The sequence below is a fragment of the Oratosquilla oratoria genome, chromosome 19, assembly GCF_046742065.1.
Source record: "Oratosquilla oratoria isolate Oo_2021 chromosome 19, ASM4674206v1, whole genome shotgun sequence".
In the NCBI taxonomy this organism is placed as follows: Eukaryota; Metazoa; Arthropoda; class Malacostraca; order Stomatopoda; family Squillidae; genus Oratosquilla; species Oratosquilla oratoria.
This window is the reverse complement of record NC_134795.1, coordinates 48,881,716-48,996,715: the sequence shown is the minus strand read 5'-3', so window position 1 is coordinate 48,996,715 and position 115,000 is coordinate 48,881,716. Positions and strand designations below refer to the sequence as shown.

General features: G+C 40.0%; 2 protein-coding genes across 3 annotated transcripts in view; both read right to left on the bottom strand.

The window, feature by feature from the left end:
• Positions 1 to 20,568: 20,568 nt before the first annotated feature.
• LOC143035860 (gamma-tubulin complex component 2-like) lies at positions 20,569 to 93,247 on the bottom strand. 2 transcript variants are annotated; one of them, XM_076202952.1, is made up of 19 exons: positions 93,117 to 93,247; positions 92,744 to 92,837; positions 90,119 to 90,283; positions 89,506 to 89,698; positions 89,224 to 89,410; positions 87,045 to 87,188; positions 85,998 to 86,152; positions 85,436 to 85,564; positions 72,589 to 72,765; positions 59,246 to 59,429; positions 53,117 to 53,267; positions 48,263 to 48,493; positions 47,933 to 48,127; positions 46,424 to 46,598; positions 45,461 to 45,604; positions 38,350 to 38,421; positions 25,946 to 26,121; positions 24,039 to 24,178; positions 20,569 to 21,207 (listed from the first exon to the last, which is right to left on the bottom strand). In XM_076202952.1, exons 2-18 carry the CDS (start codon positions 92,794 to 92,796, stop codon positions 24,076 to 24,078), a joined length of 2,634 nt encoding a protein of 877 aa, XP_076059067.1. In that variant the 5' UTR covers positions 92,797 to 92,837; positions 93,117 to 93,247; the 3' UTR covers positions 20,569 to 21,207; positions 24,039 to 24,075. The 2 variants fall into 2 exon arrangements, with proteins under 2 accessions (XP_076059067.1, XP_076059068.1); XM_076202953.1 differs by lacking the exon at positions 38,350 to 38,421 and having other exon boundaries at positions 20,569 to 24,178; positions 93,117 to 93,244.
• Positions 93,248 to 110,012: 16,765 nt separating this feature from the next.
• The window catches only part of spz4 (Spaetzle domain-containing protein 4), a 19,951-nt gene continuing 14,963 nt past the window's right edge, over positions 110,013 to 115,000 (bottom strand). Inside the window, exons 5-8 of the mRNA XM_076202513.1 lie at positions 114,181 to 114,303; positions 113,228 to 113,338; positions 112,603 to 112,702; positions 110,013 to 110,834 (exon numbers count right to left, since the gene is read on the bottom strand). Of these exons, the coding sequence (XP_076058628.1) occupies positions 110,013 to 110,834; positions 112,603 to 112,702; positions 113,228 to 113,338; positions 114,181 to 114,303 (1,156 nt within the window). The remainder of the gene's footprint in view (positions 110,835 to 112,602; positions 112,703 to 113,227; positions 113,339 to 114,180; positions 114,304 to 115,000) is intronic.

Below are 115,000 nucleotides of genomic sequence, written 5' to 3'. Positions count from 1 at the left end.
CACTCACCTCTATCTCCTGCCTCTCCCTTCCTTGCTCAACAGACATTCCCCTCTTGCTCATCTTCGATCGTCCCCTCATGTTCACTCCCATCTTTGCATCACAGTATCATCTATACACAACCATTCCCCACTCACCTCTATCTCCTGCCTTCTCCCTTCCTTGCTCAGCAGACATTCCCCTCTTGCTCATCTTCGATCGTCCCCTCATGTTCACTCTATCCACCTCTGCCTTCCACACCTCTTTTACTAGTTTTTTATTCATACTTTCCATGTGTCCAAACCATCCTAATACTCTTTGATCAACCCTATTTGCCATTTCCTCCTAACCTCCTCGTTTCTCACTCTATCCAACCTTGTAACTTCTACCATACTTCTCAGACATTTCGTCTTAAACACACTTAAACTTCTCCTTTTCAGCCTCTCCTAAATTCCATGTCTCTGTCACATACAGTGCTGTCGGCACAACTACCCCCTCCGTATAATTTCATTGCATCCATTTCCAAATGTCTACTTCTCTTTACACTTTTTATTCCCTCGAGGCATTTATTTGCTTTCCTCAATCTGTAGATTTATAGTTAGTTATCTACATTGGTTGTTTGGTGAGGCAAACGAGGTGAAAGTCCGTTCGTTTTAATGTTTCGGTCTTCTCTTATTTAGTCATGGAGCAACCTTCGAGTAAAACTCGGGGATGTTGACAGATACTATTTACAAATTTTATTTAAAAGCGTTGATATATGCTGATTGGGAAAGGTTGGTAGAGTAGGACGGAGATGTCTATTGTTTTACCAGGTGTTTGGCGTGGTCCGAAACGCCTTACTCTGCTTGCTACGGTCAAGTTCGATGACAATGAAGGGTCCTTTGGGAGACAGGTCCGAGAACAATGGAGGGCCCCTTGAGAGTTGACTGGAGACGTTGGAGTTCTCTCACTTTATATACATGCGTACACGCGTGTGCACGCTAGACATCTAAAGAACTGACTCTCCCTTTCAATCATCTTGCAACAAATCTACAATTTACCTCTACCTCCACTCCTCCCTTTCCTGCCACATCCGACCCCAAGTTCCTAAAGCTATCCACTTCCTCCATTTTTCTCCTTTAAGACTTACTTCCTAATTGCAACCATCCTCTCCCATTGTACATCTCATCACCTTACTTTTAACCACATTTACCTTCAATTTTCTCTTATCGCATACCTTCCCAAACTCAATCACTAACTCCTTTAATCGCCCTCTGACCCTGCAAAATGCAGTGTCATCAGCAAATGACAACTGATTGCTTCCCGCTTATCTCTCTTTTCTTTAACTATTTCCAGTCCCCTGCCCATTACCCTCGCCTTAATCTCCCGGACCACTCTATCCATGTGCACATTGAACAGCCTTGGCGACATGACACATCCATGACGTAGTCCCACCTTTACCTTAAACCACTCGCTCTCTCCATTTCTAATTCTAATACAGGCTCTACTACTCTCGTAAGAACTCTTGACTGGCCTCAGCAACTTTTCCCCGATTCTAAATATCTGCAAAATCTCCCATAGTACCTTCCTATGCACACACACACACACACACACACACACACACACACACACACACACACACACACACACACACACACACACACACACACACATCTATATATATATATATATATATATATATATATATATATATATATATGTATGTGTGTGTGTGTGTGTTTACCTAGTTGTATTTACCTAGTTGTGTTTCACAGGAAGGGGAGCTATGCTTGTGGTGTCCCGTCTTCATATCTCGTTTTATCTAGACTTTTTAAATTCGTGTATCGTTTTTGCACACACCACATTTTCATCTAACTTGTTCCAAACGTCTATTACCCTGTGGGGAAAGCTGTTCTTTTTCAGGTCTCTTCTATAACTGTCTTTCTTTATTTTTTCCGTGTCCTCTTGTATCTCTACTATCCCATTTTATTACATCCTCTCTATCAATAGTTTCTATGCTTTTCATGATTCTATAAATAGTTATCGAGTCTCCTCTCTCTTCTTTGCTCTAATGTCTGTAACTCAAGTTTTGCTAGTCTCTCCTCATATGATAGTTCTGAGAGTGTTGGTGCCAATTTCGTAACTGCTCTTTGTATTCTTTCAAGTTTTGTTATACATTTTGTGTACTTGGTGACCACGTCGTCGCTGCATGCTCCAACCTTGGTTTTACCAAAGTGACTAGTATGTTCTTCACCATTTCTTCGTCCAGGTATGTAAATGCCACTTTGATTGTTCTTATTGAATTATAAGTTTCTCCAAAAATTTTGTTTATATGTTTCTCAGGGGACATATTATTCATAATAATGACTCCCAGGTCCTTCTCATTTTCTACTTTTTTAATTTCTTCCTTGTTTCCTCCTTGTGTATCCTTTCCCAGTCTGCTTTTTTAAAGAATTCTCTTATTTGATCAAAATTTGTTTTTCCATACATCAATCTTCCCTTTCTATATTGTTCGTTTTTTTCTCCATGTATTTTTCCTAATTCAGTTCCAGTTCAACCAATATGTGGTCGTCACTTTTACCTATTGGTGTCTTATATTCAATCTTTTCCACTATTTCAGGTTCTGATGTGATTATTAGGTCCAGTCTCGATGGTTCTTCCTCGTTTCTATACCTAATATTCTCTTGTATTCATTGTGTCATTGTATGTTCTATAATTATAATCATATCAAGTAGTAAATTTCCCCATAGGTCGTCTCCACCCTTCACTGTCATCTCTTCCCAGCAGATTTCTTTACAATTAAAGTCACCCATTATAACTATTCTTTCTCCATCTTCCATTATCTTATTTAGTGTTATCCTTTTGTCTTCTAACATACTTTTTTGTCCTTTCTCTTCCCACGAAGCCGTTTTAGGAGGCATATAATTTACTACAAACTTCCTGCTCTTCTCATCCCTGTCTTCCACTTCCATCATAATTATCTCTACTCTATTCTTTCCATATGAGACATTCCTCGCATTTATATCCTTCTTAGTCAGGAACATAACCCCACCGCCTAGTTTTACTCTCTATTTCCAATCCAATGATTATATGCACCATGTCCTACACTGTTGAGTGGTAGTGAACCTTTCAATTTTGTCTCTATAATTCCCATTATGTCCGGTTCTTTTTCCTTCAGGTAATTATTCAGTTCGTTCAAGCCTGTTATTAGGTCATCTATATTTGTGTAAGACACTTTTAATTTTCTGCTACTTCCATCTTGTTTTCTGTTTCCCTTCCGTTTTTCTCTGCTATGAACCATTTCCTCACTTTCATATCCCCTACTCTCCAATAGAATTTCTCTTTGTCTGACTCTATTCTGTTCTCGTTTTTTCCCTTAGCTTCTAGTCTTTTTGTTTTCTCATCCTCTCTTTCCTCTTTATTCATCTCTCTTTTTATCCATACCTGTTTATATTTATCACTTTTTGCTAGTTTCCCTGCTTTTGCCAAGATATTCTCTGCTGTCGTTTGTGACCTGAATTTAACCTTAATTGGTCTGGTCTTATCTGTATTGTATTTCCCTAGTCTATACATTTGTTCAATTTCTTTCCTTGTTTCTGGTTCATCTTCTTGAGCTACTTCTGATATCTTATTTACTTTTTCCTTCTCCTCTTTTACTCTTGTAGTCCTATTTGGATTATGCTTCTCTTCCATCCCTAATATAATTATACATTTCTTTTTATCCGCTAAGTCTCTTACTATATTCTCCTTCTCCCTCATCACTTTAATAACTGTGTCCTTAGTTTGTTCTTTCATCTGCTGTTTCACTATATCTCTAAATTCAATTTTATTGTTCTCTTGTACTTTTTTCCAACCACTTACCTCTTTTGCTATGGACTCTTTATTCTCTTTATTATTCCTCTTTAATTCCTCATTCTCATCTTTTACTTCTTTTAACTGTCTTTTTAATTCTTCTATTTCTTTGGTTAGGTTTTGATTTTCCTTCTTTAGTTCTTCCAGTTTATCAACTCTTTGGGTAATTAGTGTTAATTGGTTAGACCTAACCTCCCATGTTTCGTTTTTTTTTTTTTTTAGTTTCTCCTCTAGATTTACTAGTCGGGGGTGGTTGTCATCTCCTCCCTCATTAAAACCACTGAGCTGCTATTATCTATATTTCTGCTTTTGATACCTCTGCTCCCCTGTTCTACCTCGTGTGTGTGTTCTCCACACCTTTTGTTGACAAAACTTTTGACGTCCGGGGCCCGTTCGTCCCCTTCCACATTTCCTTCCATTTTCCTTAATAATGTCTCCCCTTCTCCTTTTTCTTCACCTGCCCACTACACCACGAGATTTCCCCATCCCTACTAATACAAAACAGGTACTCCCTCGTCGCTCTAATCCAGAAAATTATGTTTCTTTCCAGAGTTCCAATCTTCGCTGTTAGTCCGATGCGTGTGTGTGTGTGTGTGTGTGTGTGTGTATTTACCTAGTTGTATTTACCTAGTTGTATTTTACGGGAAGGGGAGCTATGCTCGTGTGTCCCGTCTTCATATCTCATTTTATCTAAACTATTTTTAAATTCATGTATTGTTTTTGCACACACCACTTTCTCATCTACCTTGTTCCAACTGTCTATTACTCTGTGAGGAAAGCTGTTCTTTTTCAGATCTCTTCTATAGCTGTCTTTCTTGATTTTCTTTCCGTGTCCTCTTGTATTTCTATCATCCCATTTTATTAGATCCTCTCTATCAATGATTTCTATGCCTTTCATGATTCTGTAAATAGCTATCAAATCTCCTCTCTCTCTTCTTTGCTCTAGTGTCTGTAGTGAGCTCAAGTTTTGCTAGTCTCTCTTCATATGATAGTTTTGAGAGTGTTGGTGCCAATTTTGTAATTGCTCTTTGTATTCTTTCAAGTTTTTTATACATTTTTTTGTACTTGGTAACCACATCGTTGCTGCATATTCCAATCTTGGTCTTATCAGAGTGATTAGTATTTTCTTCACTATTTCTTCATCCTGGTATGTAAATACCACTTTGATTGTTCTTATTAAATTATAAGTTTCTCCAAAATTCTTATTTGCATGTTTCTCAGGTGACATATTATTCATAACAATGACTCCCAGGTCCTTCTCATTTTCTACTTTTTTTATTCCTTCTTCTCCCAATTTATATGATCCTGTTATTCTGTTTTTGCTTTTTCCAAATTCCATTATACTACACTTTTTAGTGTTGAGCTCCATCTCCCACTTCCTACTCCATTCCCATACTTTATTTAGATCACTCTGTAGTGACTCACAATCTTCTTCCGTGTTCACTTTTTTTTTAATAGTTTTGCATCATCTGCAAAGAAGCTCATATAACTTTTAATTTCTTCATCCGTATCATTAATATATATAGCAAACATTATTGGGGCCAGAACTGTTCCTTGTGGAACACCACTTATTACTTCATCCCAATTTGAGTGTTTGTCTCTTATCACTACTCTCATTTTTCTTTCTTGCAAAAAGTCTTCCATCCATTTAAGCAGTTTGCCCTGTATTCCTCCTTCAGTTTCTAATTTCTTAAGCAATTTCTTATGTGGTACTTTGTCAAAAGCAGTTTTTTAGGTCTAGAAATGCACAATCAGCCCATCCATCTCTTTCTTGTATCATATCTATTAGCCTTGAATAGAAACATATTAAATTGGTGACGCATGATCGTCCTTGTCTGAATCCAAATTGCCTTGGATTTAGCACTTTTTTTTTTCTTCTAAATATTTTACCCATCAACTTTTGACATTTCTTTCACAATTTTTTGCTAATGTACTTGTTAGAGAGACTGGTCTATAGTTGTTAGGGTCTTCTTTATTTCCCCCTTTATATACAGGTACTATATTTGTTTTTCTCCAATCTTCTGGAGCTTTTCTTTCTTTCAAGGAACTGTTTATAATGCTGTGTATTTTGTCTGCCAGTTCATACCTACATTCTTTCAAAATCCAGTTTGCTATTTCATCTGGTCCATGCGATTTTCTGACATCAAGATTATTCAAGTGTTTCATTATTTCATTCTTTGTTACTTCTATTTCTTTCATAGGGGGGACTTTCTCTTTCCATTCGATCTCCCCAGGTTGTATGTTCTCCCTTGTAAACACTGATTTAAAATGCTTGTTCATAATTTCTGTCATTTCTATTTCCTCTGTGCATTCAATTCCTTGTTTTAATTTCTCTAAATCTTGTTTGTTTTTCAGTTTGTTGTTTACAAATCTGTAAAATAGTTTTGGTTGATCTTTACATTTTTCTATGACACCTTTTTCATATTTTCTCTTTTCTTCTCTGCACACTTGTACATATTCATTTCTATAATAAATATACCTTTTCACTCCTTTTTTTTTATAATTTTTTGTCAAAATATTCCATTTCTCTTCCACTATTGTTTCCCCTTTTTATATTGTTTCCCAGTTTTCTTTTTGAAAGAATTCTCTTATTTGATCAAAATTTGTTTTTTCATACATCATTCTTCCTTTTCTATATTGTTCATTTCTTTTCATGTATTTCTCCTCATTTAGTTCCAGTTCAATCAATATGTGGTCACTTTTACTTATTGGTGTCTTATATTCAATCTTTTCCACAATTTTAGCTTCAGATGTGATTATTAGGTCTAGTCTCGATGGTTCTTTTTCATTTCTATACCTAGTGTTCTCTTGTATCCATTGTGTCATTCTATGGTCAATAATCATCTCGAGTAGAACATTTCCCCATGAGTCGTCTCCACCCTTCACTGTCATCTCTTCCCAGCAGACTTCTTTGCAATTAAAGTTGCCCATTATAACTATTCTTCCTCCATCTTCCATTATCTTATTTAATGTTATCCTTGTGTCTTCTAACATACTTTTATGTTCACTCTCTTCCCACGAGGCTGTTTTTGGAGGCACATAGTTTATTACAAACTTTCTGCTCTTCTTATCCCTGTCTTCCACTTCGATCATAATCATCTCTACTGTATTCTTTCCATATGTGACACTCCTCACGTTTATATCCTTCTTAGTCAGGAACATAACTCCACCCCCTTGTTTTGTCTCTCTGTTTCTAATCCAATAATTATATGCATCATGTCCTACACTGTTGGGTGGTAGTGGACCTTTTAGTTTTGTCTCTACAATTCCCATTATGTTCGGTTCTTTTTCCTTCAGATAATCATTCAGTTCATTCAATCCTGTTATTAATCCATCTATATTTGTGTAAGACACTCTTAATTTTCTGCTACTTTCATTGTATTTTCTGTTTCCCCTTTGTTTTTCTCCGGTATGGCCCATCTCCTCACTTTCATATTCACTACTCTCCAATAGAATTTCTCTTTTTCTGTCTCTGTTCTGTTCTCGTTTTTTTCCCTTAGCTTCTTGTCTTTTCATTTTTTCCTCTCTATTCATTTCTCTTTTTATCCATACCTTTTTATATTGTTCACTTGCTGCTAGTTTCCCTGTTTTTGCTAAGATATTCTCTGCTGTCGTTTGTGACCTGAATTTAATCTTAATTGGTCTGGTCTTATCTGTACTATACTTTCCGAGTCTATACATCTCTTCAATTTGTTTCATGATTTCAGGTTCATCTTCCTGAACTAATTCTAGTAAACTGCTTACTTTTTCTTTTTTCTCTTTGATTCTTGTGGTTCTATTTAGGTTATACTTCTCTTCCATTCCTAATATAATTATACATTTCTTTTTATCTGCTAAGTCTCTTATTATATTCTCCTTCTGTCTCATCACTTTAATAAATGAGTCTTCAGTTTGTTCTTTCATTTGCTGTTTTATTATGTCAGTAAATGCAACTTTACTGTTTTCTTGGATTTTTTTTCCAACACTGTGCTTCTTTTGCTATGGCCTCTTTAATGTCTTTATTGTTCCTCTTTAATTCCTCATTCTCATCTTTTACTTCTTTTAACTGTCTTTTTAATTCTTCCATTTCTTTAGTTAAGTTTTTGTTCACTTTCTCTAGTTCTTCCAATTTTTCAACTCTCTGCGCAATCTTTGCTATGTTACCGAACCTACTCTCCCAATGTTCGGTCAATTTCTAATGTTTTTCCTCAAGTCTTGCTAATCGGGGGAGGTTGGTATCCCCCCCCTTCATTAAATCCCTGGAAATTATTATCTTCACCTTCCATTGTGCAGCTCTTATCTATATTTCTAATCTTTACATTTTTTATCCCTTCTCCAAAATTCTCAGTCCTCCGCTTGTTTACAAGACGCCTGGTCTCCTGGACCAAGTCCTCCCCTTCCTCATTTCCTTCCATTTCCCTCAGTAATCCCTCCCCTTCTCCTTTTTTCTCACCTTCCCACTACACCACGAGCTTTCCCCTTCCTTGTAAATACAATAAGGTACTTCCTTGACGTTGAGATCCACGTAAATTTTTATTTTTCTTCGGAACTCCAATCTTCGCCGTCCATCCGACGAAAGTGCATGTGTGTGTGTGTGTGTTCCGCATATTATTTGCGATCATTTCCTTCGGGTTACGTCGTATTTTCCCTTTTGATAATATCGCGTCGTGGTTGTCCATACACTGGGAACGAAAACGCTTTTTCTAGAATTTGCCAAAATATTAGCAAGTCTCTGGTGCCTAGATTATCTCTTTCTTTTAAATTTTCTACAATTTTCCTTTGACATATTGACGATTTTCTAAATCAGGAAATTTCCGAAAGAAATATTTTTACTATAGGCAAGATACGGAAAACCCTAAAGAAGCGATCTAAGAGGTAAAGATAGAGATAGAGATAGAGAGAAAGGGAAAGAGCAAGAGAGCGAGAGAACAAGGACTAGAGAAAGGAGAAAGAGAATATCCTGCGTCCGCGATGATTATGTATGGGCGGTTGACTAAAAATGTTTTGGTTTTGTTTCGATAATTAGTATTCACGAGATCACACTTGCTGTCGTCCGTCCGACATTCAGTTGCCTACGGGGTAACAATACCCAGCTAACGTTTCTCAAGGATTTTTCCAATACAATGGACCATTTGAAGCTTTGATATAAAAATAACACAAGAACCACTGGTGCTGTACCGGTCCTCGACAATGAATTGTGATTGAGGGTTGATTTTTCCCCATGACTGATTCAGCGATCGAAAGAAGTGCAAATATGTCGAGGTCAGACAAGCGCACCCCCACACTAAATCCCACGCAGTTAGATTGGGTTTAAAATTGATGATGATGATGATGATGATGATGATGATGATGATGATGATGACGATGATGAGGATAATAATAATAATAATGATAATAATAATAATAATAAGTAAATGGGCAAGAACCGTTTACCAACAAAAAGGTTAACAAATAGAATAGACTTAGTAACCATGTAGTAAGCGCTGAAACGATCGGTTCTCTTAAGAGAAGATGAGATAACTTCATGGATGGGGGATGGCAGGTGGTGAGGGACATGAAACTGCATAGTGTAGTCCTTACGGTCTCTGCAGTCTCCCTCCATTCTTATTTTCTAACAGATGTACTTTCTCGCTTTGCATGACAGTGGTAAAGAGGGTGCGGGGTAGATGGATAAACACAGAACAAGGCGATATCACTCACGTATTTTCTTTCAAGGGGTGACTATTAATTTCCATTAATCATCACAATGGGATCAACTGCTAGAGCAAAAAGACCAGCCACATCCTATTCAAAAACAGCCCCGATGAGAAAAACCAACCCACCAGTCTCGTGGTATTTACAGGCTCACTTGCACACACAACTTGATGGCGCAATGGTACCGTTCGCAACCGCTAATCCAGCGGTCCGTGTTCAATTCCAGTCCAGGGCTGAAACAATTTCAGCGACGCTGCACTGCGAGCCGGTACTCTAACTCTCGTGGACAAGGAGTTTTGTATGTGTAAGGTCACATCATTACCCATAGATTAGGCATATATGAGCATTGAGCTCTCATGCTAATAGCTGTCGATCACGAGTACAACACGTGATCTAAGACCATGGTGAATCACATGGGAACTGTGAAGTCTTCTTTTCAATTAACATTAGCATGACAATAGTGATGTTGAGCAAACATCTCAAGTATCATCTTACAACAGGAGCCCCAAGCAACTATCTTTGAGAAGCCCACAAGTAAAAAAAATGACAAGAGATTCTACCAGAAATAAAGATGTCGTCACATCAATTCCAACTCCCTATTATGCACATCGAAACACTGGAACAAAAACTCATCACACAAGTTCTGGACCTACTAGCTCTTCCGATAACGAAGAGTTCTTGTGCTTGAAACCAGCCAATCAGAGGCAAGGGCATATGGGACATGCAGAGTCATTGCCTTAAGTTCAGCAGAGCTAGGCGCATTCCTCAATTTTGGTGCGTTCCTGAAATAGCGTTCTTCAAATGTTTTCACTCGGTGCGTTCCTGCGTTAGTGCTCCCAAACTATTAAAGCGTCCTACAAAAAGTGCGTTCCTTAAAAAAGAAGAAAAAAAAAGCGTTCCTCAAAAACACTTCTGTGCGCATCAAAAAGAAAGAAGTATACACCAGAGCCTCACACATTAAAATATGTGTGTTTTTCAGACAACTAGACAAGTTACAAAAAAAAAAAAAAAAAAAGAAAGAATTAAAATTACTGCTCCTCCTATTCCACTTCCTTCTTCCCTTTGTTCTGCTCCTGCACTTCCTTGTACCCAAGGAGGTGCATGTTGCCCCTCACAAACACCAACTGTTCAAAGTTAATATTGCTCAGGCTGGACTTTTTTGCCTCTCCACAGCAACTGAGCTAGGAAGAGGAGTATTGTATTTTTTAAAGAGGTCCAGCCAGGCGTCCCTGTAGTGGGTGGGGAAGAAGTCGTGGCTGAGGGGGACACTAACCATCGTTCTCTTCCATTGGTAAAGGGTCTAGGTGACCGTCTCTTCCCTCCGCCTCACTTCCGGCACTGCGGCAGTGGAGAGGAGCAGGTGGAACTGGTTCACCTCTTCCTGCCTCTCCTCAGCGTCCACTATCTTTGTCACTTCCCCCACGTCTTTGCCGCTGACCAATGGGAGAGTTTCCCGTCCAAACGTAAACGACAGAAGGTTGCTGTGTAGTGAATGTCGTCTTTGTTTCCATAGAAAACGTTTGAAAAAAAAAAAAAAAATCGTAAAGGTCGGAACGCAGGAACGCTTTAAAGTTTCGGTCGGTGCGCTCCCCTTGCGTTCCTTTGAAAAATTGCGTTCCTAAAAATCGGTGCATACGTACGCAAGAACGCAGGAACGCACTTGTCAATCTCTGAAATTCAGTATGTGCTGCTTGTCATGCTCATTCAAACCTCTTCCATGGAAGAGACAACACTATATGCCAATGAAAAAGGGCCAGGGAGAGATGTTGAGACTATCTTATAAATAAGAAGCTACATACATATATATACCAAAGGCTTTTTCCCCTTTACAAGAGAGACAGCCATAAAAAACAACGGCATAAAGTCCACTCCCACTCATTCCATCCTCACATACTCCACTCCCATCATCCCTTCCCTCCCTCTTATCTTGGCTCCTCCTGGATGACGGGTCATTCCTGCATCTCACCCACTGCCCTGGATAAGAAGCAGTGTTCCAAGACACAGCACATCCACAGCAAGGCCGCTTCATTTAATCGGCGACCAACCCTCTCCGTCCTTTCATGCAGAAAAAAGACAGGAAGAATCCCTTTGAGCTGTGTCAATCTATTTTTTACACATAATCCCTCCACCCCCCATACCCCACCCACTCCCTTCCATGCATCATAGCATCATCCATACACACTCTCCATTCACCCCTATCTTCTGTCTTCTCCCGTCCTTCCCCAACAGATATTCCCCTCTTTCCTCATCCATCCATCTCATCCTTGGTCGCCCCCTCATGTTCACTCCTTCCACACCTCTTTTACTAATCTTTTTTTCACTTATTCTTTCCATTTGTCCAAACCATCCCAATACTCTTTCATCAACCCTATCTCCCAATTCCCTTTCTACCCCCGTTCTCCTCCTCACCTCGTTTCTCTCCTCTTTGTATCCATTCACAAATGTCCCTTTTTTATTATTTTTAATCACCCAAGGCATTTACTTGCTTCTCAATCTACATTCTACCTCCACCTCTGCTCCTCCATTTCCTGCCACATTTACACCCAAGTATCTAAAACTATCCATTTCCTCCAGTGTCCCTTACTACTCACTTCCAGTCTACTGTCACTTCCTTTTTTTGCAGACCTTCCCAAACTGTCACTACCTCAATCCCTCCTCCGATCCTGCCACAAGCACAGTGTCATCAGCAAGCATTAACTGGCTTATCTCCTATTTTTCTCCATTTTCTTTAACCATCTCCAGTCCCCGACCCATTACCTTTGTGTTTACCTCACACACCACCCCATCCATGCATAAATTGAACAGCCAAGGCAACAAAACACATCTCTGGTGAAGTCCCACCTTTATCTCAAACCACTCACTCTCTCCATTTCTGATTCTATTACAGGCTCTACTACTCTCATAAAAACTCTTGACTGTTCTTAAAAGCTTTCCTTGTATCCCATATATCTGCAATACCTTCCACAGTGCCTTTATGTCTACCATGTCATAAGCCTTTTCCAAATCCATCAAGGCCCAAAAAACATCCCTACCTTTTCCTAAAGCTTACTCACATATTTGTCTTACCACAAAAATCTAATCCATGCAACCCCTACCTGTCCTAAACCCACACTGTTCATCATCAATTACTTCCTCTGTTCCCCTCCTAATCCTCTCAATCAAAACCCTCCCATAAGCCTTCCCAACTACACTTAACTGATCCCTCTGATACTACTACACTCACACTTGTCTCTCTTTACCTTGTAAAGTGGAACTACACAGGTACTCCTCAAGTCCTCTGACACTCTACCCACTTTTAAACATACATTAAATAACCTCACCAACCAGTGCACCATCACTACTCCGTTTTCTGCACTACACCCATCCAACTCAGGTGCCTTACCTGCTCTCATCTTTCCTTATTTCACCTCCATTTTCCTCATTCATCACTGTCAACTTCTTAGCACTTCCCACTGCATCTGCCTTTCCCTTCCTATCTTCCTTCACAATTAACAACTCCCTAAAATACTCTGCCCATCTTCTTACTGCCATTTCTTCCATTATCATCTCTCCATCTAAACCTTTTACCTTTTCTTCCCTATTTGATTCACCTCCTCTTCCTCTCTTAATTTCTTTCCAAAACACCTTTTTATTACTTTCAAAATTTTTGTCATACTCTTAACCCATTTCACATCTGCTCTCCTTTATCTTATGCTTTACTTCTCTTTTCTTTATACCTCTCATATGATTCTCTCATCCTATTTTGTAACCAATCTGTGTATGCTTGCTTTTTCTCTTCTACAACCTGCTTTGCTTCCTCATCCTACCATTCACTATCCTTCCTTGTATTTCCTCCCATCCTCCTTGTTCCACACTTTGCACACCTTGTGACTCGCCTCCTTGAACCATCCCTATTCTTCTACTCCTAATTCTACTCTGTCTTTCACTCCCTCCCACTCATCTTCTTGTACTCTTTCTCTTTTTTTTCTCATTTAAACAGTTTACTCTAAGCACCTCCCTACTTTCTGTCCTTTTCCTTTTTCCATCTATCCTCCATTCTACTTACCTTCCACCAAAAATTAATCTGATATTCCCCCATTCTCTCCTCTTAGAACATGTATATCCTTAACTCTTCCTACTATTCTCATGGTTACCACTATATAGTCCATTAACACCCTATCTACCACCCTCTCCCATGTGTACTTATGCTTGACTTTCTAAACATTGTATTTGCTATCATCTCTCTTTCTAGACATATCCACTATCAACTCTCCACTACAATTTTTTCCTAGAACTCCACACTTCCCAACCATTCCATCAATTGGTTCATTTCCTACCCTAGCATTAAGGTCTCCCAATATCACTACATTGACATTTCTCCTTAATCACTCTATGCACGTGCTTAAATCTATCCAAAAAGCCTCCCTTTCCTCTACACTCTTCTCACTACCAGGCCCAAATGAACTTACTAAAAACCTACATTTCCTTTCCCAGTTTCACCTTCATCCACATTAATCTTAAAGAAACCTCCTTCCACTCCACCACATGTCTATCTATCTCTTCACATACTAGTATAACCACCCCTTCTCTCCCTCATCCTCTCTTCACTACTGAGACCCTCCTAAACTCAAACTCGCCCTGCCCTTTCGACTTAGTTTCACTCAATACCAACACATCCATCTTTCTTTTCACATACTACTTATGTCTTCCTTTTTACTCTCATCTGTACTGCATCAATGCACATTAAAAGGCCCAAACCTTATGGTTCTGGTTGGAAATCTCCTTCCAGACCCTCTTATACCTTTGCTTTTTTTTTTTTTAGCAACGTCCCCTTTGAGGCTACAAGGAGAAGGATGCCTAGTCCTATCCCTGTTCCATTTTTTTTTGTTTTTTATGACTCAAGTTGTTGTCGTTCCCTAGACTGTCTGTCCGAGCAGTCCCGTCTCCCCAAGGAATGCCACAGCCAAAACTGGGTTTTCCCACAAATCCTTTATAGAGTGTATGTTGTGTTGTTTGCGTGCATGATTGTGTATAATGCAGTCTTCCATTATGTGTTGTATGGTATGGGATGAAGTGTTACATCCTGGGCAGCTGTTCACAATGCGGTCATCCAGCCTCTTCTGGTAGCTTAGAAGTGCTGGGTGGTGGCCGCACCGCAGTCTGGCCAGGTGGACTCTGTCCTTTCGTGGGAGAGAGGATTCAGAAGGGTGGATATCAGGGGGTCTGGCATGCAGCAGTGTGTTAATGGAGCAGTGAGTGATATGATTATGAATATGTTTCCGGAGGCTGGTATTTGGTGGTTGTGGAGGAAGAGAAGAGAGTATCTGTGTGTGATACAGGTCTTTGGGTGTTGTTTTAATGTTTCTTGGTGTGTGTGGGTGTTCTGCTATGTAGTGTAGTGGGTGTGATGTGTTTGTGGTGGCTGCAGCAAGTGTTTGTGTGCCTCTCATGTCGAGGTGGTCCTTGACTTTGAGGACTTTTGTTTCATGGTGTAAATGGTCTGTAGGTGTTGTATTTGTGCAGCCTGTAATTGTTTTTAGGGCATTGTTTTGTATGATTTGAAGGGTGTTGTGGTGTGTCTCACTGAGATTAGGGGCCCATGCAGGACTCGCATAATTCATCACTGAGCGTATGCATTGTTGGTATTTTGGAATGGTGATTATTTTACCATGCTTCCAGATGTCGGGTACAGTGTTGTGTGAATAGCTGTAGTTTGCAATGTTTGTGAGTGCGTGTATACCTTGTGGTCCAATGTGTTTTAGGTGGATGTTACTTATGTTATCTGGGCCACAGGCAGATGAGTGCTTGAGATTATGTATTATGTGTTTTGTCTGACTGTCTATGAAGGGTGTATAGCCTGAGTCTGTGGGAAAGTCTTTCTTATGTCGAATAGTGCGTTGATCGTTAGGGTGAGAAGCGAGATGGCTTGTATGTGCAAAATGATTTATGAGTGTGTTTGCTTGTTGTCTGTTTGAGGGTAGATTGTTGCTGTGATTATTGCTGCGTGAGATCGTGTTGTGTTACTGTTGGATAGTGTAATGCTGTTGAGTGTTTTGTACAATTTGCTGGTGTTTGTTTTGTGATTGAGTGTATTGATAAAGTTTTGCCAATTTTGTGTTTTTTGTTTGTGTATTTTATTGGCAATCACAGTGTTTAGTGTTTGTATTTGGTCTGCTATGTTTTGAGGGATAGGTGTGGGGGTACTGTGTTTAAGCGTGTCTCATTGTCTGATGAGGCCTTGGATTTCTGGTGTGAAGTTGGGGTTGTGTGATTTTCTGTTGCCTCTAGGGCTGTATCTCTCGTCTGCGTTTTGTATGATTGTATTAAAAGTGTGCACAGCATTGTTTATGTTTGTGATTGGTGTACTGTTAAGTGTTTCAAAATGTTGTTCTGTCTCTTCAGTAAAAGCTTCCCAGTTAGCTTTCTTGTAATTGGTGTATGTGTGTCTGAGGCCAATTGGGGTGCATCTTGTTTTGGTGGTGATGATGATTGGAAGGTGGTCAGAACCAAGGGTTCCAACCACTCTCCATGATGTTGTTGGGGTTAGGCAGGGGGAGCAAAAGGTGATATCAGGAGAGGAGGGTGTGTAGAGGGCTTGGTGTGGGATATGTGTATGATTATGTGTGTTGTTCATGATAGTCAATGAGTCAAACTGAGTCTGTATATCAAGCCCTCTGTCTGTGTCAGGGTTGTTGACATACCAGGCAGACGACTTGGCGTTGAAGTCACCACCCATGATCAGGTTGGGGGATTGAGGCTAGTTGGCTAAATTGAGGCCTGAAGGTGTTAGGAACTGTGGGGGATGATTGGGGGGAATGTATATGTTAACTATTGTCAGTGTTAATTTGTTGCCTATGCGGATTCGAATGGATTGGATTTCGGTAGTGTTATCTGTGGTAGGGAGGAGAATTTTGGTTGTGGCACTTGTGTCCACAAAACAGATGGAGTGGTGGATCAGGGTGATGAGTCCACTGCCATTGCTGTCGGTCCGGTCTTGTCTGATGGCGTAATTACGAAATTATGGTGTTTTGTGTGAGTCTTAGTTTAGTTTCTTGTATAATTGCAATGTGTATGTTGTGCTGTTTAAGAAAGTGTTCGAGTTCATGTTTTTTCGTGTTAATACCGTCAATGTTGTGTTGTAATATGTTGATGTTGTGTGTTCTGTATGTGTTGTATGTTGCCGTTTGGGGTTGAGGTTGGGGTGTTAATGGGGAAGGTATAGGATCTGGGTTAGAGGGGGGGAAAGGAGAGATTGGGGACAAAGGAAGGGGAGTACTGATTGGGGATAAACAATTATTTTAGCTCGGTATTCGTAGACAAAACACCTCAAGGTGAATTCCAAACTGAAACCTGTGAAAAGTCTAGGGTAAACTTACTCACTACGGTAAATATAACAAAAGAAAAAATTAAAAGGTGTATAGACAAACTCAAAGTTAATAAAACACCAGGGCCTGACGGTTGGCATCCAAGAATCTTAAAGGAAATGAAAAATGAGATTGTTGTTCCATTAGAAATTATTTTCAAGAAATCCATCACATCCGGAGATGTCCCAAGAGAATGGAAGCTAGCTAACGTTACTCCCATATTAAAAAAAGGTGACAAAAAGAAACCAAATAACTATAGGCCTATAAGTTTGACTTCAATCGTAGGAAAAATAATGGAAACTATCATCAGAGATGCTATCGAACATCATTTAGAAAGTAACCGTTTGATAAATGATAGCCAGCATGGTTTCAGACGGAAACGTTCTTGCGTGACTTACTCGAATTCTACAACACAGTTATCTCCAATTATGACAAAAGAAACAATATAGATTTAGTATATCTAGACTTTGCAAAAGCTTTTGATACCGTCCCACACGAAAGACTACTTACTAAATTAGCTTTGCATGGAATAAGTGGTAGCCTATTAGGTTGGACTAGTAATTGCTTGAATGGTCGAAAACAGAGAGTTGTTTTAAATGGAAAAACTTCTGGATGGAAAAGTGTTGCAAGTGGAGTTCCTCAGGGTTCCGTTCTTGGGCCACTTCTATTCATAGTATATATAAATGATATAGACCATGGACTAAAATCTACTGTTTCCAAATTTGCTGATGATACAAAACTGTGCGGAGTGGCAAATGATCACTCAAACCAATTAGATATTCAAGAAGATTTAGATCAATTACAGCAATGGTCTGAAAAGTGGCTAATGAAATTTAACACAAGTAAATGCAAGGTAATGCACATAGGTAAAAATAACAGTAAGTACGATTACAAGTTATTTGGAAATTCGCTAACAAAAGTGGATAGTGAAAAAGATCTCGGCGTAATTATCAGTAACGACCTCAAATCATCCAAGCAGTGTATTTCAGCCTCTGAGAAAGCAAATAAGATTCTAGGACTCATTGTGCGATCTTTTGATTTCAAAAGTCCATCACTCATTAACAAGCTATATAAATCGTTAGTTCGTCCACATTTGGAATATGCTGTTTCCGTATGGTCACCGAATCTCATTAAAGACATTGACAGATTGGAAAAAGTACAACGGCGAGCCACAAAACTGATTCCAAATATCAAAAATAAATCATACGAAAATCGACTAAAACATATGAATCTGTTTTCCCTAAAAAAGCGTAGACTCAGAGGTGACTTGATACAGGTCTTTAAAATTCTAAAGGGAATTGACAACATCAAAAGTGACCAAATTTTTACATTGAATGAGAATCAGACAAGAAACAATGGTCTCAAACTGTCCGGAAATAGATTCAATTTGGAAGTAGGTAGAAACAACTTTGCAAACCGTGTAGTTAATGAATGGAATAAACTTCCTGCACAGGTAGTGCAATGTAGTTCAGTTCGAAGCTTTAAGAATCATTTAGATAAATACCTAAGTAAGATGCTGTAATGATTATATTTTATCTTTTATTATTTGTCTGTCTGGTTATCATTTATTATTAGTTATATGTCAATTTATTATTATTTACTATTTACCTGTTTGTTTATTATTTAACTATACCTATGCATTTATTTATGTATTTTATTTGTTATTTACATTATTATAGTTTTTATTTATTATTTTATTATTAATATGATTTTTTTTTTTGCATCCGACCTAGATATGGATCAAAAGGTCTCCTGTCGGCATGCTCTGCCTTTGTAATCCTTTGATAAGGGCAAAGGGAAATTGGGAGTGGGTAAGGGTGCTGGCTGTGGTTGGGGAGGTGCGAGTGGGGTTACTGGAGGGCAGGTAGAACATGTCCAAGTGTTTGTGTATTGGTTTGTGTCAGCAAGTGTTGTACAAGTGAGGTGGGCCCAGTTTTTGCACATATTGCACTGAACTGAGCCCTTTGTCTGTCTGCTCGAAGTAATGGTTTTAGAGCATGTTGGGCATGTGTATTTTGTGATGGGCCCAGGATTGCTCTCTACATCTCCGGCTAGAAGTAGAAGAAGAGGGGTGATCGCCGGAAAATCACCCCTCGGTGCAGAAAAAATGTAACATTGCATGTTGAGAAAAAGGATCGTGGTACTCCCCAAGGCAGTTGTAGCTCCTCTTGGGGATCGGTGCCACCTGCGTAGAGCCGGTGGCCAGGGCTGGTTGCCGCCGTTTGGCCCCCAACTCTTGGGGTTGGGGGGTGGTCCCACGACGTAGACGCTGCGGCTCCAGGACCTATGACTCAAGTGGGAGCATTTGGTGGCAGTATTCTTTTCCCCCACCACAGGGTTTGGTAAAATAAGAAAGTGAATATTCATAGTAGTACATGACAGTAACAAGAGTGGGAGGACAGCATAACAGAGGTGGAGTCGGAGTATAATAAAGTATCATTTCTCTATGAATAGATTTACTCTGCCACAATCAAAATAATGTGTGGCTCTGGTCTGTAGGGGCACTCCATATAGATCTTAAAGTATCAGCTGCATGCTACTTAACAGCTTTTAACCCTACAATAACATGCAGCCAATATCCCAGATGGGGAATAAGAAGCTATTAAAAATTTGCAATGCTGAACTTTGCATCACATTTAATGAGACATTCATAGGCAAAAATCACCAGATATACAAAAGAGATGAAGTACATAATTATGTTGTATGTTAGCTTTTGTGCCTAACTTTACCCTGTGAATAATTTGGTTAATTTTGTATCTTCTATTATTGTGATATTTGAATCTTAGATAAATGTTTGTTTACAATGCTACATTGCTGCTTCAGTGTTCCTGTTCCTCCAACTGCTTCATAAATGGGAGGATTTATTATTTTTTGCTGTGATGATGATATGGTTTAATGCCACAAACTCCCCCCCTATTGGAAGGCTAGGACGGTGCCCCTCACAGAGGGCTTTGTAGTGTGGAATTTAATGAACCATGCCCTTGGTTCAACTTCGCTGGTGGCAGGATTCGAACTGCCATCCGCTCGACCTTCGCCACAAGTAATGACACCCTAACCCGCTCAGCCAGCGAGCTTCTTTTTTGCTGTACTCCATGTTTTTTTTTTTTAAGAATCCTACAAATTTCTCCCATTTTTCTTCTTTGTTCTGATTTTCATTTCCTATTTATTTTTTGTGATGTCATTATCTAGTTGCTGTAGCTTTTCTTGTTTCAAGTTCCTTTCCCTTTGTTTCTTTTTTTAATGCAGAAGCCATCTCGGCCATGAAATCTGGGTTGTATTTTTTCTTGTAGCCTCAGGGGAATTAATTTTTTATTTCATTTTAGTAAGATGCTTATTAGCCTTTCAGTGGCTTTATCTATGGATAGAAATTGATCAGAGACCAGATACTGCCACCTTACACCTCTGGGTGCAAGGAACTGATCAGACCAGATACTGGCACCTTGCAAATCTGGGTGCAATGAACTGATCAGTGACCAGATACTGGCACCTTGCACCTCTGGGGCACTGGATATTTTTAGGGGTCTACTTTCCTTCCATCATCTCAGTGTCACCACTTGAAGGCAAAGCTTGTTAACACCAAGAATGTATGGTTGAAAAAACACTTCCTCACTTCACAGCTGTACAAGCGGCCATACCATTGCAGACACTGACATTAAAACAAATAAAACCATATCAGGACCTTGTGGATGAAGGGTTGCTTTGTCTTCAGCAAATTTACTTGGGTCAAGGAATGAAACACAAACCTAATCAATCAGATTTTATTTCTGAAACCAAGTCACATTTCAGGGTTGGAAATATAATTATTCCACAAAAAGTTATGAAAATGCATTGGTAATTTCTGTGGGTGGTTAGAATTTTTTCCTCTCCAACCTCATCAACAATGGCTCTAAACCAAAACCAACATTCAAAGAGCCAACTTGTCCCATTAACCTATATTTTTACACATCAAGCATACACTATTCAAGACTCACAATGTTGGCCTGGTTGCCAGATGTACAATAAACATTCCTCTCATTTGTGCTTTTCCTTTAATCCTTGTTTACAAGGGACAAGTTGAGAGGCAAGTCAAGAGACCAACTTACTTGAACTGGAGAGGAAAGTGAGCAAGTTCATGTTCACACAAGCCATTTATCTCTGATTTGTCTTGTGTGAATGTGTACTTGCTTGCTTTCCTTTCTAGTTTGAGTAAGTTACACACTTGACTTGCCTCTCATCTTGCCCCATGTAAACGAGGCTTTATGGGCTTGAGTCAAGGTAAAATGAACAAATACACCACACCATACATGAATTTGAAACACGCTATTGACATTTGCTGTCCAACTAGTCCCTCTCTCCACAAGCTTCTCCTGTGAAGTTGAGGCAAGTCTGGGAGAAAGTCTCCAACTGGAACATTAGTAATTGGGTCTGTATGAGTATGGATGTGGAATAAATGAGAGCAAAAAAGGAGATAAGTAATATGCAAGAAGATGGCATAGTATATTATAATTGTCATACAGTACCTACTATCAATTTTGGCACACTCCCTTGTGCATCTCATAAGCACATCAATGCACCTTTATATATCACACTGTTGAGACCTACTTATAGTTATTTGAGTAATAAAATTAGTAAACCAAAGTTGTGCCAGATACTGTGAAATAAACTGAATTGACATATCTTGTATGATGTGTGGATACCAGCTAAGTCAGTGCAGCCCCATGTTGCACTGTGCCCTTACATGTAGTGATCATATTGTATTGTGTAGTACCATCTCGCACTGCCCCACAGTAACTATCCCTACCCAACAACACAATAATACTTCCCTAAGTGACCTATGGGCCAGTCTGGTGCCCAGTGCCTGTTACCTGGGTGCTGTGGGTCTTCTTCATGAGAGACCTGGGGCAATGGATTGACTGAACTGAAATGATTGACTTCCCTCACAGGAGGGAGAGAAGGGTGGTGGATGGGAATGGAATGGGTGGGAGTGGGTGCATGCCTTTGACTTGACTACCTCTCTTACAGGAAGTAAGAAACCTTTGGTATATAAAGAGACTTCCCTCACCCATTCCTTAATCTTCAGCGTAGCGAAGAACCATTCCTTAAGACTGATTTACATCCCGAGTTGCATCATTCAGGTGACTACACTCTGCTCCACACATTCCTTGCAATCCAAACACCTCTTTATCCTATTCATCCACTTCATCCTTGGCCTTCCTCTCAAGTTCTCTCCATTCACATCCACTTTCCATATTATCTTTTGCTAATCTTTCCTTGTTCAGACTGTTTTCCTGTTATCTATGCTCTGGGTTTGGATCTAGGTCAGGTATGATAAGATTTGAATTGACAATTTTGTATTATTTATCTCTCATTATGTAAAAGCACTAACTCGTTATCAAAACTCAATTTTGCATTGTTGTCTATTATCCTGAAAATCACAGTTACATAATTACTCTCCATGGTTATTCTATGTACATGAGAGCATTTTACATGGCTGCCTTACTTTCTCCAAATATCTTACTATAATATCCTTACACTTATTTATTTACACAGAGTAATAACTACTTCCTCAAGCTTCCCTAACTGGACACTTGCAGACACATTTGCTAGCAATGGTCCTCAGGCCATTCCATAGGTCGCTTGAGAAAGAAATCTTAGACTGTAGTGTTGTATTAGTTTGGGTCTATATGTTGGTGACTAGGAGGAGGAGGAGGAGGAGGAGGGGGGAAGAGGAGATGGAGGAGGAGGAGGAGGAGGAGGAGGGGAACAATTACTGGGTGTATGCTCTCTTTGTGCAAAGAAAACACAGAATGAAAGGGAAAATTGTTGAAGTTGTTGGAAAGATTTTGTGCACAGCCTGGAGGTTGAGTCACTTCCAGACGGAGATGACCACGTTAATAGGTTTCGAAAATAGGTGGCAAGTTGTTTCTTCCCAACACTCATCTTCCAGAGCCACTGCTTGTGGGAGGATATCACTGATTCCCTTATTTACAAAATAAATGTAAATGTATTTACAAATAGGCTGTACCCATGCATTGTATATTTTATGGCATAAAACTTGAAAAAGAAAAAAAAAATTGAGTTCTACATTATACACTGGGAACTTAAGTATATAATGAAAACCTTTTAGATCAAATACATAGTCATGTGAAAAATATTTATTTAAAAAGCAAATGAGATAACATTCATTTCAACAGCAATAATTCACCGTCCCACTCCCACAAAGTGGAAAGTGAGAAACCCCTTGTATAGCAAAACCCTGTCTGCTTTGGCAAGCCACTGGGTTTTTAACCCCTTCCATACGGTGCCGCACACGTAGGCGTCATGGACTTAGATCTTGGTGGCAGCAGCCAATGCCAGCCGTACGACGTGTCGTAATAATACTCGCATCATAAAATATAGTCACCGCTTATATCGATCGTTCTCTCTTCACCCGTGAATTTTGATAACCATAGAAAATGCGATTACAAAAGAATTAGAAAGAATGTCATTATGGAGGGGCGACTACAATAAATATAATCAAGACGCCGATATGGCAGCCTCGCGAATACACTCGCTCCCCATGACGCCTACGTGTGCGGCACCGTATGGAAGGGGTTAAGGCCAATGTTGAGCTGCCTCCCAGCCTGGCCAGGGATGTTGGGAACCAACACAACATAGCTTGCAGTGGGTCCCAGGAATCAAACTCATGACAACTTGCTTGTGAGTTTGACACAGTATCCACTGGGCTACCAAGTGGCTTTTCAACAATACTAGCTGAAATTAGGACACTTCAAAATGCACACAACCATACAACCCAATGCCAGGGTCACACTAGCACAATAAGATTGTGAGAGGGTTACCCATGCTGAGAGATTCTTCCAAGCATTCATGGGTTAAAAACAATCCCTACAATCCTTCTAAAGCTAAACTTGTGCTTCACAAATCCCTTGAGACTCACTCTGGCCACTACAGCATTGGCAAGTTAGCACAATGAAACCATATCTCTTAAAACTTTGTTAGTTACCCCTTTAAGTGGATGATAAAAATGTCTGGTATTAGTTACGACTAAAATTCTGAAGTACAATGGCACTCCTTGACTTGATAACCTTTAAGGAACAGTTTCTCTATTAGACATGATTTTGCATTATTCAGAACGAAATTCTTAAGTAAGGCGACACTCCTCAATGAGTTAATAATACTTCCCAGTAAGTTTTTGATCTGTCAGTGAATCTCTCATTGGTTCATCTATTTCATACTTGTCTAGTCAATGAGAAGGAACTTGAGATGGCTAGTTCATCCTGATGCTGGACCATTCATGTACTCTAAGGAGCCTTCTGGAGAGGAGACAACATTTAGGCCTTCACTCTTTTTTGTGTAGAAGTTGTTGCAGTCCAGCCTTGTAATAAAAAGAGTGAAATATTTCTTTTAACATACAAAAACTTATGGGTTATTCTTTAAGCTATATGTTGGTAATATAGTAAGAATATTCCAATGTAAGTGCATACTGACCTAATAGTGAGAAGAATGTAGAGGAAAGGAAGGTGTTTTGGATCAATTTAAATGCGTGCATAGAGGATTTAGGGAGAAATGTCAATGTAGTGGTATTGGGAGACCTAAATGCTAGGGCAGGAAATGAACCAATAGATGAAGTGGTTGGAAAATGTGGAGTTCTAGGAAAAAAATTGTAGTGGAGAGTGGATGGTGGAGATGTGTCTAGAAAGTGAGTTGATAGCAAACAGTGTTTATGAAGAAAGTCAAGCATAAGTACACATGGGTGAGGGGGGTGCATGGAAGGGTGGTTGATAGAGCTTTAATGGACTATTATCATGGTAACCAGTAGAAGAATAGGAAGAATTTTGGATGTACATGTTTTTAGGGGAGATAATGGGGAAATATAAAATAATTTTTTGGCGGAAGGCAAATAGAGTGGAGGATAGACGGAGAAAGAAAAAAAGGACAGAAGGTTGGGAGGTGCTTAGAGTAAACTGCTTAAATGAGAAAGAAAAGGAGTACATGAAGAAGCTGAGAGAAGAGTGGGAGGAAGTGAAGGAGGAATGGGGATGTTTCAAGGAGGGAGTCACAATCTGTGCAAAGATGGTGTGTGGAACAATGAGGGTGGGAGGCAATAGAAAGAAGGGTAGTGAGTGGTGGGATAAAGCAAATAAGGTTGTAGAAGAGAAGAAATGAGCACAGTCTGATAGCAAAATAGGACAAGAAAATCATATGAGAGGTACAAAGAAAAGAGAGGTACAGCATTAGATAAATGAGGAAAAAAGGAGAGATGTGAAATGGGGTAAAGATATGACAATTTTTTTTTTAAAATAATAACAATATGATTTGGAAGGAAATTAAGAGAGGAAAGAGGAGGCAAATCAAGTAGAGAAGAAAAGGAAAAAGGTGCAGATGGAGAGATGACAATGGAAGAGATGACAGTAAGAGGAAGATGGGCTGAGTATTTTAGGGAGTTGCTAAATGTGAAGGAAGATAGGGAATAAAAGGTAGTTGCAGTGGGAAGCACTAAGAAAATGACAGTGATGAATGAGGAAAATGGGGAGAAATCAGAAAAGGTGAGGAGAAAGTAGTTACTAAAATGATGAGAGCAGGTAAGGTACCTGGGTTACATGGGTGTCATGTGAAGTGTCTGAAAAAGGGAGACACAGTGATGGACTGGCCATTTTATTTATCATTATTATAATTCTTTTGCATCCTACCTAGTTATGGACCAAAAGGTCTCCTGTTGGCATGCCCCTCCTTTGTGGTGTATGTGGGGATGAAATGAGTGGGAGTGGATTTATGCCTTTGACTTTGGCTACCTCCCTTGTAAGGGGGAAAAAGCCCTTGGTATATGTATGTAAGAACAGGAAAACAAGGATGGTGGGTGGGAGTGAAGTGGGAGGGAGTGGGTGTGTGCCTTTGATACCACTACCTTCTATTTAAGCGATAAGATGCCCTTGGTATGTAGATAAAATAGAACATCTTACTTCAAGACATTAAGTTACTATAAATGTATATTTCTTATCAACACACTGGCATTAAAACAAATTTGAATATTCTAATTAACTTCAGATAACATTTAACTAAAACCCATTACTTACTGTCAATAGTTCTACTATATATCATAGTAATATTATACAATACTGGCTGTCACTATGGCAAAACTCACCTATGTAGAACATTGACAAGTCCATCATTATATTCATCTCTTCCAAGATCCGATATGCTGCCCACAAGTGTCACAAGCATACCAGTGAACTGAAGGTCAAAGCGGGCAATTGTCTGCTCAAAACTTTCACTCTCTTCATGGTTTGCTTCATGAATACTTGTGTCTGGTTCTGGGGACTAAACAACAGATTAATCTCATATGTATATTAGTAAAGGTTGAGTTTATGCCTTGGCTGGGCCATCCCCTTATCAGGGAAAAGGTCCTTTTGATATATGGACACTTACATACTGTATGACTAAAAAATCTACTTAACTGATTTTAGATACCACATAATATTAATAAAGCCTTATTTGGCATGGAAAATCATGCATGCTGACAAATAAGGGTTGTAAAACTTGTGATGCTGCTAAACGCTTAGTTTCCTCTTTCTAGTGTTGAATTTTATTTTGGTTATCTTGGATAAACTTGATGGCAGTACATACTTTTGTGTGTTACATCCTCAAATAAAGTAATAAAAACATAAATGTTGTGAACATATACATGAGTCTGGTGTTCATACTTCTCCCCTTCAACATGGATCCCAGACTCCAGATCTTTGCACACACACACACACACACACTTTCAACGAATGGACGGCTTGAAGAACGTTCTGAAGAAAAGTGCAAATTGTGGATCCCAACGCAAAGAGAAGTGCCTTTTTGTATTTGCAGGGTGGGGGGAAATTGCTCGTGGGGTAGTGGGAAAGTAAGGAAAGAGGAGAAGGGGAGGGATTGCTGGGAAAATGGAAGGTAATGAGGAAGTAGAGGACTTGGTCCAAACAGACCGCCGTAAAGTAAACAAACGACCACAAGACGAGCTGGAGGACGACGGAATGTCTAATAAGAATGTAAAGATTAGAAGTATAGATAGGAACAATACAGTAGAAAGTGATGAGAATATTTTCAAGGGATTTAAAGAGAGTGGGGGGGACACAAACCCCCCCCGACTGACAAGACTAGAGAAGAAGGTTGATAAGGTGATCGAGGACTTGGAGAGTAGGTTAGGTCATATGAACACCATTTTACAAAGGGTTGAAAGATTGGAAGAACTGGAAAAGGCGAATAAAAACTTAACTGATGAAATAGAAGACCTAAAAAGACAGTTAAGAGAGGTAAAGGTGGAGAATGAGGAATTGAAGAAGAATAGTAAAGAAAACAGAGAAACGATAGCTAAAGAAAGTAAAAATTGGAAGAAAACCCAAGAAGGAAATAAGGTTTCATTCACTGACATAGTCAAACAGCAATTGAAAGAACATACTGAAGACTCAGTTATTAAAGTGATGAGACAAAAGGAGAATATAGTAAGGGATTTAGCAGACAAGAAGAAATGTATAATTATATTAGGAATGGAAGAGAAACACAACACAGATAGAACCACAAGAATCAAAGAGGAAAATGAAAAAGTAAGCCAATTACTAGAATCAGTTCAGGAAGATGAACCAGAAATTATGAAACAAATCGAAGAGAAATTTAGACTCGGAAAGTATAGCACAGACAAGACCAGACCAATTAAGATTAAATTCAAGTCACAAACAACGGCAGAGAATATCTTATCCAAAACAGGGAAACTAGCAACAAGTGAACAATACAAAAAGATATGGATAAAAAGAGAAATGAATAAAGAGGAAAGAGAGGAAGAAAAGCAGAAAAGACTGGAAGCTAAGGCAAAAAACGAGAACAGAACGGAGTCAGAGAAAGAGAGATTCTATTGGAGAGTAGTGAACATGAAACTAAGGAAGTTCGACATACAAAAGAAAAACATAAGGGAAACAGAGAACACAATGGAAGTGGCAGAAAACTAAGAGTGTCTTACACAAATATAGATGGATTAATAACAGGATTGAATGAGCTGAATGATTATTTGAAAGAAAAAGAACCGGACATAATGGGAATTGTAGAAACAAAATTAAAAGGCCCACTACCACCCAACAGTGTAGGACATGATGCATACAATTATTGGATTAGAAACAGAGAGAAAAAGCAAGGGGGTGGAGTTATGTTCCTGACTAAGAAGGATATAAACGTGAAAGGTGTCATATATGGAAAGAATACAGTAGAGATGATTATGATAGAAGTGGAAGACAGAGATAAGAAGAGCAGAAAATTTGTGATCAATTATGTGCCTCCGAAAACAGCCTCATGGGAGGAGAGTGAATATAAAAGTATGTTAGAGGACACAAAGATAGCATTAACTAAAATAATGGAAGACGGAGGAAGAATAGTTATGATGGGCGACTTTAATTGCAAAGAAATGACAGTAAAGAGTGGTGATGACTCATGGGGAAATGCTCTACTTGAGATGATTACTGACCATTCAATGACACAATGGATACAAGAGAACACTAGGTATAGAAATGAAGAAGAACCATCGAGGCTAGACTTAATAATTACATCTGAACCTAGAATAGTGGACAAGATTGAATATAAAACACCAATAGGTAAAAGCGACCACATATTGATTGAACTGGAACTTAATGAAGAAAAATATATGAAAAGAAATGAACAATATAGAAAAGGAAGAATGATGTATGAAAAAACAAACTTTGATAAAATAAGAGAATTCTTCCAACAAGAAAACTGGGAAGAAATATACAAAGAAGAAACATCAGTGGAAGAGAAATGGAATATTTTGACAAAAATTTACAAAAAAGGAGTGGAAAAGTATGTCCCAAGACAAAAACAAGAAAAAGAATATGTAAAATGCTGGTACAACAAAAGTTGTAGGGAGTTAAAAGACAAAAGAGACAAAGCCTGGACCAGATGGAAAAAAGACAGACCTGAAAAATGGAAAATATATACTGGTTATAGAAATGAATATGCACAAAAGTGCAGAGAGGAAAAAAGAAAATTTGAATAAGATGTTATAGAAAAGGGTAAACATCAACCAAAACTATTCTACAGATTTGTGAACAATAAACTGAAAAACAAACAAGACTTGGAGAAATTAAGACAAGGAGGAGTTGAATACACTGAGGAAATGGAAATGGCAGAAATTATGAACAAACATTTTAAATCAGTGTTTACAAGGGAAAATATACAACCTGAAGAGATTGAGTGGAAAGAAAAAGTCCCCCCTATGGAAGAAATAGAAGTAACAAAGAATGAAATATTGACACACTTGGGTAATTTTGATGTCAGAAAATCGCATGGGCCAGATGAAATAGCAAACTGGATTCTGAAAGAATGCAGGAATGAACTGGCAGACAAAATACATAGCATAATAAGCAGTTCCTTAAAAGAAGGAAAAGTTCCAGAAGATTGGAAAAAAGCAAATATAGTACCTATATATAAAGGAGGAAATAAAGAAGAACCTACCAACTATAGACCAGTCTCTCTAACAAGTACAATAGCAAAAATTTGTGAAAGAATTATCAAAAGTAGATGGGTAAAATACTTGGAAAAAAACAACGTACTAAATCCAAGGCAATTTGGATTCAGACAAGGACGATCATGCATCACCAATTTAATATGTTTCTATTCAAGGCTAATAGATATAATACAAGAAAGAGATGGATGGGCTGATTGTGCATTTCTAGACCTAAAAAAAGCTTTTGACAAAGTACCACATAAGAAGTTGCTTAAGAAATTAGAATATGAAGGAGGAATACAAAGTAAATTGCTAAATTGGATGGAAGACTTTTTGCAAGAAAGAAAAATGAGAGTAGTGATAAGAGATCAGCACTCAAAATGGAATGAAGTAATAAGCGGTGTCCCGCAGGGAACAGTTCTGGCCCCAATAATGTTTGCTATATATATTAATGATATGGATGAAGGAATTGAAAGCTATATGAGCTTCTTTGCAGATGATGCAAAACTACTGAAAAGAGTGAAAACTGAAGAAGATTGTGAATCACTACAGGGAGATCTAAATAAAGTACAAGAATGGAGTAGGAAGTGGGAGATGGAGTTCAATACAAAAAAGTGTAGTATAATGGAATTTGGAAAAAGCAAAAACAGAATAACAGGATCATATAATTTGGGAGAAGAAGGAATAAAAAAAGTAGAAAATGAGAAGGACCTGGGAGTCATTGTTATGAATAATATGTCACCTGAGAAACATATAAGATTTTTGGAGAAACTTATAATTTAATAAGAACAATCAAAGTGGCATTTACATACCTGGATGAAGAAATGGTGAGGAAAATCCTAATCACCCTGATAAGACCAAGATTGGAATATGCAGCAACGATATGGTCACCAAGAACAAAAAAATGTATAAAAAAACTTGAAAGAATACAAAGAGCAATCACAAAACTGGCACCAACACTCTCAAAACTATCATATGAAGAGAGACTACAAAAACTTAAACTACAGACACTAGAGCAAAGAAGAGAGAGAGGAGATTTGATAGCTATTTACAGAATCATGAAAGGCATAGAAATTACTGATAGAGAGAATCTGATAAAATGGGATGACAGAAATACAAGAGGACACGGAAAGAAAATAAAAAAAGACAGCTATAGAAGAGATTTGAAAAAGAACAGCTTTCCTCACAGAGTAATAGACAGTTGGAACAAGTTAGATGAGAAAGTGGTGTGTGCAAAAACAATACATGAATTTAAAAATAGTTTAGATAAAATGAGATATGAAGACGGGACCCCACGAGCATAGCTCCCCTTCCCGTAAAATACAACTAGGTAAATACACACACACAAACGTCTGTCAAAGAGACAACGAAGCTTGGACTCTGGAAAATCTACAAATTACAGGAATCACAATGGCAAGGAAGTACCTGTGTTGTATTAATAGAGAAGGGGAAAGCTCGTGGTGTAGGGGGAAGGTGAAGAAAAAGGAGAAGGGGAGGGGTTACTGAAGAAAATGGAAGGAAATGAGGAAGGGGAAGATTGGGCCCAGGAAGTCAGACGACATGTCAACAAGAGACGGACAGACGACAATGAAGTTAAGGAGATTAGTAAAAATGTAAAAATTAGAAATATAGATAAGAGCAGAGCAATGGAAGGTGAAGATAACTATTTCCATGGATTTAATGAGGGAGGGGATGCCAACCTCCCTCAACTAGTAAATCTAGAGGAGAAACTAAAAGAAATGAATGAAACTTGGGAAGTTAGGCTTAACCAATTAAAGTGGGTTCCCCAAAGAGTTGATAAACTGGAAGAACTAAAGGAGAATCAAAACCTAACTAAAGAAATAGAAGAATTAAAAAGACAGTTAAGAGAAATAAGGGATGAGAATGAGGAATTGAAGAAGAGTAATAGAATAAAGAGTCTATAGCAAAAGAGGTAAAAGGTTGGAAAAAAGTACAAGAGAACAATAAAATGGAATTTAGAGGTATAATGGAACAGCAGATGAAAGAACAACCTATGGACACAGTTATTAAAGTGATGAGACAGAAGGAGAATATAGTAAGAGACTTAGCAGATAAAAAGAAATGTATAATTATATTAGGGATGGAAGAGAAGTATAATCTAAATAGGACTACAAGAATAAAGGAAGAAAAGGAAAAAGTAAATAAGATATTAGAAGTAGTTCAAGAAGATGAACCAGAAACAGGGAAAGAAATAGAAGAAATATATAGACTAGGGCAATACAATACAGATAAGACCAGACCAATTAAGGTTAAATTCATGTCACAAATGACAGCAGAAAATATCTTAGCAAAAACAGGGAAACTCGTAGACAGTGAGCAATATAAACAGGTATGGATAAAAAGAGAAATGAATGAAGAGGAAAGAGAGGAGAAAACAAAAAGACTAGAAGCTAAGGAAAAAAATAAGAAAAGAACAGAGTCAGACAAAGAGAAATTCTATTGGAGAGTAGTGAATATGAAAGTAAGGAAATGGTTCATAGCAGAGAAAAACAGAAGGGAAACAGAAAACACAATACAAGTAGCAGAAAATTAAAAGTGTCTTACACAAATATAGATGGATTAATAACAGGCTTGAACGAATTGAATGATTACCTGTAGGAAAAACAACTGGACATAATGGGAATTGTAGAGACAAAATTGAAAGGTCCACTACCACCCAACAGTGTAGGACATGGTGCATATAATTATTGGATTAGAAACAGAGAGGTAAAACAAGGGGGTGGAGTTATGTTCCTGACTACGGATATAAATGTGAGGAATGTCACATATGGAAAGAATAGAGATGATTATGATGGAAGTGGAGGACAAGGATGGGAAGAGCAGGAAGTTTGTAGTAAATTATGTGCCTCCTAAAACGACTTTGTGGAGAGAGAAAGAAAAGAAAAATATGTGAGAAGACACAAGGATAACACTAAATAAGATAATGGAAGATGGAGGAAGAATAGTTATAATGGGTTACTTTAATTGTAAAGAAATCTGTGGGGAAGAGATGACAATGAAGGGTGGAGACGACCTATAGGGAAACATACTACTTGATATGATTATAGAACATACAATGACGCAATGGATACAAGAGAATACTAGGTATAGATATGAGGAAGACCCATCGAGGCTGGACCTAGTAATCACACCAGAACCCGAATTAGTGGACAAGATTGAATATAAGATACCAATAAGTAAAAGTGACACATATTGGCTGAACTGGAACTGAGGAGAAATGCATGAAAAAAAATATAAACAATATAGAAAGGGAAGATTGATGTATGAAAAAAACAAAATTTGATCAAATAAGAGAATTCTTTCAAAAAGCTGACTGGGAAAGAATACACAAGGAGGAAACAACAGATGAGAAATGGAATATTTTGACAAAAATTTATAAAGGAGTGGAAAAGTATGTTCCAAGACAAAACCAAGAAAAAGAATATGTAAAGTGTTGGTACAACAAAAGATGTAGGGAGTTAAAAGACAAAAGGGATAAAGCTTGGATAAAATGGAAAAAAGACAAAAGACCTGAAAAATGGAAAATATATACTATAGAAATGAATATGTACAAGTGTGCAGAGAAGAAAAAATACGAAAAAGATGTCATAGAAAAATGTAAAGATCAACCAAAACTATTTTACAGATTTATAAACAACAAACTGAAAAACAAACAAGAATTAGAGAAACTACGACAAGGATGAGTTGAATACACAGAGGAAATAGAAATGGCAAAAATTATGAACAAGCATTTTAAATAGGTGTTTACAAGGGAGAACATACAACCTAGAGATATTGAGTGGGAGGAGAAAGTCCCCCCTATGAAAGAGACAGAACAAGGAATGAAATAATGAATCCCTTGAGTAATCTCGATGTCAGAAAATTGCATGGACCAGATGAAATGGCAAACTGGATTTTGAGAGAATGCAGGAACGAACTAACAGACAAAATACATAGTCTAATAAACAGTTCATTGAAAGCAGGAAAAGTTCCAGAAGATTGGAAAAGAGCAAATATAGTACCAATATATAAAGGGGGAAACAAGGAAGACCCTACTAACTATAGACCGGTCTTTCTTACAAGTACGATAGCTAAAATTTGTGAAATAATTATCAAAATTAGATGGGTAAGGCATTTGGAAAAAAACATTAAATCCAAGGCAATTTGGATTTAGACAAGGACGATCATGCATCACAAACTTAATGTGTTTCTATTCAAGGCTAATAGATGTAATACAAGGAGATGGATGGGCTGATTGTGCATTTCTAGACCTGAAAAAAGCTTTTGATAAGGTGCCACATAAGAAGTTGCTAAAGAAATTAGAAACTGCAGGAGGAATACAGGGCAAACTGCTGAAGTGGATGGAAGACTTCTTGCATGAAAGAAAAATGAGAGTGGTGATAAGAGACAAACACTCTAATTGGGATGAAGTGATAAGTGGTGTTCCACAAGGAACAGTTCTGGCCCCAATAATGTTTGCAATATATATTAATGATATGGATAAAGGAATTGAAAGTTATATGAGCTTCTTTGCGGATGATGCAAAACTGTTGAAAAAAGTGAACACTGTAGAAGGTAGTGAGTTGCTGCAGAGTGATCTCAATAAAGTATGGGAATAGAGTAGGAAGTGGGAGAAGGAATTCAATATTAAGAAGTGTAGTATAATGGAATTTGGAAGAAGCAAAAAAAGAATAGTGGGATCATATAAATTGGGAGAGGAAGAAATTAAAAAAAGTAGAAAATGAGAAGGACTTGGGAGTCATTATGAATAATATGTCACCTGAGAAGCATATAAACAAGATTTTTGGAGAAATTCATAATTTAATAAGAACAATCAAAGTGGCATCTACATACCTGGACGAAGAAATGGTGAAGAAAATACTGGTTACTTTGATAAGACCAAGATTGGAGTATGCAGCGACGACGTGGTCACCAAGTACAAAAAAATGTATAACAAAATTTGAAAGAATACAAAGAGCAATTGCGAAATTGGCACCAACACTCTCAAAACTATCATATGAAGAGAGACTAGCAAAAGTTGGGCTACAGACATTAGAGCAAAGAAGAGAGGAGACGTGATAACTATTTATAGAATCATTTAAGGCATAGAAACTATTGATAGAGAGGATCTAATAAAATGGGATAGTAGATACAAAAGGACACAAAAAGAAAATAAAGAAAGTTATAGAAGAGACCTAAAAAAGAACAGCTTTCCTCAAAGGGTAATAGACGTTTGGAACAAGTAAGATGAGAATGTGGTGTGTGCAAAAACGATACACGAATTTAAACAGTCTAGATGAAATGAGATATGAAGACGACACCACGAGCATAGTTCCCCTTCCCGTAAAATACAACTAGGTAAATATATACATATATATATTATTCTCTGGTCTCCATAGCAGACCCAGAAACTTATTCCATTTATCTGACTAATTTTCACCAACTATCTCCCCATCTTTTACTTCTGTTTTTCCACATACAGAGATCAGTAACCCAGCACCTACCCTCCCACACTTCCTTCTAGTAGCTGGAGACAGAAAACAACCCAGGCCCATACACATGTCCAACACATGCACAAAACCAACACTTACACATTCATCAAATACAACACATCACACATAGCACCACCCAACATGCATTACACTCACCAGCTTAAACTAATACACAAAGAACTGGAGCTGCAACCACAACATAACTCACCAGAATGAAAACATATCCTGAATATACTCCACTACAAATAAACATAAGTGGAATCACAAACACAGAGCTGCTTCAGTTCTTACATATACCGGAAAAAAAAAAAAAAAAACAAAAAAAAAAAAAAAAAACTCCACTCCTATTCACCCCCCTCCCTCCCTCATATCTTGGTTCCTGCTGGATGACAGATCATTCCTACATCTTGCCCACTGCCTTGGGTTAGAAGCAGTCACAAGATGCAGCACATCCACAACAAGGCCGCTTCATTAAATTGGTGACCCCCCTCTGTCCCCTCGTGCAGAAAAAGAAAAGACAGGGAAAAATCTCTTTGGGCTGCATCAAATTATTTTTTCACACATACTCCCTCACCCCCAATCCCCCACCCACTCCATCTTATACATCACAGGATCATCCACACACAACCATTCTCCACTCATCCCCATCTTCTGTCCTCTCCTTCCCTCCTCAACAGATATCCCCTCCCTCCCAACACCCTGTCACCCCATCCATCCATCCCATCCCCAGTTGCATCCTCATGCTCACCCCTCACCCCCACCTTCCACACGTTGCATCCCCTCTCACTTTCCACATGTAGAAACCATACCAACACTCTTCTATCAACTCCCTCTCCCAACTCCCCCTCTCTCTTCCTCACTCCATCCAGCCTAGTAACCCCTATCATACTTCTCATGCAACCCACCCCAAACACACTCAAATCCCTCCTCTCTTATGTTCCACACTCCCGCCCCACACAGCGCCGTCGGCACAACCCCCTTCAAACAATCTACCCCTTTGTATCCATTCTCAAATGTCTACCTCCCATTACACCTCCCAATCCTCCAAGGCATCCACTTGCTTCTCCTAATCTACATTCCACCTCCGTCTCCACTCCTACCCATTATCATCTCTCCATGTGCACCTTTTACCTTTTCTTCTCTACTTGATTTGCCTCATCTTCCTCTCTTAATTTCTTCCCAAAACATCTTTTTATTACTTTCAAAATTTTCTGTCATTTCACATCTGCTATCCTCTTTGCCTCCTTTATCTTATGCTTTACTTCTCTTTTCTTTTCTTTGTATTTTTCATATGATTCTCTCATCCTATTTTGTAACCAATCTGTGAAAGCTTGCTTCTTCTCTTCTACAACCTTCTTTGCTTCATCATCCACCACTCACTACCCTTCCTTCTATTTCCTCCAGTCCTCCTTGTTCCACACACCATCTATGCACATCTTGTGAGTCCCTCCTTGAACCATCCCCATTCCTTCTCCACTCCTAGTTCTACTCTATTCTTCACTCCCTCCCACTCCTCTCTTAGCTTCTTCTTGTACTTCTCCTCTTCTTTCTCATTTAAGCAGTTTACTTTAGGCACCTCACTACCTTCTGTCCTTTTCCTTTTTCTCCATCTATCCTCCACTCTCAACTTAGTTTCCACCAAAAATTATCTGATATTCTCCCACTCTCTCCCCTTAGAACATGTACACCCTTAACTCTTCCTACTATTCTCCTGGTTACCACTATACAGTCCATTAATGCCCTGTCTACCACACTTCCATCCACCACCCTCTCCCATGTGTATTTATGCTTGACTTTCTTCCTAAACACTGTATTTACTATCATCAACACTCTAAACACATCTCCATCATCATCTCTCCACTACAATTTTTTCCTGGAACTCCACACTTCGAAACCACACCTTATATTGGTTCCTTTCCTACTCTAGCATTAAAGTCTCCCAATACCACTACATTGACATTTCTCCCTACATAAATACATTATATACATATCTTTAATTCAGGGAATGAAAGTAACACCACAACCTACACTACCCACATTCACCAATTACACAAGTCAGAGAAGACAACACATAACACAAATACAGACTCACCAATACACTAGAGTGTAGTCTCCTCCAACAAAACAAAAGGATCTAACAAGAACTAAAGGACACCTACACAGAATTACTCTCAACCCAAACAGTAATAAAGAAAACAACTTCCAGCATTACAAACATTTCCATAACACTTCCCCCTTGAGGCTACATCCCTCAACTTCCTAACAAATCATATACTCTCAGGTGATCTAAATAGAAATCATTCAGTCTGGTTTAACACACAAACAGCTGACCGAAGAAGACATAAAATGCTAGAACATGTTTTCCATCTAAATACATCAAATTCCAGCTACCATTCCACTAGACAATCTCCTCAACAAAACCAACAAGCAATTTTCATGACATAACAATGCATTCACTCACTTTCTACACACAAACACAGGAAAATATACATGATCTCCCTTCAGACCATATCCCAACAAAGTTCATCAGAAAGAGAAACAATATCTACATATAAAAGAACTTTCATAAAATACAAAAAAAAAGCAAATTGGCAAGTATATAGAGGCAGAAAAAGTAAAGAAAATTAATCTTAGATCTAAACCAGTTTGCAACCAAAGTGCAACGGATGAGATGGCAGTACCAAATCAGATGGCCAGCAAATATACACTTCAAGAAACTTAAGATATCATAAATCTAATACAGGAGAAAAACTGGGAAAAATACAAAAATTGGATAAAAAAAAAAAAAAATAAATAAATAAATGAAATAAAAATAAATACATATATAAACCCACCCCCTACTCATGAAGCCATTGGAGCAATCCAAGAAAGACTCCATCTCCAAAATGGCAACAAATCTCACAAACAAACCCCTCTAAAACAAGTTGCAAACCTTTAACTCTAGAAAAAATGAAAACAACAAAAGAAATGTTAAATCATTCAATCAATCCACTGTCTTTGGTCTCTTTTGTAGTAGACCCACAGCCTCTGTAGGAAATATTAAAAATTACATCCAATGATACTTTACACATTTTGTTGTGAACTTTGCCAACCAATTTCATTCTGCCTAGAAGCCCAGGCTGAAAGGGTTGACTGAATCAAGGCCTTTCTCTTTTCTTTACATAAAATCCTACTGCATTAAAGTACATGCAGCACTATACACTCACTAAAAATAAAGTCACAAAAAGTACTCCATCAAGTAGGTAAATAGGGATGTACATAGAAGATTCAAATCTATAATCAAACACTACAGTGTCACAGGTACATGCTTGAAACCGCTTCTGATTTGTCTTGTTATCAGCCAAGAAATCCCCAACATATTACAACATACTGAACAAAGAAAACCAATCAACTAAACACACTAACAAAAACAAATAAAAATGATAAATCTTGTTAATAATCTCCTTCTCTAAGATTAGATCATTCTAAGCATGAGATCTCGTGCATGGGACCGGTCAAAATATAAATCAGAGGGAAGGTGGGGGGGACAAGGAGGAGGAGGAGGAGGAGGTCTACCATTCCATTTACCTCACGCTCAAGGGAATCGGTGCATTCATCAAAGATCCATAGTTCAGCTTCCAGGTAATACCGCCTCATCCTCTGATTAAGTGCCGCAGAAGAAGAAAGTTTTTGGGAAACATAGTAAAAGTAATAAAGGGGATAATAATGTATGCAGCTCTGTCAAAGATACTCAATACAGTGCTGGTATGTTCTCTGATCAAAACAGAACTATATATGACTTCAGTTACTATAATTATTATTTAATGACAGAAATAATGCACCTGAATCATCCCTACCATAATCTGTTATGGAATGGAATCAATGAACATACTGACCCAAACAGTGCCTGAATATCAACATTAATGGGTCTAGTAAAACTGGCTATTCCAAAGCAGAACTCAAGCTACAGAAATAGTATTACATAATTCGGTGACTTTACAGAAATGTCTCAATGTAGCACTGTGTAGCAGAGCTGAAAGCATTACATAACATGGCTCATGCTGGTGCACATCAGTGATCTCATAAAGACTGAGAAAACTTAAGAGGATATACACTGGGGGCCAAATTGGTACATACATAAATCCATAAAACATGGGGAACTTGTATATTCACAACCCTTAAAAATACAATTTCTTCAGTAGTAATGTGCATACAAAGCCTGGGAAAATATGAAGTAATTCATTAATAACAATGATTGTTGTTTCCAACTTCATCAACTGGAAACCTGTAACCCTAGTGGATAGCAATGGTCCTTGGGGCCTTCTCATATATCTCTCTGGGAAGAAGCTTTGGACCTATGACTGTGTTGTATTTATGTGGAAGAGTTTCCATGTCCCCAGAATGTAATAGTACATGTGGAGTCTCCCTGGGTATCAACTCTCCTCATGTGTTAAGGTGGACATACAGTTGAAGATGACAGAAAAATAATGGGCCCAGTGCAGAGACAAAGTGTCAGCCCCTAAGAGTAACTGTCAGTCTCTAGCTCTGTATGTATAACAAGTGGGTAGAAAGGTTTGGTACATTCAATTTCAATGTATTCACCAATCATGGTGCTTTGAAACATCCAATCACAAATTTCATCTTATCCACAGCTCTACCTATAAAACTACTGCATTTATATTTGTCTCCCTTCCCACTGTATTGCAGAACTACTATATATACACTCCTCCAATCCACCAGTACACTTCCTTTCCTAAGACACACAAGCAATCTCAACAGTCATTCCACTGTAACTTCTCCATCTTTATCAGACACTCCAAATTACAACACTCTAATCTCTCATCTCCATCAATGCTCTTTATATCCTCTCTTTTTGCTATAGCCTTATAATTCTCTTATCACAGATATACCATACATACATAACAAAAGGCCTTTTACCATTATAAGGGAGGATGGCTCAGTCAAAAGCAGACACCAATCTGATATCCATTCACTACCACTCCCAACTTAGCATCTCATGGATAAAGGATCATCTGTCCCCCACCATACCACTTAGGTCAAACATGATGAAGCAAGACAGCATTTCCACAGCAAGGCCCAACAGCCCAAGCTGGTTGACTCCCTACCACAATGTTATGTAGCGGCCCCTCTTCATTCAAACAAAATTATTTACAGAAATACTACCTACAACAGTAACTTACTTTTTCTAAGAATTATAAATTTATATCATAGACTCGTACATACATATATCAACTTTTTCCTCCCTTACAAGATAGAAAAAAAAAAAAAAAAAAAAAAAAAAAGGGGCAATCCATTCCATCCCCACATACTCCACTCCCATCCCTCTTATCTTGGCTCCTCCTGGATGATGGGTCATCCCTGCATCTTGCCCACTACCCTGGGTTAGAGGGAATGTAAGACACAGCACATTGACAGCAAGGCTGCTTCATTTGATTGGCAACCACCCTCTCTGTCCCCTCATGCAGAAAAAGAAAAAAATGTGAAGAAATCCCTTCAGGTTGCATCAAAAATATCATTCAAACATACTCCCTCTCCACTCATCCCCAACCCACTCCCTTCCCATGCATCTCAACACCATCCATACACAACCATTCTCCATTCACCCCTATCTTCTGTCTTCTCCCTCCTTCCTAAACAGAAATTCCCCTTTTTCCCAATGCCCCTTTTACCACATCCATCCATCTCATCCTTGGTTGCCCCCTCATGTTCACTTCTTCCACGCCTCTTTTACTAATCTTTCTTTACTCATTTTTTCCATGTGTCCAAACCATCCCAATACTCTTTCATCAACCCTATCTCCCAGCTCCCTTTCCACCTCCATTTTTCTTCTCACTTTCTCATTCCTCACGCTATCCAGCCTAGTAACCACTATCATACTTCTTAGACATCTCATCTCAAACACATCCAAACTCCTCTCTTATGTTCCATGTTTCTGCCCCATACAGTCCTGTTGGCACAATCACTCCTTCATACAATCTCCTCTTAGCATCCATTCCCAGATGTCTATTTCTCATTACACTTTTAATCCCTCAAGGCATTTACTTGCTTATCTCAATCTACATTCTACCTCCATCCCCACTCCTCACTTTCCTGCCACATTTGCACCAAAGTATCTAAAACTATCCATTTCCTCCAGTCTCTATCCCTTAATATTCTGCCAATTTGCTGCCACATTCTTCCCTTGTACATCTCATCACCTTAATTTTACCCACATTTAACTTCAACTTCCTTCTTTCACACACCTTACCAAACTCTGTCACTAACTTCCTTAATCCCTCCTCTGATCCTGCCACAAGCAGTGTTGTCAGCAAACAACTGGTTTATCTCCCATTTTTCTGCATTATTTTTAACCATCTCCAGTCCCTGGCCCATTACCCTTGCATTTACCTCTTGCACCACCCCATTCATGTATAAATTGAACTGCCAAGGCAACACAATGCATCCCTGAAACCACTTTCTTAATTTCTAATTCTAACACAGGCTCTACTACTCTCGTAAAAACTCTTGACTGCTCTTAACAGCTTTCAACTCTGATGACTTTTCCTGTCATTTGATCAATTAAAACAAAAAATCATAAAACACCAAAATGTTTGATCAAACACCAGAAAAATATGACGTCAGTCGATTGACCACGCGAGGACTGACGTCATATTTTTCTGGTGTTTGATCAAACATTTTGGTGTTTTATGATTTTTTGTTTTATTTGACAAAATGACAAGAATCTTGTCATCGGAGTTGAATGGGTTAAGGGGGTACGCGACACCTGGGGGGGTGAATTTGGTCAAGATATGGCATTTTTCAAAACTGTGTTCACAATGTTCGTATACCACTTAGAAATAAATCCCGACAAATAATTTTCCAGCCGCGCGCAATTTAAAGGTCCTAGGTGAGGTTTAAAGGGACAGATTTAAAGGCGCAACCCACACTAGAGGGAGGCGTGCCACTTAGGACCTTCAGGCGCAGCGAATAACGTTGAAATTTGATTTAATTTACACTCGCCCAGTGTATCAACAGCCAATACGATTGTGGAGAGGAAGGGAGGAAGGTGGAGGGAGAATATTTCGCCAACTTTGTGCGAAACTAAGCGTTAGTTCCCGGCTAGCTCTGAAAAGGGAAGTTCGCATGTTTCATGAGCTCTCATTGCAATCTATTACTTTAGCTAGTACATATTACTCTTTAGTACAGTCATCATGGGTAGCAAAAAGAACAAAAGAACATCACAATGACAAAAAACAGCAGTTAAAGATGGCAAGCAGTCAAAGACGACTAAAGATCTCACCACCTCTCACTCCACCACCGCCCTCACCTGCACCTCTGTGACGGTGATAGAGGTAAAGGACAACATTAGACTAAACAATTCAAAGAGGAAGATTAAATCCAAAGAAGAAAGCAAGAGGAAAAAGATCAAGGCTATACAGGAAGAAGAAAGAAGAAGGGACATCATATGATGCTGGAGGGGGTGCCCTACCAACATAGATTGGCGAGGGGAATCTGATGAGGAAAGAGAAGGCGCCCACTACTGGAAAATAAACCTCTTTCCAATGATTTAGATACCCTGAAGACCCCCAGCAGAGAGGTTTCATATGAAGAAACCGCCAAAGGTGGAAAAAAGCAAATTATATGATGTCGTCTGTGCGTCGTCACTACTGTGACATATTTATACTTTAGTTTTTCAATATTTAAAGTACTTATAATTAAAATATGTTGATAATTTTTACTGTACTTACTTATTATATAATAAGAATTAAGCCATGAAAAAATCAGTCAAATTGGTGAAACTATAAGCAAGTTACAGATATATTCATATTTCAAGTTGCCATATCTCCGTTCGATATTTTTCTACTTTTTTTTAATCATAAAAAATCTAATATACATTAGATTTAGATGAAACTTACAGGGAATATTACTTTTAGTAACTGCTAGGGCCGATCGTTCCAATATTTTGAATAGAATGAAAGAGTTTGGAGTAATAATGGAAACAAGAGCAAAAAAATTGTATTTTTCACGATTTTTGCCAGACATTAAAATTGAAATGCCTGTATGCAAAAGTATAAAGGAAATTGTTCAATTACTCAATGATCGGCCCTAGGTGTGCCTACTGACTAATCATAGCCAAAAAATAAAACAAATTGGTCCACGAATAATGGTGCTGTGCACTTTTAAATGTCGCTACTGGTATACGTACATGTGTACATGTGTACATACACCATTCTGCTTCACCTAAAATGTAGGCAATATGGATACCTATTTACCTGAGAAGTTTCAGCTCTTTACTCTAAATATTTTAGAAAATGACCTCCAGGTGTCGCGTACCCCCTTAAGCCTTTTCCAAATCCATAAAGGCCCAAAAAATATCCTTTTCTTAAAAGTTTTCTCACATATTTGTCTTAACACAAAAATCTGATCCATGCAACTCCTACTTGTCCTAAACCCACACTGTTCCTCAACAATTACTCCCTGTTCCTCTCCTAATCCTTTCAATCAAAACCCTCCCATAAGCCTTCCCAACTACACTCAACAAACTGATCCCTCTGTAAGTACTACACTCACACTTGTCCCCATTTCCTTTGTAAAGCAGAACTATACAGGTACTCCTCCAGTCCTCTGGCATTCTACCCTCTTTTAGACAAACATTACACAACCTTACCAGCCAGTCCACCATCACTGTGCCTCCCATTTATTACACATTCCTCATGACACCCATCCAATCCAGGTGCCTTACCTGCTCTCATCATCTTAACAGCTGCCTTCACTTCATCTTTCCTTATTTTTCCTCCATTTTCCTCACTCATCATGGTCATTTTCTTAGTTTCCTACTGCAACTACCTTTCCTTCCCTATCCTTCATTTAGCAACTCCCTAACATACTCTACCTATCTTCCTCTTACTGATGTCTTTTCCATTATCATCTCTCCATTTGCACCTTTTACTTTTTCTCTACTTGATTTGCCTCATCTTCCTCTCTTAATTTCCTTCCAAAACATCTTTTTATTACTTTCAAAATTTTCTGTCATACTCTTACCCCATTTCACATCTGCTCTCCCTTTTATCTTATATTTTACTTCAACTCCCTTTCCTTTGTACCTCTCACATGATTTGTTTGTCCTATTTTTTAACCAATTTATGAATGCTCACTTCTCCTCTACAACCTTCTTTGCTTCCTTGTTCCACCACTCACTACCCTTCCTTCTATTTCCTTCCATCCTCCTTGTTCCACACACCATCTTTGCACACCATGTGACACCCTCCTTGAACCATCCCATTCCTCCTCCACTCATAGTTCTACTCTATCCTTTACTCCCTCCCATTCCTCTCTCAGCTTCCTCTTGTACTCCTCCTTTTCTTTCTCATTTAAGCAGTTTACTTTAACCTCTTCAGTACGGTTCAAAATCTCGCGGGCAGCATTAGCTGCCAGACGTACGAGGTGTCGTAATAATACTCGCATCATAAAATATAGTCACCGTTTATATCGATCGTTCTCTATTTCACCCGTGAATTTTGATAACCATAGAAAATGTGATGAAGACAGTTTAGAGAGTATGTCATTACGCAGGGGCAACTACAATAAATATAATCAAGACGCCGATATGGCAGCCTCACGTATCCACTTGCTCCTCATGCCGCCTACGTATGTGGCACCGTATGGAAGGGGTTAAGCATCTTACTACCTTCTGTCCTTTTCCTCTTTCCTATTCATCCTCCACTCTCAACTTACCTTCCACCAAAAAATTCTATGATATTTTCCCACTCTCCCTTTAGAACATATACATCCAAAACTATTCCTACTCTTCTCCTGGTTACCACTATGTAGTCCATTCAAGCCCTATGTACCACTTTCCATCCACCACTTATGCTCAACTTTCTTCCTAAACACTGTATTTGCTATCATCAACTTTCTGGACACATCTCCACCATCTATGATTTTTTCCTGGAACTCCACACTTACCAACCACTCCATCTATTGGTTGATTTCCTACCCTAGCATTAATATCTTCCAATATCACTACATTGAGATTTCTCCCTAAACCCCCTATACACTCATTTAAATCTATCCAAAAAGTCTCCTTTTCCCCTACACTCTTCTCACTACCAGATCTATATGCACTTACAAACACCCACATCTCCCTTCCCAGTTTCACCTTCATCCACATTAATCTTAAAGAAACCTCCTTCCACTCCATCACACGTTTACCTATCTTTTCACTTACTAGTATAGCCACCCCTTCTCTCCCTTGTCCTCTCTTCATTCCTGAGAACCTCCTAACTACACTCCCAAACTCAAACTTGCCCCTCCCTTTCAACTTAGTTTCACTCAATGCTAACACATCCATCTTTCTTCTCACAAACATACTGCCTATCTCTGTACCACATCCACACACATTAAAAGACTCAAACCTTAGGGTTCTGTTTTGAAAACTCCTCCCAGACCCTCTTATGCCTTTATTTATCTATTTATTTATATTATTATTATCTTTTTTTTAAGAATGTCCCCTTTGGGGCTACAGAGAGTAGGATGCCTAGCCCTATCTCCATCGTGTTTTTATCACCTTTTACATCTCAAGTGGGAACACTTGGTGGGAGCATCCTTCTTCACCACAGATTTCAGCAAAAAGAGGAAATGAACATTCAGGGAAGTGGTACATGACAGTATTAAGAGTTGGGGGACAGCATAAACTCACCAGGATAAAATTTGCAAAGGACACACATATTGCCATCATTTTGGAGACAATGCGCAACAGTTCTGGGGAGGTGAGCATGCAGTCTTTCAACACACTGTTCAGGAAGTTGGAGTGACATAACATCACCTCATCTACATTCTCTACCTGAAATGAACAAAACAACCAAGATTTACATTAACACAAAAGAAGCAAAGGTTCTTTCTCCCTTAGGACAGGGGGCACATACCCACATTATGTATACATAATTACTAAGGTGCTACTCAAAAGCCCCAGTAATTTGAACAGAGGAAGCCAACTATTTACAGTTTGTCTTCTGTCATTAGAAGTCGATAAGAGTGGAGGAATATGGACTGGGTCCTGAATCATGACAACACTTTCACCCATATACCAACTGTCTAGCATTTCCTTGTTCCAACAATATGTTAGGCATTCCCCTATTTTCCTTACCTGGTGCCCTGTGATTTTTTTTTCTCATTTCCTAGACTGAAAATGCAATTGACAGTGTCAATCTGACTTTACTGAGAAGATCCAGAACTACAGGTGCTAAAGGCCCTCATATGTAAAATTTTCCAAGGATGTATGGAATTTTGGAAGAAGAAGAAGAAGAAGAGAAAAATGGGGGGTGGACACTGTATTGTCTGATGGGGCTGCTTTGAACTGACAAAAAGAAAAAGGAAGTCATGTTGCTTACTTTCTTACAATATTCATATTACCAGAACTTTTGGGAAGCATCTTGTGATCAATGGGTCTTTCACCCCCTTAAAAGGAGGGACCGAGTCAAAAAATAAACCCACTGAACATCCATTCAAAATCCAGTCACTGGTTCTCCCATCTTAGCACCTCATGGATGAAAGGTCATCCATCCCCCCACAATACTGCTCAGGTTAGAGGCAATAATATAAAAAAAACATCTCCATATTATACACAATCAAACCAATTTGTGAATGTATATAAAATACCTACATTTTTCATCTTTGCTATAAAAGACTGCCAATTTCTCTCAATAACTTCTATCATCATGTAATATTCTATATTCTGGATGAAATTGAGCATCCGCTGACGAAGGGTGAAGGCAGAAGCATACGTTCGTGAAGCTGATAATGGGAAACTCTTTGCCACCTTGTTGCTGAGCCACACACTGCAGAGGTCAAGATTAATTCATTAGTTCTTCTCTAATTTTACTGTTCCTCACTGTAACCAAATTTCCATGCTTTACTTATCTATCTATACACCAAGGACTTCTTCACCTTATAAGGGAGGTAGACAAGTCAAATGCATGCACCCACTCCTATCCACCACCCTTGTTTTCTTTTCATCTTAGCTCCTCATGGATGAAGGGTCATCCCTCTCCTGCCCACTGCCTGAGTCAGAAGCACATCCACAGCAACGCTGTGTTTTGTTTACTTATACTCTGATATCTCTTAATAATACCTCACCCACTCTTTTGTTGTTTGTGCCTAACCTCTCCTCAATCCTCCAATTTCCACAATATCAAATAATGCTGTTAATCAACCAGATTATTTTCCCATTCTTTATCTTCTGTTGCTTCCTCTACTTTCCCTTCCTTCCCTACTCATATTTCCTAAACCTTTCACATTCTCCATCTCAACCTATTTGGTTAAACATCATGAAATCCCCCTATCAGGAGACTAGAACAGTGCCCCTTGCAAAGGACTTTGTAATATGGAATGTAATGAACCATGCCCTTGGTCCAACTCACTGGTTGCAAGATTCAAACTGCTGTCATCTCAACCTCCTCTGCAAGTAGCGACATTCTAACCTACTCAGCTAGTAAGCATCTTTTCAGTTTACTTTCGTCCTCAAGCCTCACCTTGTTTATTTCTACCTTTCCTTACTCTTTCTAGCCTATTTCCTCCTACTCTGTCTCTGCTTGATCAATTTTTCCTCACTCTCATTTCTCCTTACCAGTCTATGCTCCATTTCATTCCTAATTCCCCCTGAACTGTCTCTCCCATCCTCCTCCACCATTTTCTAACCTTTCATATTCAATGTCTACCTTTCTCAGAGCTAAAGTCTTCCAAGTCTAAACTCATTTCGTTGACTCATACATATGCCAATGGCTATTTCCCCCTTACAAGGGAGGTAGCCAAAAACAAAGGTATAAAATCCACTCCCATCCATTCAATCCCTATATACTCCACTCCCATTCACCCCCCCCTCCCTCCCTCATATCTTGGCTCCTCCTGGATGACAGTTCATCCCTGCATCTTGCCCACTGCCCTGGGTCAGAAGCAGTGTGGCAAGACACAGCACATCCACATCAAGGCTGATTCATTTAATCAGCGACCCCACCATCTCCGTCCCCTCATGCAGAAAAAGAGAAGATGGGGAGAAATCCTTTCAGGCTGCGTTAAAATATTCATACATACTCAACCCCCAATCCCCCACCCACTCCCTTCTATGCATCACAGCATCATCCATATACAATAATTCTCCATTTTGTTGACTCACCGGCACAAAAGTCGCTCAACATATTTACAAAAGAAGAGATGTCTGAAGATCATCTGGTAGCAAGCTATGGACTTCTTGTCTAACACCAGTGACACAGGCCATGTCACATGATAGTTCAGGGAAAAACCTTGAAGACCAGACAGTTGCAATCGGTCATGAGGAGGCCAGTATTCCCGCTCCTCTACTGTATCAATACTAAAAAAAAACAATAAAAACATGAGTAAATCAATTGATATAACCAATTATGATCATTAAGTAACTGTTTTCTACAATCTTAAAACTACACTACTGTGCTTTTCTAAATAATGCATTTTATTTGTAGGAACTAACCTCAGTATTCGGAGCATCTGGTTCATGAGTGAGAAGGGAAGAAGTACACAATGCACATCATCTTTGTAAGGGTCCACATTCACTGCTGCTGTTCGAAGTGCAAGCTCCACTAGCGATTCCAACCGTGTTGGAACAACATCATCTATGTTCTTACTTAGTTCACACTCACATAGGCTCAGCAAATGCATTACAAAGTCACCTTGATCTAACAGGAAGTAATGTTTCACTGATCTGTAGAATATCAAAGGCAAGGTAAAATATAAGTAAAAGTTCAAGGTTATATGCCATTATTTCAAAATGGAAAAAAAAACAAAAAAAAAAAACATACAGTTCCTCTTGAACAATGTCTCCTTTACAAATGAGACCTATGATAGGCACTTGCTTGTGGTGATCCTTCAAGATGGACAACAGAACTGTCCATTTTCAAAACCTGTCAATCCACTCTCCTAGATCATGAGATACATTCAAGAGGGACTGACACTCAACCTAGACTTGGCCCGAGATCTCTATCAACGGCCACTGATGTTATTTCTTTGACTTGTTTATGAATATGACAATTTGATGTCTGGTTTTATCAGTTGTATTTAATAAAACAGTATATAAAACTGAGAAAAAATTGACATAAGAAAAAATCTACAAAGCCATGATAAGATATAGCCTGAGATACAAGAATATGAACAGCAAAACTAGTTGGATTTTTTTTTTTTTTTTTACTAATGTACAGATGTACTCACACACCTACACTCACAGATATATAGAGTATAACATCATTCATGACTCTTGGGAATGGGTGTCGGGTGGGAAAACATCTCGCATTCCATCTATAAAGCCAATCAACAACATCTCATACGAGGAAGATATCTTCCAAGTAATATTTGATAAGTTACCATGGAGGACAACCTAACAGATTTTTGAACGGGAATCGACATGACATCATAACAGAGAATCTGTTGGGAACATTACTGTTCAGAGCATTCTTATCTCCATCCATCACTTGGGTGCAGTGCAGTGCTGCACTCACCTTTGTCCTCCAGCTCTGTGACTCCCTGAACTATTTTAGCCGTCTTCAGGTGGGTGAAGCTCTGCCCTACGTGGGCACTCGGCCTAGTCTATTTTGGGTCATCTCTCTCCAAGGGTTATTGTCCTCAGTGTGAGTCACATGGTTCTAGTGCCTGGTGACATATGATCTCTTCAGTGGTTCCCCATGATCCTCATCTACAGAAACTTTAGGCCATAGAAATCCAGATGCTACCTCAAGGCTTTGGTGATGGTTGGGGTATCACATCCATACAAGACAGATCACAAGCACCTTGAAAGCAAGCCTTTGACCTAAGTGCCTACACTCCAGTAAAATTTGTACATACAGCCATTGGCTTTCCATGCTTGTTGACTGGCAGAAAAAAAAAGGAAGATTTCTTCAAGATTAGTGTGGATAAAGGTGAAACTGGGAAAGGAGATGTGAGTTTTTGTAAATTCATATTTGCCTGGTAGTGAGAAGAGTATAGAAGAAAGGGAGGCTTTTGGATAGAATTAAATGAGTATATAGGGGGTTTAGGGAGAAATGTCAATGTAATATTGGGAGGTCTTAATGCTAGGGTAGGAAATCAATCAATAGATGGGATAGTTGAGAAGTGTGGAGTTCCAAGAAAAAAACTGTAGTGGACAGTTGATGGTGGAGATCTAGAAAGAGAGCTGATGATAGCAAATAGTGTTTAGGAAGTCAAGCATAAGTACACATGGGAGAGGGTGGTGGATGGAAGGGTGGTAGATAGGGCATTGATGGAATATGTAGTGTTAACCAGGAGAAGAGTAGGAAGAGTTTTGGATGTACATATTCTAAGGGGAGCGAGTGGGGGACTATCAGATCAATTTTTGGAAGGTTGAGAGTGGAGGATGGAAAAAGAGGAAAAAGACAGAAGGTAGGGAGGTGCTTCAAGTAAACTGCTTAAATGAGAAAGAAAAGGAGAAGGAGTACAAGAAGAAGCTGAAGGAGGAGTGGGAAGGAGTGAAGGATAAAGTAGAACTAGGAGTGGAGGAATGCGGAAGGTTCAATGAGGGTGTCACAAGGTGTACAAAGTTGGTGTGTGGAACAAGGAGGATGGGAGGAAATACAAGGAAGGGTAGTGAGTGGTGGGGTGAGGAGGCAAAGAAGGTGGTAGAAGAGAAGCAAGCATTTACAGATTGGTTACAAAATAGGATGAGAGAATCATATGAGAGATACAAAGAAAAGAGAAGTAAAGCATAAGATAAAGGAGGCGGAGAGGTGACCATGTGTGATATGGGGTAAAAGTGAGCATATGTGAAATGGGGTAAGAGTATGACAAATAAAAAGATGTTTTGGAAAGAAATTAAGAGAGGAAGAAGAGGTCAATCAAGTAAAGAGGAAAAGGTGAAAGGTTTAAATGTAAAGATGATAATGGAAGCAAAAATTATAAGAGGAAGATGGGCAGAGTATTTTAGAGTTACTAAATGTGAAGGAGGATAGGGAAGTTGCAGTGGGAAGTGCTAAGAAAAGGACAGTGATGAGTGAGGAAAATGGAGGAGAAATAAGGAAAGATGAGGTGAAAGCAGTTGTTAACCATTTTGGTACCATGACCCCTACATAGGTGTCATGAAGCGTGAGTGGGTACATGAGGGTGCCGGTGTCACCGTCTATTATATTTTTTGTAGTTGTGCATGAGTTACTCCCGGATTCTGCGAACTGGTTTGATCACATTTTCTGTGTTTATTATTACTCTGTAGCAGGATCAGAGGAGGGATTGAGGAAATTAGTGAGAGTTTGGAAAGGTATGTGAGTGCAAGAATTTGACTCACACTTAAGTGGTTAAAAGGATGAGAACAGATAAGGCACCTGGGTTGGATGGGTGTCATGCAGAGTGTAAAAAAGGGAGGTATAGTGACAGTGGACTGGCTGGTGAGGTTGTTTAATGTTTGTTTAAAAGAAGGTAGAGTACTGCAGGATTGGAGGAGTGCCTGTATAGTTCTGCTTTACAAGGGAAAAGGGGACAAGTGTGTGTAATAGTTTCATAGGGATCAGTTTGTTGGGTGTAGTTGGGGAGGCTTATGGGAGGGTTTTGAATGAGAGGATTAGGAGAGGAACAGAGGGAATAATTCGTGAGGAACAGTGTGGGTTTAGGACAGGTAGGGGATACGTGGATCAGATTTTTGTGGTACGACAGATATGTGAGAAAGCTTTAGGAAAAGGTAAGGATATTTTTTGGGCTTTTATGGATCTGGAAAAGGCTTATGACAGAATAGACAGGAAAGCACTGTGGGAGGTATTACAGATATATGGGATTGGAGGAAAGCTGTGTGAGAGGTAAATGCAAGGGCAATGGATCAGGGATTGGAGATAGTTTAAGAAAATGGAAAATAGTGGGAGATAAGACTATTGTTTTTTGCTAATGACATTGTGCTTGTGGCAGGATCACAGGAAGGATTAAGAAAGTTAGTGACAGAGTTTGGGAAGTTGTGTGAAAGAAGGAAGTTGAAGATAAATGTGGATAAATGTAAGGTGATGAGATGTGCAATGGGAGAATGTGACGGCAAATTACAAGTGAGTATTAAGGGAAAGAGATTAGAGGAAGTGGATAGTTTTAGAATCTTGGGTGTGAATGTGGCAAGAAAGGGAGGAGTAGAGGTGGAGGTAGAATGTAGATTGAGAGAAGCAAGTAAATGCCTTGGGGGATTAAAGTGTAATGAGAAACAGACATTTTGGAATGGATAGTAAAAGGAGATTGCATGAAGGAGTGAATGTGCCAACAGCACTGTATTGGGCAGAAACATGGAACATAAGAGAGGAAGAGAGGAGGAGTTTGAATGTGTTTGAGATGAGGTGCCTGAGAAGTATGATAGGGATTACTAGGCTGAATAGAGTGAGAAACAAGGTGGTGAGGAGGAGAGTGGGGATGGAAAGGAAATTGGGAGATAGGTTTGATGAAAGAGTAATGGGATGGTTTGGACACATGGAAAGAATGAGTGATGAAAAATTTGTAAAAGAGATGTACAAGGCAGAGGTGGAAGGAGTGAACATGAGGGGGCAACCTAGGATGAGTTGGATGGATTGGGTAAATAGGGCACTGGGAAAGAGGGGAATGTATGTTGACGAAGGACGGGAGAAGATTGAAGATATGAGTGAATGGAGAATGGTTGTGTATGGATGATGCTGTGATGCATGAGAGGGAGTGGGCGGGGGATGGGGGGTGAGGGAGTATGTGTGAACAATATTTTGATGCAGCCAGAAGGGATTTCTTCCTGTTTTCTCTTTTTCTGCACGAGGGGGATGGAGAGTCACTGATTAAATGAAGAAGCCTTGCTGTGGATGTGCTGTGTCTTGCTGCACTGCTCTCCCATCCATGAGGAGCCAAAATATGAGGGAAGGAGGGGGCTGAATGGGAGTGGAGTATGTGGGGATGGAATGCATGGGAGGTGCCAAGATAAGAGAGAGGGAGGAGGGTGGAGGGGAGTGGAATATATAGGAAATGAATGGGTGGGAGTGGTTTCTATGCCTTTTTTCTTTTTGGCTACCCCCCATGTAGGAAGCAAAAGCCTTTGGTATATGTATGTTTTTTTGGCTACCTCCCTTGTAAGGGGGAAATAGACATTGGTATATGTATGTATGTATGTATGTATACAAGTGTTCCTATCATATCCGTGTATTATTCAACGGATGCCATTTTGGTTTTTATTTTGTAGTTGACAATATCTTTGTGCAGAACTAAGCTGTGAATGCTTATCTAAATGTGGTATGTACAAGTTATTTGTGGAGTATGCCAAGCTTTTCTGTTGCCAAAAATGGGTGTCCTATGCAATCATGTTAATTTCAGTCAATAGAAACATCAACAATGTCCTCACCTTAATCTACCCATTAGATCCTTGTCCTTCATCAGTAGCTGTAAAAGCCGTTTGGAGGCAAAACTATAGGTTCTCTCAATGGCATAAACATAAGACTTATCTCCTACTGAATACAATAATTCCTCCTGCTGTGGGCACACAAAAGTGTTGTCTGCAAAAAACAAAACAAAAAAATACATACATACATATATATACCAAGGCTTTTTCACCCTTACAAGGGAGGTAGCCAAAAAGGAAAAGGAATAAATTCACTCCCACCCATTCCATCCCTGAATACACTCCACACCCCTCCACCCTCCCTCTCATCTTAGCACCTCCTGGATGACAGGTCTTCCCTGCACCTCGTCCACCGCCCTGGGTCAGAAGCAGTGTCGCAAGACAGAGCACATCCACAGCAAGGCCGCTTCATTAAATCGGCGACCTCCCCCTCTCCGTCCCCACATGCATAAATGGAGAAGACAGGGAGAAATCCCTTAGGGCTGCGTCAAATTTTGCTCACACATACTACCTCACCCATTCCACCTCATGCATCACAACATCATCCATATACAACCATTCTCCATTCACCCGTCTTCTGTCCTCTCCCGTCCTTCCTCAACAGACATTCCCCTCTTCCCCAAAGCCCCCTTCACCCCATCCACCCATCTCATCCTAGGACGTCCCCTCATGTTCACTCCCTCCACATCTGCCTTCCATACATCTTTTACTAGTCTTTCTTCACTCATTCTTTCCATGTGTCCAAACCATCCTAATACTCTTTCATCAACCTTATCTCCCAACTCCCTTTCAACTCCCGTTCTTCTCCTCACCTCCTCATTTCTCACTCTATCTAGCCTAGTATCCCCCATCATACTTCTCAGACACCTCATCTCAAACACATTCAAACTCCTTCTCTCTTCCTCTCTTATGTTCCATGTTTCTGCCCCATACAGTGCTGTTGGCACAATCACTCCTTTGTACAGTCTCCTCTTAGCATCCATTCCCAAATGTCTATTCCTCATTACACTCTTCAATCCACCAAGGCATTTACTCGCTTCTCTCAATCTACATTCTACCTCCACCTTCACTCCACCTTTTCCTGCCACATTTGCACCCAAGTATCTAAAACTATCCACTTCCTCCAGTCGCTCTCCCTTTATGCTCACTTCCAGTCTACTGCCACTTTCACCCCTTGTACATCTCATCACCTTACTTTTACCCACATTTATCTTCAGCTTTCTTCTATCACACACTCTCCCAAACTCTGTCACCAACCTCCTCAGTCCCTCCTCCAATCCTGCCACAAGTGCAGTGTCGTCAGCAAACAACAGCTGGCTCACCTCCCACTTTTCTCAATTTTCTTTAACCATCTCCAATCCCTGACCCACTAACCTTGCATTTACCTCTCGCACTACCCCATCCATGTATAAGTTGAACAGCCAGGGCGACATAACGCATCCTTGACGAAGTCCCACCTTTACCTCGAACCACTCACTCTCTCCATTTCTAATCCTGACACAAGCTCTACTACTCTCATAAAAACTCTTGACAGCTCCTAGAAGCTTTCCTCCTATCCCATATATCTGCATAACCTCCCACAGTGCCGTTCTGTCTACCCTATCGTAAGCCTTTTCCAGATCCATAAAAGCCCAAAAAACATCCTTCGCCTTTCCTATAGCTTTCTCACATATTTGTCTTACCACAAAAATCTGATCTACACAACCTCTACCCGTCCTAAATCCACACTGTTCCTCACCAATTACTCCCTCTGTTCCTCTCCTAATCCTCTCATTCAAAACCCTCCCATAATCCTTCCCAACTACACTTAACAAGCTAATCCCTCTGAAACTACTACATTCACACTTGTCCCCTTTTCCCTTGTAAAGTGGAACTATACAGGCACTCCTCCAGTCCTCCAGCACTCTACCCTCTCTCCAGCAAACATTAAATAACCTCACCAGCCAGTCCACTATCACTGTACCTCCTTTTTTTAGACATTCTGCATGGCATCCATCCAGACCAGGTGCCTTACCTGCTTTCATTATCTTAACACACTGCCTTCACTTCATCCTTCCTTATTTCTCCTCCATTTTCCTCACTCATCACTCTCATTTTCTTAGCATTTCTCACTGCAAATATCTTCCCCACCCTATCCTCCTTCACATTTAGCAACTCCCTAAAATATTCTGCCCATCTTCCCCTTACTGCCTTCTCTTCCATTATCATCTCTCCATCTGCACCTTTTACCTTTTCTTCTCTACTTGATTCGGCTCCTCTTCCTCTCTTAATTTCTTTCCAAAACATCTTTTTATTACTTTCAAAATTTTCTGTCATACTCTTACCCCACTTCTCATCTGCTCTCCTCTTTGCCTCCTTTACCTTTTGCTTTACTTCTCTTTTCTTTTCTTTGTACCTCTCATATGACTCCCTTGTCCTATTTTGTAACCAATCTGTGAAAGCTCGCTTCTTCTCTTCTACAACCTTCTTTGTTTCCTCATCCCACCATTCACTACCCTTCCTTTTATTTCCTCCTGTCCTTCTTGTTCCACACACCATCCTTGCACACTTTGTGACTCCCTCCTTGAACCATCCCCATTCCTCCTCCACACCTACCTTTACTCTATCCTTCACTCCCTTCCACTCCTCCTTCAGCTTCTTGTACTCCTCCTTTTCCTTTTCATTTAAAGAGTTCACTCTAAGCACCTACCTACCTTTGGTCCCTTTCCTCTTTCTCCATCTATCCTCCACTCTCAACTTACCTTCCACCCAAAAATGATCTGATATTCCCCCACCCTCTCCCCTTAGCACATGTACATCCTTAACTCTTCATATCATAATCCTATTTACCACTACATAATCCACCAACACTCTATCTACCACCCTTCCATCCACCACCCTCTCCCATGTGTACTTATGCTTGACTTTCTTCCGAAACACTGTATTTGCTATCATCAACTCTCTAGACACATTTCCACCATCAACTCTCCACTACGATTCTTTCCTGGAACTCCACATTTCCCAACCACTCCATCAATTGGACAATTTCCTACCCTAGCATTAAGGTCTCCCAGTACTATTACATTGACATTTCTCCCTAAATCCTCTATGCACTCATTTAAATCTATCCAAAAGGCCTCCCTTTCTTCTACACTCTTCTCACTGCCAGGCTCATATGCACTTACAAAGACCCACATCTCCTTTCCCAGTTTCACCTTCATCCACATTATCCTTGAGGAAACCTCCTTCCACTCCACTACCCGTTTACCTATCTCTTCACTTACTAGAATAGCCACCCCTTCCCTCCCTCGCCCTCACTTCACTCCTGATAACCTCCTACTTACACTCACCCTTCCCTTTCAACTTAGTTTCACTCAAAGCCAACACATCCATCTTTCTTCTCAAAAACATACTACCTATCTCTTCCCTTTTACTCTCATCTGTACCACATCCACGCACATTAAAAGACCCAAACCTTAGGGTGCTGGTTGGAAAACTCCCAGACCCTCTTATGCCTTTACTTTTTCGTTTAGGAATGTCCCCTGTGGGGCTACAAGAAGGATGCCTAGTCCCACTCCCCGTCCCTTTCTTCTCGCCTCTTACGATCCAAGTGGAAATACTTGGTGGCAGTATTCTTTTCCCCCACCACAGGAAAAATAAATAAATAATAATAATAATGATAAATAAATAAATAAGAAAAAAAAAAAAATAAAAAAAAATTATTTGAGTATAGAATACTCCAAATCAATTCAGATTACAATAAAATGGTTATACATTTCCCCCCTCGGAGCATTTCTAAAGCCTATTGCAAGGGTCTCTGTTCAGCATGCTTACCTCTTCCCAACCTTGCTTCCAAATATCATTCCATGCAAACAATAGTACTGTCCTAGGTACTGTCTCCCTCTTATCTCCTGTTCCTCACCCACTACTTGGGTCAGAGGCAATGCAGTAAGACACATCACCTTCACAATAGGGCCCAAAAGCTTAACCTGATTAATCCCCACTGTATCATTGCATGGTGACTCTCCCCCCATCCACTCCAGAATTCCCAGAGCAGACATGAAGAAATTCCTTCGGGCCACATCAACTTCTCGTTTACTGATCACTCACGCCTATCTCATGTCCACTCTCTTCTCTGCTTGTAGCTAAGGCCCCCTTCACCCCATTCATCCACCTCATTCTCACTCTTCCCTTAAACTTATTCAATCCACCTCTGCTTTCCACACTCTTTTTGTTAGTCTTTCTTCATTCATTCTTTCCATAATTATGCCCACACCACCCCTAAATTTACATTCCTACTAAAATTCTCTACACATTCCAATCAGTCCAAAAAGTCTCCCTCTTCTCTTTACATATCAAGAGACCATATTGCATCCCAATTTTACCATTGCCCACATCATCCTCAAAGATACTTCCCTCCACTCCACCATCCACTTTCTTATCCCATCACTTACAGTGCTAGCCTTCCCTACCTCACCCATTCATCACTCCTGACACCTTTCCAACACTTCCAAACTGAAAATCACTTCTCCCTTTCAACTTAGACTCACTCAACCCCAACACATTCATCTTTCTTCTCACCAGTACACTACCTGACTTCTCTCTTATTCTCAAATGATCATATTCACACACATTTAATGACCTAATTACTAGGGTTCTTGTTGGAGTCACCCTCCCAGACCCTCTTATGCCTTGACTTTTTGTAGGAGGAAAACACAAAGTGGAGGATCCCTAGTCCTCTCACTACATCTCATTTAGTCACCTTTTTTGACTTAGAAATGGAGAGAGTGGTTTGAGGTAAAAGTAGGACTTGGCCAGGGATGTGTTCTGTCGCCTTGGCTGTTCAACTTATACAAGGATAGGGTGATGTGAGAGGGGATTGGAGATGGTTAAAGGAAATGGAGAAAAATGGGAGATAAGCCAGCTGTTGTTTACTAATGACACTCTACTTGTAGCAGGATCAGAGGAATTAAATTAGTGACAGAGTTTGTGATGGTGTGCAAAAGAAGTTGTAGATAAATGTGGGTAAAAGTAAGGTGATGAGATGTACAGTGGGAGAATGTGGCATCAAATTGGAAGCGAGTATTAAGAGAGAAATTTGAGGAAGTGGATAGTTTTAAATACTTGAGTGCAAATGTGGTGGGAAAGGGAGTGGAGGTAGAATGTAAATTGAGAGAAGTAAGTAAATGCTATGGGGCATTAAAAAGTGCGATGAGAAATAGACATTCAGGAACAGATGCTAAGAGGACTGTATGGAGTGAGTGTGCTGACAGCACTGTATGGAGCAGAAACATGGAACATAAGTGAGGAAGAGAGGAGTTTGAATGTATTTGAGATGAGGTGCCTGAGAAGTATGATAGGGGTTACTAGGCTAGATAGAGTGAGAAATGAGGTGAGGAGGAGAGCAGGAGTGGAAAGAAGTTGGGAGATAGAGTAGATGAAAATGTTGGGATGGTTTGGACACATTTTCGTGTGTCCAAACCATCCCAATACTATGAATGAGTGAAAAAATATTAATAAAAGAGGTGTGGAAGGCAGAGGTGGAGGAAGTGAACATGAGTGGGCAACCAAGAATGAGATGGACGGATGGGTTAAAAGTGGCATTAGGAAAGAGGGGAATGTCTGTTGAGGAAGGGAGAAGACAGATGATAGGGGTGAGTGGAGAATGGTTGTGTATTGATGATGCTGTGATGCATAGAAGGGAGGGTGGGGGATGGGGTATGTGCGAATGATATATTGGCACAGCCCGAAGGGATTTCTTCCTGTCTTCTCTTTTTTTGCATGAGGGGACGTAGAGGGGGGTTGCCGATTAAATGAAGTGGCCTTACTGTGGATGTGCTGTGACTTGCTACATTGATCCTGACCCAGGGCATTGGGCAAGATGCAGGGATGACCCATCATCCAGGAATAGCCAAGATAAGAGGGAGGGAGGGGAGTGAATGGGAGTGGACTATGTGGGAATGGAATGGACAGGAGTGGATTTTATGCCTTTGTTATTGGCTACCTCCCTTGAAAGGGGGAAAAAACCATTGGTATATGTATGTATATCAATTCATCACAGCTTTTTCATCAGAAATCAAAATACAATCTTAATGTATCTTGGCATGAAATTGTAGCCAACAAACTTAACCCTTAATCTACTTATGAACACACCTGAATCCCTGATGACATTGAAATATTTCCCTGTACGTAGAATGATGTCAGCATAGGACTGAAGAAATGAGGGAATATTGTGGGTACGAATGGTATATCTCTTCATCCAATACTCATCTGTGTTATCTTCTATAGAAAATTCTTCACTTTCCTTTTTCTTTTCCTCATTGTCAGTGATCATGAACTGTTGGAGAAAAGAGAGGAGTATTAATAAACCAATCTGTTGCTTTAGTTCTCTTACAGAAGATTTAAGGCCCCCACAAAAACAGTGCAGTGCATAAGTTTCTTGATTAGAAGATTTTGTAGAGCTGTTTGGAGTGAATGAGTGTAGGACAAACCAGTATAAGCCAAAGTACAAACTGAGACACAGGCAATGCAGCATAGATCAAAGGGAGATTTCCTGTTGCTGAATTGAAGTACAGTTTGAACTTTTCTCATTTGAAATTCTGAGGTAGTACATCTAGAAACATTTCATGTGAGATGGGCATGAGAGTGGATAACCAAAAAAAAATCTACATTGGTCGGGGGTTCTGGAGCAGAGCCCCCGGTGGGGGTCAGGGGGCCGTGGGCCTAGGCTGAGTCCCTGGGCTGAATCACTAGTAAACAAACGCATGCAAGCTGATGTTCCTATCAATATAATTTGGCCAAAATAAAATCTACCCCAGTCATCACCTTGCTATACATACATGTGTGCACCACACCACACAATGCTACACAAAATGAATCACTTGTAGGCCAGCACAAAATAAACTGCTTACACACAGGTACAGCTGACATATGAATCGCCCAAAAATTCACATCAAACAAAAATTATCTGACAAATTTTTTTTTAATTTTTTTTAACAGGATCATTTATTACAATCGGGAATTAATGACAAAAATCAAGATCATTGTCAGGAAAAGAAAAAAATCAGAATTCAGATTTAAATAGGAAGAATATCATGCCTGGTAAGAGAAAAATTAAAATTGTGCTGTGTTTCAGTTTGCACTTAGGGTTATAATCTTTTTGTGTTCTGTGTGGTGGTTGCATCTTGGGCATTTGGTGGCTGTTGCTAGGTAGATTTTGTGTTAATTACTGTTTAAGTACAGGGTGATGACCTAGAAGGAAGAATGCCAGTTCCATTCTTGCCTGTCTTGGGAGCAATTTCTTGGTGGGTTGATTCTTGGTGGAAATCTGGTGAATGTAGAATTTGGTGGTCTTGTAAAGAGAGCTTATTTTGTGACTTGTGTACATGTTATTGTATCAGAAAGTTGTGATGTACTGGGGCTGGTTGCTGTAGGTGATTGAATAGAAAGGTAAAAAGTATCACTACTACAAACATAAGTTGCTGAAGCTCATAATCAAAACATTATGACTCAGATTGATTGGTTCAATTTAATGTTTTGAAATCCCTTTATCAGGAGGCTATGGCTTTTGCCCATTACAGAGGACTTTGTAGTGTGGAACATAATGAACCATACCCTTGGTCCAACTCGCTAGTGGCAAATTTGAATTACCATCACCTTGACCTATGTCACAAATATTGACATTCTTGCTTGCTTGGCCAGTGAGCATCCATATAAACATGTAGATTTTTTTTTCTTCAAAATGCTAACTGGGACAAATTTTCAAATAATGAAACAAAGATGGAAGAGAAATGGAACATATTTAAGAAAAAATACAAGGAGGGAAAAGATAAATATGTACATAAGAACATAAGAAATAAAGGAGACTGCAAAAGACCATAAGGCCTACACTAGGCAGCTCCGTATCCATCACCACCTGTCATCCCCATCCATAAAGTTGTCTAATCATTTCTTAAAACAACTGATAGTTTCAGCGCTTACTACATGGTTACTAAGTTTATTCCATTCATCGACCACCCTATTTGTAAACCAATTCTTGCCTATTTCCTTCTTAAATCTAAATTTGTCCAGTTTATACCCATTACTGCGAGTCCTGCCCTGTTGTTTTATTATGATGACCTTGTTTGCATCACCCTTGTTATAGCCTTTGATCCACTTGAACACTTCTATTAGATCACCCCGCACTCTGCGTCTTTCCAGAGAGTGTAAGTTTAGGTGCCTAAGCCTCTCTTCGTAAGGCAAATTTCCGAGTCCTTGTATCATTTTGGTCATTCTTCTCTGTACTGGGTTTACATAAAGTGTTGGTATAACAAAAAGTGTAGTGATGCTAAAGATAGAAGAGACAAAGCAAAAAAAAAAAAAAATGACAAACTGAGAAATGAATATGTTGATATATATAGAGAGGTAAAAGAAACTACGAAAAAGATATAATAGACAATTGCAAAGACCAACCTAAACTATTTTACAGATATGTAAATGACAAACTAAAAGATAAATATGAAATAGTGGAACTGCGTGAAGGAAACAAAGAATATACAGATGTAGAAATGGCTGAAGTAGACCAGGCATTTTATGTCTGTATTTACAATTGAAAGCTCACAAATTTGGGATGAAGGACAGCGAGAAGGATCCCCTAAAATGAAAGAAATAACGGTGACCCAGAAAGAAATAAAGGACCAAATAAAGAATCTTGACATCAGAAAGTCATATGGGCCCGATGGAATAACGAACTGGATATTGAAAGAATGTATAGATGAAGTTACAGACAAAATACACAAGAAAATTAACTTTCACTCAAAGAAGAAAAAGTACCACAGGATTGGAAAAATGCAAACATTGTACCAATATATAAAGGAGGAGACATAGAAAACCCAACAAATTATAGACCAGTATCCCTTAAAAGCACAATTGCAAAAAATAAGCAAAAAAAAAAAAATAAATAAAATAATAATAATAAATAAATAAATGGATTAAACACTTGGAAGAGAACAATATACTAGACCCTAAACAATTTGGATTTAGAAGTGGAAGATCATGCACTACAAACTTATTATGCTTTTACTCGAGATTAATAGAAATAATACAAGAAAGAGATAGATGGGCAGACTGTGCTTTCTTGGACTTACAAAAGGCTTTTGACAAAGTACCACACAAAAAGCTAAGAAAAAATTGAAACAGTAGGTGGAATACAAGAAAAATTATTGGAGTGGATGAAAGATTTCTTGAACGGAAGAAAAATGAGGGTGGTACTTAGAGACAAAACTCAAACTGGGAAGATATGATAAGTGGTCCCCCCCAAGGTTCTGATAATGTTTGCTATTTATATAAATGACATGGATGAAGGCATGGAATGTTATATGAACTTCTTTGCAGATGATGGGATACTATTAAAGAGAATAAGTACAGAGGAAGATTGCAAATCTTTTCAAGAAGACCTGGACAAAGTCTGGAAATGGAGTCAAAAGAGTGAAGTGAATTTTAACATTAAGGAATGCAGTATAATGGAATTTGGAAAGAGCAAAAATAGAATCTCAGATCAACATATAATTGTTACAAAGGAAGTAAAAAAAAAAAAAAAGTAAACTCAGAGAGGGACCTAGGAGTAACCATCTCTAACGACATGACATCAGACAAACATGTCAACGAATTAGCTGGAGAAACTTTTAACTTATTTAGATCAATGAAAATGGCCTTTGACTACATGGATGAAGAGATGGTAAAGAAAATACTAGTTACACTGATAAGACCAAAATTGGAATACGTAGCATCTCTGGACACCTAGTTAAAAAAAAAAAAAAAAAAAAAAAAAAAAAAAAAAAAAAAAAAAAAAAAAAAAAAAAAAAAAAAAAAAAAAAAAAAAAAAAAAAAAAAAAAAAAAAAAAAAAAAAAAAAAAAAAAAGAGAGCAATGACAAAGATGGCACCAACAATTTACAATTTGACATACAAACAAAGATTAGACAAACTAAATCTACCAACCCTAGAACAAAGAAGAGAAAGAGGTGATTTGATAACCATTTACAGAATTATGAAAGGGATGGAAATTCTTGATAGGGATGACCTACTGAAATGGGAGAGAAGAGCTACAAGAGGACACGAGAAGAAACTTAAGGACAGTTACAAAAGAGATCTGAAAAAGAATACCTTCCCACACAAAGTAATCGATATCTGAAACAAACTGAAAGAGGAAACAAAGAGTGCTAAAACTATACACGACTTTAAGAATAAACTACATGCGAAAAGATACAACAGCAGGTCACTATGAGCATAGCTCTCCTCCTGCAAGATACAACTAGGTGAATATATACAAACATATACCAAATGCTTTTTCTTCTTTAAGAGCGGTAGCCAAAGTCAGAAAGCATAAATTCCACTCCCACCCCTTTCATTCCCATACACCACCTATCATTTATACATATACCATATACCAAAGGCTCTTTCCCCCTAATAAAGGAGGTAGCAAAAAACAAAGGCATAAAATCCACTCCCACCTATTCCATCCCCAACATACTCCACTCCCATTCACCCCACTCTCTCCTTATCTTGGCTCCTCCTGGATGATGGGTTATCCCTGCAATTTACCCACTGCCTTGGGTCTGAAGCAATGTTGCAAGACAGCACACCCACAACAAGACCACTTCATTAAATCAGTGATCCCCACCCCCCTCTCTGTCCCCTCATGCAGAAAAAGAGAAGACAGGGAGAAATCCCTTTGGGCTGCATCAAAATATCTTTTTACACATACTACCTCACTCCCCATCCCCCACCCACTCCTCATGCATCACGGCATCATCCATACACAACCATTCTCCATTCATCCCTATCTTCTGTCTTCTCTTGTCCTTCCTCAACAGACATTCCCTTCTTCCCAATGCCCCTTTTACCCCATCCATCCATCTCATCCTTGGTTGCCCCCTCATTTTCACTCCTTCCACCTGTCTTCTACACATTTTACTAATTTTTTTTTTCACTCATTCATTCCGTGTCCAAACCATTCCATATCTCCCTTTCCACCCCATCTCTCCTCCTCACCCCCTTATTTCTCACTCTATCCAGCCTAGTAACACCAGCACCTCATCTCAAACACATTCAAATTCCTCCTCTCTTATGTTCCATGTTTCTGCCCTGTACAGTGCTGGCGGCAAAATCACTCCTTCATACAATCTCCTCTTAGCATCCATTCCCATTCTATTACACTTTTTAATCTCCCAAGGCATTTACTTGCTTCTCTCAATCTACATTCTAACTCCACCTCTACTCCTCCATTTCCTACCACATTTGCACCCAGTATCTAAAGCTATCCACTTCTTCCAATCTCTCTCCCTTAATACTTACTTCCAGTCTGCTACCACTTTCTCCCCTTGTACATCTCATCACCTTACTTTTACCCATATCTATTTTCAACTTCCTTCTTTTGCGCACCTTCCAAAACTCTGTCACCAACTTCCTTAATCCTCCTCTGATCCTGCTACAAGTGCAGTGTCGTCAGCAAACAACAACTGGTTCATCTCCCACTTTTTTCCATCTACTTTAACCAACTCCAATCAACACTGACAATAGTTAACATGTACATTCCCCCCCCAATCATCCCCCACAGTTCCAAACACCTTCAGGCCTCAATTCAACCAACTAGCCTCAATCCCCAACCTGATCATGGGTGGTGACTTCAACGCCAAGTCATCTGCCTGGTATGTCGACAACCCTGACACAGACAGAGGGCTTGATATACAGACTCAGTTTGACTCATTGACTATCATGAACAACACACATAATCATACACATATCCCACACCAAGCCCTATACACTCCCTCCTCTCCTAATATCACCTTCTGCCCCCCCTGCCTAACCCCAACAACATCATGGAGAGTGGTCGGAACCCTTGGTTCTGACCATCTTCCAATCATCATCACCACCAAAACAAGATGCACCCCAATTGGCCACAGACACACATACACCAATTACAAGAGAGCTAACTGGGAAGCTTTTACTGAAGAGACAGAACAACATTTTGAAACACTTAAAAGTACACCAATCACAAACATAAACAATGCTGTGCACACTTTTAATACAATCATACAAAACACAGACAAGAGATACATCCCTAGAGGCAACAGAAAATCACACAACCCCAACTTCACACCAGAAATCCAAGGCCTCATCAGACAACGAGACACACTTAAACACAATACCCCCACACCTATCCCTCAAAACATAGCAGACCAAATACAAACACTAAACACTGTGATTGCCAATAAAATACACGAACAAAAAACACAAAATTGGCAAAACTTTATCAACACACTTGATCACAAAACAAACACCAGCAAATTGTACAAAACAAACACCAGCAAATTGTACAAAACACTCAACAGCATTGCACTATCCAACAGTAACACAACACACTCTCACGCAGCAATAATCACAACAGACAATCTACCCTCAAACAGACAACAAGCAAACACACTCATAAATCATTTTGCACAGACAAGCCATCTCACTTCTCACCCTGACGACTGACGCACTATTCGACGTAAGAAAGACTTTCCCACAGACTCAGACTATACACCCTTCATAGACAGTCAGACAAAACACATAATACATAATCTCAAGCACTCATCTGCCTGTGGCCCAGATAACATAAGTAACATCCACCTAAAACACACTGGACCACAAGGTATACACACACTCACAAACATTGCAAACTACAGCTATTCACACAACACTATACCCGACATCTGGAAGCACGGTAAAATAATCACCATTCCAAAACCGAACAGACCCAACAATCCCAACATCGCACCACCCAATCACACTTCTCTGCACCCCCTCTAAAGTCATTGAATGCCTAATACTTCAATTTGTCACACCACATATTCCCCTTGCTGACTCACAACACTCCACAAACACTCTTCTGATAAACCTCACACAAAGAATTTTAGATGGCATCAATTCAGATAGGCCCCACCACAGAACACTTATTATAACATTAGACATTAGTAAAGCATTTGATGCTATCCCCCGCCACAACCTAACAAATAAAATATATAACACAGACATGCACAATAACACCAAAAGATGGCTGGCCAATTATCTGGCAGGTAGGAATGCTTACGTGTCATATAATGGCCAATCATCGCACATCAGAAACATTAAGAATGGAGTACCACAGGGCTCTGTTCTATCCCCCATGCTCTTTAATCTATACATGCATGACTTACCCACACCAGACACCTCAGAAATACAAATCTCTTCCTACGCAGACGACATAACAATCACATGCACACATTGTAACACAGACAAAGCTGCAGAAATAATCCAGCCATACCTTGATACACTCAACACATGGTTCATCACAAACAGACTCAAAATAGCTCCAACCAAATCTACAGCAACACTTCTCACCAACTGGACAAAAGAACACAAATACATACCTCATCTCTACATCAACAACACTCTAATACCACATACAAACACACCGAAAATTCTTGGTGTAACAAACGATACATCCATGTTTTTCAAACAACACATCACAAACATAAAAAACAAATGCACACCTAGACTTAACGCACTTAAGTCAATCGCTGGAACAACATTTGGACAAAACAAAGAAACTAATACAATATACAAACAATGCATACACTCAGTGATGAATTATGCGAGTCCTGCATGGGCCCCTAATCTCAGTGAGACACACCACAAAACCCTTCAAATCATACAAAACAAAGCCCTAAAAACAATTACAGGCTGCACAAATATAACACCTACAGACCATTTACACCATGAAACAAAAGTCCTCAAAGTCAAGGACCACCTCGACATGAGAGGCACACAAACACTTGCCGCAGCCACCACAAACACATCACACCCACTACACTACATAGCAGAACACCCACACACACCAAGAAACATTAAAACAACACCCAAAGACCTGTATCACACACAGATACTCTCTTCTCTTCCTCCACAACCACCAAATACCAGCCTCCGGAAACATATTCATAATCATATCACTCACCGCTCCATTAACACACTGCTGCATGCCAGACCCCCTGATATCCACCCTTCTGAATCCTCTCTCCCACGAAAGGACAGAGTCCACCTGGCCAGACTGTGGTGCGGCCACCACCCAGCACTTCTAAGCTACCAGAAGAGGCTGGATGACCGCATTGTGAACAGCTGCCCAGGATGTAACACTTCACCCCATACCATACAACACATAATGCAAGACTGCATTATACACAATCATGCACACAAACAACACAACATACACTCTATAAAGGATTTGTGGGAAAACCCAGTTTTGGCTGTGGCATTCCTTGGGGAGACAGGACTGCTCGGACAGACAGTATAGGGAACGACAACAACAACAACTCCAATCCCTTGCACCACATAATCCATGTATAAATTGAACAGCCATGATAACATAACACATCCCTGGTGAAGTCCCATCTTTATCTCAAACCACTCTTTCCATTTCCAATTCTAACACAGGCTCTACTCCTCATAAAAACTCTTGACTACTCTTAATAGATTTCCTCCTATACCATATATTTACAATACCTCCCAAACTGCCTTCCTGTCAACCCTGTCATAAGCAATTTCCAAGTCCATGAAGGCCCAAAAAACATCCTTACCTTTTCCTATAGCTTTCACACATATCTGTCTTACCACAAAAATCTGATCCACACAACCCCTATCTGTCCTAAATCCATAGTTCCTCACCAATTACTCCCTCTGTTCCTCTCCTAATCCTCAATCAAAACCCTTCCATAGGCCTTCCCAACTACACTCAACACACTGATCCCTCTGAGATGACACTCACACTACAGGCACACCTCGACTTACATCGTTTCGACTTACGTCGTTTTCGAAGATACGTCGGTTTTCAAAAATAATATGGAAAAAAATTCAAGTTCTCGTTTTACTTGACTTTACGTCGGTCAGCCAATAATGGAATCGCATAAACACCAAAAAACGTTTCAAGCGTTTCAAGCAATTCATGTTACAATAAATAAGAATAAAAGCATGTAAAATTATATAAAGATTCAGTAACTGCTAAAATATATACCATAAAGTAGTATGGCCTAGTCCACTAGAACATGAAATCGCAACGGTACTTCCAATACGTATTTACCGTAAGCGGCGTCTCGACTCCTGCAATTCTTTTGGATTATTATCTGTTTACTGAAGTTTTGTAAATTTTCTCATTAACATTCACTTGTAACTGTAATATTTGCAGGGATATGACATCTACAAAACTTTACAGAATGTAGCAGCAGCATGGAATGATGTTCAGAGCACTGCTATGAATGGTGTATGGAAAAAGCTATGCCCGCAATTTGTGTACGATACTGTTGTTGTCAACAAAGATTTGGTTACAATGAGCAAAGAGCTGGATATGAATTTGGAGGAAGAGGATTTCACAGATTTATTTGAAAAAGACAAGGAGTTACTGACGAACAAGGATTTGATGGAACTTCAGGAGCAACAAAAGAAAGAAGAAGAAGAGGATGATGAATCTGAGCCACGCCACTTCACCATTAAGAAAATGGAGGAAGCATTTGCACACATCGAAAAAGGTCTTGCTATGTTTGAGGATATGGATACAAATGCTTAACGCTTTTCCAAGATAATGGGGGCTTGTTATGAAGCTTTTGCTCCTTATAATCTAATCCTTGAAGAAAAGAACAAGAAGACGGTTCAAGGACCAGTTTTTACGCGTCGAACGACGAGAATCAGCTGATGTTGATGTCGACAATCCCCAGCCATCTACGTCTACAACGTAAACATCAACATATTGTATCTACTGTTTTGGTAAACTGAAAATACATTAAAGTTTTTCACTTATTACAATATGATTATATGTAAGCTTGAAATAGTTTTTATTTCTTTGTTTTTTGTTTTGTTTTACCGTATGTTATTGACAATGCATTCAGAGTACAGCACCGCGAAATAGCAACGCGTAAACATCGACAATGTATGTACTGCATTGGTAAATTAAAAATACTTTATTCAATTTTTCACTTATTACAAAATGATTGTAAGCTTAAACTAGTTTTTATTTATTTGTTTTTTGTTTTGTTTCACCGTATGTAATTGACAATGCATTCATAAAGTACAGCAAATTGTACGTATTGATGAATAAGTACAGGTACTTTTTTATACTTTATTACAAAATGATAAATAAATGTTCTGTTTGGAAACTTAAAATAGATTTTTATTAACCTTGTTTAATAAAAAATGCAATCAAAAGTAAAATAAAGTACTGAAAAATGGCTATTGGCAGTTTAGCCTAGGCTACACCAGGCCTACCTAGCCTACTTGTAAGCAAATTCGACTTACGTCGTTTTTCGACTTACGTCGTGTCTCCTGGAACCAATTAACGACGTAAGGTGAGGTGTACCTGTAGTTCCCTTTTCCCTTGTAAAGCACTATTACAGGCATTCCTCCAGTCCTCTGGCACTCTACCCTCTTTTACATACATACATATACCAAGGCTTTTTCCCCATTACAACGGAAGTAGCCAAAAACAAAGGCATGGAAACCACTCCCACCCATTCCATCCCCTACATACTCCACTCCCCTCCACCCTTCCTCTTATCTTGGCACCTCCTGGATGACGGGTCATCCTTGCATCTTACCCACTGCCCTGGGTCGGAAGCAGTGCCGCAAGACACAGCACATCCACAGCAAGGCCGCTTCATTAAATTGGCGACCCCCCCTCTCTGTCCCCCCATGCAGAAAAGGAGAAGACAGAGAAATCCCTTGGGCTGCATTAATTTATTTGTCACACATACTCTCTCACCCCCCATCCCCCATCCATTCCCCCTCATGCATCACAGCATCATCCATAAACAATCATTCTACATTCACCCCTATCTTCTGTCCTCTCCTGTACTTCCTCATCAGACATTCACCTCTTTCCCAATGCCCCTTTTATCCCATCCATCCATCCATCCATCTCATCATAGGTCGACCCCTCAGGTTCACTCCTTCCACCTCTGCCTTCCACACCTCTTTTACTAATCTTTCTTCACTCATTCTTTCCATGTGTCCAAACCATCCCAATACTCTTTCACCAACCCTGTCTCCCAACTCCTTTTCCACCTCCATTCTCATCCTCACCTCCTCATTTCTCACTCTATCCAGCCTAGTAGCCCCTATCATACTTCTCAGGTACTTCATCTCAAAATAAACGGGGGAAACAGTGAGTGCCAAAACTATACAATATTTTAAGAATAAACTGGATGCGGAGAGATACGAAAATGGGTCACTACGAGCATAGCTCTCATCCCATAAAATACAACTAGGTAAATACATTCAAACTCGTCCTCTCTTCCTTATGTTCCATGTTTCTGGCCCATACAGTGCTGTTGGCACAATCACTCCTTTATACAATCTCCTTTTAGTATCCATTCCAAAATGTCTATTTCTCATTACACATTGTAATTCCCCAAGGCATTTACTCGCTTCTTTCAATCTACATACTACTTCTACCCCCACTCCTCCCTGTCCTGCTACATTCGCACCCAAGTATCTAAGTATCTAAAACTATCCACTTCCTCCAGTCTCTCTCCCTTAATACTCACTTCCAGTCTACTGCCACTCTCTCCCCTTGTACACATCATCACTTTACATTTATCTTCAACTTCCTTCTTTCGCACACTTTCCAAAACTCTGTCACTCACTTCCTCAATCCCTCCTCTGATCCTGCCACAAGTGCAGTGTTGTCAGCAAGCAACAACTGGTTTACCTCCCATTTTTCTCCATTTTCTTTAACCATCTCCAATCCCTGACCACCTTCCCTTGCATTTACCTCTTGCACCACCCCATCCATATATAAATTGAACATCCACGGTGACATATCACATCCCTGATAGTCCCACCTTTACCTGAAACCACTCACTCTCCCCATTTCTAATCCTAACACATGCTCTACTACTCTCGTAAAAACTCTTTATTGAGTTCAACAGCTTTCCTCTTATCCAATATATCTGCAATACCTCCCACAGTGCCTTCCTGTTTACCCTGTCATAAGCCTTCTCCAGATCCATAAAAGCCCAAAATACATCAATACCTTTTCCTATAGCTTTCTCACATATCTGTCTTAGCACAGAATTCTGATCTACACAACCTCTACCTGTCCTAAAACCACTATTCCTCACCAATTACTTCCTCTGTTCCTTTCCTAATCCTCTCAATCAAAATCCTCCCATAAGCCTTCCCAACTACACTTAACAAGCTGATCCTTCTGAAACAACTACACTCACACTTGTCCCCTTTTCCCTTGTAAAGTGGAACTACATAGGCACTCCTCCAGTCCTCAGGCACTCTACCCTCTCTTAAACAAACATTAAATAACCTCACCAGCCAGTCCACCACCACTATACCTCCCATGGCACACAAGAAACCCATAATCAGAGAAAATAAACTTTGAATGAAAGAATATTCTATATTTTGGCTACCAACTGTAGCCCTCTTAGGGAAAGTACATAAGACAGCTACAGCTGGAAGCCAAAATATATAATCTTCTTTCATTCGAAGTTTATTTTCTCCAACTGTGGGTTTCTTGTGTGTTATTTACAAATGTGCTGCTACATTTCTGTTTAGATATATACCTCACATGTTTTGACACTACATGATACCCATCTAATCCAAGTGCCTTACTTGCTCTCATCATCTTAACAGCTGCCTTCACTTCATCTTTCCTTATTTCTCCTCCATTTTCCTCATTTATCACTGTCATTTTCTTAGCATTTCCCACTGCAACTACCTTTACCTCCCTATCCTTGTTCACATTTAGCAACACACTAAAATACTCTTCCCATCTTCCTTTTACTCCTGTTTCTTCCATTATCATCTCTCCATCTGCATCTTTTACCTTTTCTTCTCTACTTGATTCGCCTCCTCTTCCTCTCTTGATTTCCTTCCAAAACATCTTTTTATTAATTTCAAAATTGTCATATTCTTACCCCATTTCACATATGCTCTTCTTTTTGCCTCTTTTATCTTATGCTTTACTTCTCTTTTTTCTTTGTACCTATCACTCTCACTTTGTATCTTTAAAGGAGAATAGGGAGGGAAAGGTAGTTGCAGTAGGAAGTGCTAAGAAAATGACAGTGATGAATGAGGAAAATGGAAGAGAAATGAGGAAAGATGAGGTGAAAGCAGTTATCAAAATAATGAGAGCAGGTAAGGAACCTGGGCTGGATGGGTGTCATGAGGTGTGTATAAAAAAAGGGAGGTACAGTGATGGTGGACTGGGTGGTGACGTTGTTTAATGTTTGTTTAAAAAAGGTAGAGTGCTGGAGGACTGGAGGAGTGCCTGTATAGTTCCACTTTACAAGGGAAAAGGGGACAAGTGTGAATGTAGTACTTTCAAAGGGATCAGTTTGTTGAGTGTAGTTAGGAAGGCATGGGTCTCTAAGAAGAGAGAACATGGGTAAAGGAGCAATTGATTGTAATGTTATTAAATTTTGGACAAATGATTATAACTTACCTCATTATATGGATCTGAAACAATACCCCTGTAAATCCACTTGGTAAGCATCTTCATGTAAGGAACGGCTGCAGCCTGAGCAAGGTATAGGGTTACTTCTTGTAGCTGCCCACACCCTGTTAGGCTTAAACTCCTTTCATGTAACAAGCTCAGCACTGCACCACCGTGGCTCTCAGACTGCAAGATAAACAGAATCAGTCAATAAACATCCTTAGGTCTCTTTATCAGGAGACCCACAGCCTTGAGGTATCCAGCTATGGCCACCCAGCTGGCCTATAGGTCACTAGCTACACTAAACCAATACCAATATCACATCTACAATCAGAAACCGAAATTGTCCACATAGAGCAGTACATGAAAATGACAGGTATACAATTTTATGTAAGAGTCCTCAAACCCATCCATTTACATCCTATCACACAAACACAGCCCACCATAGGCAACAAGGAAACAACTCCAGCAGCATTCTACTGAAACATCTATAGCGACCTACCATAAGTAATTACCCCTTCAGCACTTCCTTAGAAAAACACATGCACTATCTTATACCAAGGACTTTCTCCCCCTTATAAGGGAGGTACCCTAGTCAAAAGGCATGCACCCATTCCATCAAAAACAAGTAAAATCACACTCTGTGTGAAAAATAAATTGACAAAACACAAAGGGATTTCTCCTTTTATGCATATGGGGACGGAGAGGAGGTTTGGCTAATTTAATGAAGCAGCCTTGCTGTTGATGTGCTGTGTCTTGCAACACTGCTTCTGCACCAGGGCAGTGGGCGGGATGCAGGGATGACCCATCATCTGGGAGGTGCCAAGATAAGAGGGAGGGAAAGGGGTGGATGGGAATAAAGTATGTTGGGGATGGAATGGGTGGGGGTGGTTTTTGTGCCTTTGTTTTTTGCCTACCTCCATTGTAAGGAGGAAAAAGCTTTTGGTATATGTACAGTATGTAAAATCATACACATTATAAAACTCTTTAACAACAATAAAAATAGAAAGGTGGAGCAGAGTCAAAGGATACACCCACCCTTCACCCACCAACTGCATGCATCAGGGGCAATGCAGCAAATCACAGCACCTCCATAGCAGGGTCCAACAGGTGAAACTGGTTTACCCCAATGTTTAACTATGAGGCAATGCTCAGGCCCTCCCACAGATCTCTTTGAAAAGAAACTTTGGACTATTGAATGTGATGAATCAGTGCATAACTTTTTGTTACTGACTTATAGTTGAAGGAAAAGGGTGGCAATTGCCAGCTCCTTAAAGAAAAAAAAAAAAAAAAAAAAAAAAAAAAAAAAAAAAAAAAAAAAAAAAAAAAAAAAAAAAAAAATTATATATATATATATATATAAATATATAATAATACATACATACATACACCAAGGCTTTTTCCCCCTTTCAAGGGAGGTAGCCAAAAAGAAAAAGGCATAAAATCATTCCCACCCATTCCATCCCTAAATACACTCCACTCCCCTCCACCCTCCCTCTTATCTTAGCACCTCCTGGATGACGGGTCATCCCTGCACCCTGTCCACTGCCCTGGGTCAGAGGCAGTGTCGCAAGTCACAGCACATCCACAGCAAGGCCGCTTCATTAAATCGGCGACCCCCCTCTCTGTCCCCCCCATGCATAAAAGGAGAAGACAGAAATCCCTTCGGGCTGCATCAAATTTTACTCATACATACTACCTCACTCCCCATCCCCCCACCCATTCCACCTCATGCATCACATCATCCATATACAGTACTACCTCTCATTAATGGACGTTAATTAGCTGTGTTTGCGGTGTTTTAGGTGTTTATGGTGCTGTTGTTTAGTGCTGTGCAATCACTATGCCACCCAAAAACCACTCCAAATCAACGGATTATTCACATCAAGTCACCATTAACCCCCTTTTAGTCCGTTAATGAGAGGTAGTACTGTACAACCATTCTCCATTCACCCTTGTCTTCTGTCCTCTCCCGTCCTTCCACTTTGTGACTCCCTCCTTGAACCATCCCCAATCCTCCTCCACTCCTAGCTCTACTCTATTCTTTACTCCCTCAAATAGCAAATACAGTGTTTCGGAAGGAAGTCAACCATAAGTATACATGGGAGAGGGTGGTGGATAGGAGTATAATAGGAAGTGTTAAGGATGTACATGTGCTAAGGGGAGAGGGTGGGGGAATATCAGATCATTTTTTGGTGGAAGGTAAGTTGAGAGTGGAGGATAGATGGAGAAAGAGGAAAAGGACAAAAGATAGAGGTGCTTAGAGTGAACTCTTTAAATGAAAAGGAAAAGGAGAAGGAGTACAAGAAGAAGCTGAGAGAGGAGTGGGAGGGAGTGAAGGATAGAGTAGAGCTAGGAGTGGAGGAGGAATGGGGATGGTTCAAGGAGTGAGTCATAAAGTGTGCAAAGATGGTGTGTGGAATAAGAAGGACAGGAGGAAATAGAAGGAAGGGTAGTGAATGGTGGGATGAGGAAACAAAGAAGGTTGTAGAAGAGAAGAAGCGAGCTTTCACAGATTGGTTACAAAATAGGACGAGGGAGTCATATGTGAGGTACAAAGAAAAGAAAAGAGAAGTAAAGCACAAGGTAAAGCAGGCAAAGAGGAGAGCAGATGTGAAGTGGGGTAAGAGTATGACAGAAAATTTTGAAAGTAATAAAAAGATGTTTTGGAAAGAAATTAAGAGGGGGAAAAGGAGGCGAATCAAGTAGAGAAGAAAAGGTAAAAGGTGCAGATGGAGAGTTGATAATGGAAGAGAAGACAGTAAGGGGAAGATGGGCAGAATATTTTAGGGAGTTACTAAATGTGAAGGAGGATAGGGAGGGAAATATAGCTGCAGTGGGAAATGCTAAGAAAATGACCGTGATGAGTGAGGAAAATGGAGGAGAAATAAAGAAGGATGAAGTGAAGGCAGTTGTTAAGATGATGAAAGTAGGTAAGGCACCTGGTCTGGGTGGATGCCATGCAGAATGTCTGAATAAAGATGGTACAGTGATGGTGGACTGGCTGGTGAGGTTATTTAATGTTTGCTGGAGGGAGGGTAGAGTGCCAGAGGACTGGAGGAGTGCCTGTATAGTTCCTCTTTACAAGGGAAAAGGGGACAAGTGTGAGTGTAGTGGTTTCAGAGGGATTAGCTTGTTAAGTGTAGTTGAGAAGGCTTATGGGAGGATCTTGATTGAGATGATTAGGAGAGGAACAGAGGGATTGGTGAGGAACAGTGTGGATTTAGGACAGGTAGAGGTTGTGTAGATCAGATTTTTGTGGTAAGACAGATATGTGAGAAAGCTATAGGAAAGGGGAAGGATGTTTTTTGGGCTTTTATGGATCTGGAAAAGACTTACGACAGGGTAGACAGGAAAGCACTGTGGGAGGTTTTGCGGATATACGGGATAGGAGGAAAGCTTCTAGGAGCTGTCAAGTGTTTTTATGAGAGTAGTAGAGCATGTGTCAGGATTAGAAATGGAGAGAGTGAGTGGTTCGAGGTAAAGGTGGGACTTCGTCAGAGATGCGTTATGTCGCCCTGGCTGTTCAACTTGTACATGGATGGGGTGGTGCGAGAGGTAAATGCAAGGGTGGTGGGTCAGGGATTGGAGAAGGTTAAAGAAAATATAGAAAAGTGGTACGTGAGCCAGCTGTTGTTTGCGGACGACACTGCACTTGTGGCAAGATCAGAGGAGGGATTGAGGAAGTTGGTGACAGATTTTGGGAAAGTGTGTGAAAGAAGGAAGCTGAAGATAAATGTGGGTAAAAGTAAGGTAATGAGATGCACAAGGGGTGAAAGGGGCAGCAGACTGGAAGTGAGCATAAAGGGAGAGCGACTGGAGGAAGTGGATAGTTTTAGATACTTGGCTGCAAATGTGGCAGGAAAAGGTGGAGTGGAGGTGGAGGCAGTATGTAGATTGAGAGAAGCAAGTAAATGACTTGGTGGATTAAAAAGTGTAATGAGGAATAGACATTTGGGAATGGATGCTAAGAGGAGACTGTATGAAGGAGTGATTGTGCCAACAGCACTGTATGGGGCAGAAACATGGAACATAAGAGAGGAAGAGAGAAGGAGTTTGAATGTGTTTGAGATGAGGTGTCTGAGAAGTATGATGGGGGTTACTAGGCTAGGTAGAGTGAGAAATGAGGAGGTGAGGAGGAGAACAGGGGTGGAAAGGTAGTTGGGAGATACGGTTGATGAAAGAGTATTAGGATGGTTTGGACACATGGAAAGAATGAGTGAAGAAAGACTAGTAAAACAGGTATGGAGGGCAGATGTGGAGGGAGTGAACATGAGGGGACATCCTAGGATGAGATGGATGGATGGGGTGAAGGGGCTTTGGGGAAGAAGGGAATGTCTGTTGAGGAAGGACGGGAGAGGACAGAAGACATGGGTGAATAAAGAATGGTTGTATATGGATGATGTTGTGATGCATGAGGTGGAATGGGTGGGGGGATGGGGGGTGAGGTAGTATGTGTGAGCAAAATTTGTCGCAGCCCGAAGGGATTTCTCCCTGTCTTCTCCTTTTATGCATGGGGGGACAGAGAGGGGGGGGTCGCCGATTTAATGAAGCAGCCTTGCTGTGGATGTGCTGTGACTTGCAACACTGCCTCTGACCCAGGGCAGTGGACAAGGTGCAGGGATGACCCGTCATCCAGGAGGTGCTAAGATAAGAGGGAGGGTGGAGGGGAGTGGAGTGTATTTAGGGATGGAATGGGTGAGAATGAATTTATGCCTCTTTCTTTTTGGCTACCTCCCTTGAAAGGGGGAAAAGGCCTTGGTATATGTATGTATGTATTATTTGCTTGATTTTCATTTATTATTATCTGTCAATTTATTATTATTTACTATTTACCTGTTTGTTTATTATTTAACTATACCTATGCATTTATTTAATTTATTATTATTTGTATTATAATTTTCATTCTATTTTATTTTCATTATTTTTTTATCATTATTATATATTTTTTCTGTCTTCTCCCAGGGGGAATGGAGAAGGGTTGTGTATGGATGATGCTGTGATGCATGAGGGGGAGTGGGTGGGGGATAGGGGGTGAGGGAGTATGTATGAGAAATAAATTGACGCAGCCTGAAGGGATTTCTCCCCATCTCCTTTTCTGCATGAGGGGCCGGAGAGGGGGGTCGCCAAATAAATGAAGTGGCCTTGCTGTAGATGTGCTGTGTCCTGTGCCACTGCTTCTGACCCAGGGCAGTGGATAAGATGCAAGGATGACCCCTCATCCAGGAGGTGCCAAGATAAGATGGAGGGAAGAGGGTAGAGGGGAGTACAGTATGTAGGGGATGGAATGGGTGGGAGTAGTTCCTATGCCTTTTTCTTTTGGCTACCTCCCATATAAGGGGGGAAAAAAAGCCTTTGGTATATGTATGTATATATTTTTTTCACGTCCGACCTAGTCATGGACCAAAAGGTCTCCTGTCAGCATGCTCTTCCTCTGTAATCCTTTGTTGGGAGATGACAGTGAAGGGAGGAGAGGACATTTGAGGAAGCATACTACTGGACATGACCATAGAATACACAATGACCAAATGGGTAAAAGAGAATACCAGATATAGAAATAACAAAGAACCATCAAGACTAGGTTTAATATTTATGTCAGAGCCTGAAATTGTGGATAAAATGGAAGTGACCATATACTACTCGAGGTCAAACTAAGAGGAAATATATCTGGGATAAATGAGAAACACTGAAAAGGAAGAAAGATGCATAACAAAATGGATTTTGGGAAACTCAGAAAATTCTTTAAAAAAGCGAGTCGGGAAAACATCTTTAATGAAGAAAGACGGGAGGAGGAGGAATGGACGATATTAAAAGAAATCTATAATGAAGGAGTGGATAAATACATACCAAAACAAAAACAGGAAAGATGTAGATTAAATGCTGGTATATAAAAAAAATGTAGTGAGGCAAAAGATAATAGAGACAAAGCTTGGAAAAGATGACGGAAAAAAAAAATATATATATATATATATATACAGTATATATATATATATATATACAGTATATATATATATATATATATATAACGTAGAAACCACTGTTGGAGTAGAAAAGACTGGAAACGGGGAATCTATATATTTCGATTGCAAACTGCAATCCTCTTCAGTAGATACAAATAAGAGAGAGGGCGTACTGTTTAAGTAGCACCCATAACAAAAGAAAGGGGAACATGGGAAGATATCTCTACCCTATTCTCACTCCGTATGTGAGGTCAGGAGGCAAATGACCTCACATACGGAGTGAGAATAGGGTAGAGATATCTTCCCATGTTCCCCTTTCTTTTGTTAAGGGTGCTACTTAAACAGTACGCCCTCTCTCTTATTTGTATCTACTGAAGAGGATTGCAGTTTGCAATCGAAATATATAGATTCCCCGTTTCCAGTCTTTTCTACTCCAACAGTGGTTTCTACGTTATTGACAAATGTGTGATTACATTTTTCACCTGTAATATATATATATATATATATATATATATATATATATATATATATATATATATACAGTATATATATATATATATATATCAAACTAAGAAATATGTAAAAATACACAGGGAAGAAAAAAGAATCTATGAAAAAGACATAATAGACAAATGTAAAGATCAACCTAAGTTATTCTACAGATATGTAAGTGGTAAACTGAAAAATAAACAGGAAATAGTAAAACTAAACCTCAACATTAAGAAATGTAATATAATGGAATTTTGAAGAAATAAAGAAAGAAAAAAGAAGAAAAAAAAAAGAAAAAACACCCAGTACAAAAAAGAATATAAGGAAAATAGAAAGAATCCAAAGAGCAATGACAAAGATGGCCCCAACACTTTCAAAATTGACATACGAGCAAAGATTGTCTAAACTGGAACTACCAAAACGGAGAGAAAGAGGAAATCTATTGGCCATTTACAGAATCACAAAAGGCATGGAAGTCCTCAACAGAGAAGACTTATTAAAGTGGGATAGATGAAAAACATAGGGGACATGAAGAGAAACTCAAAAAGGATAGTTATAGAAGAGATCTGGAGAAAGAAAGGAAGAGAAGAAAAACAAAAAAAAACAAAAAATCCACACAAGAGTGGTGGATGTCTAGAACAAATTGGACAAAACAATAATGTGTGAAGACCAGAGGTGGGCATTCCGAACAAATGTTCGCGAACCTTTATCCGTGGATTTGTTCGGACCGGCAAAATCCTGGATTTGGGTTCGGAGGTTCGGATTTGGACCGACGTCAAAAAAGATCCGGACTTCCGGGTTCGGAACGTCTTTTTTCGTGAATCCGAACCTCCGTATCCCGGGAAAAATTCGAAAAAACAAAGATGACCAAACATAGGTTTTCAACTTTTCCGCAGCATACAGATGTGGTGACGCCTATGTTTCTGTAACAACTAGAGACGCCTTTGACCATTAGCATTGTGTTTTACTTTATCGCTTCTCTCTACTTCTATTTCAGTATGGGCGTGTAAGTGTGTGTGTGTCTCAAATGACCACTGCTCGAAATGTGCTCGACATGCAAGCCTGTGTAACTGTGTGTAGTAATGCGAAACAAAGACTAGTAGTACTGCCTGGACTGCCCTTCTTTGAACTTGGAAATATACTCGTGGTGTTTAACTCGTTGCTTTATCTGTACCACACAGACTCGTCATGTTGTGACCGCAGCTGGCTGCCAGCCAATCAGAACGCTTGTTAGTGACGGGCAGCCACCGCGCATGCGCCGATGACTGCAGCAGCCAATCAGAGCGCTTGTTTAGTGTTTATAAATCTGCACAGTCTGCAGACTTTCTTGTCACCACGTCCCGTAAATTACGATTTAGTTAAACAGTGCTACAATAGTCAGACATTCTTCAACCGTTGCACTGACAACACTCTGGAGAGGACACCCAAGGAGGCTAGACTACTCTACTCACATCACACTCACCGCTGACAATGGATAAGTACGTGACATCCACACCAAGGTCGAGAAACCCAAGTGCTCAGTCTGACACACCAAGGTCCACGAACCCAAGCGGCCTTGCTGAGAGTGAATCTGACGCCAGCGATATCCAACTGCCAGAGTTTTCGAGTACGGAGCTGATGCTTGGCACAAGTCGAGCCGAGGACATGGACATTGCCAACACCGAGGCCGAGCAAGCCAAGGGAGGTCACGGCTCCAGGAGGGAAAGGGACCTCTACAGAGACGGGGACATTCTCAAGCCCTTCTTCAAGTGTGGTGTCGGCAGGGATGCCAGGTTTGCTCTCTGCGCCAAGAAAAATTGCACTGCAAGGCTGAAGCTTCAAAATGACACCAACAGCAACTTAAAGAAGCATTATGCCACCAAGCACCCTTTAGATAGTCCTGCCTTAAAAGCAGCCTTAGATGGCAGCAGCAAACATGGCCGCTCTGCTTCTGGTGGTGGTCGGGATGCCAAAAGCCTCAGGCAGGGCTGTATTGAGGAGGCTATGGCTGAGAGGTTTGACCAGCAGATGGCCCTTGACCTGTTTTATGAGGTAAGTTTTACTTTTAAAAGTTCTACTGTTTTAGTATGAAAATAATTTAATAAATTAATTAACTTAAATAAATAAAAATAATTTATAACAAAAATTTAACTTCAAATACTCACACATCTTTTTTATGTTTCAGTGGATTTAAATGAGTGCATAGAGGTTTTAGGAAGAAGTGTAAATGTAATAGTCCTGGGAGACCTTAATCCTAGGGTAGGAAAGGAGCCAATTGATGGAGTGGTTGGGAAGTGTGGAGTTCCAGGAAAGAATCGTAGTGGAGAGTTGATGGTGGAAATGTGTCTAGAAAGAGAGTTGATGATAGCAAATACAGTGTTTCGGAAGAAAGCCAAGCATAAGTACACATGGGAGAGGGTGGTGGAGGGAAAGGTGGTGGATAGAGCTTTAATGGACTATGTAGTGGTAAATAGGATTATGATAGGAAGAATTAGGGATGTACATGTGCTAAGGGGAGAGGGTGGGGGAATATCAGATCATTTTCTGGTGGAAGGTAAGTTGAGAGTGGAGGACAGATGGAGGAAGAGGAAGGGGACAAAAGGTAGGGAGGTGCTTAGAGTGAACTCTCTAAACGAGGGGGAAAAGGAGAAGGAGTACAAAAGGAGGCTGAGGGAGGAGTGGGAGGGAGTGAAGGATAGAGTGGAGGTAGGTGTGGAGGAGGAATGGGGATGGTTCAAGGAGGGAGTCACAAAGTGTGCAAGGATGGTGTGTGGAACAAGAAGGTCAGGAGGAAATAGAAGGAAGGGTAGTGAGTGGTGGGATGAGCAAATGAAGAAGGTTGTAGAAGAGAAGAAGCGAGCTTTCACAGATTGGTTACAGAGTAGGACGAGGGAGTCATATGAGACGTACAGGGAAAAGAAAAGAGAAGTAAAGCAAAAGGTAAAGGAGGCAAAGAGGAGAGCAGATGTAAAATGGGGTAAGATTATGACAGAAAATTTTGAAAGTAATAAAAAGATGTTTTGGAAAGAAATTAAGAGAGGAAGAGGAGGCGAATCGAGTAGAGAAGAAAAGGTAAAAGGTGCAGATGGATAGATGATAATGGAGGAGAAGGCAGTAAGGGGAAGATGGGCACAATATTTTAGGGAGTTGCTTAATGTGAAGGAGGATAGGGAGGGAAAGATAGCTGCAGTGGGAAATGCTAAGAAAATGAGAGTGATGAGTGAAGAAAATGGAGGAGAAATAAAGATGGATGAAGTGAAGGCAGCAGTTAAGATGATGAAAGCAGGTAAGGCACCTGGTCTGGATGGATGCCATGCAGAATGTCTAAAAAAAGGAGGTATAGTGATGGTGGACTGGTTGGTGAGGTTATTTAATGTTTGCTGGAGAGAAGGTAGAGTGCCAGAGGACTGGAGGAGTGCGTGTATAGTTCCACTTTACAAGGGAAAGGGGGACAAGTGTGAATGTAGTAGTTTCAGAGGGATTAGCTTGTTAAGTGTAGTTGGGAAGGTTTATGGGAGGATCTTGATCGAGAGGATTAGGAGAGGAACAGAGGGAGTAATTGGTGAGGAACACTGTGGGTTTAGGACAGGTAGAGGTTGTGTAGATCAGATTTTTGTGGTAAGACAGATATGTGAGAAAGCTATAGGAAAGGGGAAGGATGTTTTCTGGGCCTTTATGGATCTGGAAAAGGCTTACAACAGGGTAGACAGAAAAGCACTGTGGGAGGTTATGCAGATATACGGGATAGGAGGAAAGCTTCTGGGAGCTGTCAAGAGTTTTTATGAGAGTAGTAGAGCTTGTGTCAGGATCAGAAATGGAGAGTGAGTGGTTTGAGGTAAAGGTGGGACTTCGTCAGGGATGCGTTATGTCACCCTGGCTGTTCAACTTATACATGGATGGGGTGGTGCGAGAGGTGAATGCAAGGGTAGTGGGTCAAGGATTGGAGATGGTTAAAGAAAATGGAGAAAAGTGGGAGGTGAGCCAGTTGTTGTTTGCGGACGACACTGCACTTGTGGCAGGATCGGAAGAAGGATTGAGGAAGCTGGTGACAGAGTTTGGGAGAGTGTGTGATAGAAGAAAGCTAAAGATAAATGTGGGTAAAAGTAAGGTGATGAGATGTACAAGGGGTGAAAGTGGCAGTAATCTGGAAGTGAGCATTAAGGGAGAGCAACTGGAGGAAGTGGATAGTTTTAGATATTTGGGTGCAAATGTAGCAGGAAAGGGTGGAGTGAAGGTGGAGGTAGAATGTAGATTGAGAGAAGCGAGCAAATGCCTTGGTGGTTTAAAAAGTGTAATGAGGAATAGGAATCTGGGAATGGATGCTAAGAGGAGACTGTATGAAGGAGTGATTGTGCCAACAGCACTGTATGGAGCAGAAACATGGAACATGAGAGAGGAAGAGAGAAGGAACTTGAATGTGTTTGAGATGAAGTGTCTGAGAAGTATGATGGGGGTTACTAGGCTAGATAGAGTGAGAAATGAGGAAGTGAGGAGGAGAACAGGGGTGGAAAGGGAGCTGGGAGATAGGGTGGATGAAAGAGTATTAGGATGGTTTGGACACATGGAAAGAATGAGTGAAGAAAGACTAGTAAAGGAGGTATGGAAGGCAGATGTGGAGGGAGTAAACATGAGGGGACGTCCTAGGATGAGATGGATGGATGGGGTGAAGGGGGCTTTGGGGAAGAGGGGAATGTCGGTTGAGGAAGGACGGGAGAGGACAGAAGACAGGGGTGAATGGAGAATGGTTGTATATGGAAAATGTTGTGATGCATGAGGTGGATTGGACGGGGGAATGGGGGTGAGGTAGTGTGTGTGAGCAAAAATTTTTGACGCAGCCCGAAGGGATTTCTCCCCGTCCTCTCCTTGATATGGGAGGATGGAGAGGGGGGGGTCGCCGATTTAATGAAGCGGCCTTGCTGTGGATGTGCTGTGTCCTGCGACACTGCTTCTGACCCAGGGCAGTGGACAGGGTGCAGGGATGACCCGTCATCTAGGAGGTGCTAAGATGAGAGGGAGGGTGGAGGGGTGTGGAGTGTTTTCGGGGATGAAATGGATGGGAATGTTTTTGTGTCTTGTCCTTTTTGGCTACCCCCCTGGTAAGGGGAAAAAAAGCCTTGGTATATGTATGCAATAATTAAATTATCTCATATCTTAATCTTTTCAGGTTTCAACACATGTTTGAGGACCAGGAGAAGCTCCTTGCGACTGCCTTCCACCCCAGGTTCCGTCTAAAGATGGTCAAGTACATATGCAGGACAAATCCTGACTTGTACAACCTGGTGAGGGACAAGATAGTGTCGGACCTTGTGGCCCAAATCAGGTCCAAGGAGGGGGGATGTGGCCTCCGCCTCCAGCCAGCCCACCTCCAGGCCACAGTCTGTGGCCAGCCACACCAGCGAGCACGATGAGTTTGCCTTCCTTCTTGAGGACGAGGAGGAACCTGTGGTGGTGGCCAACCTGGAGGAGGAGGTCGGCAAGGAAGTAGACACTTGGGGCATCATGAAGATCTCCCCGGCAAACTTCCCCAAGGAGCACAGGCAGCACTGGGTGAACTGTTTCATCAAGTATAACACTCCCCTGCCCTCGTCTGCCTCAGCTCAACGACTTCAGCTTCGGCTCGGACATTTTGAGGCCAAAGCGAGCCTCTCTGACCAATCTGAACTTTGAGAACCTGACCTTCATGAAGGGAAACTTGAAGTTGGTTAAGAGGGAGAGAGAGAGGGCCGACAAGTTAGAGTGAATCTGTGAAGAGTGAAGAGTGAAGACTGAAGTGTTGTGAATTTTTGTTTTAAATGTTTTTACTGTTTTGTTTTGTGAACTTTTGTTTCTACTTTTTACTGTCTTGTATTAATAATTTGTTTTTCTAGTAATAATTTGTTTAATAAATAATGTAGATATCTTAAAAAACACTTTTTTTTTAATCGGAAAGCTTTAATTTTACATTCGGAAATTAGGAATGAGTAAAATTTAGGTTTGGAAATGTTCGGAAGGTATCGGAATTAAGGTTCGCTTTGCTATTTTTTAAAGATTCGGAGGTTCGCGGATAAATGTTCGGAATAAATGTTCGCACCGAAATTTTGAAAATCGGGTTCGCTATTCGGAGGTTCAGAACCCAAAACCGGCGAAGATTCGGGTTCGGATTCGGAACCCAAAAAAAGGTTCGGGCACCTACCTCTGGTGAAGACACCATACAAGAATTTAAGAAAAAACTAGATGTTGCGAGATACAAAGATGGATCACTACAAGCACTGCTCCCCTTCCTGTATAATACAACTAAGTACTACTAGGTAAATATATGTATTTTGAATTAGCCGTCCCCTTTACTACGATGAGGTCTTTGCATTTTAATGTATATATATCTGTTTTCACTTGGTCACCTTTCTCATAAGGAGGAAAGGACCTTTGATACATACATATCAGTATCTTACCTTTGAGAGATTTGAAACAAGACGTGCTAGCATCTCCATGACAGTCAGTGTCTTCTCCACATAAAACCACAACTTGTGCAAAGTTAAGACACCTCTCAGCTGTTGTGTTTCCAGTTGAGTTACCAAAAGCTGTGATGGGCATAATGACACAATCCTGAAGTAAATTACAAACACAGCAAAGGAAAATAATTGTGAAAACATTATGATTCATAATCCTATAAAACTGGAAGCATTTCTTGTACACAGTACTATTTAGTTCTTTTCTTCGTATGTAATATGCACAGTTGCACACCAACATAAAATATAACAAGTAGGATGATTATATATATCAAAAGATAAACCATGTGAGGACAGTCTTTATTAGTTTAACATTTCACTCATAACGGCTTTATCAAGTACAAGTAAAATGTCATACTAACAATAACAAAGGCCCTGTCCTCACATGTTGTTTCTTTTGATAAGACTTGTTGGCATTTGCCAATAACTTCCAGGATTATCACCATTCCTTGAGTATCGTGCAAAATTAAGACTGAAAAGAGGAAACAAAATCAAGGAAACTGACCATGTAGTCCTTCATAAGGTTACGTATGGCTGCTGCAAGTGCTTGATTCACAAGGCCATGGTGGTATAAGCTCCTCTCCTCCATAAAACAGATCACTACTGAATAGTGACCACAGATAGGCAGGACACGGTTGACCAAGGCCCTCAGTGATGGTTCTGTAGACAAGAACAATAATTTCTGAGAAGCAGATGGTAATGGTTGGATATTGTGAGAAACGAGGAGGTGAGGAGGAGAATGGGGGTGGAAAAGGAGATGGCAGATAGGGCTGATGAAAGAATATTGGGATGGTTTGGACATGTGGCAAAAATGAGTGAAGATTAGTAAAAGAGGTATGGAAGGCAGAGGTGGATGGAGTGAACATGAGGGGATGACTGAGGATGAAATGGATAGATGGAGTGAAAGAGGCGCTGAACAAGAGGGGAATGTCTGTTGAGTAAGAAGGCAGGAGATAGGGGTGAGTGGAGAATGGCTGTATGTAGATGATACTGTGATGCAAAGAAGGGAAGGGGTGGTAGATGGATGGGGGTTATGGAGTGGTTATGTTTGATGGAGACTGAAGAGATTTCTCCCCGTCTTCTATTTTTCTACACGAAGGGATGGAGAGGGGGGGGGCACTGATTAAGTGAAGCAGCCTTGCTGTGTCTTACTGTATGGCTCCTGACCCAGGGCAATAGGCATGATACAGAGATGACCTGTCATCCATGAGGAGCAAGGATGAGAGGGAGGAAAGGGTGATGAATAGGTGGGAATGAACTGGGTAGGAGTAGCTATATGCCTTATGACTTTGGCTACCTCCCTGGTAAGGGGGAAAAAGCCCTTGGTATATAGATAAATAGGTCATACAATACAATGCAGAGCATATGAGGAACTGATGTACCTAAGCATTTTACTTAAACTAATACTAGAAGATCCTATCTAGTTTTGAGGAACCTCTATGATGTAAACAGATAGGAACTTAATATCATTCAAATTAGAGATCCTCTAGGTTGTAAAAGATTAAAGACAATATCTACTTTCAACATTACAACAACAAGAGGTATTTCTTACCAACTGAAGAGTCTACGGTGAATGTAGGTGGAAGGTGAGGCTTGCCAGAAGGCTTCACAGTGATGTAGGTTCCGTCAATGCCCAGCATGACACTCAAGACATCTTCTAATAACTGGTATTCTTGGCTGGATACAGAAACGTCTCCTGTAAAAGAGAGAGTACTTCAATATTTTGCCAGCAATAACAAGCACTTTTACCCTTCGGAATAATATATAAAAGAAAGCAGTGGGGTCAGAAAGGTGGTAAAGGAGACCCGTAAGGAAAATCGTAGTGTTTCGTTATTGTTTATATCATTGGGAACAAAACTGTCCTGATAAGTTGGGAGTCATGATTCGATTTAATGTCACAAACTCCCCCAATCAGGAGGCTAGGACATTGCCTTATACAGAGGACTTCATACCATGGCATTTAATGAACTATGCCTCTGGTACAACTCACTCACGGTAGGGTTTGAACTGTCATCACTTTGACCTCTGTTACAAGTAGTGATGCTCTAACATGCTCAGCCAGCAAGCATCCATCAGAGGTTGTAAAATGAGAGATTTGAAGAGTGCAGTGGTATTTCATCAATGATAACAGTGTGTATATATTGTATAGACACGATAAAGGAAACATGGACTGGAGGTGAAGCTTTTATTCCTGACGTTTCGTCTATCGACTTTCTCAAAGGAATGAGCATACTAGATACATACAGAGTTTATATACATGCCTTACGGCTCAAGGAATAAAAGCTTCACCTCCAGTCCATGTTTTCTTTACCGGGTCTATACAACTTGTTCACATGGATTTTCAGTGTGTATATATCCTTGGGTGCAATATTGTCCAAATGAGGTGGTAAACAAAAGGGCAATAGAATGGTGGGATAGAAGATACAGATCAGAATTTTCTTTTGAGAATGAGATTATACTCTGAATGGAACCACAAATACTGATACATGACTATTGTATTTCCAATTTAGGGTAATCTAATCTGAAAGTGTTAGATGCATATCAATGAGATGGGTATAAAATTAGGGTTTTCAATAAAGAAATTATACTTTCTCTTAAATCTTCATGTCAGATTAGTACTCTTCCATCCCATGTCTACTACCACAGAATTTATGTTCTCTTTCTTTTTGTGTGGGAGAGGCATTCACTCTTGTATAGATTTTTCAATATTTTCCCCCTATTTTTCAAATGCAGGGATAAACAAGGTAAAAGAGGTATTGGAGGCAAGAGGGACGTCTGCTGGGCAAGGAAGAGGGGGATGTTATAGGGTGGCTAAATAAAAGCACATAAATCACTACAAATGAACATGTATTATATGAAAATGTGCCAAAGCACCACAATAACAAATGCGTGCATTCAGTAAGGAGGTGAAGTAAGAACTGGGACACCAAGGAGTTGATGCAGGAAACATACACAATTTGCTTGGTTCTCCTTACAAAAGGCACACTGAATTGTAACTAAATAATACAATGACAATAACAAAATCAATATACAACAAAATCTATGGCAATTATACAATGGAAAAACAAACATACATACATATACCAAGGCCTTTTCCCCCTTACAAGGGAGGTAGACAAAGAGGAAAAGGCATAAAATCATTCCCACTCATTCCATCCCTGAATACACTCCACATCCCTCCACCCTCCCTCTCATCTTAGCACCTCCTGGATGACGGGTCATCCCTGCACCTTGTCCACTGGCCTGGGTCCGAAGCAGTGTTGCAAGACACAGCACATCCACAGCAAGGCTGCTTCATTAAATCGGCGACCCCCCCTCTCCGTCCCCCCATGCAGAAAAGGAGAAGACGGGGAGAAATCCCTTTGGGCTGCGTCAAATTTTGCACACACATACTACCTCACCCCCCATCCCCCCACCCATTCCACCTCATGCATCACAACATCATCCATATACAACCATTCTCCATTCACCCATCTTCTGTCCTCTCCCGTCCTTCCTCAACAGACATTCCCCTCTTCCCCAAAGCCCCCTTCACCCCATCCATCCACCTCATCCTAGGACATCCCCTATTGAATAATTCGCAAGTATAACACACAACAACAACTGTACAATGCAGTACGTAACTATAATATACATAATAGTGTGATACATTAACAGGAGTGAATAGAGAGTGGCTGCAAGTGAATGAAAAAATTATTTAGATCAAAGTGATATTCTTTTTGTCTGCTTACCAAGTGGTGCTGCATTGCTGCTCTTTTCCGAGAAGATGAAGTCAAGTGAAAGGTATGGGCGACTGGAAAGCCAGGTGGGTGTGGCAGGACCTAACATGGCACGTTTCTTTTCTAAACCTAATGCTTGGCAGTGGGCCTCACTTGGTGCATGGGTCAACTGTGATTCCTTGAGAAGTCTGTTCTTAAGCTGTGTATAAAAATTATGAGATATTTGGATCATAGTGAAATTATTCCTTATTTACACCATCAACTTCACTTAAATCATAAAGCTGGTGCTACTACCTCATTAAGTTCATCCTGGGAGAGCTTGGTGTTGGCTGCTTGCTCTATTTCTGCCACAACAGTAGGAACTGTGGTAAAAGAGAGACCCTCTTCTGACATCCGGGCTTTAGATGCCTCTCCAACCACGTCTCGTGCCTTTCCATCTTCAAGTAACCCACTTAGGAACACCACCAGTGCATCCAAATTGTGGACACTGAAAATGTTGCAGATGAGAGATTTACAATAATTATTTCTATAAGCACTACTTTGGTCAAAACAGACCTGCAGCCTAAAAACAGAATTATGCAGATAGAACAATCCTAAAGCATTACATGTACACAAGTTTCACTTTTTTTTTTTCATATAAGTTAAATGATCACATTCAAGTTCATCTAACATACCTGTCACATCTGTACAGTGTTAGTTCTACTACATCAATTAAACAAATTAAATCTGATAATTCATAGTGTATATGACAGACTAGAGACAAAAATTATATACCAAAATGAGTAGATTAGAAATCTCACAGACATACACAAACACACACACACACACAAAACTTATGTTGATACATATGTAAAACTTCCCTAAGAAACTCATTTCAAGAAATAACCTACAATTACTGCTCACTTACTTTCTGTTCTTCAGTTCACTATATTTATCAAGAAATGCTTGAGGGTCTGGAGCATTAGTAGCAAGTGTTTTCACTGCATTAGAAGTTAAGACCTGGACACTTAGAAATGGCTTCACATATTTGCTTAAATTCTCTGAATACTTCTCAGCCACATTTGGACCAACCCTTAAAAGATAAAAGTATGCAGACATTAATATAAATTATATCAATGACATGATATTTATAATCTATAATTTCATATAATCTGTTAAACATATTGGGTAATATGATTTACGTGGTTCTTCACTTTATAAATAAGATGCATAGGGACCAATGATGGGTCCTACTTGCGGTGACCCTGCCAGAGGGAATCATCTCCCTGCTATCCATCTTCAAACACCATCAACACTTGCTACCATCTGGAGGTAGACCCAAAGGGAAACAATCTCCACACCAAGCTGAAGATCTCCCAATGAACTTCAACTGTATTTCATCCAATGAAGTGTGCCAAGAGGATATATTTCAAAACTTATTACAACATTATTTGGCTACCTCCCACCCTCTCATTATGCCCAAGGTGACCAAAGACAAGGAAAAACATGTGGAAGTGATTGAGCTTTATACAAAGTTGGCTATTACCTCTCATTTATCATACATCAAACAGGTGACAGGTGAAGCAATCCATGAGCAGAAGGGAGGCCATTACACCCTACCTCCCCCTACACTTTCTAAGTGTGGCAGGCCTCATAGGATGACCTTCAGGAACATAATGAAACAATGCTGTCACTTGTATATCATCATGTGTATACCACAGACCAGGCAGTGACCCCTTGAACCCAAAGTATACCTCTAATTTTGGTAAGCACCCGGCTTACTTATGATTTGAGGCTGTGCTAAATATTATTAAGTGGGAGGGTTGCTGACTCATCCTCCTCATGAAAAAATTATATTGAACAATTACTTGGAGCTCTTATGTGATGTGTTAAATGATTATGTGAAATTAAAGGAAAGTTGTTAATACTGAATGTTTGGAACTCCTGAAGCATAGTTGTCCTGTCAAGCAACACAACCTGCTCCCCCCACCCTCTGGTGTTAACCCCTTCCAAATGATGATGCTTATGTAGGTATCATGAGGTGTGAGTGGGTATACAAGGGTACCAGTATCGGCGTCCTGATTATATTTATTTTGTAGTTGTAGCCTAGTATCCCCCGAATTCTGTGGACTGGCTTGATCATGTTTTCTATGTTTATTATTACTCAGTGAATGAGAATGAGTAATACAGCAGCAACATTATATTCTAAAACACGAGTATTGTGGTGCATCACTCATCGTTCCTCAGGCATCTGATGCTGCATGTGACAATTTAGCTCATACTGAAGAGGTTAAACATAAAATAAATTATTACTAATCCCTTGTATATTGAAACAAAAGTAATTTGAAGTTTTGGCAATAAAACAGATTACTGGTAATTCAATTTTTCATGAGTGGGGAAGCAAATATTGTTGCTAGATGGGACCACTGTGCTCCAGAAGTGCCGTATCCTGCCCCTGCACATATTGCTAAGTCAGTGAAACAGTAGTTAAGAGACTGTCAGGTTCCCTTTGTTAATGATTGGCTCTGGTTCAACTCAGCTATCAATCCCATCAAATTCATTAGCCCATGTGTAAAAGTAACTGTAAGGTATAGCCACTTCATTTGTACTTTGATTTGAGGCTGTGCTCAAACAGTTGTTGCAAAGTTCAGTAAAACCTTGCAACTAGCTTCCCAAGATGCCTTCAGGAAAGAGTTCAGAAGGGTAATGAATGCCAATAGTTTGAAGGCAAGTGTTATTGATGTTTGTCCTTACTAAAGAATTTTTTTATACTTTTTCTTGTGCTAGCATTATTTTCTGCACATACTGTGATCCACCATGGTCTTAAACCATATGCTGGACTCATGATTGATAGCTATTACCCTCTTGGATGAGAGCCCAGGGCTCATATATGTCTGATATATAGGTAATGTTTTGATCTTACACACACACACACAAACATACATCCAACTCCTTGCCACGAGAGCAGTTGTGCCAGCTTGCACTGTAGTGACACTGAACTTATTTCAGTCCTGAACAGGAGTCAAACTCGGACCGCTGGATTAGTGGTTGCGAAAGGTACTGTGCTGACAAGCACAGTAGGTATTTCAGTTATTTTTTACCTATGTATCTTCACTAAATCAATTTATGTTACACAACAACGGTATGAAATTGTCCACAAGAATAGAAATAATTGTACTTTAGCACATAATAACAAGAACAACAATTACAATAACCTATGTCACTCTCAAGTGAAGCACCATATATCTTACTATTATAATTATATAACTATAACACTTCAAGGGTTACAGGGTACTGTAGATAACAGTAAACTACATCTATCCTTCAATTCAAAACTTGGTTCTATTCCAGTATCACACAAATACTTTTTTTACTTATTTTCTGCATTTGAAAGATCTATTTCTTCTATGGAAATTGGAATGGTTACACTAAAGTTGATTAGGTTAGGAGCTATTGGACAACGTAAGTTTCATGTTAAATACCCATACTTGAGTAATTTTGGAATTTTACTCAAAATTTGTGAATTCATATAAAATGTGCAACAATTACTTACCCTAAAAGTGAACATAGTTCACTTAGGTGATGATGAACTTTAAACTCACTCATGATTATATTTCAATTATACCATTCCTTTCACTTCCATAAATCTGAAAGACAGACCAATTACTTAATACATATTTTCCTTAATTATCTTACAATGCAATAGTAAAAAATGGCAAACTATTTTAAATAAATGACAAAGGTAAGGTAGTCACAAATTGTTTTTCATATATTTCATTTCACGAATATTAATCTTAACTCTTGATCCTACTAGTTATTTTTTTCATCCCAGTTCAAGCATAGGACAGATAATTCATATTTCCTATAAGTCACTTGTTATGGGTAACTTTTTAAAATTACACTGGGATTGGTTTTCAATTTCTTACCTCGAATGTTTACCCGCCATTTACCCAAAACAAGACATACTAAACGGAGAGGCGACTTATATGATTTTTAACGGAGCCTCAATTCAAGTCCGGTTGATGTTGCACGGCAGTTTAACTCTTTTATCTTTATTTGCCTGATTTTTATTAAAATAAATGAAGGCATATTCATAATGCATATATCATATGATTTTGTTTATCCCTTATCGCGCAGTTATAATAGTTGGCGTGTACACTGTATGCAAAGCAGACGACAAAAATTGATTAATTTACTATGTGTGCGCATAAATGAATAGACAAGTAAATAAATAAATAAACAAATAAATAAATAAATGAATAAATAGATAGATAAATAAATAGACAAATGAAATAGATGAATAAATCAATAAATACATAAACGAATAAGTTAAACAAATAAATAAACAATTACAAGTAAACGATAAATCAATTTAGCCCAATCCATCAAATAATCAATCCTTTAATCAGAATATATATGTTAATACAAGATGGATAAAGAAGACACTTGTTCAGGTCCGAGTTAAATCCTGACTGGATTCGCACTCAACTTGTTGAGATGAATGAAAAACCTAAATAAGAAGTGAAGAAATCTCGCACCTATTTTTTTTTCTTTGTTTACTTTTTATATTTTTGACTTTGTTTATTTTTCTTCCTCAACGTGACATGTCTCAACACGCTTGCGCATACACGTGTAGTGACGCAGCCACAGGCGGTCACACACTTCCCATAGTTGGCAAGAGGTGAATATGAGCTAGCCAATCAGGAGCCAGGAAATGGTTCTCGAGCGGCTAGCGACCTCTCTTGCCAACTACGCTGAGCCGCGAGAGACCCTTAAATAGGGCAGCGGCGGCCAGTCTAATAAATGAGTATGGTAATAGGAGTCACTATCCCCCCCCCCAACAACGTATGTAATAACAAGAAGAAATATCACTAGACGTCACCCTAATGGGAAAAGAGAAAACATACTCATTGATATATGTTTATTATGTTTACTATATACATGTACAAAAAAAAAATGGATACGACATATAGAATTAACCCCCCCCCCACTATCATAACACAAGAAGTGTAACAATAATCAAGAACTAACCCCATAGAATTCAAAACCTTTTAAAGTAGGCAAGAATAGTCGTATAAAAAAAAAAAAAAACTAACAACCAACCAACAACAATAATATCAACAAAATAACAACAACAACAACAACAACTCAAGAAAGAAGAGACGAAGACCGAACTAAGAAGAGATGGACCAACATCCAACCAAGAACCACAAGTAGCAGATGCTTCCATACGGCAATACCAACTTCAGAAAAATTATCTATAATTAAAACAGCAAGTGGGTCTGCCCCACACCTATTAATCTTCAACTTCCTTCCATTTCCTACTTTACTTCACACACACACACACCCCTCCCCCCTCCCCCCCTCTCCTCCACCTTACCTATCATATCCTGTAGTAGTAGTAGTAGTCAGGGCAGAATAATAGTAGCCACGGCAGCAGCAACAACATCTCGTCCAGTCTTGTAGCAGTCCCATCGAGCCTCGCCGTCATCACCCGCCACCGCCTCTGACGTTAGGCTCACCGTCCAGCTACGACTGATCAGATCCACTAAGCAGTGGCTATTACTTGTGGTTGTTTTACCAAAGAGATTAGAATAAGAGACCAAAGTGAATTTCATTTTCCCTGGCTTGTTCGAACCAAACCACTACACACGCACACACTTATTAAATTGAGCTATGAGAAACACAAAGGGACATGGAAGGAAGCTCAAAAAGGACAGTTATAGAAGAGGCCTGAAAAAGAACATCTTTCCCTACAGAGTGATGGATGTTTCGAACAAACTAGACGAAACATACACAAATGAACAAACTAGACATGGCGAGATACAGAGACGGGATCTACGAGCGTAGCTCCACTTCCCGTAAGATACATCTAGGTAGGTAAACACACACACACACACACACACACACACACACACACACACACACACACACACACACACACACACACACACACACACACACACACACACACACACACACACACACACACACACACACACACACACACACACACACACACACACGCATACCTGGATGAAGAAATGGTGAAGAAAATATTAATCACTTTGATAAGACCAAGATTGGAATATGCAGCAACGATGTGGTCACCAAATAAAAAAAAATGTATAACAAAACTTGAAAGAATACAAAGAGCAATTACAAAATTGGCACCAACACTCAAAACTATAATATGAAGAGAGACTAGCAAAACTTGAGCTACAGACACTAGAGCAGAGAAGAGAGAGAGGAGATTTGATAACTATTTACAGAATCATGAAAGGCATAGAAATTATTGATAGAGAGGATCTAATAAAATGGGATGAAAGAATTACAAGAGGACACGGAAAGAAAATCAAGAAAGACAGCTATAGAAGAGATCTGAAAAAGAATAGCTTTCCTCACAGAGTAATAGACATTTAGAACAAGTTAGATGAGAAAGTGGTGTGTGCAAAAACAATACATGAATTTAAAAATAGTTTAGATAAAATGAGATATAAAGACGGGACACCACGAGCATAGCTCCCCTTCCCATAAAATACAATTAGGTAAATACACACACACACACACACACACACACACACAGAGTGATAGATACTTGGAACAAATTAGACAAAGGAACAGTGTGTGCAATATTCAAGATTTTAAGAAAAAACTTGATGCTGAGAGATACAAAGACGGGTTACCACGAACACAGCTCCCTTCCCGTATAATACAACTAGGTAAATACACACACAAACACACACACACCAGATATAGAAAATACCAGATAATACCAGACAAATAAATAATGAAGAACCGTCGAGACTAGATTTATCATTTACGCCAGAACCTGAAATTGTGGATAAAATTGAATACAAGACACCAATTGGGAAGAGTGACCACATATTACTTGAGTTAAAACTAAAGGAGGAAATATATATAAAGAGAAATGAGAAATACAGAAAAGGAAGACTGATGTATAGTAAAACGGACTTTGAGAAACTTGGGATTTTTTTTAAAGCGAGTTGAGAAAAAAAAATTACAATTTAGAAACAGAAGTGGCAGAAAAGTGGATGATTTTTTATGGGAATCTATAAAGTAGGAGTGGATGACCATGTAACTAAACAAAAACAAGAAAAGGTGTATATGAAGTGCTGGTTTAACAGAAGGTGCAGTGAAGCGAAATATAGAAGCGATAAAGCTTGGAAAAGAACAAAAAAACAGAAAATGGCAAATATATGTCAATCAAAGGAACGAATATGTAGAAATACGCAGGGAGGAAAAAAGAAACTATGAAAAAGACATAACAGAAAAATGTAATGATCAGCAAAAACTATAGATATGTGAACGGTAAACTAAAAAACAAACAGGAAATAGTGAAACTACGCCAAAGGAATATAAAATACACAGAAGATACAGAAATGGCTGAAGTCATGAGCAACCACTTTAAGTCGGTTTTCACTTGAGCAAATGTACAACATTGGGATGAGGGGCGAGAAGTGAGACCCCCCCCCCCCATCACCACCACCGTGAGGGAAATAATACATACATACATACATACATACATACATACATACACACATACATATACCAAAGGCTCTTTTCCTCCTTACAGTACACGGGAGGTAGCCAAAAGACAAAGGCATAGAAACCACTCCCACCCATTCCATCCCCTACATACTCCACTCCCTTCTACCCTCTTCCCACCCTCACATCTTGGCACCTCCTGGATGACGGGTCATCCCTGCATCTTGTCCACTACCCTGGGTCAGAAGCAGTGTCGCAAGACACAGCACATCCACAGCAAGGCCGCTTCATTACTTCGGCGACTCCCCTTCTCCGTCCCCTCATGCAGAAAAGAAAACGGGGAGAAATCCCTTCGGGCTGCGTCAATTTATTTCTCATACATACTCCCTCACCCCCCATCCCCCCCCCTCATGCATCACAGCATCATCCATACACCACCTTTCTCCATTCACCCCTATCTTCTATCATCTCCCGTCTTTCCTCAACAGACATTCCCCTCTTTCCCAATGCCCCTTTTACCCCACCCATCTATCTCCTCCTAGGTCGACACCTCATGTTCACTCCTTCCACCTCTGCCTTCCACACCTCTTATACTAATCTTTCTTCACTCATTCTTTCCATCTGTCCAAACCACCCCAATACTCTTTCATCAACCCTATCTCCCAACTCCCTTTCCACCCCCATTCTCCTCCTCACCTCCTCATTTCTCACTCTATCCAGCCTAGTAACCCCTATCATACTTCTCAGGCATTCATCTCAAACACATTCAAACTCCTTCTCTCTTCCTCCCTTATGTTCCATGTTTCTGTCCCATACAGTGCTGTCGGTACAATCACTCCTTCATACAATCTCCTCTTAGCATCCATTCCCAAATGTCTATTTCTCATTACACTTTTTAATCCACCAAGGCATTTACTCGCTTCTCTCAATCTACATTCTACCTCCAACTCCACTCCTCCCTTTCCTGCCACATTCGCACCCAAGTATCTAAAACTATCCACTTCCTTCAGTCTCTCTCCGTTAATACTCACTTCCAGTCTGCTGCCACTCTCTTCTCTTACTTTTACCCACATTTATTTTCAACTTTCTTCTTTCGCACACCTTCCCAAACTCTGTCACTAACTTCCTCAATCCCTCCTCCGATCCTGCTACAAGCGCAGTGTCATCAGTAAAGAACAACTGGCTTATTTCCCACCCTTCTCCATTTTCTTTAACCATCTCCAATCTCTGACCCACTACCCTTGCATTCACCTTTCGCACCACCCCATCCATGTATAAATTGAACAGCCAGAGCGACATAACACATCCCTGACGAAGTCCCACCTTTACCTCAAACTATTCACTCTCTCCATTTCTAATCTTAACAAAAGCTCTGCTACTCTCATAAAAACTCTTGACTGCTCTTACCAGCTTTCCTCCTATACCATACATCTGCAAAACCTCCCACAGTGCCTTCCTGTCTACCCTGTCATAAGTCATTTCGAGATCCATAAAAGCCCCCAGAAATCCTTACCTTTTCCTTCAGCTTTCTCACATATCCATCTTACCACAAAAATCTGATCAACACAACTCCTACCTGTACTAAACCCACACTATTCCTCACCAATTTCTCCCTGTGTTCTTCTCCTAATCCTCTCAATCAAGATCCTCCTATAAGCTTTCCCAACTACACTTAACAAGCTGATTCCTCTGAAACTACTACATTCGCACTTGCCCCCCTTTTTCTTGTAAAGTGGAACTATACAGGCACTCCTCCAGTCCTCCGGCGCTCTACCCTCTCTCAAACAAATATTAAATAATCTCACCAGCCAGTCCACCATAAATGTACCTCCTTTTTCAGACATTCTGCATGACATCCATCCAGACCAGGTGCTTTACCTGCTCTCATTATCTTAACCGCCTTTACTTCATCTTTCTTTATTTCTCCTCCATTTTCCTCACCCATCACTCTCATTTTCTTAGCGCTTCCCATTGCAACTACTTCTCCTTTTCCTTCCCTATCCTCCTTCACATTTAGCAACTCCCTAAAATACTCTGCCCACCTTCCTCTCACTGCCTTCTCTTTCATTATCATCTCTCCATCTGCACCTTTTACCTTTTCTTCTCTACTTGATTCGCTTCATCTCCCTCTTTTAATTTCTTACCTAAACTTATTTATTACTTTCAAAATTTTCGGCCATACTCCCCCCATCTCACATCTGCTCGCCTCTTTGCCTCCTTTATCTTATGCTTTACTTCTCTTTACTTTCTACCTCTCATCTGATTCCCTCATCCTAATTTGTAACCAGTCTATGAAAGCCTGCTTCTTCTCTTCTACACCCTTCTTTGCTTCCTCATTCCACCACTCACTACCCTTCTTTCTATTTTCTCCCATTATTCTTGTTTCACACATCATCTTTGCACACCTTATGACTCTCTCCTTGAACCATCCCCATTTCTCCTCCACTCCTAGTTCTACTCTATCCTTTACTTCCTCCCACTCCTCTCTCAGCTTCTTATACTCCATCTCCTTTTCTTTCTCATTTAAGCAGTTCACTCTGAGTACATCCCTACTTTCTGCGATTCTCCTCTTTCCCCACCTATTTTCCACTCTCAACTTACTTCCCACCAAAATGTAATCTGATATTCCCTCACTCTCTCCTCTTAGCACATGCAGATCCTTAACTCTTCCTACTATCCTCCTGGTTACCACTATATTGTCCATTAACGCTCTATCTACCACCCTTTCATCCACCACCCTCTCCCATGTGTACTTATGCTTGACTTTCTTCCTAAGCACTGTATTTGCTATCATCAACTCTCTTTCGAGACACATCTCCACCGTCAACTGTCCACTACGATTTTTTCCTGGAACTCCATACTTCCCAGTCACTCCTTCTATTGGTTTATTTCCTACCTTAGCATTAAAGTCTCCCAATACAACTACATTGACATTTCTCCCTAATCCCTCTATGCACTCATTTAAATCCATCCAAAAAGCTTCTCTTTCCTCTACGCCCTTCTCGCTACCAGGCCCATACGCACTTACAAAAACTCAAATCTCCCTTCCCATCTTCACATTCATCCACATTAACCTTTGAAGAATTCTCCTTCCACTCCACTACATGCTTACCTATCCATTCACTTATTAGTATAGCCACCCCTTCTCTCCCTCGTCCTCTGTTTACTCCTGAAAACCTCCCAACTAAACTCCCAAACTCACACTCGCCCCTCCCTTTCAACTTAGTTTCACTCAATGCCAACACATCCATCTTTCTTCTCACAAACATACTGCTTATCTCTTCCCCTTTACTCTCATCTGTACCATGTCCACGCACATTGAAAGGTCCAAACCTTAGGGTACTGGTTGGAAAACTCCTAGACCCCCTTATGCTTTTACTTTTTTTAGGGATGTCCCCTTTTGGGGCTAAAGGTAGCAGGATTCCTAGTCCTATCCCCTGTCCCGTTTTTTGTCGCTTCGTACCGACTCAAGTGGGAAGACTTGGTGGCAGCATTCTATCCCCCACCACAGGGTAGGCGAAAAAAGGAAATGGAGATGCAGCGAAATGGTACAAGACAGTAATAAGGGGTTGGGGGACAGCATAACGGAGGGACAGTCGCATTATAATTAAAGTGTCATAATTTCTCTATGAACAGAGCCTTCCTCTATCACAGACAAAATGATGTGTGGCTCTGGTCCGTAGGGGTGCCACATATAGGCCCTAAAGTATCAACTGCATGCTGCTTTGCCACAATAACATGCAGCCAATACCCCAGGCCAAAAGAAATAATGTACCAAATAATGAACCTTGATATCAGGAAATTACACGGCCCGGATGGAATCGGAAACTGGATACTAAAATAATGCAAAGAAGAAGCATTAGACAAAATATATAACATAATAAATTGCTCACTCAAAGAAGGAGAAATACCAGAAAAATGGAAAAATGCCGATATCATACCAACATATAAAGGAGGGAACAAGGAAAAACCAACAAATTACCCGCCAGTTTGCAAGCACGGTAGCTAGAATTTGTGAAAAGGTTATCAGACAGATGTATAAAACATCGGGAGGAAAACAATATACTAAATCCGAGACAATTTGGATTTAGACAGGGAAGATCATGTGCCACAAATTTGATCTTTTTCTACTCAAGACTACTAGATATAATACAAGAAAGGGACAGATGGGCTGGTTGTGCTTTCCTAGACCTACAAAAGCTTTTGACAAAGTCCCACAAAAAAAAAAAAAAGAAAACTGGAAACCTTGGGAAGAATACAAGGTAAACTACTGAAACGGATGGAGGACTTCTTACATGGAAGGAAAATGAGAGTATTGCTCAGAGATAAGGGGTTCCACTGGGGAAGAGGTGATTAATGGAGTTCCACAGGGATCAGTATTGGCTCCAATAATGTTTGCTATATATGTGAAGGACATGGATAAGGGTGTGGAATGTTACATGAGCTTCTTGCAGATGACGCAAAACTGTTGAAGAAAATGAGTACTGAAACGGATTGTGAATCATTGCAGAGAGATCTGAACAGGGTTTGGGAATGGAATCAGAAGTGGGAAGTGGAATTCAATATTAAGAAATGTAGCATAATGGAATTTGAAAAAAAAAAATGGATATCAGGACAATCTTGAATCGGTGCAAAGGAAGTAAACAAAATGGGATAATAAAAAGACCTGGGAGTAATCATCAGAAAGGACATGTCATCTGATAAACAGATAAACAAAATTGTCGGAGAAACCTACAACTTGCTAAGATCAATAAAGGTGGCGTTTACTTACTTGGACGAAGAAATGGTGAAGAAAATACTAATCACACTGATAAAGCCAAGACTGGAGTACGCATTACAAAAAAAGAATATACGGAAAATTAAGAGAATCCAGAGAGCAACTACGAAGATGGCCCCAACACTTTCAAAACTGTCATATGAAGAAAGATTGTCAAAACTAGAATTACCGACTCTGGAACAAAGAAGAGAAAGAGGTGACTTGTTGACTACAGAATCATGAGAGGTGTGGAAATCCTTGATAGAGAAGACTTACTAAATTGGGATAAGAGAAATACAAGGGGACATGGAAGGAAACTCAAAAAAGACAGTTAGATAAGAGATCTGAAAAAGAACAACTTTCCACAGAGTGGTGGATGTATGGAACAAACTAGACGAAACAAAAGTGTGTGCAAAAACATACACGAATTTAAGAGCAATTTAGACACTGCGAGATACAGAGACGGGACACCACGAGCGTAGCTCTCCTTCCCGTAAGATACAACTAGGTAAATAAAAATAGGTAAATAGGTAAACACACACACACACACACACACACACACACACACACACACACACACACACACACACACACACACACACACACACACACACACACACACACACACACACATACACTATATAGATGAAAAGATAATGAAAAAACTCATTGAAACACTGATACGCCCAAGACTGGAATATGCGTCAGTAGTCTGGTCCCCACACAGAGTGAAGGATATAAGCAACATTGAGAGGATACAAATGGCAGCAACCAAACTGGTCCCCAGCCTGGTAGATAAACCACATGAGGAGAGACTAAAAACATTGGGTCCGCCAACTTTGAAAGATTGAAGAGAAAGAAGTGATATGATTACAGTATTCAGGTCATTGACAGAGGAAGTCTCCTGATTAAAGTGATAAATGATCTCGTATCACTTTCCTCTACTACTAGACTCTTTGCGAACGATAGTATAGTATATAGGTAAATAGGTAACAGAGATGATTGTCTTCAACTACAAGATGACTTACGTGCCCTTGAAGACTGAAAATCCAAGTGGCAAATTACATTTAGACTTGACATATGTCACCATATCAGATTCACCCGTACTAACCAACTTATCAATTTACCTACTGTATACTACATAACACAAACCTAGACATAGTTTTCCACCACAAATACTTGGCGGTCCACATTTCAGCAGACATGAGGTGGGCCACACGCGTGAACAGCGTCAGGGCTACAGCCAAGAACCCTTGGATTCCTGCGCAGGAACGTCAGGAGATGCAACGCGGTCATCAAAATTCTTGTATTTAAAACACTCGTTCGGCCACACTCAGAGTATTGCGACGCCGTCTGGGATCTACATACTATCAATGACATATATAAATTAGAGTCCACACAAGAAAGGGGCAAGATGGATCAGACATGATTACAGACACACTACATCAGCCACTAGGTTAAAACAAGACATTAAACTTGAACCCCTTGAAACAATAAGACGAATACACAGACAACAAATTATGTACAAAATCACAATTTAGTTGACATACAGAAAGAACTTACGCCCATCAAATACACGAATAACTAGAAGCAGTCACAACCTAAAATAACACAGATACTGTAGTGCCAAAATGATTCTGCTGTCGTCAAGAATATGTAGTGTCAAAATTGTGGCATTCTATATTGATTAACTAATGAGTGAGCATTAATCCCACCGCTGCTATGACAAATCATAGAGTGTCACACTCGGCAATTACAATATATTTATCAGTGAATGGATGGGTGAGATGTTTATGACATCTTTATAAAACGGTGTTTGGTCTATTGCACGCGTTTGCATACCAACGGTCTACATGCGTACCAACGGTCTACATGCATATCAACCAGCACCAGTGCACACGGGCGGATATACGCATGAAGAGTTTTGGTAGTAGTGAACTCACTTAAGACCTCATCTCTCAGGTCAAGCAGGGTCAAAGAGCAATTATCTCCGGATTACCTGCCAGCTCACGCTGCCCGCTTCACCCCGACGGTCGAAGCATGATACCACAGACAGCATTAGTGATCTTTTATTTTTTTCAATGGTTCTATGTCCAATTGGAGATAGATTGTACATATAAAATTTAGGATTATTATGTACTTAATAGCAAATATTTGAGCCTTAGCTCAACTCTTGGAGATAGATTGTACATATAAAATTTAGGATTATTATGTACTTAATAGCAAATATTTGAGCCTTAGCTCAACTCTTGTCAGGCCAAATTGGCTCCATGTAATTTAAACTGTTGTACATATTTCTTTGTTGGCAACTCATTCGAGTTCCCCCTTATAAGACCCAGTCATCAGGCCTGTAGAGGGACTTGAAAACTGGATGCAGCCTGGACAAATCGCATCAATAAAACAAAGAAACTATCTCTGCTTCTCTCAACCGGCTCCTGTCCATCTGAACTTCGCTTCCACACCTCGAGGAACGACTACTCTACCAAATCTCTCCTTAAAATTTTTTGTAATCCGCCGAAAATCAAAACCAACGTTTCTTCCGGCGGCCGCGGCAAGAGGTCAAGCACACCACTTATGAGGATGACACTTCATCAACTATATGTCTGTAATAGTTATTGGGAACTCCTACGTTAAGTCTGATTATTTTGATTAGAAATCGCTACCACCATCCCAGGTCCCCCCAAAATATATATAATATGAATAAATTATGTTCTTGATCAAACACTTTGTTATTCCATTCTCCCCCTCTAAGACCAATTTGATGTCATGTTTACATACTCCAGGGTGGGTAATTAAAGAAGATTTCAAGTAATAAAAATAGCATAATACGTCTATGTATTATATTCAAAATTACAGTAGACACAGTTGATTTAAACTACTAGAAATGAACTAAAACCCGTCCTGGATGATTATCTATGACACACTGAGATACTAGAGGTAGCGTGTTAGGGGGTTATATAAGTCGACGCATAATGGTGTAGTTGGGAGGCATGGGTATTACGATCTAACACTCTAACCACCTGCAAATGTTTACTTCACCTACGCCTAACCTAACCTCAATAATAAAATCTTTACTTTATCGTTGGGAGAGAGCCCTCTCGGCCACAATCCTTTTCGCAATGTATTGTATGCCTATAACCTATCCTATAACAAATATTTTTTCTCTGTTACTAGCACCACTCTCGATTTTCGTACATGTGTTTCTGTTTGTTTATAGTCCCTTTTCCCCCCGGTAGGGAGTAGGGCCTGGGTTATATTCATTTATGCTCAGATGTTTTAATTAATCTTAATTGATCCTATTAAAATGACACATACCTGGTAGGGAGTAGGGTCTGGGTTAGCACTAACTAATTTTCAAACGCTATAACCATCGATGCCTCTGATCATTTGTATCTCTGGGTAAATTCCCGACTAACCCTTTGTTCTATCATTCAAAGTTCCGTCACCTTTTTTCTTGATGTAACTTTTATGCATCATACATCCCTTAAATTATTCTTCTAATGAAATCCTGAACTGGATGTTGGGAATTTTTCTCATTCTCCTCAATCTAAGGTTCCTAATCTATGCTTACATACGAATACGTTCTAATAACGTCACGGCGGAGTGGAGTGAGAGTTTTCCCACAATGCCTACGCGATCTCACTTATAGATTCTACTAGAAAAATGCTAATAAACGAAAATAATAATTCCTGGCCTTACATTACCAAACAAACACTAAAACACACTCAAGTACTCGTTTCCCCCCGCAGCATCCATGAGTGGAAGCATCTCTTATTCCATGTAGTTGATTATTAGTCACACTCTTGATACTCTTAGAAAAAAAGGATCACGTATCACCACTTCCCTCTCGTCAATCTAAATTCCAGTCCTGACCCTAATGCTAATCCTACCTTTAACCCTTATCCTAACCCCATTCTCAGTCCAAATCCTGTCACCAACCTATAATTCCCCTGCCCAGAGCCCGCAAATCAGGCCGCCCGTGAGCGGCCCTCTGTGGGTTCCCGCAAAAGAAAGGATATAAAGAAATACATTTTTCTGTATAGATGCATAAATATATGGAATAGTTTAGAAGGGGATAAACCCCAAGCTCAAACAATACATGAGTTCAAATCGAAATATGATAATTGGAAATCAAGGGTATAGATTAGGTTGGAACTGTATATGAATGGTAAGTTAGAAAAATAGAGAATAGGAGACGGGACCCAACGAGTGTTGGTCCTTTCATGTACACTATAATTAAGTAAATACAATTAGGTGAATACATAGACACGCACGCTTTTATAGTTAGAAAAGACCGTTTAGAATGCAAGTTCTTTTAAAGTCTACAGCAGTGACATTTTTTTTATTTCATAGTTTCATCTTTCAATTTTCCTTGATAATACAACGATTATCTTCCGATACTTGCTGGAGAAGAATTCCAATTGGCGTCTCTGGTTCGCCAGACGTTTTTCGGTCTGAATGAGACACTATTTAGGAGTTCTGGTGAAAATAAGGATTTTCTTTTATTAGACAGATGCGTACGTAAAAGTAGCGACCTGTCGTGCGTTCCGAAAAGTAGTGTTACTGTTCAACCAATGAGAGCGCCGAGATAGCTAGCGGTAGCTCAAGCAATCAGAACGCTGAGCATCAAATAATCAATGACCTTTCATCTTTAAACTCTTATTTTCACCTTCATTTGCCTACCTCAGTTCACACATGATCTCCCCCTTAAATCCAAAGGGTTTACAATACCAGACCAATTCCCATTTCCCACTTACGATATTATCACACTGGGTTATTTTCCTTCCACATTGTACCTCCAATCTCCATTTGAATAACTAGAATATGACTTTGCTTACAGTAACCTAGACTACTTTTTAAAAATTTCAACAGTATGTCTAACATTTGTATGTGTTTATAGTCTATTAGTTCATCATTTACCGTTGTTATATATGATATTTGATATTTGGAGATTTGAAAAATAAAGTATTGCAACCGAAGTTGTTACTCAAACGAACTCTTAACGGTCGGCGCTGGAAGCCGGTGTGAAAACCCCTTTACACCTTTCATAGCTCCCTTTCCCCAAAACAAAGTCGACAGTCCTACTCAAACTGGAACAGTTTCCAGTAAGCATCCAATACCTTCAAAACAGTGGAGGGGTTCTCAGTGGGCTACTCAATTAACTTGACTCACATGTAATGTCACATCAGCAACTTTTTTTTTTCGAACCTCAAAAATTTTATCATCAACATCTTAACGCTCACTTCCCTGGTGAAACAAAGAAATACATGTATTGAAGAAAGAAAAAACAGAAAAAAAGAAAAACGTAGAAAAAAATCTTGTTCACCCTCTCCAAGCAATCGCCTCTTTGCATAAGCAGATTTCTACACTTCCTTCTCAACGGCATGCCCAGATACGTTGGATTAGACCAGTGTTTCCCAACCTTTTTTGGCTGCGACCCTAAATCCACTCTTAGCCTGGAGTCGCGACCCTAATTGTAATAATAAATTCAACCATTTCATGTTATATTTCTACGTACTTGCATAATGTTTATCAACTTTCGTTTTCATAGATCAGTTTATATTTACTAGTACAATGAATTTAAATACATTTGAAACTTGAATGAAAAAAAAGTTAAAAAAGACCCTCTGGCGACCCTCAAAAACACCCTCGCGACCCTAGGGTTGGGAACCACTGGATTATAAGGATTGGAATAATAAAATAACAACATGTACTTTTTAATATATTTGAACTGCTGCCATCATAAACTGACAAATTTGTATGTATATAATGTGCAAGATAAACAAGGCTGATTCGATCTAATAAAATATCGGCTTAAGAAATAAACAAATGCTAGATTAGCAAAAACCTCTGCCATGTTTCTACACAAGTATCAGCTGCATTTGAACCAGTGTTTTGAAAACATGAACAGGAATGTTTATTTCCACACACATTCCGCTTCATTTATGAAATATTATAGATATTATTTTTCAGTTTACACTGGAAGAATGGTAGTGAGAATAATGACAAGATACCATTACGTGGTTTGTTGGTAAAATTGCCGTGAGGTTGAAATCTGCCTAAACAGGATATTAATCAACCCAAATCCTAATAAGACAGGCGAACCTCCCTCAGTTAAATAGCTTAGTGCTTGGCTATCTATATACAGTATTGGAAAAAAAAGTGTTACAAAGAAGAAAAAATAACTAACCGAAATTATATTATGTATCATTTGACAAACTACAATATATGTATCACTCGACAAACTACTATATTATGTATCATTTGACAAACTACAACTGTAAGCGGGGACCTGCTCCGTACATAATATTTATTTATACTTCTAAAGATTAAGACAATAAATAAATGTATCCATATAGTTATTGTGAACAACACCACCAGCAGTGTTTAATTAATTACTACAACTTAAGAGCTACTGAAGAATGATATAATGGCTGTGAGAATGTGGATCAATCACTACGTACAGAAATAAACAAGAGTTACATAAAAGCATCACCATAAAAATAACATATACATAAAAATATACCGAGATAAGTTAGAATGCAGATACAATATATAAAACTATACGATTGCATGATTACACACATGGAATAATAATGTAAATGATATATATACGGAAGCTTATAATTAAGAAGAAAATGGGTAAAAAGAAAAGAAAAGAAAAAATCAACGTTGGTCTCAACTGTTATGCAAAATCAAATATATATTCGCTGGAATTATTACCAACAGGAGGACAGATCAAGCAACAACGGTGATTATGAAATAACTGTAAATGTTAACAGAATGACAATGGGGAATCCCCGCTTCTAGAAGATTCGATTTCTGCTAAAATGGTAGTTGGGTGCGACGAAGCAGACAAAATATAAAATGAAAACAACTTTAGAATAGAAATAATTACCAAAACGTACATTGACGAAGTAGAGATGATTTTTCATAATATGACATGGAAAAACAATTCAGGATGATAGGATGATGAAAATAAAAGAGTCAACTACGATTATTATTATATATATACAGTATATATATACATATATATATATATATATATATATATATATATATATGTGTGTGTGTGTGTGTGTGTGTGTGTATTCACTTGGTCTTTGGATCACGTGTTGGACTCGTGATCGACAGCTATTTCCCTCCTGGAAGAGAGCTCAGAGCTCGTAGGTCCGATCTATGGGTAATGCTATGACCTTGCACACACACACACCCCCAACTCCCCGCCCACGAGAGTCAGAGTACGACCCGAGGTACAGCGATACCGAAATAATTTCGGCCCTGGGCAGGATTCGAACTGGGTACTAGGAGCACTTCTGCTTCCCATTTCAGCGCTCTACCAACTGTACCACCGAGTCGGTTGTGTGTGTGTGTGTGTGTGTGTGTGTGTGTGTGTGTGTGTGTGTGTGTGTGTGTGTGTGTGTGTGTGTGTGTGTGTGTGTGTGTGTGTGTGTGTGTGTGTGTGTGTGTGTGTGTGTGTGTGTGTGTGTGTGTGTGTGTGTGTGTGTGTGTGTGTGTGTGTGTGTGTGTGTGTGTGTGTGTGTGTGTGTTTAGGGTGGCATTTCTTCAAACCGGCTGCATCTGCATTTTCTCATAGGAATATTTTTTCTTCAAGATCAGGGATAGAATTAATTCCCCTGTGGATAAAAATATGTCATACTAGGGGAAGGGTAATTCTATCATACTTGAAAATTCAGTATCAATTCTGAAATACGTAATACTCGGCTGATCACATATTACATACATGAATGGAATTTACATTTTTCATGATTTTTTTCTTGGAAGTAACAGCATAGCAATGGCAAAATGTAAATTCCCTAGTGCAGGGGTGTGCAACTTTTTCAAGTATAGGAGCCAGAATCGCCAAATCTTTTATACAAATATTTCTCGCGCGGCAACGGAGTAAAATCACTGGCCTACATACAACTATGCCCCCCCCCCCCTCCTCCCACAATAGTCATCCAAAAGAAGCTGGAGTTTTATTAATTATTTCTTTCGAAGTGAAGTCATGATAACATAATCAAGAACGGGCTACGCTGCATCGCCAACTACAGTTTAGGCAATATAATAATGGAAATATGTCATAGTGACTAAGATAATGATGTTAATAATGACTACAAAGAGGTGCAAAATAATGGTAATAATGAATATTGATATTAGAAATCCTAATAGCAATAAGAAGACTCACCATACTCATGATGATATCATCAGAAATAATGAGAATGGTTACCAGTACATGGGTGACTTACATGTCTATGTACACATACACACACACACACACACACACACACACACACACACACATACACACACAGACGTGTGTTTGTGTGTGGGGTTATTTTATAGCCCATAGTTTAGACCCTATGAACTTTGAAGCTTTCATCCGAGAGGGTGACAGCTGTCAATCACGAGTCCAGCATGTGATCTAAGGCCATGGTGAATAATACGCGCACACACACACACGCGCGCGCGTAGGTGGATACCTATGTACGGTATATCTGTTTATATGTGCGTGCGTGACCTTTTTCTTGATGTCCCAATCCTCTCAAGGATGTGCCTAGGGGGTTCCTTCCCCTTCCCCTTCCTCTTCTCCTTCCCCTGGCGATCTCCTGGAGTCCCTCCCCTCGACGGGGACCTCTCGCGGGATACGCGAAAGGGGCAAGGGTCTCTGCATGGCCCTGCCGAGGAAGAGACGTTCCGTCCTGTTGTGGAAGAAGTAGGGGGTCGCCTGGTTCACAGTCCCGACGGTGGAGTTCCTCACAGGCGCGGCCGTGGTGACGGGGAACATGTTGTTTGCAGGGAGCCTGTTGGCCAATGCCACAGCTTCATGGATAGACCGCACCCTGGCCGCAGCTGCGGCGGTTAGGTACCTCGCGTGGGGGAAGGGCTGCGGCGGGGAGTACCTCGGGGGTGCCATGCGGTGGATAGGGAGAGACCGCAGGTTAGGGAGGCGATGTTGAGGGGGAGGAGGGGGCGGGGGAGGGGGCGGGGGGTGAGGGGCTAGAGAGATCGGGCGGTTGGGGCGCCGTGGGGGGTACTGACGGCTGATGTAGCGCACCTTCTGAGCCTCTGGCGGGCGGGTCATCGTCGCTCGAGGCTTCTCCTCTTCCTCCTCCTCTTCCTCTTTGATGTCTTCCTCATTCTCGACCCCAACGTCAATCCTCCTTTTTATACTATCCAACCCTTTCCTTCCTCCCTCCTCCTCCTCCTCCTCTTCCTCCTCAGCTGTGAGTTCTACCGCTTCTCCTTCGAGGACCTCAAGCCCTTCTCTCTCCTCCTCCTCCTCCTCCTCAGACAAGTACTCGTCGTAGTCTTCTTCGTAGAAATCGTCATCTTCTTCATACTCCTCCTCGTCATCGTAGTCGTCCATATCCTCCGCCTGAAAAGAAAATGAAGATATTATAACCACTAAAATGTTGAAAACCGTCTACTATTATCGCCAGCACATGCAACTGGCGCTGTACCAGTTATAAATACTGGCGATAGTACATCCCAAAACATGGTACATATTTTCGGGACTCTAAAGGCGCGCACACACACACACACACACACACACACACACACACACACACACACACACACACACACACACACACACACACACACACACACACACACACACACACCTAAAACACACGTCCGCGACACACACACACACACAGTATATACGGGCAATGCCAAACCTCGTGCGCAGTGGCGTTAGCGTCTCCGCCGCTGCTCACGAGACGGTCTGACGATTTGGAGTTCCCGTCCCGAGGCTGAAATAATTTCAAGTACTGGCGCCTGTGCTGTGGACGTTGTTTTTAAGTACTTCACACGACTCTCAAGGGTGGGCTGGATTGGTGACGGTGTGTTGTGTGCGGGGTGCGTTGTAAGGTCACAGTATGTAGCCAGCTGCGATAATCGGGTTGAGACCCATGTATCGGTCATACGAGCTCTGAGCTCTCATTCGGCGGTCATCGTCCTCTTCCTCTCCTCTTCCCTTGTCCTCATTCTCCACCCCAACACACACCTTTTTATAGTATCCAACCCTTTCCTTTCTCCCTCCTCCTCCTCCTCCCTTCTCTCCTCACAAACCCCTCGAGACCTCAAGCCCTTCTCCTCCTCCTTCCTCCTCCTCCCAAACACCGTAGAAAACCAATACTCTATCGTATCGTTTTTCCGCCTGAAAAGAAAATAAAATGAGAATGTAATCTTTTTTGAAAGCACATGCAATAATATACTGTCCGATCACGAGATCCACCTACGTGATCTACAAGAGTACATGGTGACTCACACACACTACACACACACACACACACACAAACACACACACACTCACACACACACACACACACACACACACAACAAAAGTCCCCATGCTAGTACTAGTTAACAGGGCTGAAATAATTTCAGTACTGCTGTGCTGTTTTTATTTCACTCGTTAGTTTTGTGTGCGAGTAACAACAAATGTAAATAAATTTCATAACACTCTGCTCGTTATTTTTCAATAAGACACGAATATTTAATCACAACCACACAAGATCACCAAAATACACACACACAAACACACACACACACACACACACAAAAAACAACACAACACACAAAAACACACACACACACACACACACACACACACACACACACACACACACACACACACACACACACACACACACACACACACACACACACACACACACACACACACACATATATTTTTGCTGTCCTAAAGAGAAATAAAGGAAAGATAAGTGATTTTCTTTTTGAAGCTAAGCGAAGATACTAAAAAGAACTTTGCAATGGATCAATGGTTCTTAATGTATGGGGTGGGGGGTCATGGTCTTCTGTCACAAATTATACATTTCCATATAATGTGAGAAATCTGAAAAAAAAATCCATCACTCAGTCTTGGCAGAAAACAATTATGATTGTCAACTTTATAACAATGTGAAAGATTTTTTCTTTATCAACATTTTATTATCATTTACGTTAGAACTGTTTTTTAACCTTTCCTTGGAGGGGTGGGATTTGGGAGGAAAATGAGGGGGAACCAAATAAATGTAGAGAATTCATGAAAAGGAGGGGTTGGGGGTTGGGGGAATAGAGTGAAAAGGGTTGAGAACGAATGGCATAGGTCTTGATGTGATCCTCGCGTAACTTACGTAGACGTGGTGCCGGGGACGCCGATCCGCGCCGATGAGGACGTCCCGCGGGAGGTCGTAGCACTTGCACACGCAGCAGGACGGGAACCGGAACCAGTCACTGCCGGAAGGAGAAGGAAACAACAACGTGAGTGACTTCGAGGGGAGGAGGAGGAGGAGGAGGAGGAGGAGGAGGAAGCGAAGAGGAAGAGAAAGAGGAAGAGGAAGAGGAAGAGGAGAAGGAGAAGAGAAGGAGAAGAAGGAGGAGGAGGAGGAGTAGAAGGAGAAGGAGGAGAAGTAGAAGGAGAAGGAGAAGAAGACAAAGAAGAAGAAGAAGAAGAAGAAGAAGAAGAAAAAGAAGAAAATTAGGCATCACCCGCCCTTGCCATAGCTCAGGTTTAGACCCTCTTAGCGGGACTCGAACCTATGACTTCTTCCCGCCCCCAGAAGCTGGCTCCCTCGCCCGCCCTTGCCCCCCCCTTTAGATTCTCCCCCACCCCCCAACTCCTACAGGAGATGAAAGCGAAGAGAAGAGGTTCCTAGCCCCTCTCTTTGTTACCCCCCTCCCTCGATCCACCTCATACAACACACAGAGGAACATGGTGGCGGTGTTCTTGTCCCCCGCCTCGGAGTGATGGGCACCCACCTGAAGATCCCGCGACAGTTGTTGTTGGGGTCGATAGCTAAGAGTCTGAGAAGGCGATACTGCTGTTCACATCGACAGCCTCGACGGCAGTACATCTGTTGAAACTCGTGTCTGGAAGGTAAAAGGAGGAAGGTGACGTGTCTGGGCGTAGTGTCGGGTTGTTCTGGAGGACCACGGCCTTGGGTCGCACTCACTGTGCGTTTCCGTAGAGAACGCACAAGTCCTGGACGATTGTATTTCGTTTGAATATATCTCAAAAGCACTTCTTTCCTTGGGGGCAGTATGGCGTTGTCATTGTTATTATAGTTAATGTTGTTGTTACTATATTATTATTATTATTATTAATTGTTAATCAATTGTTATTATTATTAATTGTTATTATTATCAATTGTTATTATTATCAATTGTTATTATCATTGATTATTATTATTAATGATAAATTATCAATTATTAATCATTAATCATCAACGATCAATTATCAATTACTAATTATTAATTATCAACGATCAATGATCAATTATTAATTATTAATTAATTTATTATCATTATTATTATTATTATTATTATTATTATTATTATTCACTATTATTATCATTTATCATTATTATTATTATTACTATCATTATTATTATCATCATCATTATTATCATCATTATTATTATCATCATCATTATCATTATCATCATTATTATTATCATCATCATTATTATCATCATCATTATTATTATTATCACTCTTATCATTATTGTCACTGAGCTAAACGGAAGAGATGGAGTGGGTAGATAGCAGGTCTTCTGCTCATGGACAACTTCCCATCCCCCAGCTGAGCCGTGGGAAGGAGTAGAAGAGAGAGAGAGAGAGAGATACAAGGAGAGAGTAGGACGAGGAGATGGTGCAAGAGAAGTTACAAAAGGCATAACGAACTCTCAACATCTAGTTTTGACTTGACTTACGTGCACTTCTCGTATCGAACGTACTGCTCGAAGGGGTAGATGTTAAGGAGAGCCAACATCTGCCCTTTGATGTTCTTGGCCCAGTAAGGCGCCACCACCTCAGACTTGACCGGACACGCGTTGCTGTGGGGAGATCGGAGAGGGGGAGCGTGAGATTCAACACTGTATAGGTCAGATGTATTAAACTATAGTCTAGTGGTCCATAACCTGTGGTCTATGGACCCCTTTGTGAACCAGGGAGTTCCCCAAAATAGGGGCCACAAAAAAAAAAAAAGAGAGAAAAAAAATGAAATAAAATAGAATTAAGTAACAAATAAAATGAATAAATAAAATAAAAATAAATGAATAAATAAAGACAAAATAAACAAATAATGATAATAATAATAGACAAATAAATGAATTAAACAAACAAATAAATAAAATTAGTGTGAGTGTTTTCAGTGTCGAAGTGGTCTTCTCCGCGAGGCTAAAGAAAACAGCATTACATAAATCTTGCATATGTGACGAAAGCCAGCTTTGGCAACGTTAGCCCCTGATCCGTGATATAATAAAACTATGCAAATACATATCTTATTGTCGTTGCATTACTAAAAGAGATCAGTCTAGGAGCAAAGGAAGCACTGTAAACAAATATATGTCGAATAATGATTTGATATATATTGATGATAAGCAACAAAGAAAAAAAAAATGTGTTGACTCAGTTCAGGAACATCACACGTCTCGTTCATATGTCCGTACCTAGACAGACGGACACGGCGGCACAGTGGTAGCATTCGCAATCGCTACTACAGTGGTCCGAGTGCGAATCCTGCCCAGGGCT

Excerpts from the sequence above, each read along its gene's own strand:
- LOC143035860 (XM_076202952.1), bottom strand. The coding sequence starts at position 92,796 with ATGAGTGAGTTTAAAGTTCATCATCACCTAAGTGAACTATGTTCACTT. Across the intron at positions 59,430-72,588 it reads TTTCAGATCCATATAATGAG|TTCATGATCACTGACAATGA; the intron begins GTAAGTTATAAT and ends TTTCTCCAACAG. Across the intron at positions 45,605-46,423 it reads TTATAGCAAAGATGAAAAAT|GTAGAGAATGTAGATGAGGT; the intron begins GTAGGTATTTTA and ends TGTTCATTTCAG.